This window comes from Diabrotica virgifera, chromosome 4, assembly GCF_917563875.1.
Source record: "Diabrotica virgifera virgifera chromosome 4, PGI_DIABVI_V3a".
NCBI classification, from domain to species: Eukaryota; Metazoa; Arthropoda; class Insecta; order Coleoptera; family Chrysomelidae; genus Diabrotica; species Diabrotica virgifera.
Genome location: NC_065446.1, coordinates 233,616,986 through 233,761,164, shown reverse-complemented (window position 1 = coordinate 233,761,164; position 144,179 = coordinate 233,616,986). Strand labels below are relative to the sequence as shown.

Here is a 144,179-nt window from a genome sequence, read left to right as displayed (position 1 = left end):
ATCTTTCCAACTGCCATCCACTTTGTTTTTGAAATGTTGATTTTAAGGCATCTCCGATAACTTCCTTCACTGACTAGATTTAGTAGTGTCTGAAGATCTTGTAAATTTTCAGCAAGAATGGCTGTATCGTTAGCGTATCTAATATTGATGATTACTTCTCCGCCTAGCCTTACTCCCTCTTGTCTGTCATCCAAAGCCTCCCTAAAGATTTCTTCAGAGTACAGATTAAAAAGGGTGGGTGATAAAACACAACCTTGTCGTACTCCACGTTTTATCGGCAGTTTTTCAGTACGACTGTCTTCAATTTGGATAGAGGCTACTTGATTGTAATATAAGTATTTCAGCAGTCTTATATCGTAGTGGTCAAGTCCTGCTCCCTGCAGGCAATTCCTAACACAGAATACAATACTGGTATTATACCTCAAGAGTGGCTGTTGTCTACTTTCGTTACCCTGCCAAAGAAATCCAACGCAAAAGAATGTTCAGAACATCGAACAATAGCTTTAATGAGCCATCTACTAAAGATATTTCTAAAAATCATCCACAACAGAGTTTATCAAAAGTTGGAGTCAGATATTAGTAATATACAGATAGGGTTCAGAAGTGGACTAGGTATTCGAGAAGCTCTCTTCTGTTTGAATGTTCTTACAGAAAGATGTCTAGATGTTAGTCAAGAAGTACATGCATGTTTTATCTATTTTGAAAAAGCATTTGACAGAGTAGGAAAGAGATGGAAAATCTATTAGCTTTTATCGGCAAATTACGTGTAGTAAAATTCACACTGGTATGGATATGTGAAAATTACTAAAATGACATTCTACTTGAAAATGTCATCATTAACTTAAAGAGATGGCTTTTGAATGTTCTGGAATAACTGTTATTTGTATAATTGCAAATTATTCATTCAGTTAATAAATGTGATAATTTTTTCACTAACTATGTATTCAGTGATTGTAATAATTTATATGTACAAAAAAAACTAATACTCAATCGAGAAAAGGGGAAAAGTGTTAAAGTGATTTTTTAATAATATATTGTTACTATAGAACGCTTACAATTTTGAACATCTTTAACAACAAAATACTTGGATCACAGAATATATTATCCTGATGTATTATCTGCTTGGATCTTTTACAAATAATACACAATAAATAACTTTTTATTAAGTTCACGTCCTAAATCAATTATTTTTATCAAATACACAATACACTATACTGGGTTCGGATAAAGTATGGAACCAAGCAAATATCTTTGAAACGATAAGAACAATATTCATGAAACTTTGCATGCAAATACAGTGATGTAAAATGCATCTGATGCCATATTTTTTGTTACTACTCCACTTCCGGTTTCACCGGAAATACCCTTAACGTATTTACTTTAAATAGGACACCCTGTATATTTTTGCAGATTTTAGAAGAACTTGTTATTTTTAATTCATACATACCAAATTTGGAAGAAAAAATTTGTTACAAAGTGTCTGTAGATAATTTTTTCTAATAATACAACGTAATAGGAAATAAAAGAGTACCATTTATAGTGTAGACTAAAATTGTTGTTTACATGCACTGCATGACTTATTTGAATTTAGTATAGTAGGTAACTGTTAGATACTGAACTAATTGACAGAAATAAGTTGTATTAAAAACGGTTCATTTAAGTGAAAAATATCGTATTGCAATATTAATGATTATTTCATTCATAGGAGATTCTGACCAATAGAAAGCTAGAGAAATGCAAACTAAGGTGATAATTTTTGATAATATCCCGTCGTCAAGTATATTACGTCAGATGCCCTTCGTTGCTACGAAAAAATACATTCAGTGACATTAATGACAATTAATGTTTTAAAAGTTATAAAAGTGATGACTTTCAACCGTAAAATATTTTATATCAACTGTGTGTTTAACAATACTAATTTGTACTTACATAAATAAATTACAATAAAATTTTGGTTTTGAACAATTTTATTCATGAAATAATCCCAACAAGTTGCACTCGAACTCTAAAATTAATATAGAATTTTAGAGCTCTTGTGCAATTACTACTGATAATCGGTTATGGTGAATTTTCATTTTTTGGAGGCGAATTTTTCAAATCGATGGATTGGACGTAGAGTACTCATAGAGTGGCCCGCTAGTTCTCCGGACCTCAACTCGTTAGATTTTTTTCTTTGAGGTTTTCAAGCATGGCGTGTTCACTTTAGGCTACCATTATGCTTGCAGGATTTGTGACAAAGAATATTTTTGATGAATGTGAACTAATACGTGGAGAAATCTTGCAAAGAGTGACTCAGGAATTTATTTATAGGCTTGCACGTTGTCATGAGGTAAACGGCGGGCATTTTCAACATTTGAAATGATTTTTTTTATTTTTATTATTATTGGTCTAACGTAAATAAATTAACCTATTTTTTAACTTTAAAGAGATTTATTTCTTGTTTTAATAGTTTTTTCTTCCAAACTTGGTATGTATGAATTAAAAATAACAAGTTCTTTTAAAATCTGCAAAAATATACAGGGTGTCCCATTCAAAGTAAATAAGTCAAGGGTATTTCCGGTGAAACCGGAAGTGGAGTAGTAACAAAAAATATGGCATCAGATGCCTTTTGCATTACTGTACTTGCATGCAAAGTTTCATAAATATTGTTCTTTTCGTTTCAAAGATATTTGCTTGGTTCCATACTTTATCCTAACTCTGTATAGGTATCAATATTATTTAATCAACAACTTAAAATATTCCCGATGCCATGTCAAATATTTCAAATTGTCACTGATTGTCACTGTCTGACTGACAATATGCTGAGAATATTCTATTCGACTGAGTGCGTTGTAAGACAAAGATAGATTTGGAAAATATTACCACGGACATTGTGTTCATTTTTTTTTCGAATCCTGAAAAAACCAATAAATATTTTTGAAAAATTTAAACGCAGAATGAATAAAAAGTTTATTTTGAATGAGATATTTAAAACTAAAAATCACACTAAATTTTCTCTTAGTTTTTCACCCCTGTAACTTATTAAAATAAACATTATAGAAGTTCTCAGGGACTTTCGGCCCTCTCTAATAACGTAATCTTTCATTATGCGTTTCAATTTTTCCAAAATACTTATTAGTTTTCTCAGGATTCGAAAAAAATAAATCCCCATTTGAATAGCATTGCAGCCGAAAATACGTACCCATCCCCTTAAGTCCGGCTTTAATTTTGTTTATGTTTTGTTAAGCCTTTAGATAGTTTTGAACGAGAAATTCTAATTTTGACGTTTAAGCTTTTAACAATAGATACTCTTGACAATATTTAGCGCACTTAATAAAATATTAGGTACACACACAATAACATGCAGCATCCTCCATTTTACTGCATAAACTGAAATTTGAACTCGTTCCATGGAATGATCATATTGTACTTTGAGCAAATATATACCAGCAATTCCTCTCACGTTGCAAATAGCAGTCATCCAGCAAATATCCAAACATAACCTCGACGTATTTGCATGTCGAATACCAGATTACAGCTTTCATGAAGCACGCTACCCGTGTTCGCGGTCAGAAATGCAGACTTGGTTTTGCACACTCCTAATATCTGCAGAGCCGGCTACAGATTTTAGAGAATTATTTGTAATTCTGAAATAATAGCATATCTATCATTTTTAATCTATGCTATTCGATACATTATCAAAATTCACATATTCGCTTGTACTCTGGGCTAATTAGCAAAATACAAGGAAAAGTTATTTACCAGCAATTTTATTGCTGGAATCGAATCTAATTATTGTATGTATTAATAATATAGGTATGCAAAGTCCGCAGATAGTGTGCTACTTTTTTTATAAACAAAATGGCGCCCGAAAATCGTGTTTTTTTCAATTTTTGCTCTATAACTCCGAAGATTTTATCTTTACAGCAAAAACACCCAAATAAAAATTCACCGCAATTAAATTGTGCGTAGAGCGTGTTTTTCCCGATTCACTTCGACGAAAATTTTCCCCGGAAAAAGCGGGTTTTTCCAACAAAATCTTTAATTTTCAACTAAAATTTTAGATAAGTAATTGTTAATCAATAATTAAATAACTTGGTAAAGTAAAAGCCCTTTTCATATAAATTATAATTCCGGAAGCCGATAGAAATTGAATGAACAGTTTAGCAACAATTGAATTGTTAATTAAAATTTTACGGTCACTATAATAACGACAATAATTACGATACATAAGAATAACTATGATTTTTTCATAAAAAGATACTATATCTATCTAATGTACTTTACAGAATTAAAATTGGAATATTTAAGCTGCCTCAGGAATATTTTAAAATTATAAACAATTTTTTGGCTTATTATCAAATAGAATATCTCGGGAAATATTAAACTAAATTAAATAGTGAAAACGGTATTCTAAAAACAGTGGCAGGGTGCTTCTTTTAAAAGAAAAAAAGTTTAATTATGATGAGTGTTTCCTGAGATACAACCAGTCAAAGTTGACCGGAATTTACGGTAAAGATATAAACAATAGGATCATAATTTTCGAACCATCATCTTTTTATTTTTGTCCTCTTTCTCTACACCAATTTTCATTTTTTTAAAATACTCATAACATATATTATTATAATAAAAACTATCGATAATACGTGTGAAAATTGCCAAAAATAGCCCAATTCCACTCAAAAATTAGGTTGGAGAAAATGTAACCCTCGAAGTTCAAAATCGGTATACGTTAAAAAAATGCATTTTCTCGGCTTCCCATGGAGCAATTTCCTTCATTCTTTTTTTGTTTACTAATAACTCGAGTAGAGCCATCGAACTAATGCATTATTAAATGTCAAGCTTGCTTTTGTTCTGTTATAATAGATTAATTTATTTATAAGAACAGAAAACTACATATTTTTTCCAGTTGTAGGCTTTTTTTAGATAAACTTACTACAAGTGTACCTTTTAAAGTTAAAAACATAAATATTCTCATTTGAAAGCTGTATAATTATTTAAACAATTTTTATTTAAACAAATTAAAATTTTGTGTTATAATAAATAAATTAATTCATTATAACGAAACAAAAGCAAGTTTGACATTTAATAATGCGTTAGTTCGATGGCTCTACTCGAGTTACTTGGGAACAAAAAAAGAATGAAGGAAATTGCTCCATGGGAAGCCGAGAAAATGCATTTTTTTTAACGTATACCGATTTTGAACTTTGAGGGTTACATTTTCTCTAACCTAATTTTTGATTGGAATTTTGCTATTTTTGGCAATTTTCACACGTATTATCGATAGTTTTTATTAAAATCATATATGTTACGAGTATTTTAAGGATATGAAAGTTGGTGTGAAGAAAGAGGACAAAAATAAAAAGGTGACTGTTTGAAAATTATGATCCTGTTGTTTATATCTTTGCCGTAAATTCCGTTCAACTTTGACCGGTTGTATCTCAGAAACTACCCATCATAATTAAACGTTTTTTCTTTTAAAAGAAGAATCCTGCCGCTGTCTTTCGAATACTGTTTTCAGAATTTAATTTAGTTTAATATTTCCCGAGATATTCTATTTGTTTTTAGGCCAAAAAATTGTTTATAATTTTAAAATACTCCTGAGGCCGCTTAAATAGTCCAATTTCAATTATGTAAAGTACATTAGATAGATAATAGTATCTTTTTATGAAAAAATCATAGTTATTATTATGCATCTTAATTAGTGTCGTTATTATGGCGACCGTAAATTTTTAATTAACAATTCAATTGTTGCTAAACTGTTCATTCAATTTCTATCGGCTTCTGGAATTATAATCTATATGAAAAGGGCTTTTACATGTCTAAGTTATTTAATTATTGATTAACAATTACTTATCTAAAAGTTTAGTTGAAAATTAAAGATTTTGTTGGGAAAACCCGCTTTTTCCGGGGAAAGTTTTCGTCAAAGTAAATCGGAAAAAACAGGTCTCTATGTAGAATTTAATTGCGGTGAATTTTTATTTGAGTGTTTTTGTTGTAAAGTTGAAATCTTCGGAGTTATAGAGCAATAATTGAAGAAAACACGATTTTCGGGCGCCATTTTGTTTATAAAAAAAGTAGCACACTATCTGCGGACTTTGCATACCTATATTATTAATATATATAATCATAAGCTTCGATTCCAGCAATAAAATTGCTGGTAAATAACTGTTCCCAAAAATGGCCTATTCTCCGATAATCAGCCCAGACTATTGTAGAAAATCGAAAACGAACAAGTAGACTAGGAGCCGGCATAGGTGAAATTTGCTAATCATTTTAGGCACGATAAGACCCTATAACTTAAATAGTAAGAACCTAAACCTTAGATCCTAAAAGAAAACGTTGTTCTGAAGCTATTTCCTTGTGGCATTTTTATAATCAACTATTTTCAATGGGAAATAAGCCACAATTTTACCAAAAATATGATTCTATTAACGTTTCGACGCCCATGTCGGGTGTCGTTGTCAAAATACAAAATAATACTAAATTAAACAAAAATGTTGTTGCTTAGGAAAAAATTCTTCTAATAATTTATTTAATCTGACTCATTTATATCGGCAATTCAGATATGTATTATACATTTTAAAGTAGAAGACTTTAAAATAATATTGCCAATATTGATAACTTGGGCGTCGAAACGTTAATAAAATCATTTTTTTGGTAAAATTTTGGCTTATTTCTCATTGAAAATAGTTGATTCTAAAAGAAAACGTATGAACACTCTGCGGTCACTTTTTAGTGGCACATGCGTCGACAGTGGCGCATCAAACTTTCCAGTTATGGACGGAATAAATAAATTAAAAGGTAACCTCCCTCACTCCCAAAATTCAATTGTTTTAAGTTCTATATGATTAAAAAATAAGACTCAGCGTAATTTTACCCCACCATCAAAAACTTCATTTTTCGTTTTTATTTTTTTTTTAGGTAGGATGCAATCTTTAAAATTTCAAAAACATCACAGGCTTAGTTGAGGCTTTTACAAAACATGTCTATTTTAAAGAAGCTTATGGGGAGGAAAAAATCAACAAAAATGTAAAATTACTACTCCAATTCTGTCTACATAATAACCTGGTGCTTATGAAAACACACTTCCAACATAAAAGGATACACAAGATCACAAGAGAAGTCAAATCAAGAGGAGAACAATCAATATTATAGACTATACTATAGTGCAAAAGACAGGGAAGAACTGGATAAGAGACTTAAGGGTGAAAAGGAGTTATGAAATTGACAGTGGCTACGTACTACAAACCACATTCAAAAGCAAAAGAAAAGAAATAAAAATAAAGAGAGCATAAACAGAAAACACAAAGAAATAATAAAAATTTATAAACTAAGGGAAGAATCAACGAAAACAAGATACACAGAGGAGCTAGAGAAAGAGTTGGACAATGAACATGAAACAACAGAAACAATAGTAGAAGAATGGGAATGATTTAAAAATGTGATGATAAAAACAGCTAAATCAATATGTGGGACTACAAGAAACAACAATAGAGGGAAACGAACACATTGATGGAATGATGAAGTGAAAAGAGAAATAAAAGAAAAGAAGAAATTATGGAAAGAATAGGTACAGTTGGTTCCCAAAAAACTGATACGACTCTTAAAGCGTATTTTGTAGAAAATTGAGCAGTATATTTTAGAGGATAAATACTTATTATTTACATACTGTCACTGTCACTGCCAAATCTTAAAATTTGTCAGGTAACTTATTTTGTTCAACCTCAAAAATGGCTCCACAAGCTAACAAAGAACTAAAAACAAGAATTGTAACGAAATTAGAAGATGGTTGGTCACTATCTGCCGCAGCGAACAATTTTAACGTAAGAAGAACAATATTAATAAAAGATGGAGAGAAGAAGAAACTCTCGAAAGAAAGCAAGGTTTTGGAAGACCAAAAATATCTACCGCTCATGAAATTCGTACGCTTTTGGAGAGATTAGAAGAAAATGATTTTGAAGATGCGAAAACTGCAAGAATTATGTCACAGTTTCCGGGAAGAAAGACAACAACTTGGCGTAGAATTAAAGCATTGCGTCTAAAGGTACCGAACTGCAGCAAAAAAAGCAAGCTCTTATACCACAACAGAAGCAATCAAGACTTATATTAACTTTAAACCATCATCTACAAAATCAAGATTTGTGGGAGAGCGTAATACTTACAGATGAGAAAATTAATATTTTTTTATTAGCAGAAAAACTGTGCTTCTGCTTATGCTAAAATGGTTTACTGCCTTTGATAGTGCCTCAGTTATCTTTTAATTTGGTTCAATGCTTGCTTTAATATATTGTTGAGTTAAGTCGTTTGTTTTATTTCTTAATAATAATAAAAATAATAATAACAACCCTATTTTATGTAAAAACTATCATATATACTCTTTATAAAATGCAGGAATTCAAAATAATTATTACAATTTATGAATTAACATAATATGTAATCAGTTGTTTGTGTGTGTTTATTTTATTGTCTGTCATAATAAATATAATATAATGTCAGACCAATCAAACTCACTGCTCAAAATGATCAAATCTTACTAAGAGTCGTATCAGTTTTTTTAGGAACCAGCTGTACATGCAAGACAAAACACAACAAAAATATGAAAACTATAAGAAACGAATAACAAAAGTTAAAGAGATAGTTAAGAAAGAGAAAAGAAAAGGTGGGAAAGAGTTTTATTGTAAAGTATATAAATTATTGTAATCATTGAATGCATAGATAATGAAAAAATAATCCTTTTAATTAAGTGAATGAATAATTTACGCGCTTATACAAGTAACTGTTATCCAAAATATTCAAAATCTGAACCAAATAGCCACCTCGTTCGTTGCTGACGACGACATCGTTGTCAACTAATGTTTACTTCTAGTGTATAGCTCATGCGAATAAACTGTACAGTGATATGATTCTTCTTCGTCTTAGCCTTCTATCGTCCACGTTTGGACATAGGCCTCTCCCAACTCCTTCCATCGGTCTCTATCCTGAGCAACATATTTCCAATTCGTTCCGGCTACTCTTTTAATATCATCAACCCATCTCATCTGTGGTCTTCCTCTCGGTCGTTTACTTTGGTAAGGTCTCCAATGTTGTATCGTGGCATTCCAACGTTGGTCAAAAAGTGATATGATTATATTAGTGTAATATAATCATATTACACTAATATGGCTAAGCATATTACACTATACAGGCCTAATATGAGTATATTAGGCCTGTATCCCGCGTACCAAAAAAAAGAATGTGTGTGTACTTTGTACGCACGTAAGAAGTTATACTTCTATTATAATATAATTTCAACGAAATAATTATACCTACTTAACAGTTACAATAAAAAAATTAACAATAATTACCAAAAATGAACCAAAACTTAACAATGCCAGATATTAAAAAAAAAAAGAAAAAAGTATGAATCGTCCGGAATTTGAACCCGCAATCTCGCGATTTTTTTATCTCTGGTCCAATGCTCTACCAACAAGGCCATCAAGCCGCATGCTACTTACCTTTCAGATATACATAATTATACATCACGGTGACAAGTGAAATATAAAAATAGATGTTTCATTATTTTACGCCCAAGGAAGACAAATCCAAAGACACAAAATTATAATAAAAAACCTTTTAAACCACCTTTTTCAAATTGCGCAAGTTGTATTATTAATATTAATGTTAATAAATGAAATATAAATATTTTGACCTTTCACGATTTGACAATTCACTTTTATCTGCAGTGCCTTAAAAATTTTAAAGCATTAGTGCTTTAAAGTAGCATTTTAACGCTCCTATGGAGTCCTAAAAATTGCATTTTTAACACGTTTGTAGAAAAATATATTTAAAAACACTAATATATTCTTTCCACACCTTTTCTGGACTGATACATACATAAATTAAAACATTTTGAAGTATAACTTCTAAAGTATAATATGAAAACTATTTAAAAAGGCAGTAAAACTATTAACTAACATTTGTTGTTTCTCTTCCCACAAATTTTAAAACGCAACAACCATACATAACCAAACCGTCAACCGTCCAAACCACAGCTGCGCTACAGCTGCCATATTGGATAATTTTTGACATGTCATTTGAACATCCAATCAGAACAAAGTTATAATGCGCATGCGCCGGGATCGTAGGTTTTAACATAAAAAATTCACCCTCATATCGTGCGTAAACAAGTATAACTTCAAAAAGTTGATTAATACCAAGCTGAAAATTTGTTCATAGCTTAACGGTGTTTAGTCGGACAAACTTTGATGTACGGGAACACTGGAACAGGGGAAGTCTTAATTGTCGAACAGTTTAAAAATTTGGAACATCAGATTACGAAAACGTCCCATGTATTTTGTCGGACAGAATATCCAATTGATTTGTTACCCTTTCATTAAACTCTCATGCAAAAATCAGACTCCTATTACCAACCAACATGATTCCTGTTATTTGACATGTTCTTCGTGTTCCACTCATTAAAATGCCCAGTTAGTGATAAACACCAGTCTGATTTTTCCATGAAAGTTTAATGAAATTGTAACAAATCAATTGGAAGCTCTGTCTGACAAAATACATGGAACGTTTTCGTAGTCTGACGGTCCAAATTTATAACCTGTTCAACAATGAAAACTTCCCCTGTTCCAGTATTCCCATACATCAAAGTTTGTCCGACAAGACACCGTTAAGCTACTAACAAATTTTCAGCTTGCTATTAATCAACTTTTTTTGGTACGCGGAATCCAGGTCTATATCCACATTTTTTCAATAATAACTTTTTCATGTAATTTGTACCAGCCTCTACCATTTTGTGAACAAATCACAAAAATCCGATCCTCACTTCGTAATATTGGCATTCCAAAACTATTCAGTTCATTTGAAAACCTCAAATATCCGGGATATGTTGATTTGTAAATAACGCTTAGGAAGTGCGCTCATCGAATTGTTGAAGTTACTATTTAAAATCAACAATGATGATGTGAAAATGGATACCGACGTATGTGAATAAAAAAGGCACAAAAAGGTGTAAAAAAGGTCATATTCAAGTATAAAATAGTTAAAAAAAAAAGAATGTGTGTGTACTTTGTACGCACGTAAGAAGTTATACTTCTACTACATATTATGTGATTTTTAAGACAATACCAAAAATTTAAAAAAATAAAATAATGAAACGCACACAAACACATTGAAAAATGCCACAAAGAAAAAATGATTTCTGAACGATAATAATTGTTGGCAAAAATTTTAAATACGCATTTTCTGAAAAAAAAATTATATAACAAATAGGTACTTACAATCATAAAATGCATAAAAAATAAAAACTTGCATCGGGAATCGAACCCGTGAATTTCGGGGTGCTTTGATTCGTAATCGAAGCCTAGACTCACTCGTCCAATTCCACATTATTTGTCATGTGGAAAAATAGGGTAACTGAACGTTTTACTGTTTGACAGTTGTTTTGAATATAATTAAATTATGTAGTTTCAATTTTGTGGAAGAAAATATTAAAATATAACAAAACAGTAAGAAAACAATATATTAGATGAAGATTGGTAGAACTTTTGTTGGTAATCAAATTAAGTATGTAAATCAAAGCATTACATACCTACTAGATAAATAAATCTACGCCAAAAACTCATAATTTAAAAATAAAAATCGGACCTAATTTGGGATTTCTCTCTAAAATCCCCATTCTTGAGAAAATAAATGTACAGTAGAGCGTCGATTATCCGAACATCGATCAACCGAACGACCGCTTATTCGAACTATCGACTCCCGCGTCCCGCACTCGAATACCGAGCAAGCGTTAGTAATTGACGCTTAAAATATCTTCAATTTTCTTCAATATTGTATCCAAAAATAATTATGTTGTTGCAAAGACTGCACTTTTTATTTAGTTGCTAGTTGTCATTATCAAGATATAAATAAATATGTAGGTATATAAATATGGCTTTTATTAAATTGTGGATAAATATGTATGACTATAAATATGTATTAATATATTGTAGTTCGATTATCCGAACAAATCGGTTTTCCGAACACCTATGTCCCCCAATTAGTTCGGATAATCGACGCTCTACTGTATTTCAACCTAATCCAAATGTATAATTACAATATGATTGTAATAAAAACTACTTACCAAATTAGAATGAGTTTTCCTTGTCCAAAATAGTCCAAAACTCCAAAAATATAGGTATATGAAAACTATTTAAAAAGGCAGTATAACTATTAACTAACTTTTGTTTGTTGTTTCTTTTCACATAAATTTTAAAACGCAACAACCATAAATAATCTAACTACAGCTGTGCCATAGCCGCCATATTGAATAATTTTTGACATGTCATTTGAACATCAAATCAGAACAAAGTTATAATGCGCATGCGCCGGGATCATAGGTTTTAACATATAAAAATTCACCCTCATATCGCCGGTAAAGAAGTATAACTTCAAAAACTCGAGTGCAAAGTACATATAAAGTAAATAAATCTATACTAATTCTTCTATGATATATGTAAAAGCGAGATAATAATTATGAAGATGGCTTTTTATCTTGAAGTAAACAAAAGACAAGAGGAATATAATGCCCATTTTTCAGGCCATGTAAACTAAATAATTGAGTGAAAAAAACGAGGACAGTATTCAAAAGTTCCGTCAACATACCAATTAGAAACAGTCGAAATAAAACGAAATTTTGAAAAACATGTTAATATAATAGACAAGGCGAAAACGGCGGGTCCGTCGGGAAAAATATTCCCATGATTTTTTTTGCATAATCACATTCGTGAGACATCCAAGAATAAGGTTCAAGAAGGTCGCCCACGTGAAAAGTGGTTAAATTTTTTTTTTGACAATTTTTTTAATCAAATTGCAAAAAATCAATATTTTTGGCTCGGACAATTTTTTGAAGGTTTTTTGGACCATTCTGGATACAAAGGTTACTTATAATTTTTCTCTAAAGTTGATCGTTTTCGAGTTATAAGCAATTTAAAATTGAAAAAAAAAAACGAAAAATGGCGATTTTCAAGGCTTAATAACTCGGTTAAAAGTTATTATTATGAAAGTCATAAAGTGACTAAATCAAAGTTGAATGCTCCCCTACAAGATCCTGAAGAAATTTTTGTCATTAGTTTATTACTAAGCTGTTATTTTTAAGTAATAATAATGAGCGCCATGCACGTGGTAGGCGGCCGTAAATGTGAGTGCGAGTAAGATGCACAATTGGAGTGCCAGCATTTACGGCCGGCTACCACGTGCATGGTGCTCAATATAATTACTTAAAAATAACAGCTTAGTAATAAAATAATGACAAAAATTTCTTCAGGATCTTGTAGGAGGGGGGGGCATTAAACTTTGATTTAGTCACTTTCTGACTTTCATAATAATAACTTTTAACCGAGTTATTAAGCCTTGAAAATCGCCATTTTTCGTTTTTTCGATTTTAAATTGCTTATACAACTTATGCTTATGTAACTCGAAAACGATCAACTTTAGAGAAAAATTATAAGAGACCTTTTTTATCCAGAATGGTCCAAAAAACCTACAAAAAAATTGTCCGGGCCAAAAATATTGATTTTTGCAATTTGATTAAAAAAAATGTTTTTTAAAAATTTGGCCCACTTTTCACGTGGGCGAGTTCTTGAATCTTATTCTGGGATGCCTCACGAATGTAATTATGCAAAAAAATCTCATGGAAATATGTCTCCCAACGAACCCGCCGTTTTCGCCTTGTCTGTAACAATATGATTATTTTTGTCATTTTTAATTATAAAATTTTCGTTTCTCTCACAATAAAACACTGAAAACTTTTGCCCATCAATCCATCAATTTTCGTTTCTATTTGTAATAATAGAAGATGAATCAAGAGATTTATGAAATTCAGGATATATTTTTGGGAAGTTTAATTAAAGATTTAGTGGTTCTAGCATCATATAAATTTTGTCTAACCCTATTAATATCATTGATAGTAAATGTCTCTGTATTTGTCTTCTTAAGTTCTTTACAGATGAGCTTCATTGGTTTTTCGCTGAGATCTTCCACGGCTGCTCTTTTGATTGAGTTGCTTAAGGCTTTTCTATCGTAAACTTCGGAAGACAACTCCTCGTGGTTATGATCTAATATTGATTCAATTATCGTATTTTCACATCCCTGTGTTTTCACAAATGCTTTGCAGGTTTTTTTAGTACATGTCCACCGTTTTACTCTATCTTTAGCCAACATTTTTGAAAAACCGAATGTATAACCATCAATTGATAGTGAAGGTTTGCCCTTTTGACTGACACTTATCGTTGATTCCATTCGGATGTTATGACTTAAACACAATTTGATCTTGAAATCCACGAACTGCCAAGCTTGAAATAGACAAACTGACTGATGCAAGAACTAATAAACTTTCAAGTATTTATACAGCATTTAGCCAATTAATACAATATACAAAAGAGATTATAACCAAAGAAAATATACCTATTTAGTTTACCTATTCAGTACCCATTTAAATTACGATTTGGCAACATTGTGTCATTATACAGAGATTAGATAGACAAAATATCAGCCTAAATGATTAACCAAACGGAGGCATTACAATTGTACCTGGGAGGCAATTCATGTATAAAAATATTTACCTGAAAAAGTGGGAGGCATTTCGATAATGCCGAATAAATCATAAAGAAAACGAGGTTTCCCAAATTTAACAAGGCCAACATTTTTGTCGCTTTTAGAGCCGCTTTTAAAAGGATGTCCAAGGTGTTATGTAACAGAGACCTAAAATTGGCATTGAGGAGCCGCCTACTTCGCTGCTACGTGTTCTCGGTCTTACTTTATGGTGTCGAGTCCTGGACTGTGAATAAAATCGATCTAAATCGCCTTGAAACTTTCGAAATGTGGTGCTATAGAAGAATTTTAAAAATTTCCTGGGTGGAGAAGATTCGAAAGTCCACAATACTAGAACGTCTCAGCAAGACTACTGAGATCATAAAAAGTATCAAGCAGAGAAAGCTGGAGTATTTCGGACATATAATGAGGGGTCCCAAATATAGGTTGCTACAAAATATCATGCAAGGGAAAATAGGAGGCAAACGCAGTCCAGGACAAAGAAGAACCTCATGGTTGAAGAACTTACGAGATTGGTATGGTGTTGATACAAGCATGCTATTTAGGGTGGCAGTGAATAAAATTAAGATAGCTATTATGGTAACCAACGTTCTGAAAGGACATGGTACATGAAAAAGAAGAACATTTTTGTGGAGTGACAACATACAACAGAGTACGTCGTATTTGTAAGTTACTAGTTATTGGTAAATTGCCAAAATACTTTTGTATTTCATATTTTATATTTTACAGGAATCTCGACACTACATTTTTTTCGCATACATTGAAGTTTAATGTTATTTTGCTTATTGAATAATTTCATCACAGAATGGATACAAATCCCATTTAACTTTAACAAGAACTCAAATTCAACTTCATGTCTCCAGTTACGTCATCATGCGCGAACTCGGACGTATTTGCACTACGGGAAAATACTATCTCGTTATTTGTAGTATCATGCTAGTGGACATTAAGGTACGTATAGATATGCGCGCCGAGCACTGCGCGCCGTGTGTGCGGTACGCGTTCGTGGCGGATTCGTTAGATTAGTACGCGTTAGTACGTGTTTTCAAGTGGCACACAAACGGTGCGAACACGATCCAACTTCTGTCGGCGCCAAGAACGCACGGCGTACACACGGGCGGCGCGCATATCTATACATACCTTTACACTACATAGCTTGACAGTTAAATACAAAATTTACATTCAAGTGTTCAAACAGAAATATAATAAAAAAATATATTTTTAATTCATTTACTCTTTTGTGGAGTACTGAGGAATCTTTCTCGTTGGAACTTTTACCACGCTGAGCAGATGGGACGTGAATGATTTAAAATTCCCTCATCTTAATTTCGTCTCGGCACCCGTATGATTTAAAATTTTTGAAAATCACGGGGGGTAGTAACCAGAGAAAGTCACCCCTGTTGTCAATCTGGTGGTATGGGAACGATATTTATTGTCGTTTTCTGTGCTACTTGATTGATAACTTATTTTGTTTCTCGGTAGATATCCCTAGGACATGCGCGGCATTTCTTTCTTTGCAATTCGGAAGGGCACAAAGCGAAGTACCTGGTTAAATTGGAGAGAAGAGGATATGGGACTAATGATGAGGGGAAAAAATCTCCGAAAACGGTCTAGACTCTTCCTGCCTCTCCAATTTAACTAGAGTATAATGCTGCTGCATTTTCGGATTGCAAAGAAATTGAAAATGTTTATACATTTTTATAAATATAATAATTATTCATTTGGAGGCCACAAGTGGATACATGCTGTAATTGTGAAGATCGTCCTTACTACTTTATTTGTTGGCATTCGGCTTATGTGTTCCGTTCCACTCTTTTGTTTCTTACCCACCTATTAATGTTCTCCACCTTGCATCTCCTTCATATATCTGTACTTCCAGCTCTGTCCCATAGTGTCTTACCATCGAGTTTTCGAAGTGTTTTCATATCTGGTTTTTCTTGCATTCTTTTGGTTCTCTCTATATCGTGTTTCTGCTGTGTATATCATTATTGGTCTCATGACTGTTTTTAAATTCTGACTTTCATTTCTTTCCCGATATTTCTATTTCTCCGTATTGTTTTATTCAGGTAACCTGCGTCTCTGTTTACTCTATTCACTTGATCTTCCATTTGAGTTTCGAGCTTTCCGTAGCTAGATATTCTGATTTATACTTTATCACTTGTTCTATTATCTGACCCTCCACCTCTAATTGGCAATAATGGTAGATTTGCTGTTGTGACCATGCACTTTTTAGTTTTTACTTTTTTACTTTTTTTTCTTTAAAAAAAATCCTAAAATATAAGTCAGAAAAAACGAATGAATCATATGAAGACTATAAAAGAGTAAGAACTGAAACTCACCAATTGGTAAGAAAAACAAAACAGATTACTGGGAAAGATTCACAAAAGGATTATAGATGAATTTCTACGGACAACAGGAACAAGTATGGTGCTTCATAAGACAACAAAAAAGAGAAATTAAAGAACTAGTTGAAATAGAACACATGAGGGGTAAAATCAAAGTCGGCAATCTCCCATTTCCATAATTTTGGGAAAACGCGAAAAACTGTAGAAACTAGCAAAATTAAATTAACGCAGAAGGAGCTTAAGAAATTATTTATTTTGCTTTTTTTAAATATTTTTGATTGGAGATTGCCGCTTTTGTTTGCAACGCTAGAAGATTGACTGATATGAAAATGATCTATAAGGATATTACCAGTTTTGAAACTAATTAAACATCACTGTGCCGGTTACTTAGTGAAGAAAAATATATTTTGATATTCAACAATAATGTAAAAGCAATTTAAATGCATATCACGTAAACCAAAATATCCGGAAGTTCGGGTATATGACGGGGTCGGGGCAATAAGGGACCTAAGCCTCATTTGAAAAGTTTTGACTAAATCACGTTTAAAGTTTTTGACAAAATCCTGAAATCATATTTTTATATTTTATAATGTTTACTTTAATTCCTTACATGCATAATAAATTATTAAATATATTTTTCAAAGAAAGACACAAAATAAAACTGCATTTTTTAAGAACAAATTTATTAAACAAATAAATGTGGCTTATGACCTTTTTGAAAATAACAAAATGAATCATTCTAAAGGCAAGAATATACCTACAATATTATTTAAAAAAAAAATCGGTTTCATCATCCCTGTCTACTTCCTCTGCTTCATCAACTTGGTTATACTCTTGTTCAATGTTACTTGTACTGATTCCAATAATACTGAGATAAAACTGCTGGATTATGAGAGGAATATATTGTAAAAGTTTCTTTATATCCTGAATTTTTTTAATGTTCAGTACTATTGGTCCTTTTACAACTTTACAACCCTCTTACCAACATTTATTTCATCAAACGCTCCATTTAGGGTGTGTTTAATGAATATGGAATTTGGGTGTTCGCTGTCGAACCAAGACACCTACTAAATAAAATACTTTTTTGGTCTTAAAAAGTGTTATTGACAAACGAATTTAAATATAATATTAGTGATAATGGCTTTTTATCAATAAAAAATTCTTTAACAGGTTATTTATGGCTACGTTTTACTAAAAAAGTAAATTTAATGTTATTATAACTTATTAAGACACAAGCCACATATCCTACAGCAAGAAGGTCTCAAGCCACTAAAATGTTTACTTACCTTTTTCGGAGAAGATTCATCACTTTCACTGGAACTCGTGTGCGGAGAATATTCTCGATCCTTTACAGAATCGTCAAAGTCAAAATCCGAACCTGAACTACTGTATTTTTCCTTATAAAATAATTGTTTTTCTTTCAACACTCTTCGATCATGTGTCGCCATGTTGATTTTACTGTGGCTTATGACATTCTTGCTTAAAAATTTTCCATGATTTTGAAAGTCGGCAACAATGTCGTTATAGCCTGGTGGCCACATCTATTGCCCAATAGCCGTAAAATTTCGCTGGTGGCTTGAGACCATTGTTACAGAGCCCGTTTTAGTAAAATCTTCAAATTTCAAAAAATGTGGCTTAGGTCCCTTATTGCCCCGAGCCCTTCATATATTCACAGGTTTCGACAGAGTTCACGACATTCACAGTTGATCACGTGCGAGCGCAACGTGGTTCTTATTGGCCCGCAGCGGAGATTGCCGTGTTTGGTACGCACTCAGCTATGGATATTGCCACTTTTGATCCTAACATGAATTTTTCACTGCGATTTGTATACAGTTAAGACCGCTTTTGGTTTTTACAAATAGTTTTATTTAACAGATAATAAAAAATGCAACAAATGGCGTCCCTAACCCAAAACATGAAAAAGTGGAGATTGCCGCCTTTGATTTTACACCCCTCACATACATGTAAGAATCTTTACCAGATACGCCAAATATAGTAACTGATGAAAAGACCGAAATCTCCCAAATAGATGTGAAACAAGGAATAAACAAATTTAAAAATAGAAAGTCACCAGGGGAACATCAAATACCAAATGAACTCTTAAAATATGGAGGTGATCACCTTGTACAACAACTACAACTTCTTATTCATAAAATAATCACCACGAACAGAATACCAGATGAATGGAGGAGAGCGATCATGCTGATGTTCTTCAAGAAAGGAGATAAGAAAGACACAAATAATTATCGAGCCGTAAATCTTTTAAATACAATACTCAAATTGAGAACAAGAATTAAGTATAGCGACAAAAATAAAAGAAACGCTTAACTCTGCAAGAGAAACAGCAAGGATTTCGGACAGGAAGATCATGCACGGATGCATTTTTTGTAATAAGACAAATAAAAGAAAAGTTCCTGGAATACAACAAACCAGCATATATGTGCCTAATAGATTTGAAGAAAGCGTTTGATAGAGTGAGAATTCGGGACGCGATACATTTATTATATGAAAAGGGAATATCACTGGATTTAATAAAAACCATTGAGAATATAATACAAAGATAACATAGCTATGGTAAGATTTATTTATTTTTTTTATTTAATCAATTAAGCCCATTCGTACCTTTCGGTGTTGGGTTGTTTACAACTAGTTCAATATCTACATTTCAATATATTTTAATAATTATACAATACTTATTTTAACAATACAATTTTAATGAATATAAATTACTTATTTGACCCATCTTTCTGTACATATGTTTTAATCTTGTGGTGCTTCTTTCATACATATTTTCCATGCTGTTCTATTTTGAGCTAATTGTTTTGCCATACTCCATTGCAGTCCTCTCTTCTCTGCTTCTTGTCTAACTTGTTCTTCCCATCTCATTCTTGGGCGACCTACTTTATTTTTCCCTTGTACTCTGACTTCATATACTTTTTTCGTTATTCTTGTGTCGTTTAGTCTATGGATGTGTCCCAATCATCCTAACTGTCGTTCCCCTATAATTGTCTCTATGGGTTTTATCTTTAGAGCTTGAGTTATTGTGTCGTTTCTTATTTTGTCTCTTCGTGTGACCCCTTCTATTTTTCTCAAGAATCTCATCTCTGTAGCTTTGATTTTTCTTTTGTTGTTCTTTGTTAGCGTCCACGACTCACTCCCATAGATGATTGATGGTCGAACCACTTTTTGGTACACTTGTGTTTTGACTTCTTTGGGTACCTCTTTCTTTCCAAAGAACGTATTTCTTAATGTAGTATAAATTTTCCCTGCTTTTCCTATTTTATTGTTTATTTTTTGTCTATTTTACCATCTTCTTCAATAATTGCACCTAAGTAGTTGTAGCTGTTTACTTGTTCCAACACTTGTCCTTCTACCTTAATTTTTATCACTTTTTTTGTAGTTGCCATAACCATTGTTTTACTTTTATCGGTGTTTATTTCCATGTTCATTTTTCTTAGTTCTTTTATATAAGTGTTTATTATTTGTTGCAGTTTCTCTTCCGTGTCAGCTAACAATACCATACCATCTGCAAATAGCAATTCTTGTATTTGTACATTGTTCATTTTCCATTTTCCCAATATCATGTCTTTAGATTTCTCCTTGTATTGCTTTATTGCGTCATCTAGTACCATTGAGAAAAGTAATGGACTTAGTACGCAGCCTTGTTTTAGTCCTATCTTTGCCTGGAATTCATCAGATTCTTGGTTGTGCGTCCTTATTTTTATTTTATTATTTTTATACAAGGCTTTAATTATTTCTATCATATCCTTTTCTATTCCATTTTTCTTTTAACATTTCCATATATCTTCCCTTATTATTCTATAAAAAGCTTTTTTCAGATCAATAAATTTATCATGTATCCCTTTGCCTTTCTTCAATAGTTTTTCTCCTATTTGTCTCAATATGAAAATCAGATCTTGGGTACTCCTTCCTTTTCTGAAGCCATGCTGGGATTATTCTAATTTTATTTCTAGTTTTTCCCTTAGCCTTTTTTCAATTATTCTATTGAATATTGTGGCAGGAACGCTTGTCAATGTAATACCCCTATAATTTTCGCAATTTCTTGCGTCTCCCTTCTTAAACAGTGGTATTATTTTATCTGTTTTCCATTCAGATGGTATTTCCTTTGCTGTGATTATTTCATTTAGTAGTTCTCGGAATTTTTCTTTTGAATTTTCACTCATGTACTTTAACATTTCAGCTGTGATTTCATCTTGGCCTGGAGATTTTCCCAATTTTAATTTGTCAATGGCTTCTGCAATTTCCTCTTTTTTTATTTGTTGCATTTCCTTTGTTTTTTCGATCATGTCTTCCTCTCTTTCTTGTTGATATTGTTTTCATTCTGTTAGTTCTTCAAAATGCTGCTTCCATCTTTGCATTATTTCTCTTTCTGTAGTTAATATATTTCCTTCTTTATCTCTTATATTTCTTAATCTATGTGATTTATTTTGTCTTAGCTGTTTCAATGTACCATAGAACAATTTCTGGTTACTAAAATAGTTTTCATTCATTTTGTGTCCAAAATCTTCCCAAGACTTCTTTTTTGCCATTTTAATTTCTTGTTTAATGTCGTTTCTGGCCATTTTGTATTTTTCGTAATCGTTCTCCGATTTGGTTTTTAGATACTTTTTCCAAGCTTTTTTCTTTTCTTTCACTTTACGTTGTATTTCTGCTGTCCACCATTTACTTTTCTTCGAATATATGTTTGTGATTTTAGTTGTTCCGCATATTTCTTTTGCTGTTTTCAATATGATTTCCTTAAATTGCTTCCATTTATTTTCTATTCCTGTGTTAATTGCCTTTATAGTCTCGAACTGTTTGGTTAACTCCTTCTGGTATTCCTCTTTACTATCTATTTCTCTTAATTTGTAGCTTTTTATTTTTTCTTTGGTTATCTTCTTTCTTTTTTCTGTTGTGTTATGTGTGTGCACCCTTAGTTCCATTATAAGCAAGTAATGGTCACTGCTTATTTCAGCCTCTCTTTTTACCTTTACGTCTTTTATCATCTTTAGGTCTTTTCTTTTTATTAGGAAATAGTCTATTATGGATTTTTCTTTTCTCGATGGGAATTCTCTAGTATATTTGTGTATGTCTTTGTGCATACATTTTGAATTCGTTATAACCATATCATTTGCTATACATAGGTCTATGATTCTGTTTCAGTTATCATTTTTCATTTCTTCTCCATGTTGCCCTAGGTATCGTTCAATCCCTTTATTGTCTCTTCCCACTCTACCATTTAGGTCTCCCATTAATATAATGTTTTCTCCTTCGTTATCCATCTCTGCTTGTAATATTTCAAAGAATTCATCTTTTTCCTCTTTTTTTGCATTATCATTTGGCCCATATGCTACGATTATGGTAAGGGAAAACTATCGCAACCTGTCAAGTATGAAACTGGCATTAGACAAGGAGATTGACTGAGCCCAATAATATTTAATCTGATAATGGATGAACTCATAAAGAGAGTAAAAAAAAAGAAGAGGATATAAAATGGGAGAAAAGGAAGTAAAGATAATTTGCTACGCCGACGACGCCATAACAACAGCCGAAAATGAAGATGACCTACAAAGATTAATTAAAGAATTCGAATACACGGCTCTCATATACAACAGAAAACTAAATCGATAATAATATCAGCGAAACCGAGACGATGTAAGTTGCTCGTAAATAACAAAATAATATAACAAGTGATGGAAACGGAATACTTGGGAGGAAAACTGTCAAGCTACGGAAAAGTGGAAGAAGAAGGAAGAAGTGCAAAAACAAGTGAACATGGCAAACAGAGCAGCAGGATATCTCAACAACACAATCTGGAGAAACAAATACCTCACAATGGAAACGAAAACCAGGATATATAAATCAACAATAAGACCGATAATTGACGTACACAGCAGAAACAGGAGCAGATACGGCGAAAACAAAAAGACTGCTGGAAACAGCAGAAATGAAAGTCTTACGAAAAATAACAAACCAAACTCTAAGAAACAGAGTAAGAAATGAGGAAATACGAGCGAGATGTGGTATAGAGGAAATAAACACCCAAATAGCAATTTTACTACCTGCAACCAATTTTGTCCTAATGGGACGTTAAATTTAAGGACAAAATTGGTTCACAATAAGCCCAAGGACAACGTCTGTTTTTCCTATGGACCAGCGTTGCTGCTAATAAGTAATATAATCTGATGACCAACCGACATCGGGAATAACGACGTCAATTATTAGGATAAGGTTTGACGTTAAGCTGACGTCGGTTTTAACCTATCTGTAGTATAAGTGCAATTAAGTGGCATACATCAACGACTACTCAACGTCGGGAATTACAACGTATTTTTTAGGATAGATGCCAAATAGAATTTAGGACGTTGGTGTTTTATCGAGTATGGTAGACGTATTTTTCGGGAAGACGACAACGACAATCCAACGTTAATTATTACCCCACATACATACACTATTGGGGCAGGTTTTGTGGTTCGAGGACTCTTGGCTCGGCTTTTGGTGTCGTAGGGTGTACAATCATAATCTGAATCATATGATAATTTTTTTTAACCATCTTTGAAGGTGGCATTTCCTCTTCCGATTCTGAGTTGGAAGTAGTGGCTGGTTCTTTACAAAGCTTATTTGCAATATTGTTGGCTTGTTGCCAAGTGGCAATGTCAACTGCCTTGACCTCACAGGTGTATTTGGGCCAGGTTACCTTATTAGGTTTTTTTGATGGGTCACACTAAAATTGTTTGATGTCTTTTTTCTCCAAAGAGAACCAACAAACACCATCTTCTTCCCATTGATATGGGACTGGCTCCAATTCATGAACGAACTTAATGTAAATGATTTTGAACGTTGGTTTCTGCGACATTCTATAGCCAGAGCTTAGCTTCTATTTTTTATTAAATTTACTGTTGTTATTAAAAACTGGAAAATTAGTTTATTTTTGTTTTTAAAAATCACAAAAGAAAATGAAGTCACCCGTCAACTGTCAAATGTCAATCTCAAATCGTCCACCAGATTAAGGCGTGTTCACGATGACGACCGGTCGTCGGGAGTCTGTCGTCAAGACCAGGTTGTTTGCGCTTACTTTAGGACGTATTAGGTATACCAATAGGTAAATTCGAGGTGTCCAAGGTAAAAATAGGTTATACTAAAGGTCGGCAGGGGATGTCCTTGTCCAAATCAGTTAAAATGTATTGCAATTTAGGTCGCGAGTCAAATCCGCCATTAATGAAAGATCGCCATGGTTCAGCCATTTTTTGAAACATAATGTTTGGCAATTTTTTTGCTAGATTTTAATGAATATTTGATTTTAATTAACGAATTTTGTTTATATATAAATCAAGGATAATTTTGTATGGGTGTAGACATAATAATATGTTTTTTAATTACGATGGTTATTTCTATTTTTACCGTTTTGTTCGATTTAACCTGTAAATTTCTGAGGCGCTTTCAGTTTTTAGCAATTTTTATACCTAGTTTAACAGTACACTTCCTTGCGTTTGTAAATTTTCGACAGCATTATGCAATGAGGCAGATGGTTAATAAAATAATTATACAAGTCACTTAGGTTATATTCTGAATAGAGTAAGAACCTACTTAAATAAGTATCAACAGGCCGTCATGCATCTTAGTTTCTGATGATTTAATATCCTCCAAGATTATTAACCTATTTGGTTAAAATGAAGTGTGTCGGCCGTACTTCTGTGGTAGAGAATTTTATACTATTACTTTACAAGACCAAAGTCCTAAAAACTAACGTAATTTGACGATAAAATATCTCGAGCTGAGAAGTCGAGAGGGGGACGTCGCGTCGAGGCAACCCGTATTTCTATTCCCCACTTAGGTGCAAATAGCGGTTTTCTGACCGTCGTCGCAACGTCGCGTATTAACGTTGGAGCATTTAGTCCAACGTTAAGACGTCGTAGTATTACGTCCAATTGCTTCTTGGGCATGTGGACCAAAAGAAGAAAGATAGAATGCAATCAACAAATAGAAAGAATGACAGAAAATAGAATAGTACTGTGGCAGAGTGACAGTTAACCTACGACCACCTATGTGTTGACCGGCTGGGGAAAGAAGAGGAGACGGATTGACGGACGTCTGTCAGGAGATTTTAGAAATTATATATTTCGCCAGCTCAATAGATTGCTAGGTGTACAACATATTAAAACCACTGCCTACCACCCACAGTCAAACGGATGTATTGAACGTTTTCACCGAACGCTTAAGGCTGTTCTGATCGCCGCGGACACAGTATCGTGGGTCCAGGCCCTCCCTCTGGTCATGCTAAGCCTTCGAAACACTTTTAAATAGGACATTGCGTGTACAGCCTCCGAGTTAGTGTATGGTAAACCAATATGTCTCCCTGGACAGCTGCTTGTCCCTAGTGCTGCTACACCCGACGAGCATAGTTTTGTCCAACGACTACGTCAGACCATGGGAGCATTGCGGCCTGTACCGACGAGCAACCACTCAATCCGCACTGCCTTTGTCCATCCGGATCTGCAGACTACGAGTCATGTGTTTGTGCGGACTGATAAAGTAAAGCCTCCGCTTACACCTCACTATTCGCGGTGTGCAAGTACTTGGAAGGAGAAACGAGAAACGACCCTGCGCGAGTCGCGGAGAAATATTGCAACTATCTTAAATAATTCATATTGTCAATTGAAATTGTCAAATTGACGTATATTTCATACCTTCTGTCATTGAAGCAGAAAAATTATATATTGCTCCACAATATTGATATGATATGCAATTATTATATAAAGGTAAATTTAATTAATTTTATTTTGCTTGCAGTACTGCATTTTAATAACTAATTTTATTTACTACATACAATTGTTGACGTTTTCATAACATAACCTGAATCTTATTTTTTCTTCTTATTATTTTTTTGGACTATGGCCTTGACAATTATCCAGTAACCAGGACTAATATAATTGGCAAATATAATTAAAAGTGCGAATTTTATTATAGAGCGTAGAAATAGGGGTCGCTTTGTCGAACTTGCACGGTCCCAATACCGGCCCGTTCAGAGTGTTGGAACGAAGTGACAAGTTTCTAACTGTAGATGTCAAAAATGTTCCTCAGAGAATTTCCATGGACCGACTCAAGCCAGCATATATTCCAGCGGCCCAACAGGTGCAGGAAGAACATGTATATGCCAGCCGTCTGATGAGTAACATGGTCAACATTGCCGTTCGAAACCAGTAGGTTCCTCACTGGAGGGGAACCCTGTTGCAGAGTGACAGTTAACCTACGACCACATATGTGTTGACCGGCTGGGGAAAGAAGAGGAGACGGATTGACGGACGTCTGTCAGGAGATTTTAGAAACTCGGAGAAAAGAACTGTCATAGTTTTCTTACTTATTTTATTATGTAGTTTGTTGTAAATAAACCAATTAAATAGTTTAAAGTGTGCCCCGACTACTTTGCATCCCGCAAACCGGCCACAGTACGAATAGCAAGAGACAAATCGCCAAATGTAAGATCATTGGGACGACCGAGGAATAGATGGTCAGACAATGTCAATTGAGGCTAAAAACTGAAGTAAAACAGGCATTGGGCTTATTTATAAAGTAGGAAGAAGAAGAAGAAGAAGATTCTTTTTTACTATTTCATCCATGATCGGGTTGAACAATAGAGAACACATGGAATTTAACCAAAGTACAACGTACAATATTATCCAGCACTAGATTCCCTTATTTTTGTATAAGCCAGGATCTCTATCGTAAGGACTGCCCTGTCAGCCAGTATGTTTTACCTGTATTCCGCCACTGGTAGACACGTACTATATTACACGTACGTACGCTATCTAGACCTAGAGGCATATATTTGGGTAAAATAACTGTTAGTAAAATGGTAAAACTGGTAGTAAAATAACTAAAATAACTAAAAGATCAACATTAGATTTACATGAAAATGTAACATTTCGATCTCTTTTCATATTAAAAAAAATGTGTGTACTTTGTACGCACGTAAGAAGTTATACTTCTATTATATAATTTTAACGAAATAAATATACTTAACAGTTACAATACCAAAAATTAACAATCATTCCAAAAATTAACCAAAACTTAACAATACCAAAGAAAATGAATATGAATCGTCCGGGGTTTGAACCCGCGATCTCTCGATCTCTGGTCTAATGCTATACCAATCGAGCTATCAAGCCCCGTGCTATTGACGTGTCGGATATAATTACACATCACGGTGACAAATAGATCAAAGTGAAGTATAAAAATAGATATTTTATTATCAATGAGGATGTATAAATACCCGAGGAAGACAAATCCAATGACACAAAAATTATAATAAATAATACATTTACTAAGAACACTAATATATTCTTTTAATGACTTATTTGCGCTGATTCATACATAATTTGAAAAATTAGCAACGAACTACATACTGTCTGTCTGCGCATGCGCCAGGGAATTATAAAATTTCACCCTCGATCGTAAAGAAGTATAACTTCAATTAAAATAAGTTACCTGTATTTGTTTCATTGTTTCTATCCTCCCGAATTCATTAATGCTTTTCGGCAATGCCTGCTGCATCATTCAACAATCATAGTTTACAGAGAGGTTCTAAATTATGAAATAAATTTTTTTTAGAGAATAGGTCACCTTGGAGAAAAATCCCGAGACAGGTCGATTTTTATTTTTAAATTATGATTTAGTAAGGAAACGCATCGAACACCCACCAAAACAAGTGATGAAAAACCCGAGAAAATACTATGTCTGATGCAAGAGATGAAAACAGAAATAAAAGATGAGACGAAGTTAATAAGAGAAGACCAAAAATCATATATGCAATCGAAATGAAAAAGTTAAAAGAAGAGAACGAGAAACTCAGAAAAATGAAAGTAAAAAAACAGAATTATCACAAATAAAACAGAACATGGAATGGATCGATAAAAATAAAAGGAAAAATAATATTGTTCTAGGCGGCCTAAATACATATATTCACAGAAATCAAGCAGACCTCAAAAAAGCCATGGAGAACTTTTTACCAACCAACCTAGAGCTAGAAATAAACGTCAGAAATGTGATAGAAATAGGAGAATCCCACTATCTCATCCAATTAAACAATGGTGAAGACAAACAAACAGTCATGGAAAACAAATATAAACTAAAAAACATAAGAAATCAAAAACTCTTCCTAAACAACGACATAACGAAACAAGAGAGGAAAATATAAAAACAGCTCCGATAACTTGCTAAAGACGAAAAAAGGGAAAAGAACTAAAAAATATGATACAATAAAGCTACTAATAGAGAAATCTGTTCCAAAAAACTAAGGAAACAACAAACGAGGGACAGTAAAGACGATGATGACAAGGCAAAGACTAGGGGATGGTAATTTGGATAAAAAAAACATACGGAAGGAAAGGATAATCAACAAGAAAATGGACAAAAAAAAATGACATTGAAAAAACAGCTAGTATGAGTGACGTGGAAATTAAACATGGACAAGAAGCAAAAATTATAGTAAACGAAAATAACAACCTGAAAATTGGTACATGGGATTTAACATCACTCAGAGGAAATAAATGCGAATTAGTGCAAAAAATGGAAGAATTTAAAATACAAATAATAGGTATTAGTGAAACAAAGACATGTGGAAGAAGAAAGGAAAAAAATATTAGAAAATTACACGATGTATTACTCAGGGGTAGACAAAGGAAAGAGCGAAAGAAGGAGTAGGAATAGTAGTCACAGAGACATTACAAAGAGAATATCAGATTTCAAACCGTCGAATATACCGTCGAGAATAATGTACATAAAAATAGAGATGGAAGAGGGATGGTACATTGTGCAAATATATGCAGAATGAACGGCATGAACCTACAGAAAGAATGGAAGATTTCTACAACGAACTGCAGAATACGTTAGATGAGAAAAGAGAAAAATGTGAAAGAATAGTGTTCAGACTGATAATGGAAGAGATGACATGGCGAAAAGCGGTACAACAAGAACAGATAGAATACAGCAGAATAGAAATAAAAAAGCTAAAAGATGAACAAAAGAAAAGGAGATATCAAGAAGAAAGTGATAAGGAGTTCAAAATGGAGGACAGAAAGAAAATAAAAATGGGGATGGAGGAAAAATGAGAAAATATTAAAGAAGGAAATTGAACAAAAAGACGGAATGGTGAAATGCAGATGTACAGGAAGAAGTGGGGAAAAAGAAAAAAGCATGGAAAAAATACAATAGTACAAGAGAGGAACACGTTAAAAAAATACCAAAATCACAGAAATATAGTGAAAGAACGAGTAAAAAAAGCAAAAAAAGAGAATTAGAAGAAGTTGAATGAATCTCCAAACCAAAATTACAGAGACAACAACAGATATTTCTGGAATAAAATCGACCTGTTTCGGGATTTTTCCTGAGAAGAATTTTATAAAATTCTCCTGTCACAGTGGTAGTTGCCAAATTTTTCAGATATGTCTATATGTGTGAAACTATCAATATAATGTAAATTTGTAGATATCTTTTGATAATTTCCCATCTCTATTAGTTTCATCTCTTTTTAGTTCACAACGTTGCCGGTTATTAGCGCGCTCATCACCCTATAGAGGTCATCGTCGGTGCAGAAAACAACACCTACATATGTATAAAAACCTTCCAAAAAACATTTCTAAATTAAAAATAAACCACCACTCTTATAAGCCTAGGGGTAGAAATAAACCTAACTTTTATGAGCAATTCCTCGAAAAAAACTGAAGTATTGTTTATGTTGGTAGATACGGTATAATGATTTCATACAAACGCCAAATAAAAACAGTTATCTGCGTCAAAAAATAACGTGTCTCTCGAAAAAAGAAAAAGCCAACTAAAGCAGAAACGCACAAACAAAACAGACTTAACAATGCCAATACATTATTTTAATTTAAAAATATACAATCACAGATAATGTTGTATGATAGACGTTCAGGCCTTAGGGCTTCGAAAGCGTTGATGGCTGGGCCCTGAAATCATTTCTGATTTCGGTTTCTGAAGTAAATTCCCTGCTATTTTTAATATCAATAAACATCGTATCTAACCATTGTTACTTCCAGTAAAAGTAAAAAAAAACAAATGTAGGTCCTATGCATGCCAATTTACCACAAATAAAAAACATTCTATACAGTGCACGTGGCAAAACATACCATTCTTATGGGTACCACCGCATGTTGGGATAATGGATAACCAAGCGGATGATCAGAGCTCACCACTTGTTCAAGGATTGAGCAACTTTGGTGTTGATAAACGCCCCCCTCCACATTTCCGGCAATGTAACGCTATGCAGGGAAGTTGACCCATCTTCTCAACAGGATCACTTTGGTTCCAATTCTGCACCGAGAGAACAATTTCTTTTCTCCTAAAACACCGATTTCTTTGAGCAATATTTCTTAAAAGTTAACATATCCTATTAACTTAAACACACCGGTTCACATATAAAGAAACGAGTTTTTTAAACACAACTCAATAATTTCTTACAGATAATTTCTTCAATACTAAGAAATGCATTAATGGTTACATTTAATTTTCTTATCCTAAAGTTTTTATTTCTTAAATTGAAAACTACAAATATTTTGCAGTATAAGAAATAATAAGTTAAGTTAAGTTAATCCATATTTATATTTGTGAACAAGAAATTTTCTCGCAATCAAATAAATATTTTAAACCACAAGAAATAATTCTTCCGAAATACCCTCTGTAGTAACTGTGGTTATAAAATAAAAACTTTGTCATTAATGCCGAAATGTTATTTGCAAAGAGATTTTCTTCCACAAAAGAATTGCGCAGATTAACTATTTATGATTTATTCGTCAGTGTTTGTCAAGATGGCGTGATATGTTCATGTTCATATAGATGGATGTTGGATTTATTGGTATTCTTTAAAAATTAACGGATATTTTGAAGGTACGTACATATATAGGTATTAAATAAAAGTAAATTTAGTAATTTAAGATGCAATAATAATATTGTTGCGTATCCGAATGGTTAAAAAAGAAACATAATAGTATCTTTATATGCTTTTTAGGTATAATGATGGACGACTCTGAAATAAAGGAGCTTATTATTCTAACTGGGAAATATGCCACAATTTAAAGTTGGGACAGAATGATATAATATATAGCTTCAGAACAATATTAACAAAGGAGTTATTAACCAACTGCGGGGCCTTCCAGAAATGGTAGAACTTCATACATGTAAGTACCTTTTTAAAAATGTGTATACTTATGTATCAACTATAATAGGTTTCTTGAATGTATCGTCTTCTATACAAATATACAATACAACGCTATATCAAACATGGCGGTTGCAACGCTGAGGATGTTTTCTGTTAATTTATTTGAGATAAAGAAATCAGTTAGTCTAAAAGAAATATATGTTTATGGTTAAGAAATGTTATTGCCGCAAACCGTGAATTAGTTAATATGTACCTATTAAATGACTTAGATGTAAACTAATAATACTTTCCCGTAATAAAATTTCTTAATGATTAGGTATGCTGTCTCTTTCAGATTATAAGAAAATTACATATTATTATGTCTGCTTCAATGTTTTACATTGGTTGTTTTTTCCCTCTTGTTTTAGCTAAACAATGTTTATTGTGTGACTTAATATTATACAGATAAATAATTAATAGTTCTTATATCGGGCCGTGTATTTGTTTTTTTTTTTTTGATTTCCTAAATTTGTCAAAATAAATATCTATAGATATCTTTATAAAAAAATTTTTATTAAAGTAAGTTTACTCTTTCTACATAACGATTTTGTTTTAGTGAATTGCTGATATACAAAGTGCTATTAACAAAAGAAGGAAAATTTGAGGAAGTTGGATTTGCCTCTCCATCCTTTTATTGTTGTGTGGAAGCCAGTGGTTTTAAGAGTGGAGAAAATATTTGTATGTTATAATAACGTTTTATATCTTGTTTTATTAATAAATAATGATTTTACCTTAACACAATGATTTATTTCGCCGTATGTAATATCACTTTATTTTCAAGAAATATTAACTTAACTCTAAATATACGTTTATCTCTGCGAAATATATTTCTTAATATTAAATACATTAATTATTAATAGTAAAATAATAATATTCCTTATTAAGAAATATTATTGCTCAGAAAGAATAGTTTTGTAATGTGTAGAAAATATATTTTTATGACTAATAAAATTAATTAACATCAAGTGTAATTTCTTTCTGATAAATGGGTTTGAAGTTTGCCAGAAAGTGATAGTTCAATCATGTTTAAGATATATTTATTTGGCTATAGTGGAATTTATTTGAAATATTTTAGAAAATTATATCTTACATACAAAGATATATTTCTTAGGCAATATGCCAAGTCGATCTTTCTTAAATATTAATAAAGTTTCTTTATGTCAAGAATTTTTTTCTCTCGGTGTGCCTAGGCCAGACACGTGTCTTCGCTTCAGGGTATCACTCCGCTATATACGGCTAGCGTCAACTCCACGTAGTAAAGTACAACTTAAAAACATTACTGAACATATTTATTATTTGTAACCAAGTTATATTTTTGTTGTGATATTTCAAGTAAATTTATTACTATAACGTTGTTATACCAAATATATTCGTTTGTCCGGCTTACGGTTAATTTATCCACAACTGTTAAAAGCGATTCCGCTAATAGATTTGTTTTTTATTGTTCAAAGACTTTTGTGCTATACAGTGATGAGCACGCTAATATCCGGCAAAATAGCTCAAAAGATGGAAAACATAATACATTGCGCAACAAAAAGAGATGAAACTAGTGGAGGTGGAAATTACCGTTATAAACGTAGTAATTAACATTACATCACATAGTGTCCCACCTTTAGACGTCTGTGACAGGAGTATTTTATAAAAATTCTACTGTCACAGTGACAGTTGTCATACTCCTCCGATACGTCTGAAGGTGAGAAACTATGTAATTTAATGTTATTTTAGACGTTTATAACGGTAATTTCTACCTCCACTAGTTTTATCTCGTTTTGTATCTCAACGTATTATGTTTTCCATCTTTTGAGCTATTTTGCCGGTTATTAGCGCGCTCATCACTGTATATAATCTGTAATTATTCTCAACCTCTCAACCTGAGATAATAGTTTTTGTATCTTTGTTACGTCCAAACTATGTCTATTAAGCCAGATCATCCATTTCATAAGTCCATATTTGGAATAGTTTCATATTTTTTTGCTAATTTTTTGCTAATTTATTACCACAAAAACAAATTTTTTGCTCCACCCCTAACCGAGAAACAATGGTTGATGTAGCTTAATATTATGTCACATCATCGATAGCCATATCTCGCGAACCTAAAGAGCTAGAAAATCTACGACACGGCATATTTTTTTGATAATTTATTTCTGTCGATCTGCATATGCAACATACCCCAAAACCACCCCTGCTTCCCTTACAGCTAAACAACACCCCCAAAAAACAACGAAAAATCTTGAAAAATGATTTTTGCGATATAGTTGACGGTTGATATTTAATTGCTAATTTTTTGCTGTCATTAGCCGTAAAAAACAAATTTTTTGCTCCACCCCTAACCGAGAAACAATGGTTGATGTAGCTTAATATTATGTCACATCATCGATAGCCATATCTCTCGAACATAAAGAGCTAGAAAATCGTACGACGCGGCATATTTTTTTGCTAATTTATTGCTGTCGATCTGCATATGCAACATACCCCAAAACCACCCCTGCTTCCCTTACAGCTAAACAACACCCCCAAAAAACAACGAAAAATCTTGAAAAATGATTTTTGTGATATAGTTGACGGTTGATATTTAATTGCTAACTTTTTGCTGTCATTAGCCGTAAAAAACAAATTTTTTGCTCCACCCCTAACCGAGAAACAATGGTTGATGTAGCTTAATATTATGTCACATCATCGATAGCCATATCTTACGAACCAAAAGAGCTAGAAAATTGTACGACGCTGCATATCGTTTTGCGAATTTATTGCTGTCGATCTGCATAGGCAACATACCCCAAAACGTCCCCTGCTACCCTTACATCTGAAGAGCACTTTTAATAAATAATTAAAAATCCTAAATTTTTGCCGTCTTAAATCGTTTGCATTTTTCGTTTCTGTAAACTTCGTTTTTCTTGGATCAAAATACGGCTGTGGACTTAATCTTATAAATCGATGAAGTATTAGTTTTTTTTTAATTCTTATTTATGACTATTTATATACTCAATCATACTAATGTACACTCAAAATGTCATTTAACCAAGAAAACTAAAATTTGGTAAACCCCCAATTTGTTGTGCTATGTAAGCTCACTCTTGTTTAGATAATACAGCCCAACAGCATTTTAATAAATTCACTTGGCTGCTGGAGATAAACGATTTTGTAATAATAAATCAAATTGAATGCATATAACTATTCTCTATTCAGGTGTTATATCCAACTTCAGTTGACTTATATTAAGCATTCATTTTTTATTATATATATCTACATCTTTTAAACATTATTTCAACTTATTGTTATAACAGAATAATCTATGCAACTGTAAAAATTTAGGTGGAAGAGCAGAAAAACATTTTCAGTGTACTCTCTTAAGAAATTATAAAATATACAAATGAATATATACGAGTAATAGAATATTAAAACTTGAGATTATTATTTGATTTCATATCACTTATTTTGAAATTATAATTTACGTTCATCATATTGAATGGTGAAATAATAAATTTATCATATCAGTATGTTGATAAATTTATGAACCTGAAGCTATTGTCGGATGTTGAAATACGTACTGAGAAAAAAAGTGGTGGTTTTGAGCTAAGTCGGATTTAGTTAAGACTGCTAAATGAGATTTAGCTGAGTCAACTGAATAAATTTGTCTGAGCTAATCATTTTTTAGGATTTTTCGTTGTTTTTTTGGGGGTGTTGTTTAGCTGTAAGGGAAGTAGGGGTGGTTTTGGGGTATGTTGCATATGCATATCGACAGCAATAAATTAGCAAAAAAATATGCCGCGTCATACGATTTTCTAGCTCTTTAGGTTCGCGAGATATGGCTATCGATGATGTGACATAATATTAAGCTACATCAACCATTGTTTCTCGGTTAGGGGTGGAGCAAAAAATTTGTTTTTTACGGCTAATGAGAGCAAAAAATTAGCAATTAAATATCAACCGTCAACTATATCACAAAAATCATTTTTCAAGATTTTTCGTTGTTTTTTGGGGGTGTTGTTTAGCTGTAAGGGAAGCAGGGGTGGTTTTGGGGTATGTTGCATATGCAGATCGACAGCAATAAATTAGCAAAAAAATATGCCGCGTCGTACGATTTTCTAGCTCTTTAGGTTCGCGAGATATGGCTATTGATGATGTGACATAATATTAAGCTACATCAACCATTGTTTCTCGGTTAGGGGTGGAGCAAAAAATTTGTTTTTGTGGTAATAAATTAGCAAAAAATTAGCAAAAAAATATGAAACTATTCCAAATATGGACTTATGAAATGGATGATCTGGCTTAATAGACATGTCCAAACTTTAATTTTGTAGGTTTTAATGTTTTAGAATTAAATGTATATTATATGATGTTCTGTTTGCTTTTTACGTCTCTTGATATATTTATCTTGTATGTAGTACTACACATACTTAATATTCGAAAGGGATAAACAAGCGTGTTCTAGACTGAACGTACATATCTAGATTCCCTTTCTGATGGCCTTATATGTCAAATAGAGGACATCGTATATGCAAAAAGTAAGGCAATACATTTAGTAGTACTATATTTTTTTTAATGAAAAATAAAGCGCCCCGTCAATAACCCTAGGAGTTGATGTTGTTAAAAAATATATGATAAACCTAACCTTTATGTGCAATTTCTCGAAAATTTTAAGTGTTGTTTATGTTTGTAGATACAGTATAATGATTTCATACAAAAACCAAATAAAAACAGTTATCTGGGTAAAAAATACGTGTCTCTCGATAAAAGAAAAAGCCGACTAAAGCAGAAACTCCCAACCAAAACAGACTTAACAATGCCAATCCATTATTTTAATTTAAAAATACACAATCACAGATAAATATATCAGTTTATCTGGAAGCCGAATCGTTGGCTAATCGAAACCATCAGAATGTGACTTTAGAATAGCCCCGATGGCTAACCATTTCACTTTCTATATCTCGCAAATTTGCGTCAAGGGTTGTATGATAGACGTTCAGGCCTTAGGGATTCGAAAGGGTTGATGGCTGGGCCCTGAAATCATTTCTCGATGTTATTAACTACTGAAATGTTGGAAACATCTGGAATGAAAATACTGAAACGGGACCATTATGCAAAGGAACGATATAAAATTTTAGAATTTGTCAATTTTCCGTGGAAAATCTCGTTGGAAAATATTTTTTGATAAAGCAGAAACCATTGTAGCGACCTTTTGTGTTCATTTTAATTCTACAAATTTTAATTACAGAGCGTGTTTTAAAAATATTAGCGTACACGGGAATATTGCGATATACAGGGTGTCCCGAAAAGATTGGTCATAAATTATACCACACATTCTGGGGTCAAAAATAGTTCAATTGAACCTAACTTACCTTAGTACAAATGTGCTCACAAAAAAAGTTACAGCCCTTTGAATTTACAAAATGAAAATCGATTTTTTTCAATATATCGAAAACTATTAGAGATTTTTTACTGAAAATGGACATGTATCATTCTTATGGTAGGACCATCTTAAAACAAAATTATAGTGAAATTTGTCCACCCCATAAAAAATTTATGGGGATTTTGTTCCCTTAAACCCCCCCAAACTTTTGTGTACGTTCCAATTAATTCATTGTTGTGGTACCATTAGTTAAACACAACGTTTTTAAAACTTTTTTGCCTCTTATTATTTTTTCGATAAGCCAGTTTTTATCGAGATGCGGCTTCTTTTTCAATATATTTACGTAAAAATTTTATGGGGGTTTTGTTCCTTTAAACCCCCCAAATGTTTGTGTACGTTCCAATTTAACTATTATTGTGGTACCATTAGTTAAACACAGTGTTTTTAAAACTTTTGCCTCTTAGTCTTTTGTTCATAAGTCACCTTTTATCGAGATGTAGCTTCTTTTTCAAAATATACCTAAAAATGTAAATTATAAATAAATTTTCAGATTATTAACAGGTCTCTAGAACCGTACTTAACCATATACAAATATGTGGTGGATTCGAAAAATATTCAAAATATCTCGATAAACACTGGCTTATCGAAAAAGTACTAAGAGACAAAAAAGTTTTAAAAACAATGTGTTTAACTCATGGTTCCACAATAATAATTTAATTGGAACGTACACAAAAATTTGGGGGGGTTTAAGGGAACAAAACCCCCATAAAATTTTTATAAGGTGCACAAATTTTACTTAAATTTTTTTTTAAGATGTTGCTGCCGTAAAAATGCCGCATGTCCATTTTCAATAAAAAATCTCTGTGAGTTTTCGATATATGAAAAAAAATCGATTTTCAATTTGTAACTTCAAAGGGCTGTAACTTTTTTTGTGTGCACTATTGTATATAGGTAAGTGAGGTTCAATCAACCTATTTTTGGCCCCAGAATCTGTGGTATAATTTATGACCAATCTTTTCGGGACACCCTGTATATGAGTGGAACTTGGAATAATATGGGTATTGAGAATGGTATTACATGGTATTAAGAGCCAACATCAGCTCGTCATCAATATTACTTCGGGAGATAGTAGCACACCTTTTTTCGAAAGTTCTGCGAAACTTTGGCAACAGTGCGTCGGTAGCATTTAACGTAACTATGACATAACTAAGATGAAGGCTGAATATTGTGACAATATTCAGCGACAATACTCGTAGGCGCGCTAAATGGAAGTAATAGAAAACAAGTATATTATAAGTAAATAAATATCTATAAAAATAAACCAAAATAGGTAAAAATTTTATTAAAAGCGTGTATTTTGATTTTCTTATTTAAATTTAAAATTTAAATTTTAAACGTTGAAATATACGTTGAAAATTATTTAACACATTGACCGCCGCATTAAAATTTTTGTTTCTGTCTTCAGGCTCCAAGTTCAGAATCTCAATGTTAATGTGAATTATATTTAACTCACTGAGCGCCTGGGCCAAAGAAGGTGTGAGTTAAATATACCCCATTCCATAAATATACGTTTGTTTTGGATTATCGCGACAACGAATATTTGACTGTGCAAAATATGAAGAACGAAAGTAAATTGCAAATTATATTGTTGTTTATTGGAGTAATTATTAGAGCAAAATACTTTCGTACAAGTAGATACGATGTGAATTGAACCAGTAATTCTACGGCGAGCATAGAAATAAAGATAAACCATTCATAAATATTTGCAATTGATCATTCCTTGTAGTAGTCCACATGGACACGGGTGTGGCTTATTACTTTCTAACGTATCTTATTGGGCAATACTGAAGTGTAATTGGTCAAATTGTTCGGAAGTGCCTTACACTTAAATCATATCGTTATCTGGCCAAAATTCCTTCTTATGTTTCAAAGGCGGCAAGCAATATAAACAGTGTCGTCGTCATAGCCTTAATATTATTTATTGTACTATTACAGTATTTGTATAATAAAATTGTTGTCTCATTTCTTTTAGTCCTTAAATTAATAAGCACATTAAATTTTATTTGTATTATGTACTTTTAATCATCAATTTTAAATAAATTTTAATAACTGTAATATATGTTTTTACAGGATGTCCCATATATTATACAAGATTTGATGATGCGAAATTGCGCAGATTGGATATCGTAATTAATGGAATTTTGTTATAGCAATCATCACAGTGACCAATAAGAATTTTTTGACTATAATGGTCTTCAGTTAGAATGGGCTGAACAAATTTTATTAGTTTGCTATAATATAAGAGATCATTTGTAATCTGCAAATTATTTTAGATTTGCTTTGTTCATACTATTTCAACCTTTAATTGTTATATTTAACCGCTGTGTCTAGGTACACGCTAACGTGTACGCAAATAAAAAAGTTAGGTACACGCGAATTAAACTTATCAAGCCAGTGACGTCATTATTGAGCGTGTGCAGTGACTGTATATTTGGTACCTACACGCTATTTTTATATATTATTTAGTGTTTGTTTGATAGAAAAATATTTGTTATTAAAGGGAAGGGAAGCAGAACTATTCAGATGTTTCAAACTTGATAATTGTAATAAATCAATGTATGTATATATAAAAGTATATTTTTCTACGAGCGTGCAAAAATGTCTACTTTCGCGCACGCATTTTAGTTTAGAAAGTTTCACTTTTCCGCACGCGTGTTACTTTTCCGCACGCGTGTTAATTTAGATATGTTAATATGGCCTTAAAGTAATTATAATACATGCAATAAACTAATATTTAGATATTATTTACTAATTTATTTCAAATTTATCTTATTGTGTTCCTGTTTTAATGAAAATAACGCGACAATTCGATGAAATAAAATTATTTTGACATAATATTCGAAAGCCAAATCGGTAGACAATAACAGTCGTTTTGAATCATGGTCATGGAAACCAATATCGTCGTCATGCTAACTAATTATATTGAAAGTTTGGTTTTGACAACCATGTCAAAGAATTAATTTGTGTATGTATTTTCATATTAATTAAATTAATTGATTAAGATTTGGTAATTTTTTAAAGTCTCTTAGAAAAAATATTGTTCCTAACTCTTGCAGAAAGTCTCTTTTCCGCACTCGACTGCTTACCGAACTCCCGCTTCGCATCGTTCGACAAACTGCAGTCGCGTGCGGAAAAGAATGACTTTCTGCACTTGTTAGGAAAATGACTATTTCAGGTTAGCAAAATAAATATTTAGTTGACATAACATGTACAAAATATTGTTAAAATAATTTTTATACGCAAGTTAATTATTATAATGAACTATTCTAAATAGGAAATAAGCCACAATTTAACTAAACAAATGATTTTATTACCGTTTTGACGTCCAAATCCGATGTCGTTGTCAAAATACAAATATTAGTCAGATTAAATAAACTATTAAAAGGAATTTTTTACTAAGCAACATTTTTGTTTAATTTATTCTTATTTTGTATTTTGACAAAGGCATCCGATTTGGACGTCAAAAAGTTAACAAAATCATTTTTTAGTTAAATTGTGGCTTATTTCCCATTTAGAATAGTTGATTACAAAAATGACACAAGGAAATAGCTTCAGAACAAGTTAATTATTATTGTGAAAGCTTTAGGTCCTCCTTTTATTTTAATTTTGAACGGTAATACTATTTCACTTATGACTAAAAAAATATGTATTAATTTATAGTCTCTTATCTTTTTTATACTGGTTTAAAATTTTGTTAAACTCATTAAAAGAACTAAATAATTGTTCACACCCCATAATTAATTTAAAAACAAACACTAAACAAATGAGACATAAGAAATCTCTTTACTAATCAATATTAAAGTGTAAACACAACGCGATTAAACACATTCTAACACTCTGACTCTCTGATACTTGCGGTTTATTCTTACCACAGTATACACGCGGCTCAAGTTAGCGTGTACGCAAAAAACCAGTAACAGTGCACGCTAAATAGTGACGTCACTGACTTGATGACGTTTCGCGTGTACCTAACTTTTTTTATTTGCGTACACGTTAGCGTGTACCTAGACACAACGATATTTAACAAAGTGAATCAACATTACCACTCTAACTCTGAAGTTATGTACAAAAATATCTAAAGTTGATCCCAAACCGCTTTTTTCAGTGCGTAATAGATTGTAAAATTCTCCCTAATGTATTACAGTTGGAAGTGACAGAAAAAACAACGTTCCTAGGTGATTATTATGCATTGAACTTAGACAATTATGTATTCCTTGACGGGTACTTGCATATTAAAAAATGACTTATAGATGTAAAATTGGTTGGCGATTACAGTACTCTAAATAGATAGCTAATCAATGATGCGAATAAAGATAATTTGACACAAAAGTAATGGATCGTGACAGTATTTTCACAATATAGGCTCATTTGTCTAGGCTCATTTCTTTAGTTCTCAAATTAATAAGCATTGTAAGTTGCATTTGTATTATGTATTTTTAATCATCTTTGTTGTCAATTTCATAAAGGAATGTAAATAATTAACAATATTATTACTGTTTAACAAATTTTAGACCATAATTTAAAATAAAAGTTTACTCATTAATTTCTATTGTGCCGCCTATGTTTTACAAAAGACGCCGACACCCGGTGTCGAATTTTGTTTTTATACTTGTCCAACTGACATCGTATAAACGTACTTTTTATGTTGCACACTAAAATATTCGTTGTCGCGATAATACAAAACAGACGTATATTCGTGGAATGCACCATACAACTCATGTGGCGTTCAAAGTGTTAAAAAATAAAACTGAACCTTCCAATAAAATTTTTGTAACCCGCGTAGACCAAGTATTGAAGTCGAACCTCAGGCTTCATGCAACTACAATGTAACACATTTCTTTAGGAAATATAAATAACTGCAACAATTTAAATATAAATATAAAATATAAACAATTAAAATAATACTACTGGATTAGGAAATGAGTCTATACTCGCAATCTTATAGTTTGTATGTTTATTAGTTGTTACAATCAAGGGGCGACCGGTTTCGAAGCTTACATTTTATGCTTCATCATCAGGCCCAGTACAAATAGTCTTCACGTGTACAAACTACTCGCTAAAATTAACAAAAAAGGCGAAATGTACATATATATAAAAATATAAAAAACAACTATGTCTAGGTTGTGATCAAAAACACACCATAAAGCAAACCAACTGTGGAGTATTGAACTCAGTGTTCCATAAAGTGTATATTGTGACTTTTTATATTGGGAGTGACCAGTCTGATGTAAATTGCTTGGTATATAAATTTTAATATATACTACCCTCAATCCTCAATTGCTTAAGAGTTGAGGGAGTGTAGACAAAAGAGTATAAATGATAAAAATACACCTAAAGTTTTTTTTTGCAATAGGTATGTACTTACATATCAGTACTTGGAACTGTTCTACAGCCAAGGATAATTTTTTCGGAAGTCACCAGCCCCATCAAAAAGCAGATAAGTTATATCTTTTGGATCTTAAGTTGCAAATGTCTAATTTTTTGTAAGAACAGTTGGTTTTTGTCTTCAAACTTTTTATGCAGTTGTTTTCTTTAATGTTGTATAATAATGTTTGTATTGGTGTATAAACATTTAAATATAAAAATTTGACATCACTCACAAATTAACATTCACAAAATTTTTATTGAAAAGTGGGTTTTTTCTCTCAGGATGCCATGGAGGTATTTTATTTTTTCTATTTCTTATATGTCAGATTTCCCACTACTTTTGAGTGACATATCTTCTTCTTTCTTTGAAAAAATTATCCTTGACTGTAGAACAGTTCCAAGTACTGATATGTAAGTACATACCTATTGCAAAAAAAAACTTTAGGTGTATTTTGATCATTTATACTCTTTTGTCTACACTCCCTCAACCCTTAAGCAATTGAGGATTGAGGGTAGTATATATTAAAATTTATATACCAAGCAATTTACATCAGACTGGTCACTTCCAATATAAAAAGTCACAATATACACTTTATGGAACACTGAGTTCAATACTCCACAGTTGGTTTGCTTTATGGTGTGTTTTTGATCACAACCTAGACATAGTTGTTTTTTATATTTTTATATATATGTACATTTCGCCTTTTTTGTTAATTTTAGCGAGTAGTTTGTACACGTGAAGACTATTTGTACTGGGCCTGATGATGAAGCATAAAATGTAAGCTTCGAAACCGGTCGCCCCTTGATTGTAACAACTAATAAACATACAAACTATAAGATTGCGAGTATAGACTCATTTCCTAATCCAGTAGTATAATGGACTCGCATTGGCAACCTTTTCATCAATTAAAATAATCGTTTTTTACAGAATATCGTTTAATTTTGTTAGTATATCTTGTAAATAAATTGTTAATAAATTACTTATTCCTTGTAGTTTTTTTATTTGTTTATCGTAGATAAAATATAGTATGAAACTGTGCGTGAAGTACAGCACGAGCGGGGCGAGTGCTATACATCGCTTAAGTGCGCAAAAAGTATACTTCACGAACGGTTTCATAAATAACTATAATTTATAACAAATCGAATTAAAACCACATATTTTTTTCTACGTTGTATACTTTTTTTAGAAAAACCTACCACACCTTTTAGTCTAAGAGCTAGTGAACCCTCCGACTAACGGTCTTCCTGTAAGGCTAGAAATTTGTATAGTGATAATTCATAGCACACCAAGGCTAAAAACCATGACCTGGCAGGCATCATCCCTGTACGTGTATTTACCAGGTGAATTCAAAAGTGCATAGTTTAAAGGGGAAAAAACTTTTTCCTGTAAAGTTTAAATTTAAGAATGTGTTTGAACGGTTTGGGTAAGTCATTTAGAAGAAATGTGTACAATGACAGGCGATTCTGAAGTCCTTATTGCCAGGCGAGGGGAAAGATTAGGGTTTTTTCCTAAAATTATTTTGTTTGCATCGAACAAAGTTTTTTAGGATTTTTTGAATCATTCCAAACAGAAAAGGTCTTTAGTGACTTTTCTCTTAGGTTATTAGTTTTTGACATATCATCATCATCATTCTCTTTGCCTTATCCCTATGCGGGGTCCGCTTCCCTAATTGCATTTCTCCACACAATTCTATCTTGGGTCATATCAATATTAATCCCCTTTACCAACATGTCCTGCCTTATCGTCTCCCACCAGGTCTTCTTTGATCTTCCTCTCCTACTCCTTCCAGGAATCTGCACTTCAGCTATTTTTCGTATTGGGTGATTAACATCTCGACGTTGAACATGACCAAACCATCTTAACCTATGCTCTCTCATTTTGGCATCAATTGGTGCCACACCTAGACTTCCCCTAATATACTCATTTCTAATTTTATCCTTCTTTGTCAATCCACTCATCCATCATAAATTCATTATCTCGAGAGTGGACTAATTTAAAGAGAAATCCACAGACGCCTCGATTTTTATTTTTAAATTAGGACTTTTTGGCATATATATAATACTAGTGACGTCAACCATCTGGGCGTGATGACGTAATCGATGATTTTTTAAATAAGAGTAGGGGTCCGTTGATAGCTCATTTTGTAAGGTTATTTAATTCTCTATTCAGTAATATAAACGTTAATATAATTATTTATACAGGGTGTGCAAAAAATGTTTCTTCCTTTTGTGTAAATTAATTTAATAAAAAACATTTTTTGTACACCCTGTATAAATACCTATGTTAATATTTATATGTATTACTGAATAGAGAATTAAATAACCTTTCAAATGAGCTATCACACAACCCGTATTCTCATTTAAAAAAATAATCGATTACGTCATCACGCCCAGATGGATGACGTCAGTAGTATTATATAATACATGCCAAAAAGTCCTAATTTAAAAATAAAAATCGACCTTTCTGAGGATTTTTCTTCAAATTTGTACATTCTCGAGATAATGAATTTATGCAAACTCAAATGTACTCACTTATACTACAGTGTCGCGCCCGCTTGATTAGCAATTAAAAAACAAAGAGGTTTTCGATATTGTATTGCAAAAACTCTTCGGAATTTCATCATTCGATGTTTAAAGAATATCTACAATATCTACTTACCTTGGCAACATTGAAATTTTCAGTTAAATGTCCGATTCAGGGTTAAAAATGGCCGATTTCGCAATTTTTAAATTTTTAATTGCTTATATGTCAAAAACTATTAACCTAAGAGAAAAGTCAACACAGACCTTTTCTGTTTGGAATGATTCAAAAAACCTAAAAAAAACTTTGTTCGGTGCAAAAAAAATAATTTTAGGAAAAAACCCTAATAGGTCTGGATCCCGCTTATGAAAAAAAAGTTGATTAATAGCAAGCTGAAAATTTGTTAATAGCTTAAAGATGTCTAGTCGGATAAACTTTGATATATGGGAACACTGGAACAGGGGCAGTTTTAATTGTGGAACAGGTTAAAAATTTGGAACGGTCAGACCACGAAAACGGCACATTTATTTTGTCCGACAGAATAGACTTAAACTCTCCGAACAGAGATTAAACTCTCATGCAAAAATCAGACTGCTATTTATCACCTGTCATTTGACATATTCTACATGTTCCACTCATTACAACGCCCATTTGGTGATAAATAGCAGTCTGACTTTTGCATGAGAGTTTAATCTCGGTTCGGAGAGTTTAAGTCTATTCTGTCGGACAAAATAAATGTGCCGTTTTAGTGGTCTGACAGTTCCAAATTTTTAACCTGTTCCACAATTAAAATTTCCCCTGTTCCAGTGTTCTCATATATCAAAGTTTGTCCGACTAGGCACCCTTAAGCTATTAACAAATTTTCAATTTGCTATTAATCAACTTCTTTTTTCATACGCGGGATCCAGACCTATAATCTTTCCCCTCGCCTGGCAAGATTAACTATTTATATGGAAAATAAGCCACAATTAAATTTAAAAAATTATTTTATTATAACCTGGCAAGGTCTTATGCTGTTCAGAATCGCCTGTCATTGTACACATTTCTTCTAAATGACTTACTCAAACACATACTTAAATTTAAACTTTACAGGAGAAAGTTTTTTTCCCTTAATTATGCACTTTTCGATTCACCTGGTAGATACACGTGTAGGGCTGATGCCTGCCAGGTCATGATTTTTAGCCTTGGTGTGCTATGAATTATCACTATACAAATTCCTAGCCTGACAGGAAGACCTTTACTCGGAGGATTCACTAGCTCTGAGACTATTTCAACATCAGTGATGAACAAACGAATTGAAAATTAATCGGAAATGCGATGTAATTTTCAGTATTGAGCAATACAACCTGTATTTTAAAAATCGAAACAGCATCCTGAAATGTTTTGAAAATATTGGGTCCAGAAATCCTAAAATATATAACACGGAGAGCACAATTCAAGCTTCCGGTTTCGTAGAGTAGAACGGTTTAATGATCGTGCATTCCAGTACTGGTTGCATTTATTTTTAAAAATAATGCCACATGTTAACACCAGAAACAGCTTACCCTCTGTAACAGCAAATCTCCAAGAATCACAAGAATTACAAAGAGAAAGATTTGTGCAAGGGGTCCGAAGAAACGCGTACAAATTAAGAAGAAATCAAAAAGGAATAACCATTTTCAATTTCGTTGCAACACGAAACTACAGCCGCATTATATTCTAGTTCAATCAGAGAGTGCAGCAAGCACCTCTACCGGTTTCGAAACTTATTAGTCTCTCATCAGGAGGCACATATGCTGTTCTCTCTGACCCAACCAGGACAAACCCCGACGTGCAGTTACGCATTGCTTTGAACGAAATGAGAGGGATGTGCTAGCGGCAACTGCTAGCAAGAGACTAAGTTTTCAATCTAATAGCACATAAAATAATATCAAAAATATTACTCTGCATCCCACCAGATTGAAAACAATGGGAACCTTCTCTGGTTACACCTCCGAGGCTTCTAAAATTTGCAAGCCATAACGGATGCTGAGACTAAAGAAGATGAGGGAATTTTACAATTTATAATTCACGTCCCATCTGCTCAGCGCGGTAAAGTAGGAAGAATTTGAATTTATCTGCGGAAGAAATTTGTGACAATATTATATTTTTTCTAACTTATCTGCTACATTAAAAAATATCTGTATGGTATTCAAAGTTGTTTCAAAGAGAAAATTATCAACATGAACAGGAGAAAACAAATATTTAATTTTTTTATTTAGTTTAACTAATAACGATTTAAAAATTGGAAATATATTCTGCTATCCAAACATAGATGACAGCAGTGTCGGATCTAGATATTTGCCTTGGGAGGACAAATTTGCCTTAGAGAGAATTTCCAATGAAACACCATCCAAAACACATAAAAAAGATAAACCTAAACTACATAAAAGACATAAATAATAACCTATACGCTTTAAACTCCATTAATTTTATTAAGTAGCGTGTTTATTTGGCTGAATTTGTCTGTCTGCGGTTTACCTAAGTTTCATGGCAGCTAATATATTTTTATGTTTCAACAATTTTTTTCGTTAATTTTGATCCTTGTTAGGGGGGAGATTTCCCTTTTTCCCTCCCCGTAAATCCGCCACTGGAGGACAGATTTGTTTTGAAGCACAAGAAAGAAATGCTAAAAATTTAATACATTAGATTGTGATTCCTGCAGAAATGGATATTATTAAAAATATAAAAATGGAAAAATGTGTGGAACGAAAGCACTCAACACAAGCTAGTTGTAGTCAGAATGGCTGCAAAGAAAAAGGAATATATAGTCGATAAAACATACACTAATATAAATATTAATGAAAAAAGAGAAAGATATATATGACTATAAACAGGAAATAGATGAGAAATTGCAAAGAATTGAGCAGGAAAGAGACCAATTGGATATCGAAGAAAAATGGAAAGTACTAAAGACACACTATATAAAACAGCAGAGGAAAGGCGATAAATAAATATCACAAGAGAATAGAATGGTGGAGCCAAGAAATAAAGAAAATAATAAAGGAGAAGAAGCAAGCCTGGAAAAAATATCAACAGTATAGAGATGAGAATAACAAAGCAGAAGATATTGAGAAATGGAATAGAGCAAAGGCAGCAGTAAGAGAAGCGAAAAAGCCGAAAATTTGTGGGAAAATTCGATAAATAAATATTACAAGAGAATAGAATGCTATAGCCAAGATATAAAGAAAATAATAAAGGAGAAGAAGCAAGCCTGGAAAAAATATCAACAGTATAGAGTTGAAAATAACAAAGCAGAATATATTGAGAAATGTAATAGAGCAAAGACAGCACTAAGAGAAGCAAAAAAGCCAAGCTGGGAAGAATTTGGAAGAGAATTGGAAGTAAATTACAAAATAGAAAATTTTTGAATCGCATAAAGAGTTTAAGAGGAACAATATGGAATCATAGATAAAAATAACAAGAAATGATAAAATGGATGGAAGAAAAAGGAGAGGACTGGTTATTACAGATATGCAAATAAGCATAGAGTACAGAGAAAATCCCAGAAAACTGGAAGAAAAACATAGTTCTACCAATATACAAAAAAACAACATAATAAATGTGAGAATTATAGAGCAATATACTTGTCATTGGTCGGTTTCAAGGTATATACGAGAATTATAGAAAAGCGTCAAATATCAGTGATAGATAAAGAAATAAAAGATGAACAGTGCCGTAAAAGGGATGAACTATTTTTCATTTTCGTTGATCTGAAGGCGGTATTTTATACGATAAATATAGAAATAATGTAGAAAATATTGGAAAGGTATAATATACCAAAAAAGATGATAAAAGTCATAGAATCTATAGATTATACGGAAGTAAAAGGCAAGTACAAATAAATGGAGAAAGATCAGGCGCGTTTAAATGGGATAAAGTGATTAAACAAGTAGATGGACTAAGTCCTCTCTTATTTATAATAGTCATGGATACCTTAATAATAAATACAAAGTATTAAACAAGAAACCTTCAATATATACATATAATAGGATATAATATAATACATAGAATAGGATATAATATAATAGGATACATATAATAGTAGGATACAAAAACATAAATGCAATAAAAATCAACTCCTTCTATAAGCTTATGGTAAACAGTTTTAATCACAGACACAGTAGAGAAAATTCCAGAAGAAATATATATTTAGCAAAAAGAGATACACAATTTAAAAATGGAAATGAATCTTAATAAAACAAAACTTATGATAATAAATGAAGATGAGAAAAAAGTAAGGAATACCAGTATAATAGTAAAGGGACAAGTAATAGCGGCCTATGATAGAAAAAGTATCTACTTTTGAATATTTGGGAAATAGAATAACAGATGATGGGAAAACGGACATGGCAATAAGTAATAAACTGAAGAAGACTACTAACGTGTATTACTCATTAAATAATACAATTTTTGGGAAATCAGAAATAGAAAACAAAACTAAACTCAGAGTGTATTAACAGTATAGTTAATTTGATAATGACATATGGGGTGGAAACATGGATTGTGCAAAAGAAACATGATTCACTGATGAACGCGGCCGAGATGAAATGAAATAGATAAGAAGAATATCTGGAGTTGCGAAGTTTGAAAGCATTTTGAAAGATTCAGAAGATATAAGGAGAGATCATCTGGATAAGAGGCGGAACATCCGACGACCTAAGGGCACTAAGGATTATGAGAAAGAAGAAGAAGAAGAATTTTTTCGTTAAATTAAAAATTTATTTTACTTTAGGTAGCTCTATAATTAGAAATATACTTTTACACATCCCTACTCAAATGCGCTTTCATTACACCTATTACTATACATATAATACATAAAATAATAAACTAAAATTTAATTTAATGAATAAATCATAGTTGATTTGTGAAGCTTTGAGAGTGAGCTTATATCAGGATCAATTTCTGAATGGAAATTTAAATAGAGCACGAGAGATTGGCGAGTGCATATAATAATTAATTCGATGATGAGGTGCGCAAAAGAGCTCAGGTTTTATTAAGGAACGAGTGGTAATCTTCAATCCAATATTACTATTAAATGCGGAACAGTCAATTCAACTAGCAATAAATTTATATACAGGGTGTTAGTTGTTGGATTTTAAGAAAATGCCGAAGGAGTTCGATTTTATTTTTAAATTACAATTTTTTTATATATATTTCATACTAGTGACGTTATCCATCTGGGCGTGACGGCGTAATCGATGATTTTTTAAATGGGAATAGGGGTTATTTGGTAGCTCATTTGAAAGGGTGTTCAATTCTCTATTCAGGAATATAAACAATAATATCATTATTTATACAGGGCGGCCAAAAAAATAATTATTTAATTAAATTAATTTACGCAAAAAAAAGAATGTATGTAATTTATTTAACTCAAAATAAATTCAAAATCTTCTTCCCGGCGGGTTCCACTCCAATACTCTTTTCAGCCACCTGTGCTCTGGCATTCTTTGTACATGCCCGTAGTACCATTGTAGCGCTGTGATTTCCAACTTTTTTGGAATTGAGCATTTTACTTCAATTCTGTTCCATATTTCCTGTGTTATTATTCTATCCTCTCTGATGATTTGTAGACATCTTCTCATAAACTCCAATTCAACTGTTCGTATTTTGTTTCGTATTGTTGTTGTCATTGGCCATACTTCCGCTCCACGTATAGGGAATATTCAGCACTGCGCTCTGCACAAATTTTACCATTTTTTCAATTCTTACTTATTTTCCGTGTCCGAAACACCAACAATTTTAAATTCTGTATTTCCAATGATTGGCCACATACACAGCCCTGTCATTTGCTATAATTAAGTCTTCTTCTGTGCAAGTCTCTCTCATCTCTGTGCATGATAGTAGATGCCGGCTGGTCTGAACCGCGCCACAGTCGCAGGTATCGTCCTCCTGGTATTCCCATTTTTTCAGGTTACTAGCACAACGTGAAACGCCGGTTCTTAGTCTGTTTAGCGCTTTCCAAGTCGGATACGGTAAATTGTGTCCAGCAGCCATTTCCTCTGAGGGAGAAAAATATGTCGCGGTAGCTGACGCTTGCCATAGGTGTATTCGGCGCATCTTTGGCGCTTTGGGGATGGATCTTCATGTTTTCAGGAAGCTTTTCCGAGATCTCAGTCTGCTTGGCTGAGTTTGGTGATCATATAAGGGGTTTCTTTGGTCCGTCTCCTTTTTTTCGTTCTACCTCTGACGTGACCTTCCTCCTGATAGGTGGTGGAGCAATCCCAGCTATGGGGTATACCTCTTCGATAGGTGTCGGTTTTAGGCAACCCGATATTATACGAACCGTTTCATTTAGAGCTAAGTCTCCCAGGGCATCTGTCAGTTTTTTTTTTTTTTTTTTTTATAAGGCTTTGGCAGTTTGCCATACAGCCAGTTACATGTTTTTTTTAATCTCATTAGGAGCAGTAAAAAGCATCTGTCAGTTTCACTTCGACTTCTTCAAGGTTCTTCCCTGAGCTGCCACAGCTGTATCATCAGCGTAAATAAATTGCCTTGTTTGTTGGTGTATGGGTTGATCGTTGGTGTATATGTTGTATAGAATCGGCGCGAGGACACTTCTCCGTGGTAGCCCATTTTTTTGGTCCCTCCACAGACTGTTCTTGGACTGGAGCGTTACGTAGAAGCGTCTATTCTGGAGGAGACATTTCACTAACCTTGTTAGTCGGAAATCCTTTGTAGTTTCGTAGAGTTTTTCGAGTAGTCGTTGATGGCTAACTGTGTCATAGGCGGCAGTTAGGTCTATGAACGCTACTCCTTTTATTTCTTTCCGTTCAAAACCATCTTCAATGTGTTTAGTGATATTAAGAATTTGACTGCAGCAGCACTTTCCGGATCTGAATCCTGCTTGTTCTGGAATAATTTTAGTCTCCACATATTCAGCGATCCGGTTCAGTCTCATTCTTTCAAATGCCTTGAAAAGGTGGCACAAAAGAGTGACAGATCTAAAACTCTTTGTATCCGCCGGATCCTTCCCTGGTTTTAAGAGGGCTACCACTCTAGCTTTCCTCCAGATTTTGGGGATTTGTAATGTACGGATGCAGCAATTCATTATTTTTACGAGCCACTCTACGGTTTTAGTCCAAAGTTCTTTATTTGTTCTGTTCTTATGTCATCCAGGTCAGCCGCTTTATTATTTTTCAATTGGTGGATTGTGCTTCTCATCTCCTCTAGACAAAAAGAGGTACCTAGAACATCTCTTTCTTCGTCGATATTCCATTAAGCTCTCACATTGTTCTTTCTTGATGTCGTCTTACCGATTAGAAAACGATGAGCTATCGTCTATTTTTCAATAAAAATTCTCATCTCTCTGCTGGATTCGAACTTATGATCTCATAGATTTACACTCAATAAGTTAAATGATTTTGCCACTGCCTTAAAACGATTGAAACTGTATATAGGCTAGGCCAAAACAAAAAGTCCACCTCGATATTTGGCACTAATTATTAGATTTTAAGGAAATGCCGAAACAGGTGGATTTTCATATTTATATTGCAATATTTTGGCATATATTTCATACTAGTGACGTCATCCATCAGGGTTTGATGATGTAATCGATGATTTTTTTTAAATGGGAATATTAGTCGTGCGGTAGCTCATTTGAAAGGGTGTTCAATTCTCTATTCAGTAATATAAATAATAATATTATTATTTATACAGGGTGACCAAAAAATATTTTTTTAATTAAATTTAATTGATGCAATAAGAAGAATGTATGTAATTTATTTCTCATATAACTCAAAATACATTGTACTGCTGTCAGAAAATAGAAAAAAATGTTTAATTCGCAAATAAACACTTCTTTTCACTTAAATTAAATCATAAACAACCTTCCACTTACCTCTTGACAGTTTGAACATTTAATTTTGGGGAAAAGCATTGTTTATTTGCCAAACAAACATTTTTTTTTTCTATTTTATGACAGCAATAAAATGTATTTTGACTTAAATAAATTACATACATTGTTTTTTGCGTCAATTAATTTAATTCAAAAATTATTTTTTTGGCCACCCTGTATAAATAATGACATTATTGTTTATATTACTGAATAGAGAATTGAACACCGTTTCAAATGAACTACCGTACGACCCCTATTCCCATTTAAAAAAAATCATCGATTACGTCATCACGCTCTGGTGGATGGCGTCACTAGTATGAAATATATGCCAAAATATTGCAATATGAAAATAAAAATCGACCTGTTTCTTCATTTCCTTCAAATGTAATAATTAGTGCCAAATATCGAGGTGGACTCTTTTCTTTGGCCCAGCCTGTTACTGTATACAGTTTCAATCGTTTTAAGGCAGTGGCAAAATTATTCAACGTATTGAGTAGAAAAACTATGAGATCCTAAGTTCGAATCCAGCAGAGAGATGAGAATTTTTATTGAAAAAATGGTAAAATTTGTGCAGAGCATAGTGCTGAATATTCCCTATACATGGAGCGGAAGTATGGCCAATGACAACAACAATACGAAACAAAATACGAACAGTTGAATTGGAGTTTATGAGAAGATGTCTACAAATCACCAGAGAGGATAGAATAATAACACAGGAAATATGGAACTGAATTGAAGTAAAATGCTCAATTCCAAAAAAGTTGGAAAACACAGCGCTACAATGATGGTAGTACGGGCATGTACAAAAAATGCCAGAGCACAGGTGGCTGAAAAGAGTATTGGACTGGGACCCGCCGCACAGTGGTGAATTTCGCCGAAAACCTGGCCAAAATGTAAAAACAAGATTATATTATGTATGCCTCAAGAAATTTGATACTAACCTTGCTCTGTAGGTTTTTGAGAATCATAAACGGCCGTTAATGGTAGAACAATACAAGCAGATCATGCATGGGCGCCCATATAAAAAATTTTAGGGGAAGGGCCAGACGTGAAGATGTTGCACATTACATTTTGTATACTTTGGATGACAATATATAGTTTTTTTTATTATAGGATATTTACTACATGCAATCAATACATAAAAATTATAAGCATGTTTGTTGTTTGTTCAGAGGGGTGTATGTATAAAATTGGATTTGTTATACAGTGATAACAAAGACTCCACTTGTCTCTTAAATTATTGAACTGTGCCCTGTAAGGGTAAGAATATATAGTTTAAAGCAACAGAAAATCTAGGGGGCCGTGGCCGTGCGCATGGGTATGGGCGCCTATGAGATCATTTATTTATATTAGTGTAAAGTTGTGATTGAAGGACAGCGGACCAAATAAAAATAAAACCAATTATACAATAATATTGGGGCATTGTTTGGTTTTCATTTAGAACTATAGACGTGTATTATTTTGTTAGTTTGTAGTGGATGCTATGTCTGGAGGTAAGTAGAGTATTTATACTTTTTAGACTTTTTTTCGTAAAATATACTTTATTTACAACATATTTGCAAAATATTGGCAAGGATTTTCAATCATTTTAAGTTTTCCAAGTTTTAAAAAGGGAAAAGTAAAAAGGTCTACTGTGCTCAGCAAAGATATTTTGCTTAATAAATAGTTCAAAATGTATATAAATAATCCTCAAAAAATAACCTGCAGGCAGGTGCATCCTTAGCGGAATTTTTCATTTTAAAAAATATAACATGCTGGAGAATTTCTACATTAAGAGACTTTAATGCTATATGGTCAGTTAATAAAGTAAGAACAAAATATGAAGCATCTGATCCAGTAAATTTACAGTTTTTTTACACAAGAGCAGCAGTTTTATTTTGTTTTGCTTGCTTCTCCTTTTTTTAATCAAGTCCTTTTATTCTTATTATCTTATGTATAATCCTATGTTTTTGCTTTCTTATTTTTTATTTTTTAATAATTTTGGTCGTGTAAGCCAAAAATTTTTAATTAATCGGATCCATTTACCAAACAATTAAGATGTATTAAGAGTTGAGCTACCGATTTTTGGAAAGTATTGTTTGTGCATTTTATTTTTAAAAAAGGCAAAATTTTTGGACTAATACGACCAAAATTATTAAATAATATAAAAATAAGAAAGTAAAAAGATAGGCCTATACATAAAGGTAAAAGGACTTAAAGATAAAAAGAAGAAGGAAAGCAAAAAAAATAACAAAAAACGGACGTTCTTGTGTAAAAAAACTGTTAATTTACTGGATCAGCTGCTTCATATTTTGTTCCTACTTTATTAACTGACCATAACATTAAAGTCTCTTAATGTAGAAATTCCCCAGCATGTTACAGTTTTTTAAAATGAAGAATTCCGCTAAGTTTGCAACTTGTTGCAGATGATTTCTTGAGCAATATTTATATACATATTGAATTATTTATTAAGTAAAAAATCTTTGCTGACCAAAGCTGACTTTTTTACTTTTCCTATTTTAAAACTTGGTAAACAGAAAACGATTGAACATTCTTGCCATCATTTGTAAATATATTGTAAATAAAGTTTATGTTAGGAAAAAGAATCTAAAAAGTATATTAAAATACTCCACTTACCTCCAGAAATAGCATCCACTATAAAATAACAAAATAATACACGTCTATAATTTTAAACTAAAACCTAACAATGCCTCAATTGTATAACACACTTTAATTTTATTCGGTCCGCTTTAGTTCAATCCCAACTTTACACTAATATAAATATGTGATATGCTTGTATTGTTCTACCCTCCACGGCCGTTTATGATCCTCAGAAACTTACAGACCAAGATTCATATAAAATTTCTCGGAATATATAAACTTAAATTTTTACATTTTGGCCAGGTTTTCGGCAAAATTCACCATTGTGCGCTGGGAAGAAAACCTGCTATTAGATGGAAAACTTACATAGGAAATGAAATGATAGATAGAGATCTCTTAGATGGCGACTGAGAGAATATAGTAATGTGGAGGACGAAAACGGAGAACTCATAGTGGGAAAAAGAAGAAGAAGAAAAAGTAAAATTTGTCGAATTGTGTCGCCATCAATAAATCAATCCTATTCCGGTTCTGGTTCTGTTTCTCCTTTATCCGGGCTTAACATCGGTAACATGACCATATTAGGCTACTCGATCCACCCAATGATTATGTAGAAGGAGTTTTGATGAAGTTGGTTACATTGGGTTGATGATTGCACTCGACTTCCTTCCGGGTTTCCTTGATCTATCCATATGATCGGCACGTGTTGTACGTTCGGAGAATGTTAATATTTTAAAAAAGTGAAACTGGAGAGACGTTGTGGATTTTTAATCTCACAAAAACAAAATACAGGGTGTTTCATTAATAATTGTCCATATAGTAACTGTAGAAACCTTAGCACAAAATACGAAGATTTAACCTAAAACACTTAACCCTCCGTTAGTCGCTATCGGTGTCACACACCGACGACAGAATTATTCATTCGGGATTTACAAAATAACTGGTTTTTTCTATCGCCACTTTCTGTACCTCTTCCTATCAACTTACCTCGTGTTATAGTTCAGAGAAATAAGGAAAAAAAATATCGTGTTGGTGACACATCCCCCTCCAGGCTGAAACCAAATTTTTCGAGTAATATGGTCATCTATAATAATAACCTATATGTTTCCTGCAGCCGATTTTGATGATATACATAGTTATAAACAAATGAAGATCAAAAAACGGTAAATTTTCGCTTTTTTCGTCTCTTACTAAAAAATTAGGCATTTTAAACAAATTTGAGAGTAATAAACTCATAAACCGTATAAAAAACTTCAATATGGCGTTCGCTGAATATGTCTATCCTTATTGGTTACTTAGAAAATTGCCAAATAAATCATAAATTTTGAGTTTTTATAAATATTCATAACTTATGTAAAAATTAACTTAGAACCTTCTTATTACATGGAATGCTGAGGCTTATGGTGCTTAAATTACACCCTAAATTCCAAAGCAATTGGTCAAATAGTTTAAAAGTTATTTAATTTGTTTATCCAAAATTAATTTTTTTTGCAACACTGTAAGTCAGAAAATGATGAAGTTACAGTAATATCTTGGATAGTTTATGAAAGAAGAAAATTTACAGTATTAATTTAATTTAAAAAAAATGACAAAAAATAATTATAGATATTGCAAAATAATTTTGCAAAAACATGTGAATTAAAAAAATGGGGGGGCTAACTTTGTCCCTAAATGTCCTAGAACAGTGGTTTTTCTTTCTAAATGTGTATAAAAATTCAGTCTTTCTAAATATGAAAAAATAATTTTTCTACGGGTAACGGTTAAAAAGTTATTCTAATTGTTTATAAGTAAGCAAAAAATGGACATGTTTTTGCAAAATAATTTTACACTGTTTAAAATTATTTTTTGTCATTTATTTTTAATTAAGGTAATAGTATAAATTTTCTTCTTTCATAAACTGTCCGAAGTATTATTGTAACCTCATAATTTTCTGACTTATAGTGTTGCAAAAAAAATGAATTTGGGAAAAATAAATTAAATAACTTTTAAACTATTTGACCAATTGCTTTGAAATTTAAAACATAATTTAAGTACAAGAAGTCTCGACATTCCGCGTAATAAGAAGATTCTAGGTTAATTTTTACCTAAGTTACGAATATTTATAAAAACTCAATATTTATGATTTATTTTGCAATTTTCTAAGCAACCAATAAGGTTGGACATATTCAGCGAATGCCATATTGAAGTTTTTTACACGATTTATGAGTTTCTTACTCTCAAATTTGTTTAAAGTGCTTAACTCTTTGGTAATAGACGAAAAAAGCGATAATTTACCGTTTTTCGATCTTCATTTGTTTATAACTATGTATATCATCAAAATCGGCTGCAGGAAACATATAGGTTAATAATATAGATGTCCATACTACTCAAAAAATTTGGTTTCGGCCTGGAGGGGGATGTGTCACGAGAAAAACCTTATTTCTCTGGACTATTAGTGTACATTCTTACGTACTTGGGTACAGTTGTGCGAGTTTTATAGCTATTTTCGGTGCAAGACTCCGTAGCGACTAACGGTGTGGTTATTACTTTATTGGCATAACTTGCAGTTCAGGTAAAGATTTAGCATCTTGTTACTGCATTTTATCGGTAAGTTTTGGTCAAATCTTATTTATAGATGTCCTTTGAAGCCAAACAAAAACGTTTGTTGGAATTATGGGAAATGATTCCTAGCGACTATTTTTATATTAAAAATAACAATATGTATATTGTTATACTAGGGGTTTTCATTTTATATCTGTTGTTTTTCAATAAAACATTTTCAAAAATATTTTTCAGTACAGTATAAAATATTTGTATGAATTTTATAGCAATAACTATTTTTTTTAAATTGTCGGTCTCGACACCGTAGCGACTCTTGGTGCTCCTTTTATCCTAGCGACTAACGGAGGGTTAAATAAAATGAGGTTCCTTACTGTGTTACAGGGTGTTTTATCATCAGTGACATCATAGCAATGAACAGTGAAGCTTTGAAATCGGGCAAAAATATAATATTGTGCTGGATAAAAGCACACATTGGTATAAAAAAAACAACGAAATAGTAGATGATCTGGCTAAAAAAACTACAACGAAGGAATCCGATCTGCAAACCTATCAACTTCCTATGGGAGACATAATTTCTATTATTAGATCTATCAAACGGACGAAATGGCAGGAACAATACAATAATTCAGACAAAGGAAATGATTACAAAAAATCCAGCCTACACTTCCCATCAAGACATGGTTTAATCAAGTTTCCAACAGAGGCTTTGTCAAAACTATTTGTCGAATAAGAAGTAATCACTGTCTGACTCCAGTCTACAAAAGAGAAATAGGACTTGTAGATAATGATGAATGTTTATGTGGAGAGCTAGTAGTCCATTCTTTCACGGTTTTTGCTCTAAATTTTAAAGAACCGCTTGGATTGACATGAAATTTGGCATACGTATAGCTTACATGTCAAAGAAAAAAACTGATATTGTGCCGATGTGTGCTTTTGCCCTGGGGGTGACTTTCACCCCCTCTTGGGGGTGAAAAAATATATGTCCAAAATAAGTCCGGAAATGGGTAAACTGACTAATTTTAAGTAACTTTTGTTCTATAGAGCTTTTTCGCCAAGTCAACACTTTTCGAGTTATTTGCGAGTGAATATGTTCATTTTTCAACAAAACAACCACATTTTTAGACGGTTTTTCGCAAATAACTCAAAAAGTAAGTATTTTGTCGAAAAAAAAGTTCTTAGCAAAAATATAGCCTATAAAAAAGTAAAAACAATTGTGTACTAGAATATCCATACCAACTAGAAGCACCGTTGGAGAAATTCACAGCCAAACAAGTTTTCAACAAAATCCAAACAGATATGAATCCGAAAAAGTCCCCAGGGTTCGACTTAATCACTGCAAGAATTTTAAAAGAACTTCCCAAGAAAGGCGTGCAATATTTGACACAGATTTTTAACGCAATCTTAAGAACTGGTTACTATCCCCTTTTGTGGAAAGTGGCACAAATCATCTTAATACCCAAACCAGGCAAGCCTGTAGAAGAAGTTAAGTCCTATAGACCTATCAGTCTACTTTCAGTGATGTCAAAGGTTTTTGAAACACTCTTACTAGACAGATTACAGCCAATCCTCGTGGAAAAGCAGCTAATACCCAACCACCAGTTTGGATTTAGACAACAACATGCTACCACCGAGCAAATTCATCTAGTCTGCAATTCCATAAACAAAGCCTTAGAAGAGAAGCAATACTGCTCTGCAGCCTTTTTGGATGTCTCGCAGGCTTTTGATAAAGTCTGGCACACTGGCTTGCTATACAAAATAAGAAAAGTCCTTCCTCTCAACTACTTTCTAATCCTCAAGTCCTATCTCTCCGACCGCCATTTCCTTGTAAAAGTTAAAGATCAGTGCACTAACTCAGTGATTCTCAACCTGTGGGGCGCGCCCCCCTAGGGGGCGCGCTTTTAGCAATGGGGGGGCGTGAAAATATAAAAAAAAACACCTAAAACATTGACTAATTTACTAAAATCAAAGCAAAACAAAATTCTGACAAACAAAAAAATAAAATACCCATGAACAAGGAGCTATACATAGTTATGAGCACTGAATACTAAATCAACAAGTTTAATGTAAATTAGTGACTTCCTTGGACCTGTTTTGCAGAGCAAAGCTTATCGAAACAGGGTGTAATATTAGAAATAGACGCTCTCAGTTCTTTCTCTATATTTAGCTACGATCTATATTTGGTCTTTAAAGCAGCCATCGCGGAAAATTCTGTTTCGCATAGGTAGGATGGTGAAAACGGTAAGAGTATACGGAACGCTCTGGTTTTTAGTGTAGAAAACTCATCATTTACCCCTGCCCAAAATTCAAAGAGGGATCTAATATTAAACTGTTTCTTGATTTCGGCATTTGCTGTGAAGTCTATAAAGGTTTCTTCTTCTGCAGTAGAGAGCTCTTCGGGTGTAATTTGAAACGGATTTCCGACCCATATAACTATTACGTACATATTAATTGGTCGTCGACAAAAAAGTATCTTTTAAAATTTTTTGTCAGCATTGCTAAATGATTTTCAATGGTTACAAAAACAACTTTCACGTGTTGTTCTTCAACCTGGTAACTTTTAAAACATTCATCCACATTTTCAAATATTTTTAGGTTCTTTGCTTTAAATTTCTGCTCCACAATTTCAATTTTCTACAGAAAGCGTTAACTTTATCATTAGTATCAAATATATGTGTATTGGTCCCTTGAAGTTGTAAGTTCAAAATATTTAGTTTCTCGAATATATCAACCAAGTAACTCAATTTCATCAAAAATAAACCATCGTGAAACATCTTGGCTTGCGGGCTCTTTTCTTCTTCTAGAAAAATGGCGATTTCATGTCATATTTCAAAACACGTTGTAAAAATTTCCCACGTAATAACCATCTTGCCTCACAATAAAATAATAATGCTGAATGTACCGCATCCATGTCTTTGCAAAGTACAAAATAGATTCTAGTTTTCAAAGGTCTCATTTTTATGTAGATAATTAACTATTGTTACAACCGTAGTTAGCACAATATTCAAGCCAGAGCTTTTCTGTTGATCATACAGTGTCTCTATTTTTGCTTCATTTATATAATCATTTAACATAGCACATAATGCAAGCGACTTTGCTATCAATTCTATTGGTTTGCAGAAAAGTAGTTCTAATACTGTTCTGCCATCACAAAATCGAACGTAGGCAATAAAATGAGCATATTTATTGCTACTGTTGCCTCATCAAGCTGAATCGAAAACAGCTTTTCACGCAACTTCCTGATTACCTGATCCTGTACATATTCAGCTATATCACCAATTCGGCGGGCAACAGTATCATTTGATAGAGGTATAAACTCCAATTTTTTAGCAACAGTTGATCCAAACACAGTTTCTACAATTTTGATTGCAGTTGGTAATATAAGATCTTCACCAATAGTGTTAGGCTTTTTAGATCTGGCTATTTAATGTCAGACTTTATAAGAGGCAAGTAAAACTATTTCATTCACAGTCAAAGTTTTTATTAAAACTAATTTTTGCTTTTCACGCCATTTTAATTTTAACTCGAAGAATTCTCGGGGATTGTTAATGTATTCACCTATTCACTATGAATCATGAAGCGTTTCCCAATGTCTTTTTAGTTTATTAGGTTTCATGCTGCTCAAGATATATTATTATTGCATAGATATATTGTTATTGAACGAGGGGGGGCGGCGGTGAAAATAATTATGGAAAATTGGGGCGCAAATGGTAAAACGTTGAGAAACGCTGCACTAACTTATATCCAATCAACGCTGGAGTACCTCAGGGTAGTGTCCTTGGACCAGTTCTCTACCTACTCTACACAGCAGATCTTCCTATAAGCCAAAACATCATCACAGCCACATATGCAGATGACACAGCAATCACTGCAGCTCACTCAAACCCGTACATCGCCTCGCAACTGCTCCAGACAAATCTCGACAGTATAAATATCTGGATACAAACATGGCGAATTAAAGTAAACGAAAGCAAGTCAGTACATATAACGTTCACTAATCGAAAAGATACGTGCCCAACCGTCTCAATAAATAATCAAGTACTACAACAAAAGGATGACGTAAAATACCTAGGTATGCACTTGGACCGCAGATTAACGTGGAAGAAACACATATTCACGAAAAGAAAACAGTTGGGTCTGAAACTCAATAAAATGTACTGGCTGATAGGAAAAAGGTCACAACTGAGTTTGTACAATAAAATTTTAGTATACAAGGCAGTGATTAAGCCAATATGGAGCTATGGTATCCAACTGTGGGGATCTGCGTCGAGATCCAATATCGACATCCTGGAGAGATTCCAATCGAAAACCTTGCGCATTATCACAAATGCACCGTGGTACATGCCCAATGAACACATCAATCGTGATCTCCAAATGAAGACTGTCAAAGAAGAAATTGCCAGTTACGCCCAAAAATACGACATCCGACTACAAAACCACCCCAACAGGCTAGCGAAGAACCTAATGAGACCCCAGGCAAACAGAAGGCTAAAGCGCCACACTCCAAGCGATCTACGAACAAGATTTTAAATTTTAAATTTTCAAAAATAGTTTATTTATTATAGAGTTTTATTTATAGGGTTTTATTTATTAGTCACAAATAATTTTGTTAAGTACTAAAATTATGATTTTATAGGTTATTGTCACTGGACAGTCTCCTGCAAGTCTCTTTTAATTGTTAAACAATTTACTTATTGTAATCATTATTACAGATTGTAAATAAATGGGATGTTAAAAAAAAATTGTGTACGCGTTAGGTCTCTGGATCTCGTAGAACCAGAGTTATAGCCAATGAAAAATAGATTCATATTCACCAAATTTCAAATAGAATGTTTCGACGTGAAATATCCAAAAAATTAAACACTTTTTGGGAAAAACTCATTTTAACTTTTTTAAAGTCTTTAAAAAAAGCTTTATTTCTATTTTTACAAAAAGTTTCTAGCATTAAATTTAAGCAAGTTACGCTCAAAATAAAGCTGGTCCCTTTTGTTTTTGCAAAAAAAATCGGGAAGACCACCCTCTAATTAGCAACTTAAATGAAATTAATCGTTACCGCTCCAGAAATTATTTTACTTATGTTGTGTTTATATGATCTGTAAGTTTCATCGGTTCAAAGTGCTTATTTTTGAAAAAATTTGGTTTCAAAGTAAAATTTTGAAAAATTTTAATTTTGAAAAATATGCTTTTTTTCAAAATAACTTAAAAATTGTTAGAGATACCAAAAATCTCGAAAAACGAAAAAAGTCAGATTTGCTTTTCTGAATATCATGTATTTTCTTGTTTTTCTCTTCGACAAAAATTTATTAAGATTTGGTGTTTCTAAATTTGCATACATTCGTGATCAGTGACTCGTTCAACCCTTTTAACAACAGCCCTTTTAATAATAAGGACTTTGAACCGATGAAACTTACAGATCATATAAACAATATATACACGAGTCAAGAAACTTGTGAAGTCGTAACGATTAAGGTCATTTAAGATACTAATTAGGGGGTGATTTTCTCGATTTTTTTACCAAAAACAAAAGGGACTAACTTTGTTTTGAGCGTAACTTGTTTAATTTTGATGCTAGAAATTTTTTTTATGAAATAAAAATGAAGCATTTTTAAACACTTTAAATAAGTTGTAATGAGTTTTCCCCGAAATGTGCTTCATTTTTGGTTATTTCACGTTAAAGTATTCCATTTGGAATTTGACGAATACGAACCTATTTTTCATTAGCAATAACTCTGCTTCTGCTAGGTGTAGAGACGTGATATATACACCATTTTTTTAAATTTTTTATAGGCTATATTTTTGCTAAGAATGGTTTTTCGACAAAATACTTACTATTTGAGTTATTTGCGAAAAACCGTCTAAAAGCGTGGTTATTTTGTTGAAAAAATGAACATATTCACTGCCAAATAACTCAAAAAGTATTGACTTGGTGAAAAAACTCTATAGAACAAAAGTTACTTAAAATTAGCCAATTTATCCATTTCCTGACTTTCTTTGGACGAATATTTTTTCACCCCCAAGAGGGGGTGAAAACCACCCCCAGGGCAAAAGCACATATCGGCACAATATCACTTTTTTTCTTTGACTTATTAGCTATGCGTATACCAAATTTCATGTCAATCCAAGCGGTTCTTTAAAATTTAGAGGTTTTGCAATATTTCACCGTTAATGAATGGACTATAGCTGATCTACAACATATGCTGTTAGAATGTCCTTTACATTTTATTGAAATATCAAATTTCTATACCAATCTAGTTCAAGTTAATGTACAATTTCCTTTTAATCTTATATACCTATTATAATCAAACAATCTAGATGTTTATAAAATTTTATACAACCATGTTAATTGTTTAAAATTAAAGCTCTGAAAAAAAAAATTATAAAAAAAATAATAATAAAATAAAATAAAAAGTTACCAAGAAGATCTAAACCTCCAAGAGGTTGAATCGGGTTTAGGTCTTAGCGTAGTAAAAAAATATATACAAAAATACATAAAAAACAAAAGAAAAAAAAAATAAATAAAAAAATAAAAAATATAATAAAAAAAATTGTTAAAAAATATATTAAAAAAAAATAAAAAAAATCAGAGTAAAAAAAACTTAGTAGTAGTAATAGTTTTAAATTTAGATACTAAGCATATATTTTGTAAAAGAGAGAATTAAAAACAGTTTGACTGGCCAGTTCGTTGCTTAAACCAGTGCCAATACAACATAAACACACACAGGGTGTTTTATCTAAAAATTTAAAAACTATTTTTGCTCAGCATTTTAAAACTATTCAGCGTATCCTTTTCAAAATTCCACAAAAAATTAAAAAAATAAATTTTTTTTAATTCGACGTATTATTACGATCTTCCTCGAGGCACTTACGAGTGGAAAGCAATGTTGAAACATGTTTCATCAAGTTATCACGGAAAAGGATAAAATGTGAGATTCTTTCTTACGGCGCGACTGCTCCCGGGTTAAGAGTCTTCTCTATTTATGTTCGTAAAAGGACTCCTTGATGGCACGTTTCTTGTATTTTCGTATAGATTAGTGTTGCCCAAATGCAAGACCAAGACGAGACTTAGACAGTCTTGGTCTTAATCTTGCACCAGTACACCTGGTCTTGGTCTTGGTCTTGGTATTGCACTCCCAGTCTTGGTCTTGGTCTTGGTCTTGCAGCAAGAGTCTTGCATGTCTCGCAGTTACCCACTAGCATATTGCTATTTATTAATAAACAACTCACATTAGGTGGGTTTGAACCCACGATCTAAACTATCCCTGCCTATACTCTAACTAACTGGGCTATCTACCATGTCCCACGGGAGTCAGTCTCTTTCTTAATAAACGTTTGCATTTAATAACCTGACATGACTGTGCTAAAACATGGTGAAAACACAAAAAATCAAACAAATGACATAAACTTATCTAGACTGTATTTTAAAGAACATTATCTGTCTAGAAAGGGATTGATGGACTCTCACATTAGATATATGAAATGAAATGGAATAAAAGAGTTCTACAATTTGCCATTTATTCAAATAAAAAATAAAAAAAATACAAATTAAATTACAGCACAGTACGCAATAGCTTTGACACTATTATTAGTTGAAAATTTTTGTTTGCTATTAGTTGAACATTTTAAGATTGACTTTTTTTAACAAGAATTAATACAAAGTAATATACGCAGTTTAATTATACAGAGAGAGTCTGTAAAGTGGAATAAATTCAATATCTCAAATACTAATTGTTTTTTTGGAAAATGCTCAGACGAGTCGATTAGTATTTCAAATTGTCCTTTTTGACATTCAATAATAATGTATACAGGGTGTCCCAATTTAGAGATATGACGTCATCGTCGATTTTCTTAAATGGCAACACTGTCATTTTGATAGCTAATTTGATAGGGTTTGTAAAGTTATACATAACTGCAAAATATCAAATTTTTATTCTCTACCATTTACAAGATAATAGAAAATAACAAAGTTATATCTGTAATTTGGAATATATTCAATAATTAAAATACTAACTGTTTTTTTGAAAAATGCTCAGACCCGTCGATTAGTATATCAAATTGTCCTTTTTGACATATAATAATAATGTATACAGGGTGTCCCAATTTAGAGATATGACGTCATCGTTGATTTTCTTAAATGGCAACACTGTCATTTTGATAGCTATTTTGATAGGGTGTGTAAAGTTATACACAACTGCAAAATTTCAAATTTGTATTCTCTACCATTTAGATGATAATAAAAAATAACAAAGTTATGAAAAAGAAGTAATCAACTAATAATTGAATTTAATTATTTCAATAAATTAAGCAAAAACTCATAATGTTGCCCTCAATTATTGTCAAATTGTCAATGGGCAACGTTATGAGCATTTGCTTAATTGAAATAAATAAATTCAATTATTATTTGATTACTTCTTGTTCTTCATAACTTTGTTATTTTTTATTATCTTGTAAATGGTAGGGAATAAAATTTTGAAATTTTTCAGATGTGTATAACTTTACACACGCTATCAAAATAGCTATCAAAATGATAGTGTTGCCATTTAAGAAAATCAACGATGACGTCATATCTCTAAATTGGGACACCCTGTATACATTATTATTATATGTCAAAAATGACAATTTGATATACTAATCGGCGGGTCTGAGCATTTTTCAAAAAAACAGTTAGTATTTTAATTATTGAATATATTCCAAATTACAGATATAACTTTGTTATTTTCTATTATCTTGTAAATGGTAGAGAATAAAAATTTGATATTTTGCAGTTATGTATAACTTTACAAACCCTATCAAATTAGCTATCAAAATGACAGTGTTGCCATTTAAGAAAATCGACGATGACGTCGTATCTTTAAATTGGGACACCCTGTATACATTTTATTGAATGTCAAAAAGGACAATTTGAAATACTAATCGACGGGTCTGAGCATTTTCCAAAAAAACAATTAGTATTTGAGATATTGAATTTATTCCACTTTACAGACTCTCTCTGTATAACATTTATACAGAGTGAGATTTATGTATGGAACGCCTCAAATATCTCGGAAACGACTTGAACGATTTTTATAGAATTTGGTAAATAAAGGTCTTCTAATGCGGCCGATATTATAGTGGTAATTACAGATTGTTACCAGATCTTGCGTTTTTTTGAAAATATAATGAACTTTAGTATTTCGAATAGAACACCCTGTATATTTTTGCATTTTGAACCATAATAACTACTAATTAATTTTCATGTAATATTTCCTATATACCGAAATGCCGTAATTTATATATTAGTTATTTCTATATTTATTTTAAAAAAAATTAAACAAATTATAAAAATCAATTGTTTCAGCCCTGGCAGACTTATTTTAGGTTCTTTGAATTATATGGAACAAAAAAAGGTCTTTTGTAGTTTTTGTCTAAAGTTATTCGTTTCCGAGTTATAAACAATTTAAAACTGAAAAAAATCGAAAAATGACGATGTTCAAGGCTCAAAATCACAAGTAATAGCTATTTGTATAACAAGGGAGGAAAGTGCTACTTTTCCTCCCGAGAATGAAGTTTACTGCCCGATGCGTAGCGGAGGGCAGTAATCATCCAAGGGTGGAAAAGGCACTTTACTCCCATGTTATACATATGGTTTTTCCACCTTCCTCAAATAACAAGTCATTTTTTCATTTTAACTTAATTTATTTTACGTAACTAACCAACAAAATTTATTAGAACTAAATCGAACAAGTAGGTACAATATAACTGTCAACTGTCAAATATAAGTCAAATTATTAATGTAAACATTGTTAAATCAAAATAACAATTTACTGTTTTTTACCATTCTGCAAAATACAGAGTGTTTTATAAATAAATGTTAAAATGTATAGATACTTACGTAATAGAAAATAGATATTATACAGGGCGTCAATAAATTATATTTCATGAATGACATATGACGTTACTTTTACTTTTCCTCCCTAGGGAGGAAAAGTACAACTTTGCTCCCTACAATCAGGTCCGGAAAGTATACTTTCGGTAGAGGTAGGTGGAAAAGAATATTATTTTCGAAATCTCGAAGTACCTAAACTGAAGTTTAAACTTTATTTATCAGTTGTCGATAAGTAATTTGTTTACTTCATTTTAAAAAACATTGTTTTTTAGTTTTTAATGCAGCCCGATCACCCATCCTCTCATAAGTTCTTCATTAACAATAAAAAAACAATGGCAAAATCACACATCGGCCAATATCTCTTTTTATATAATAATAAATATCTCTTTTTTTTGAAATTTTAAGGTTTTTTATCATTTTACCGTGCGCGAATGGACTATACATGGTAGCCAGGCATTATCTTATCTAGTGCTTTTTCAGCAAAAAATTTTGTTGGGCCGATTGATCTAATATCTAATTGCACACCCTGCAAAAAGTAGGATGTTTAGTCTTTACGATATGGATAAGGAAAAACAATTGAGTGGTTGTCCGTAACAGTGAATATGGTATTCGTATTATATTTTTATCACCTTATAGGCGACATACTTCTTTAAAAGTTTCAATGCGATATTGTTATACACACAACACAAGAAGATTATTTTATGAAAGGTTGCTATTCTCAAAATCTAGACAATTGCTCAATTGTAATTAATTTCGGAACGAAGGCGTCGTCTGATATTAGAAAATAATGAAATATTTTATTTTTACATTGTATAATAATTTATTATGACCTCTGAGTACGTATCCAATAAATAAGTGTTCATATTTTTAATTTGGTATGTATGTTCATCGTATTGTTCATAATGCAGATAAATCCATTTTTCCAAATTTTTGTTACATATTTTTTTGTATCTCATAGTCTCTAAGCATATACCCGAACTAATATACAGGGTGTAACAAAAATACAGGTCATAAATTAAATCACCTATTCTAGGACCAAAAATAGTTCTAATGAACCTAACTTACCTTAGTACAAATATGCATATAAAAAAGTTACAGCCGTTTGAAGTTACAAAATGAAAATCGATTTTTTCCAATATATCGAAAACTATTAGAGATTTTTTATTGAAAATGGACATGTGGCATTTTTATGGCAGGAATATCTTAAAGAAAAATTATAGTGAAATTTGTGCACCCCATAAAAATGTTATGGGGGTTTTATTCCCTTAAACCCACCCAAACTTTTGTGTACGTTCCAATTAAATTATTATTGTGATACTATTAGTTAAATTCAATATTTTTAAAACTTTTTTGGTTCGTAGTATTTTTTCGACAAGGCAGTTTTTATCGAGTTGCGGCTTCTTTTCTAATATGTTTACGTAGAGATTTTATGGGTGTTTTGTTCCTTTAAACCTCCCAAATGGTTGTGTACGTTCCAATTAAACTATTACTGCGATACCATTAGTTAAACACAGTGTTTTTAAAACGTTTTTGCTTCTGTGTATCTTTTCGATAAGGCACATTATATCGAGATGTGACTTCTTTTTAATATGGTTTAAAATATACCTAAATATGTAAATCATAAATAAATTTTCCTATTATTATCAAGTCTCCATAATCGTACGTAGCCATATCACAGATGAACATAACATATATGTGGCCATATACAGTCGGAAAAATGAAAGAATACCCATGAACGAACATATAAAACACCCTGTATTTTCCTGTCACCGTGTCACAAAGAAAATTGTCCAGTGCAAGTACATGTAACAATAATTATTACATGTACTTGTGCTGGCTAATTTTTTGTGTGACACAGTGGCAGGAAAATATAGCGTGTTTTATATGTTCGTTCATGGGTATTCTTTCGTTTTTCCGACTGTACAAATGTGTGGTGGATTTCACAAATAATATGCAAAATATTTCGACAAATACTGACTTTTCGAAAAAGTACCAAGAGGCAAAGAAGTTTTTAAGCATTGTGTTTAACTAATGGTACTACAATAATATAATCAAATTGAAACGTACACAAAAGTTTGGGAAGGGTTTAAAGGAACCAAACCCCCATAAAATTTTTATCGGGTGTCTAAATTTCACTATAGTTTTTTCTTAAGATACTACTGTCTTAAGAATGCCAAATGTTCATTTTCAATAAAAAATCTCCAATAGTTTTCGATATATTGGAAAAAATCGATTTTCATTTTGTAACTTCAAAGGGCTGTAACTTTTTTTATGTGCACATTTGTACTAAGGTAAGTTAGGTTCAACCGAACTATTTTTGATCCCAAAATATGTGATTAAATTTATGACCTGTATTTTTGTTACACCCTGTATTATTCCATAAAGCGACACTCAAACTGCAAGACGCAAGAGTCTCGCAGGCTTGGTCTTGTTCTTGCTCAAGTCTTGCACGGTCAGTCTTGGTCTTGGTCTTGCTAAAATAAGGCGATCTTGGTCTTGGTCTTGGTCTTGCTAAAACGCAAGAACAAGACCAAGACTGCAAGACCAAGACCGATTTTGGGCAACACTAGTATAGATGCATCTTTTGAAGTGTATTTGTATAAATCTAAGCAGTAATGTTGCCAAGTTGTGGCTTCTTTCGGCTTAAGTAGGTCTTGACTTTCTTGGCGGTTTGTATGTTGCTCCAATTTTTGGCACACGTTATTTATATGGTCCTTTTTATCTCTAATGCACATACATTTTTATTTGCTTGCAATGTAAATACCGACCTCCATATTTAAAAATTCAGCAGGTGTTCATGAAGTATTCCTATGACAGTATACGTTAAGTAATGTTAACATAAATTAAAACTCTAGGATAAAGAATAGAAAACAATCGTACCGTATTTATTTTTGCTCTATCATATACGTATTACCCGTTTAAACATATTAATCACATTCTACGTAAATTATGAGGTCTATAATTTAAACTCTTTTTAGTATAAAATATTTATAAAAGCATTTAAATCTAAAAATTTTAATCAATATAATAATATAAATATAACGTTTATGACTAAAGCTTAGGATCATCGTTCCTTAAATTTACGAAAGTTTCTGATAACTCCCATAACTTTTTCGCCTTAGATACATCTCGAGCTTTTGAGCTCAAAGGTTTTTCGGAGCAGTCTCTGAAGTATCGTCCTGATACATTTTTAACTTCTTCGGAACAAGCTAGAAATACTGAAGTTTGGCAGCCTTGTTTTGGAGTTTTAAAGAAACCTGGAATTAAAAATGAATGTATATGATTAAAATATTACACTTTTATAAAAAAGAATTTTTTTATAATAAAACGTTTTTATTATTTATATGAGAGAATATAAAATAATTTGACGATATAAAATGCTTAAAAATCCAAAAATTACACTATAATAAAAAAGTAGATATTTTTATAATAACACGGTTTTGGTATATATAGGACACATGTTTCGAAAGAATAAAATAAATATGAATTTTTAGTAGGTGTATTAACTGTTAAAATTATAATTCCAAAAATGACACTAGTATAAAAAAGTACTTTTTATAATACCACGGTTGTTTAAAATGGTACATAATAATTAGCTTATAAAATATGAATTTTAAGTACATATTATGAACTTTTAATTATTTATTAAAAAAATTAAAAAAAGATACGCAACAGCCGTGTTCGAACTAGGGAACTCTCGATCTGCAGTCTAATGCCACTGACCCACCATCAATTTGTAGATATAGATTTATTAACGTACTTTAAAATATCATTGCATTAGTCACATTTTTAAAATAGTTTGAAATAAAAAAAAATCGATTTATTTATACAGGGTGATTGATTAGTGGGGTAAAGCTCCGTAGATCCGTTATAGTAATAGATAGCAATAAAAGTTAATAACAAAAATTGTAGCCAACTTTGATTACAGATTGATAATCAGTAATCGTAAATTGTCAGTTTTAGACAATTCAGTCATGGCTTGCCTAAAATTTGGATAGATTTAGACCCGTAATTAACAATTTGCTCTGAAAATGAAAATATTTTGAAAACTAATAAATTTATACATAGGGAATGTTATATATAAATTAAAGCACGTTAATGGAACTTTTCGATAGTGATATAAAATACAGGGTGTTTCATTTAAAATTACTGAGAAAATAATGTACTTGCGTTTTGACTCACCCTGTATTCAATATAAAGAAAATTATCAATTTCGATCATTTATAAAAAATTTTACAATAAATAAAAAAATATGGCACCAATAAACTGTTGCCGTTGTGCTTATTTTTATTTATACAGGAAGTTAAACTTGTTACGATTTTCATATAAAATTGGTTATTACTTTGGAAATACCCTGTATAACATACTAAACCTTTATATTTTTGTAATGGAGAAGTTAAGAAGATTTCGAATATAAAATAAAATATAGGGTGTTCCATTTAAAAAAACATAACTTTGATCTCTCACTATGTTATCGAACAGTCCGTAACATTCTAACTAATTTTGTAATGTGAAGTTCAAAGTTGGCTACAATTTCTGTTATTAACTTTTATCGCTATCCATTACTATAATGGATCTACGGAGCTTTACCCCACTAATTAATTACCCTGTATAATAGCAGTTAAATATTGCATTGTTAGCTAGTTCTAAGCTATTCTGAAAAGTTCAGGTACCTAGGTAGCCTAGAACTATTTTTAAAATGGATTACAAAATGTGTCGAGACCGTGACAACAACCAAGCCAAGTATATAAAAACGTTTTAAAATACAGTTGTAGAAGTTTAATTATATCTATTTCAGGATTTTTGAATTTTAAGAAAGAGAGTAGAAACGTAAATATGAAACACAGCGGATGCTGGAATGGGAATGGAGACCAAGTATGCTTATCGAAATAGAAGTCGTCCACCAGCACGATGGACTGACAGTTTAGAGCAGCGGTTCTCAATATGTGGTACATTTACCACTGGTGGTACATATTATTTTTTGAGGTGGTACACAAAACGCAAAAACAGCCAAAATCTACACCACTATTATAGTTAATTAGATCACTTAGCTAGATAGGTATTTCAGTTAGGTGGTACTAAAAATAATAAAAAGTATTTGGTGGTACATGGCTCAAGAAGATTGACAACCGCTGCCTGGTTTAAATCGTTGCCAGCAAACTAAATTCAAGAGGCAAAAAATCGAGACAGATGAAAAAATATGAGGAAGATCGATGCCCAGCAGTGAAGAAAAGAATATTAAATGAAGAGTACAGGGGAAAAACAAGGAATGTCACTTTTTCATTAATTTTGGCTCTTCTCGCCATGTGGTAGCAAAAACTGAGTACTATCGACTAGCCTATCGATTCAGGACAATAACCAGAAATATGGGTCTATATAAATTTTATAAAAATTTGTATCCAGGCGAAGAACCAGGATTGTCAGCACGCCACTGCACAAAAATTAGGAATGTTAGCAGTTTTGTGGTGCATTATTAAATTAATAAGTTAATATAGATTAATATTATATTAAGATTATGGAATAAGAATTGCTAGAATTCTACTAAGAATCTCCTACGTAGTTTTTAGATAGCATAAGAATTAAACCGTTATTGGTGTTTATCTCAATATGTATAAAATGTGACATTCTTTGTTTTTCTCCTGTACTCTTCAAATGATGATAAATACATATTTTGAAAACATAAATATATACAGCTAAAATGACAACAAATAACTTTACCCGTACAAACTTATGGAGCAGAAACATTAAGATTGAGGTAAAAATCCGCAAACAAACGCAGGGTTACCCAACGAGGCATGAAACGGGCATGAATGTTTCAGACCATATAACAAACCAGCAAATCAGGCATAGATCAGGTTTTCAAGAGATCATCGAAAAATCATGACGATTCAGTGGAACTGGCAGGGCACTTGGCTAGATCACAAGATGAACGGTGGACCAGATGCATTATGAAGTGTAGGCCCTTCTTCTTTTTAAGTTTGAGTGCTTCTCGTAACAGTTAACGTGTCTTGATATGTTTATTTCTAGTGCACATTTATTGTGATTTAAGTATAAACTTTTTAACTAGAAATACTTTTACCAAAAATAACAAAGTCAGAGATAAACTACCAACTATACAGGGTGTAACAAAAATACAGGTCATAAATTAAATCACATATTCTGAGAACAAAAATAGTTCGAATGAGCCTAACTTACCTTAGTACTAATATGCACATAAAAAAGTTACAGCCCTTTGAAGTTACAAAATGAAAATCGATTTTTTCAACTATATCGAAAACTATTAGAGATTTTTTAACGAAAATGGACATGTGGCAATCTTATGGCAGGAACATCTTAAAGAAAAATTATAGTGAAATTTGTGCCACCCATAAAAATTTTATGAGGGTTTTGTTCCCTTAAACCCCCCCAAACTTTTGTGTACGTTCCAATTAAATTATTATTGTGGTAGCATTAGTTAAATTCAATATTTTTAAAACTTTTTTGGCTCTTAGTATTTTTTCGATCAGGCAGTTTTTATCGAGTTGCGGCTTCTTTTTTAATATGTTTACATAAAAATTTTATGGGGGTTTTGTTCCTTTAAACCCCTCAAATGTTTGTGTACGTTCGAATTAAACTATTACTGCGATACCATTAGTTAAACACAGTGTTTTTAAAACTTTTTTGCCTCTTTGTATTTTTACGATTAGGCACCTTTTATCGAGATGTGGCTTCTTTTTTAATATTGTTCAAAATATACCTAAAAATGTAAATCATAAATAAATTTTCATAATATTATTACTCCATAATGGTGCTTAACCGTATACAAAAATGTGGTGGATTTGACAAATATTCAAAATATCTCGATAAAAACTCGACTCTTCGAAAAAGTACTAAAAGGCAAAAAAGTTTTTAAAACATTGTGTTTAACTAAAGGTACTACAATAATAATTAAATTGGAACGTACACAAAAGTTTGGGGGGGTTTAAAGGAACAAAACCCCCATAAAACTTTTATGGGGTGTCTAAAATTCAATATAATTTTTTCTTAAGATACTACTGCCATAATAATGCCACATGTCTATTTCTAATAAAATATCTCAAATAGTTTTCGATATATTGGAAAAAATCGATTTTTAGTTTGTAACTTCAAAGGGCTGTTACTTTTTTTATGTGGATATTTGTACTAAGGTAAGTTAGGTTCAATCGAACTATTTTTGGTCCTAGAATATGTGATTAAATGTATGACCTGTATTTCTGTTACACCCTGTATAAAGTTAATAAAAATGAACTCAAACAAATAATCAAAAACTTGTTTGTTCTAATCGTCTAAAAATATTCAAATCTAATTTTTTTAAAGTACATATTACTTACACATTACTATTAATTTCAAACCCCAACTAAGTGGTATGGGTACATTTCTCCATATTCCGCTGTCAATCATACCCGGGTGCAAACAATTGACCGTTACTCCAGTGCCTTCCAGTCTTCTTGCAAGTTCTAAAGTGAAACATATATTGGCGTATTTGGATACGTAGTACCAATATTCAGGACACCAAGTACTGCTAGGATTGAGATTGTCTAGATTTAGTGAAGCGAGTCTGTATAATTCTGACGCTACTACGACTATTCTGGAAGGTGCTGAACGTTTAAGTAGATCTGGAAAACAAAGTAAAATATTAGTAAAAATAATAAATAATCATTTCGTTTTGAATCGAAACAAGAGCAGTTTTACTTTAGTTAGTTCAGAGAGTACCAAAAGTGCTCTAACTAGTTTCAACTCTTGTTAGAGTTTCTTCAGAGAGCACATATTTGATTCTCTCTGAACAAATAAAATCATGGCTGTCAGCCTCGATCCACAAACGAAAGATTATCATGATATGGATGCCGTGGCGGCATCTGCTAAAGACTAACGAAAGTTTTCTTTTAATATTAACAGTACCAAAAATAAAACTTTATCAGAAATAATCTTCTGGTTACACCATTCCTTCTACAATTTGCAAGCTAACGAATCGCCGGAGCAAAGAAGGTCGAGGGAGATCTATCAGGTTGCATCTCACAACTCGCCTGTCCAGCACGGTAAATTAGTAAAATATTAGTATTTTTTAAATTACGACAGACAACTAAGTTTTAATTTCAATGCAGAGGAGCACCATTATTCGCTTATACTCATTTCGTCCTTTTGGAATCATCGGAGAGAACTGCGGTAAACTCTCAGAGAGCTCTCTCAGAGTTGTATCTCATTATTTATGTAATTTACTTTTTTAATGTTACGTTAAACTTAAGGCTTGGTAGTTTCATTTGATATGGAGCATCAAGAAAAGAATGAAATGGTACTCTGGTAAATGGACTAAATGTTATCGAAAGATGTTCTGCGAATATCTCTGATTCCTCTGTGTCTGTTTTTGCCCATTCCAGATGGCTATTTTAAGTGTGTGTTGCATTAGTGCATTTTGGAAATCATATGGTGGTAAGGAGATTAAGCATAGTATCCATTCTTTTAAGGTTGGTAATTGTCGTTAAATGATTAGAGCCGACAATGCTTTGTTTGTAATTTCAGCCTTTTGCCTATTTTCTGAAGTTTTTTGAACCAGGTCTGAACCAGACGAAATACCGACAGAAATATTGCGACTTATTTACGATCATATTATACAGAACGGGTATATTACCTAAAGAACGGCTTCTATCAACTGGTGAAACGCCAGACAATGTTGCGAACACCGTACCATCAGTCTAAAGATATGTATCCGTTATCCATTACCCATATAGCACACAACGTCCCATGGACGTCCATATAACGTACATTTAAAGTCCAAACGTCCATGGACCAAAACTTGACGTACTATGTACGTACATTACGCGACGTCCATTGGACGTTTGATTTCAACGTACATTGGACATCCTTTTGTGGTCCATGGAGATTTTACACAGAAAGCGACTATTATTATGAGTAATATATAGCTTTTTATTTTAATCAAAGTATTATTATTAGTAGAATACAAGAAGCTTCTAATAAATGAAGTCACATATTTTTTCATCATCGAATTAAAACACTGAACCACTAAAATTATTTTTTAATTAAACCTATATAATATTAGATTATATGATGATAAAATTATCGTAAACTTATTCAGAATAACGGAGCTACATCGCGCATCGGTAATTATAGACCTTACAATAATTAGACACTAAATTTAAATCTTAAATTTGCATTTTGTATCTGTTAAATTTCCCGCCTTGCAATATTGTCCGCAATACAAACTAAATGAGAATCTTCTTGACAACGTTGTCGCTCTTCATGCTATCTGCCCGATCGGCCGTAAAAGGTAGTATTAGGCAGGTACTTTTAGAGGGAACTTGCACTAAAAATTTTTTTTTGCATAAAATTGTTAATTTTTGTTTTAAAATGTTATATTCAAAATATTACGTCTTAACAATGAATAGTGTACGTACAACATCTGATCAAATTTCCGCGCCTAAAATTTCCGTTTTAAACAACTTCAAAAGCGAGAGCTGGGGTCTGACGTCATAGGCCACTCGTATCGTTTGCCCGTTCGGTGGGCTATTGCATTTAATGCAGTTTGCCCATAGATAAAAATAATATAGTTGAAATATCTTGTTTTACTCTGTGGCAAAAATAATTTTTTCTGTGACAGGCAAAATATTAACATTTTATCTCTGTTGAAATGTATCAAAAAGTCCTTTTTTATGAAATTACTTTTGTCGTTTCTTGTGTTGAAAAACAAAGAAGAAACAAGTAACTTAAAAATAAACAAAACTTTTAGTAATAAAAGTAAGAGTAACTAAAAAGTATTGGTGCTAATATAGTATGCGGTCTACAGTCGGGTTTCTACTATAGCTTGCGGTCTACCGAGGGATGCGGTGTAAGTATAAGCTGAGATGATAAAGATATTAACTTGTAAAATTACAATAATGATTCTTCTTATTTATGCGTATTATTAACTTTGTAAAGAAGGATTTTGTTGGCTACGTACACGTTCTATCGGTACGTTTGCTAATTACCATAATTTTTTCTCAGAAGGCTTTGAACACAATAATGAAAGGCTCCAGTAGGTACTAATAAACATTACAATAAAATATAATCTTTATTATAATGAAAATGTTTTGCTCAATTAGAAATCCAATGAAATCAATTAATTTGTGGTCATCTGATTGAATACAACCAATAAAACCAACATTATACTGAAAACAGATCCCATGGGCTGTTTTCACTCAATCATGTAGCTATGGATACCTACATTTCGTTTCATTTCAATTTTGACATTTCAAATATTCAATATTTCAAAATGTCACGATTTGGTTGTAATACTGATGAGAATATTAATGAAATTATCGAATCAAATATACCAAAGAATTATGTTTACAGTAAAAAATTTGTATGGAAAGCGTTTATGGACTTTTGCAATGATAGAAAATATGAATTAGATGGAAATCGGACGGTGGAAGAATTGTTAATTGCACATTTAAATAAATTGTTTCTGCCCTGTATTTTTTTTTCATAACCAGCAAAAAATTTTCTATCCGAATAACCCTCGAACATTGATAAATGCTCAAAAATTTTTTAACAACTTTCTCAAGCTTGTTGCTTACAGGCAACAGACCTCCGCCTACGGCGTCGGTCTGTTTCCAAGCAACAAGCTTTCGAAATCTGTTATACAATTTTTTCGAACAATTATCAATGTCCTTGGGTTATTACTACTGAAAATTACACCGTAATCTTTTCCAGGATATACGAAATCCTTCGATTAGAGGTAGGTAGATCAAACCCACGGAGTAAACCGTATACTATAATATAATGGTACCAAACTATTGTTATAAGCGGTTTAAACATGCTTATTAATACATAATTCTTACTCTTACTTATTTACCTTGACACCTCGCATTTCTCCAATAGAATAGCTTTCACTACTTTTTATAAAATTATAAAAGTTGCCACCATGAAGACATCAATGGTAGGTAAGTTGTCAGACTTACCCTCGTCCATCATATTATGCGTTTTAAACTCTTTACAAAGTAACACTCAACTTTATCAATTTCAGTTGAAAACTAAGCTGATTGGGGAACTACTTATTACAATATATAAGATGAACATAAATAATACCTAGGAATTTTCCATTAAAGACGATTAAAATGTAATATACCCGTGATACCTACCCTAATCGCGTTGTGGCCCGTGACGTCGGACCAATAGAAGGACGTTCAAGAGCCTCCTAAGATATTTGAATTTTATAGCATTTTCAAAGCGTCGTAATTAGCGTACGGGTTAAAAATATTTGATTTTTTCGCATGCAAGTGTTTTAAGATCATGTTTCCTTATGTTTTTTAATATCATTTTAATATTTAAAAATTTTTGCAAGTTCCCTGGAGGATTTATTTATGATAATTCACAGAATGGCAAACCCGCTTGCAATATACAACCCAACCGTACTGACTCTAAAAAATAATGTTTGGAACAGAACAGAGAATAAACCTCTTGCGCATGATTCATAGGACGCCATTATCTGAATTTTGTCTTTATTAAATTATTACATACAATATAATACATACTGTGATGTCTTTGTGTTTGCTGTTTATCGTGCAAGTGCTGTCGTGCATTAATGAAGTTCCTATAATAAAGTATATAATAAAGTTATAATAAAGAGAAATAAAAAAGGTATTTTGTATTTTGTGTAATATTTTAAAGTATAAGTTTAGTATTATAGGAACTATTTCCTATAAAGGCTTTTTGCTATGTATTCACAAAATTATGGACACTAGAATGCTTTCTGAAAAGTGCCCTATAAATGTCCATAAGGCGTACATTGAACGTACATCAGATGTACATTGAATGTACATAAGGTGCACACTGAAAGCTTCAACAACGTACACTGTACGTTTGTAGCGGACGTTCTATGGACGTCCAATTTTGTGAACTCTGGACGTTCGTTGGACGTTCGTCCATCGGATGTCCATTGTAACTTAGCCGGACGTCCATTGGACGTTTCAATGTACACAGATGTACGTCCATTGGATGTCCATAAAACGTACTTGTGCTATCTGGGTAGGTTGGTGCTCCATGCTCCTGTAGCTGCTCCACAAAATGGATACGTTGGTGCTCCCGTTCGGCGCTCAGCCTGGGTGATTCAACCGGTTCGCGGTTTATATTACATAGAGGAGCGCATGCCATATCCATTCATCGTAGAATGTATAAAAAGTTAGAACAAGACATTGGACAAACTCAGTTCGGATTTAGAAAAACTCAAGGAACCAGAGAAGCATTATATGCAGTAAATTTGCTAATACAGAGATGTTTAAATGTAAACCAGGATATCTATGTCTGCTTCCTAAATTATAACAAGGCATTCGATATGGTGAAACATAATCATGGACATGGGCCCTTAAAAAATCAACCGTAAATAAGTTGGAGGCCTTGGAAATGTGGATCTACCGGAGAATTCAAATCAAACGAAGAAGTGCTGCATAGAATAGGCAAGGCAAGAGAACTTTTCAACACAGTGAAAGTTAGAAAAACATCATACCTAGGCCACATACTGACAAATAATAAGTACCAATATGCTCAATTTATAGTGAAAGGAAAGATCGAGGGAAGGAGAGGACTAGGAAGAAAAAGACTATCGTGGCTCAGAAACATCCGACAATTGACAGGGCTAAATCTGAACAGCTAATAAGAACAGCTGAAGACAGAGAAGAGTTTGCAATTGTAGTAGCCAACCTCCATTGAGGAGACGGCACTTTAAGAAGAAGAAGAAGAAACATAATCCATTAATAAAACTAGTGAGAACAAAGAACATCGACACACGGAATATAAGAATAATAAATAATCTGTATTATGACCAAGAAGCTGTCATAAGAATAGAAAATTTGAAAACAAATAAAATAAAAATCAAAAGAGGTGTTAGACCTGAGTTAGAGTGTGTCTTGTCGCCATCACTGTTTATTGCATACTCAGAGGAAATATTCAAAGAATCATTAGAAGATGAAGTAGGCATAAAAATAAATGGCCTACTTGTATGTGAAATTCTACAAAGAATTTTAAATCAGGTTGCTGCAACGAGTGAAGAATTTGGACTGTCACTAAACATAAAGAAAACAAAATTCATGGTTATATCAAAGAAAAATATTAGAAACATCAATCCACACGTAAATAAGACGATAGAACGAGATTATGTAGAATTATAACTATTTTATTTAAGGACAAACATTATGGTAGGGAAACCCAAGCGGGGATTTTTGCAGTTACTCGAGCGCGTCAGATCATCATATGGTGAGAAACCTGGTATCCTGCAGATGTACCTCTACCATATATTGGCTCTTAACACAGGGAAGTTCGTTAAGGGGGGCCCGAAAAAAAATCTATCCTTAAAAATACTCGAAATTGTCAGATTAAGGTAAGGTAAGTTAAGTAGAAGAATTTAAAATGATGTTGCCAATATTTATGAGTTGCGTTCCTGGGACGACTTTACTGAAAGATATATAACTAATCGATTACATGAAATCAACCCCAACTCAAGAATATCCGTCACAAAAAAATCATAACATGTGATCTGTCTTTAAAAAGACAACCACATGCAATGGTGACAGTAAAATTCTCGAGCTAGAGATTCCATAGTAAATCACGAGGAAAAACCAGGAAAAAACCTCTTGATACTATCCCGACATCGTAAGTATTAACTCTCACTTTAGTTGTCAAAACTAATACCAAATTCTGACCTTAAGGCTATGGGTACATAATTCGCAAATATTTTACGTGTATCCCTACTTTTTCTGTCTTTGCACGGCAAATTACGTGTAGTAAAATTCACACTGGTGTAGATATGTAAACATTACTAGAATGTCATTCTACTTGAAAATGTCATAATTAATTTAAAGAGATGGCTTTTGAATGTTCTTGGATAACTGTTATTTTTATAATTGCAAATTATTAACTCAGTTAATAAATGTGATAATTTTTTCACTAACTATGTTTTCAGTGATTGTAATAATTTATTTGTACAACAAAAACTAATAATCAATCGAGAAAAGAGGAAAAGTGTTAAAGTGATTTTTTAATAATATGTTGTTATTTTGGAACGCTTACAATTTTGAACATCTCTAACAACAAAATACTTGGATCACAGGATATATCTGATGTATTCTCTGCTTGGATCTTTCACAAATAATACACAATAAATAACTTTTTATTAAGTTCACGTCTTAAATCAATTATTTATCAAATACACTATATATCAATAATATTTAATCAATTTCTCAAAATATTCCCGATGCAATGTCAAATATTTAAAATTGTCACTGATTGTCAGTGTCTGACTGACAATATATGCTGACAATATTATATTCGGTTGAGTGCGTTGTAAGACAAAGACAGATTTGGAAAATATTACCACGGCATTGTGTTCATTTTTTTCAAATCCTGAAAAAACCAATAAATATTTTTGAAAAATTTAAACGCAGAATGAAAGACTAAATTATTACCGAGGGCCGAAAGTCCCTTAGAATAAATAAAAGTTTATTTTGAATGAGATATTTGAATTTAAAAATCACACTAAATTTTCTCTTAGTTTTTTCACCCCTGTAACTTATTAAAATAAACATTGTAGAAGTTCTCAGGGACTTTCGGCCCTCGCTAATAACGTAATCTTTCATTCTGCGTTTAAATTTTTCCAAAATACTTATTAGTTTTCTCAGGATTTGAAAAAAATGAATCCCCATTTGAATAGCATTGCAGCCGAAAATACGTTCCGATCCTCTTAATATTTACAATATGTTTTTTTAAATTAAAAATAATATTAATAGTACATAGATATATAAACAGTACTAAAATATAAAATATGTACTAATTCGATATGTTATTGACTTACTAATCCTGGTATTTTCTTTCTACTGACTTCCTCTTTTAGTATGGGTAACCACATCCTACTGCATTCTACCGAGGAATTTGCGACACAATTGGTTCCATTTAGCATAATTAAAGCCGCTTCTTTGATTTTTCTCTTTTTACTATCTGTTTCTTTCAGGAGTATACTTGAATCTCTCCACTGAACTCTATGTTCATTATCCCATGCGTGTTGACATATATTTGAGATCTATCAAATTCTCTATTTTTAATACAAAACTGATGTTCACTTATTCTGACGTTTAATGGTCTTGATGTTTCACCTAAATAAAATTGTTCGCATTCACAAGGTATTTTATAAATGCAATTCTTTGTTCTTTATTGTTTACTGTTAGGTTTAGTTTTAGATAGAAGAGATCTCAATGTGTTTGTTTTCAAAATATATAATCATTTAATCAAAATTTTTCTTGTTCTCTATCATTACCTCTAATCCATCAAAACTAGTTAATTGCAAAAATGTCACAAGAAAATATCTTCAGAACAACATTATAAAATACACTTTTATTTGGTAATAATTGGAAACGTTACGTGTTGGTTTCAAAATGAATATATTACGCAAAGAACATAAAATAGTAGCAAGAATATTTTCCCGTGCGACTCATAAATACTACAAACAGCTGCTGGCTGGTGTAATTATTTATATCTGCTTTATATTGTTAACGGTTTTCTAGGGGAGATACGGGAATTTATTGCTTTTATTTCAGTGAAATATTGAGTTGTGTATTCTAAAGCGTAAGTTTTAAGATGTTCCTTCCTTTACAACATAATTTTAAGGTTCAGTAATGCTGCAATATAAAGTACCTAGTCCATTTGGGTAATGGTGTTGTTAAGAGTACCATTTAAGCTAAATTAATTGCAAACTGACTACTATACAGGATTTTCACAACTACTCTTTACAAAAGAAAACTACAAATTCTAGAACTCATTTTGAGTCGATTGACTGAGCCAATATCATCGGCTTTCTTCTTTTTATCAAAGAAGAAAGGCGGGCCTGTTCCAATCGATCACGGTATTAGAAGTAGCGGCAAAAAGGATGGAAAAACAAGTTAATATTACTAGCAAAACAAAGTAAATGAATGTGACAAACAATAATCAAGTAGCAAAATCTGAAGATTTAACGGTTGGAACATGTACTTTCGAAGGAGTACGGGAGTTCATATTTCTAGGCTCACAAATCAACCAAAGTAATACAGTAACAGCAGAAATTAACAAACGTATATATCTAGCAATTAGAGCTTACTATGGATTATTGAAACTTTTAAAGTCCAATTTAGTCACAAAAAGAACGAAAATATTGATAAACAGAACGTTTGGTTCTGTTTATCAATTAATGAAGAACGTTTGGGCTGTTGTTAACGTAAATTCCTTTGATATATTTTTAAGGGCGTGCAAAAAAAAGGGATTATGGCGTAGATGCTATAATTCTGAGCTTTACCGCCTTTATAATGAGCCTAGTATTAATAGGTCCCAGTCGAACGCCGCGCACGTCAGTGAAGATCAAAGGAATGGTTTCTGTATGTTAACGGATTGTTAGGTTCTGCTTAAGTTGCGCGCTCTGAAGACCGACAGCAGCGTACGTCGACGGTGTGCGCTGGAATCAACTCAGATTTGTTTTTGACGCAAACGTTCAGCTGAACTCACAGTGTACAACATGGTGGTAAACTAATTTTATTTAAACAAAAATAAGTTTACATGATTTGACATATTTTTAATTGAACAAAGTAAATGAAAAAGTCAGTGGTATTATATTGATATTATTAGTATTTAATTGGTATTTAGATTAATGGGTATTATTACTATTATTAATTAAACTGAATCATGCATTATAATAGAACAACGTTGGTACAAAATAAAGTGTATCGTTATTATTTAACACGTGACACAATTTTGTCTTCCCATTCTACAGATTCGTGATCACTATTAAAGTAAGCTTTGAATATCTAATTTTTTATTACTCTATTTTCATATTTTTAAATATTATGTACATTATTGTTCTCTGTAAATTGACCTATTTTCAGGTCAATACTTTGGGTAAATATTCAAAGAGGAAAGCAGGTTGCCTTTAACAAAAGGTACTACAGTCGAACCCGCTTATTAGAATACCTGTTAATGGAATATCCCGCTTTACGGAATAGAAATTTGAGGCCCCGAAACGTTTCTACTAGCCACCAATGATCCGTTATTAGAATATCCCGGTTCTAGGAATACTTTTGCTTGGCACGAAGGCTATTCCAATAAGCGGTTTCGACTAAACCTTTCAGTAGTGCCTTTCAAAAACACCATATGCTTCACCGGAACCAAACATCTAATTTCTATTACTATTGTATTAGATGATTTATTACTCCTGGCTCCTGGCGCCAGGAGCCAGAAATATACACTTGCTATGTCATTTTTCTTTGAAACCATTTTTTTCAATGTAATGGTAATATAAAATATAAACGGTTAATAACTTCCACATAAGAGAAATTTCCAAGAAATTTCAGTCTGACAAGGAGTCTGCAAACCGAAAAAAAGTCAATGTCTAAAAACAGGAATTTCTCATTAATGAGCGAATTAAAAATGGGACGAGAGGAACTACCGCTTTGATCGAAAAACTTGTTAACGTCGACTGGTATATTATTTGACAAATAATGACATGATTTCGAAGTCAGTTAAATATAATATAATGCCCTAGGGCGTTATTTTGAAAAATAACGCCCTTGGGCATTAAATTTAAATAACTAGTAAAATACTGTCAAGTTGACAAAAAAAACCTAAGTAAAACTATGGTTACGTATGGCCACAATTACATTATGACTATTGCTGGTAAATTTAGTTATTTAAAAACTAATTTAATTCAGAATTCACTCAAATTTTTTGCATATAAAGAAGAATTTAGTCGGACATTAAACGTTGAATGCACCACGGGTATTATAGATAATAACGCTTTCGGTCAACGTATATACCTCGGGCCATAGGCCCTCGGTGTATACACCATTGATCTCAAGCGTTATTATCCTTATAATACCCTTGGTACCTTAATAACAATAACTATAAATAGTCGGAAACATCATCGACATTGGCTCAAAAATCAGGTGATCCTTCTATACACATGTTTTTTGAAAGTGTTGCTTCCACAGTATCGAAATTTCCTACGATTGAAAAGGCAGGAACAAAAGCTGAAGTGATGAATATTGTTTCGCGATATGAAATTAAGCTGGCTGCAAATGAATTAGGTACATGAATTGGTTCCTATTACAACAAATAATTCTTGTGACGAAAATTCTTTGGAAACCAATATAGGATCTTAGAGCGTTCATTCGTTTGTATTTTCGCCCGAATCAATTAACAGCAATGTAGAAATGTAAGATACATTATATTTAGGATATACTTTACATTTTGAAGAAGTTTTATTTTTGTACTTAAACACTGTATTTTTATTTTTTCTGTAAATAACAAAAACTTATTTCAAAGTTATGCTTAATTTTTCTTCTGCAGAAATCGGATGTTGTCTTCTGTTGTAGGGTTTTTTTAGTAACATCATCTTATAAATTGTAATACAGTTTCAAATAAATCCCCGGAAAGTCTAAATTATTCTCGAAACTTTTCCTCTTACCGAAACAATCTTCTTTCGACTGTTAATTTAAATGCACCTTCTGTATTACGACATGAAAAAATTTCGTTTACGTTTTTATTTCTTTTATTTAAATTTAATATTATCAACTCTTCTTCCTCCTTCTCTTCTAGGAGTAATAAAATTATTGCCTTGATTATGTTAGAATTCATTTTTCTCCGTACACCCTCCATGAGAACAAACGTCAAACTGAAACTATCTTGAGAGCGACGGAATATGCTAACAAACCGATTCGCTCAAATCTGCCGTCCGTCGAGTACAACAGATTCTGCTGTACGCATATGCCGTGCGTCGCTCACTGTTCTAACAAACCGTAGCTTTACAGAGAATAGAGAATGAACAAGATGGAGCCGTCAAAACACATTTATAGTCAAAGACCGGATGGAGAGAGGAAAAGAGGCAGGCACAGATCATGATTTAAGGACCATCTGGAGACGAGTTACGAGTGTTAAGAGTACGAAATTGGCAAACCAAAGCAAAGGATAGGAAGAAATGGAAGCTGATTCTAGAACAGGCCAGAACCCACCAGGGGTTGTAGAGTCAATGTTGATGATGATGCTAAAGGTTAAGGTTTAAGATGTTCCCTCCTTTACAACACCTTTACAATATCCTAAAAATTTACTGTCCTAACAAAATAACGAATGCAGATCTATGGAAAAGATCGAACAAAAAACAGTATAATAACAACAAATAAGCAGAAGAAATTGAAATGGATTGGCCATACGCTAAGGAAAGATAAGCACTCGAATATCAACCTGAGAGAACAAGAAAGAGGGGAAGACCAGCTAACACCTGGAAGAAAACCGTAACCAGAGAAAACAACATAATCGGTTTAAAATGTGGGGAGGTGAAAAACAAAGCATGAAACAGCGAAGAATGGAATTAACTGGTACGCATATTAACCAGAGAATAAGAACAAAGAAGATGCACTGAGTTGGCCACCGGCCGTCTTACACCACCGGTCAAGAAAATCAGATGCACCCAATACTCCACTAGAAGTGATGGTCCAAGAGAGAAATATGTATTGTTAACGGTTTTCTAGGGGAGATACGAGAAGTTATTGCTTCTGTTTCAGTGAAATACTGAGTTGTGTATTCCAAAGTTTAAGCTTGAAGATGTTCCCTCATTTACAACATAATTTTAAGATTGAGAAATGCTGCAATATAAAGTAGTCCATTTGGGTAATGATTTTTTTAAGAATACCATTTAATTTAAAGTGTAAACTGTCTACTATACAGGGTGTCCACAAATGCTCTTCACAAAAGTAAACTACATATTCTGAAACTCACAGAGGCTACATCAGCGTGTTATCAATTTTTTTTTCGAAAGTTCTACGAACAAGAATGTTGCCAAGTCAGTCAAGTTCGATTTCTTGCTATAAATAATCGAGTTTAAAAAATTCCAATTAGACACAAAATCTAGGCATGATAAAAAAGTCTATTTGAAGAAAGTGTATTTTTTTGTTCTTCTTAATGGCGGTGCAGGCTCGTTTTTGTAATAATTTTATTTATTTATAGAGTAATTTCCACATACTAACATATTTCTCAAATTGCGATCTGTACCGCCATTCTTTACTATATTACGAATATGTGTTCCAAATATCTCGACAAAATATTCAAAATTGAGGCTGCAATCGTGGGACGAATTTTCCGCGCACTTATGTAGCCTCTTAAGTCGATTGCAATGCGAATCTTTGAGATCGCAATAAGGCCTAGCGTTACTGAACGTGGATTATGTTATCAATTAACAGGAAGAAAAAAAGTAGTGTTTTGGGAACGAAAGGTACATACTCAGAAAAGTTGTCGGAGGAATACAGACGGCAGAGAATATTTGGATAAGACGAACAAATAAAGAAATAATGAGGATCTAAGGGAGACCAATAATTACGGCAGGCATACGAACTCAACGAGCTAAATACATAGAGGGCTTGGTGACATCGTACAAATGCCAGAGAAGCGTATTAAGTGTAAGTATTAAAAGAATACGAAAGGACGAAGAAGTGGGGGAAAGGAAGAGGAGGCCAAAGAAGAAATGGTTGGAAGCAGTAAAGCAATATATCAGAAATAGGACTGACAGCTTATCCTATGCTTGGGAAAAAGAGCAAAAATAAAACGTTTATGATTTTCAACTAATTGGTAAAATTTAACTAAACGAGGAAAAAATGTAGAAACTGTAGACCAGGGCGGATCTGTTTTGAGGTGGATGTGAGAGGTGGCATTCTGATTTTTGGAGAAAAAGTTAAGTGACAACTTCAATAATTATAATTGACTTATGCTGCTTCTCAAATATGCCCGGAACATTAATGAAAAAATTGAAATATTTAAAAATCCCCAAAAACATCGAATTTTTTCTATTTTCTTTGCTTATAACTTTAAAACGATTAATTTTGGAACAAACTCGTAGCAAAATAAAATAAAGATAATTAAATTTTTTATGATACACGACTAGTTAAAAATGTCTTAAATTATTACCGTCTCTGCAAAATAGCAATACATACAAAATAAGGGAGCAAAATAAGAATGATTTTTTCAATGTTTTTCAACCACTTTGGTTGTACTTAAAATCTTAGTAATTCGCTTAAAAAATTGTTATAATATACTTAACCCGTCCACCAAATTTCATTAAAATCGACTTAATAGATTTTGCATAATAATTTTGTAATCTAATTTTTTTAAAAAAGTTCAAATTTTTTAAAAACTTTCTGAACAAAAAGTAGACTATTTAAAAGTTTGCTAATTTTTTTACATACAAACAGACGCTCGACCTATCTAATACACCTTATAGAATTAAAACCGGATTATTTAAGCCGCCTCATTAAATTATAACCTTATAGCCAAAATTATAAACAATTTTTTGGCTTATAAAAAAATTAGTGTTGCTGCCGGGAGGGGGGTGCAACTGCCCCCTTTATTTAGATGGACTTACCCAAGTTTCTTATGTATTTTGACCCGTAAAACACGAATTTTTTGTGTAACAGTTGATCAGAATGTCGATAGGATTGTTATAAACAAAGAACTTGAGGAATTACATAAGAGCGATTTTTCGCAAAAGAAAACATTTTTTGTATTTCTTGGGTAATTCTAAGAAAAAATGTTCTTATATGTTTTTTCGTAGGATGCATAGTTTTCGAGATAAACGCGGTTGAACTTTAAAAAAATCGAAAAATTTGTGAACCCGAATAACTATTGATTAAAAATAAAATAGCAATTCTTCTTACCGCATTTGAAAGTTTAAGTCAAATTATACCGGTTTTGATTTTTTGCATTGCTAAAAATTAATTTTTTTATTGGTAAACAAAGCAATTTTTGTATAAGCCAAAAAATTGTTTATAATTTTAAAACATTGCTGAGGTCGGTTAAATAATGCGATTTTAATTCTGTAAAGTGTAAGGTAGGGCGCCTCTTTATATGTAAAAAAATTAGCCAACTTCTAAATAGTCCAGTTTTTGTTCAGAAAGTTTTTAAAAAATTTTAACTTTAAAAAAAATTAGATTGCAAATATATTATGCAAAATATATTAGTTCGATTTTAATGAAATTTGGTAGACGGTTTAAGTATGTTATAGGAATTTTCTAAGCGAATTACTAAGGTTCTAAGTGCCACCAAAGTGGTTAAAAAACACTGAATGACAGCAGCCTTATTTTGCCCCCTTATTTTTTATTTATTGCTATATTGCAGAAAGGGTAATACTTTAAGACATTTTTAACCAGTCGTATATCATACAAAATTCAAGTATCTTTATTTTATTTCTTTACGACTTTGTTCCAAAACGAATCGGTTTAAAGTTATAAGCAAAGAAAATAGAAAACAATCGATGTTTTTCGAAATTTTTTAATATTTTAATTTTTTTATTAATGTTCCGGGCATATTTGAGAAGGAGCATAAGTCAATTATTATTATTATTATTGAAGTTGTCACATAACTTTATCGGCAAAAATCCGAATGCCACCTCTCACATCCAATAATAGACGTTTTTTTACAATCACCCCTGGTCTACTGGCAAATGAAAGCGTTTTTAAGTACAGTGGAACCCCGATAAGTCGGCCCCAATAACCCGGAAGTCCGGCTAACCCGGACCGATTTTCATCAGACAAACATTTTAACAATAAAAATGTACTATCCGTTGCAAGATAATTCGGATGGAATTCCCCAGATTATTTTGTGCTTGATATCGGCCCAGTCTTTTAATCTGGCGAATTCCATCCGAATTATCTTGCAAGGGATAGTATGTAATATAATATTTGAGAGATAATGTGTATTTGTGTAATTTGAACTATGTATACGATAGTAAACATGACTCATGGCACACGGCGGCGGCAGAGCGACGGTCATTGTCTCGGATTTATCGGAAACAACAGGCACATGTTATTCCTTTATTTATTTCAAACTGTCTTGTCATTGTTTAAAAAATACTAAAAGACTATTTAAAAAATTTTTTTAAACAATGGTCTTAGTTTTTACTGTTCATAACATCTTTCCGATTGTGACTGAATTGTGTGTAGTACAGTCTTGTATTGTTTGCTTCCGTTTGCTTAGTTTGTGTTTGCGTGTTTTTAATAATTTAGATGTGTAGGTACTGTGCATATATACATATACATATTTCATGTTATTTCAATTATAACGGAGTTTATCTGTAAGTATACCGTATTTTATTAATTTTTACCATATTCTCCGGCTAACCCGGATTTTCGATAACCCGGATCGGCCGCGGTCCCGATTAATCCGAGTTATCGACGTTCCACTGTACTTTTCAAACTAGCGTTTGTGAATTAAAATCCTTCTAGTATATTCGAATATGCAGATGTTCGGAAAATCGCACTTTTTGTCATTTGTAAACTGATATTACTTTTGCCTGACAATATGAAATTTCCTAAAAATTTAGGTGAAAAATTGAGCTTGTTGCTTCGTAAGAAAGCCAGTACACATTGTCGTTAATGATTTCTCAAATCTGTTTGAATATTTTGCAATATTTAAGTTCAACGAATTATTAAAATAGATTAAAAAAACCTAAATTCTAAGCGCCTAAACAAAGCTTTAGGTGCTCTAGAACCAAAGTTATGGCAGGTTTAATTTTAAATTTAATTCGATGTATCAAAATCTTCTTCTTTAAGTGCCGTCTCCGCGGCGGAGGTCAGCAATCATCATAGCTATTCGTATTTTAGAGACGGCTGCTCTGAAAAGTTCATTAGATGTACATCCGTACCACTCTCTCAGGTTGCGCAGCCACGATATTCTGCGTCTCCCTATGCTTCTCTTTCCTTGAATCTTTCCCTGCATAATCACTTGGAGCAAGCTGTATCTCCCTCCACGTGTAATATGTCCGAGATATTCCCATTTTCTTGTTTTGATGGTATTTAGGATTTCCAGTTCTTTATTCATCTTTCTCAGAACCTCTTTGTTTGTGACGTGTTCTGTCCACGATATTTTCAGAATTCTTCTGTATACCCACAGCTCGAATGATTCTAGTTTTTTCATTGATGCAGCATTCAAGGTCCAAGCTTCCATTCCATAAAACAAAGTCGAGAAAACGTAGCACCTAGCCAACCTAACTTATAGCTCCAACTTTAAATCTCTTGTGCAGAGCACTTTTCTCATTTTGTTAAAATTTGCTCTAGTCTTTTCTATTCTGATTTTGATTTCATGTAAGTAATCTCCTGTGGATTTGATCAATGTTCCAAGGTATGCATATTGGTCGACTCGTTCGATATTGGATCCGTGTATGAAGAGATTTTCGTTATTTGTTTGAGTTTTCGATATTCTCATAAGCTTTGTCTTCTTGAAATTCATTGTTAGCCCGTATTCTTGTCCAAACTCGTCTGGTCACCAGCATCTGAAGATCCCCAATATTTTCAGCTAAAATGACAGTGTCATCCGCATCAAATACGTGCATGTTAGTACTAATAAAGCGACAAACTATGCGTCACCGCATAAGACAATCCTCAGAGGGTTATAAATAAGGAATCTCACTGTACACACTAAAGTCCGTAATATTTTTGGTTATGTAAAAAAATAGTAAAAATAATATCTTATTATAGTATGTTAGGATTCATATAATTGAAATAGTTTACTCTAGTATGTTAGCTATAAATTTCTGTTACTCACCAATGAGGAGATGTGTTAACAAAAATGGTCCAAAATGGTTGGTCGCCATTGTGAGTTCAATACCATCTTCTGATTTTTTGAGTTTATTTTCCGCTGTACCTGCGTTATGGATCAACACATCCAGTTTGGTTTCTGTACGGTTGATATCTTCGGCGAATTCTCTTATTGATTTCTGAGATGAGAGATCAAGTTTCTTTACGATGATATTTTGGTTTTTGGTATCTTGTGCTAATTCGTCTAAAATACAAGAAAAAAGGTATACATAGATTTTATTAAACAAATAATCTACAGGAAGTTTATTGTCCTCGTGGATTTTATAGATTTTATTGTTATATTTAAATTTATTTAATTACTATTTAATTAAATTAGGGATTCTCACATTTAATTTATACTCATAAATAAATAATAATATTCCATTTTCATTAAATAGCGATGAGGAATAATATTTATGACTATAGTCCAATTAACGAAGCTTAAAATAGGACAAAACCTCGCAATTTTTACAGAATGGATCAATTTGCTTGAAAATTTGAGAATAAGTAATGGATAGTCCAAGGATCAAAATCTATATAATGCCGAAAGGCGCTTTTACCATGGGAGTGGTTGCCACCCCATCTCGGAGGTGGAAATTTTTATTATATTTTGCCCGCAAAAGTTGGTAAGAACATTAATTCTAAGCAAAAAACGTTCTATTTGTTTTTTTGATAAAATTAATAATTTCCGATTTATTCGCTATCGAAAGTGTTAGTTTTATATCGAAAAAACCAATGTTTTTTAAAAGTTTTCTGCTAACAACTCCAAAAGTTTTTGTTTTATCAAAACAACTTTACTTAACAAAAATTTGCCTTTTACAAAATAATCGAAACCGTTTTTTTATTTTCTTTAAGACCAATAGTAATCGAGATATACTTTATTATATGTTAGCTCTTCTTCGTCAAATACTAAATATTGTAGTATCAAAGTCAAAAGACGGGAAAACCATGCATTTTCGCGGATAACTAGTTCAAACTAATTTAAAGTATTTAAAATTATCTATCTTCAGAAATAAAAAAAAGTCTCTAGCTCAAAAATTAAGTTACTTATAATGAAAAGAATGTCAGTCCCTATTTTTTTCAGCGAAAAAGTTATCTTAAGCAACCTCCTAATCACCACCCTAATTAAAATTAGTCAATTACCTTATTTGGTCTTCTTTATTTATGTATTGTTATTAATAGGATCTAGAAGTTTGACCGGTTTAGAATGATTAGTTTTTTTTTTAAATGGAGTTAAAAGCGAATATCGAGTTTTGTAGTTTGGAAAAAATGGCTTTCTCTTCAGAATAGAAAGATTAGCATCAGAGATACGAAAAAATGTTTAAATATGGAATTGTAGCCTATTTAATTCTAAATAACCTGTTTTACAAAAATTTTTTCTACGGTAAAAATTGAGTGAGCTATTGACAATTAAAACTTGTAACACCATGCAAAAACCACGTTTTGCAACCCTTTCAAAGTCACCTTTTGTTGCGACTGAGGACTACAAAAAGATTTAATATTAATAGGCTTATAGACCTTGTAAAAACCTACAAAGTTCTCTTTACCAAACTTTCTAAGATGAAAAATTAAAAAGTTACGGTTAAAAAATCAATATATTTTTTTGAAAAAATAAGAAGAAATCCAATTAGAAGCATAATAATGTAAGTTAGCGGTGTTTTTAGTCATTGGTCTTATTTATTCTTCTTCATTTATGTATTATTAATAGATTCTAGAAGTTTATCTGGCTTAGAATGATTACTTTTTAGAAAATTGGAGCTAAAAGCTAATAACGAATTTTTGTAGTTTGGTAAAAAATGTCATTTTCTTCAGAATAGAAAGATTAGCATCAGAGATACGAAAAAATGTTTAAATATGCAATTGTAGGTTATTTAGTTACCAAGAACTTGGTATGAAAAACATTTTTCTACGGCATAAATTGAGTGAATCGTAAATGAGTATTATCGAAAAACATTGATTTTTTAGATATAAAACTTTCGATAGCGAATAAATCGAAAATTATTAATTTTATTAAAAAAACAAATAGAACGATTTTTGCTTAGAATTAATGTTTTTACCAACTTTTACGGGCAAAATATAATAAAAATTTTCCACCTCCGAGACGGGGTGGCAACCACCCCCATGGTAAAAACGCCTTTCGGCATCATATAGATTTTGATCCTTGGACTATCCACTACTTATTCTTAAATTTTCAAGCTAATCCATCCATTCTGTAAAAATTGCGAGGTGAAAAGCTTCGGTTCCTGGACTACTAGACTAAGGCAAATATCCAAAATGCATATTTTTCATATTGTGCTATTTATTGTAACTATTGATGACTTTATTGATGAAATAAAACAAGAGCTGAAAGATAAAGATATAATTAAAAAAATTAAACAGCACATGGTTAGATGGTTTGAGCATAATATGGAGAGCAGGTAGCGCAACAACTATACACTCAATTTTACAATGGAAACCCGGAGTAAGAAGAAGACGCGGAAGACCTAGAATAAAATGGTTACAGGAAGTAAAGGAAGATTTACATAGGGCAGGAATTATAAACTGGCAGGAAAAGACAGGGGATAGAAAGAAATGGAGAAGTAGAGTCAATAGTATCGAGTAGCAGACTGGGACTTATTCCCCCAAAAAAGACGGATCTAGATAGGTTTTTAGAGGCTCAACCCACCTGGGGTATTTAGCCATTTTATTATTATTATTATTGATGACTTTACTTTTATTGTTACAAAATATTGCATATAATTTCTATTAATATTTAATTGTGTTATATTTTATCTAATGAAATAAAAAATAACGGCAGAGGTAAATAGCTCCCAAACCTAAATAATATTTATATTTTAATTTTATCCAAATACTACTTTTCCTTTTAGGCCTGGATCCCGCGTACCAAAAAAAGGTTATTAATAGCAAGCTGATTTGTTAGTAGCTTAACGGTGTCTAGTCGGAAAAACTTTGATGTGTGGAACACTGGAACAGGGGAAGTTTTAATTATGGAACAGGTTAAAAATTTGGAACGTCAGACTACGAAAACGTTTTATGTATTTTGTCGGACAGAAATTCCAATTGATTTGTTACCATTTTATTAAACTCTTTTGCAAAAATCAGACTGGTATTTATCACCAACTTGGCATTTTATTAAGTCTAATACGAAGAACATATGTCAAATGACAGGAATTATATTGGTGATCAATAGCAGTCTGCTCTTTGCATGAGAGTTTAATGAAACGGTAACAAATTAATTGGAAGTTCTGTCCGACAATATACGCGTTTTCGTAATTTGACGTTCCAAATTTTTAAACTGTTCCACAATTAAAACTTCCCCTGTCCCAGTGTTTCCGCAGATCAAAGTTTGTCCGACTAGACACCGTTAATCTATTAACAAATTTTCAGCTTGCTATTAATCAACTTTTTTTGGTACGCGGGATCCAGGCTTATTTATTTTGGTAACATGAAGTAAAATTACAGAATAAAATACAAGCTTTCCAAGTTTATTGCTTTCTTTTTCCTGAAAAATGGCTTTGGCGGAGCCAATTAGTCATACTTATTTATGATTGATTGCAGATTCATAGTCATAAATTTCTTATTTCATAACATAAGTACTACAATATTATTTTTTCCACCTACCTCTACCGAAAGTATACTTTTCCGGACCTGAATATAGGGAGCAAAGTTGTACTTTTCCTCCCTAGGGAGGAAGTCACGTCATGGTATTTCATTCATGAAATATAACTTATTGACGCCCTGTACAATATCTATTGTCTATTACGTAAGTATCTATACATTTTAACGTTTATTTATAAGACACTCTGTATTTTGCAGAATGGTAAAAAACAGTAAATTGTTATTTTGATTTAACAATGTTTACATTAATAATTTGACTTATATTTGACAGTTGACAGTTATATTGTACCTACTTGTTAGTTTTAGTTCTAATAAATTTTGTTGGTTAGTTACATAAATAAATTAATTAAAAATGAAAAAATGACTTGTTATATGAGGAAGGTGGAAAAATCATATGTATAACATGGGGGTAAAGTGCCTTTTCCTCCCTTGAATGATTACTACTCTCCGCTACGCGTCGGGCAGTAAACTTCATTCTAGGGAGGAAAAGTAGCACTTTCCTCCCTTGTTATACAAATAGCTATTATGATACATAGGTACATTGTGTTGCTTTTTTTTTCATTTTGTTTGTTATTTATTTTACTGTGTTTTTTATTATACAGTGAGGACGTTTGAGTTGGAATAAATTCATTATCTCGAGAATGGGCGAATTTGGAGAGAAATCCTGAGACAGGTCGATTTTTATTTTTAAATTATGACTTTTTGGCACATATATCATACTAGTGACGTCATTCATCTAGGTGTGATGACGTAATCGATGATTTTTTTAATGAGAGTAGGGGTTGTGTGATAGTTCATTTGAAAGGGTATTTAATTATCTATTCAGTAATGTAAACACTAACATAATTATTTATAAAGGGTGTACAAAATTTTTCTCATTAAATTTAATAAATAAAAAAAGTTATTTATTTAATTCAAAATACATTTTACTACTATCAGAAAAACAGGTAATAATGTTTATTTCAGAAGTAAACCTTGCTTTTCTCTTAAATGAAATGTTCAAACTGCTAACAGACAGGTGGGTGGGGGTTTTAACATTAAATTTAAACGAAAAACAATGTTTATTTGCCAAATAAACATTATTTTCAGTTTTCTGACAGCACTCAAATGTATTTTGAAATAAATGAATTACATACATTCTTAAGTCTCAATTAATTTAATTCAAAAAATTTTTTGTTGGATACCCTGTATAATTAATTATTATGTTAACGTATATATTACTTCACAATAAAACACTGAAAACTTTGTTTTCTATACTTCCACAAAATTTATTATTTACAACTATGTGACTACAGCTGTTTCGGCAGAGTGCCTTTCTCAAGTGATTTAATTTACAATGTGTTTGCCTTTTTAAGTCTCTAACTGAAGAGGTTGAGAAGTGGGGAGCTGTTTGTCTCGAGTTGGTCATTCAGAATTATATCTGTATTTTTCAGTTTATTAATTTCCACAGATTCTAAAAAAGATAGCTTAAGGCCTTTATTTTGAATATGTAGAATTTGAAACTCTTCATTGAAAGAATGATTATGATCTAGAAGATCATTCTTTCAATGAAGAGTTTCAAATTCTGCATATCCAAAATAAAGGCCTTAAGCTATCTTTTTTAGAATCTATGGAAATTAATAAACTGAAAAATACAGATATAATTCTGAATGACCAACTCGAGATAAACAGCTCCCCACTTCTCAACCTCTTCAGTTAGAGACTTAAAAAGGCAAACACATTGTAAATTATATCACTTGAGAAAGGCACTCTGCCGAAACAGCTGTAGTCACATAGTTGTAAATAATAAATTTTGTGGAAGTATAGAAAACAAAAGTTTTCAGTGTTTTATTGTGAGATAAAATGAACTTCCATCAAGTAACGGTCGAATCCATCAAGTATATATTACTGAATAGAGAATTAAATAACCTTTTAAATAAGCTATCACACGATCCCTACCCTTATTTAAAAAAAAACGTCGATACGTCATCACGCCTAGATGGATGACATCACTAGTATGATATATATGGCAAAAATTTCATAATTTAAACATAAAAATCGACCTGTCTCAAGATTTCTCTCCAGATTCGCCCTTTCTCGAGATAATGAATTTATTCCAACTCAAACGTCCTCACTGTATATTTTAATTTGTGTTTATTAAGTTTATTATAAGTTTATTGCATTAAATTATAAAGAATTCTATATGGTCAGTTTTGAGTTTTGCCATGTACATTTTTGTTCGGATAATTGAAGAAAATTTTAACACCATCGAGCATGTAGGTATAATTATTGTTAATTGAAATAATTGGAAAACAGATTTGTTAACCCGTTCACTGCCGATGTAAAATTTGAATAGAACCTCGGGTGCCGACCACTTAAAAACATCGTTGTCCACAAACTTGTATACCACGCCACTATGACATGGTCGGCACAGGGCGTACAGAGCCGACCACGCCACAGTGGCGTGAAATACAGAAAGAAAAGAATTACATATTTAAATTGGCTAATGAAATTTGTTTAACGGACTATATTTAAAGAAATCTAAAATGATTAGTAGGGGAGTGCATATACAGGGTGAGGCAGATAAAGGGCCTATTAGAAATATCTCGAGAACTAAAGGCGACACTCATGAAAATTTGCATGAAGGGGTTTTGAAGAGTGATCTATTTAATGAAAATATTTTCATCTATTTGCTAGTTCCGGTTATACCGGAAGCTACTTATAACTTCGTTTTTTTTTAATGGGACACCCTGTATATTTTTACAATTTTGGATTCTACTCGAAGTCTTAATTCTTAAAATATGAGGTTTTGTATTGTTATACAGGGCAGTTTAAAAGATAATTAGGTTTTTTTTATTAATTTCGTAGCAACTTTCACACCCTGTAGAATTGGAGTAGTTTGACATCAAGAACTTTATTTATGTTCAAATGATTTTTAATATAGTCTACTATTGTCACAAATTATTGTTATAGCTAATTGTTGAATTTTAGTATACAGGGTTGGTTGAAACTCGGAATGAGTATTTTCTGAGTTTTTTTTAAATGGAACACCCTGTATTTTAGTATTGTAATGAAATGATATTTATGTTACTTTTTTTATATCTTAAGCATTCCCTATACCTAACTGCTTTAATTTGTGCTTAATTGTTTATCGCACCAACAATCTTAACTACGTACGTATTTTGATAGCTCAACCATTATTGGGAATTTTAACGATCAGTCTAGATTATTATGTATTTATTTCCGAAAAATTATTTGTGACTGAATATTTTCAAGGCCAACGTATTAAAATTTCACGTATTTTTTGTTGCAATTAATGTTTGGCTTGAATCACCAATGACTCACAAATTAAAGCAGTTAGGTATAGGGAATGCTTGTAAAATAAAAAAGTACCATAAAATATAATTTCACTACAATACTAAAATACAGGATGTTCCATTTAAGAAAACTCAGAAAATATTCATTCTGTGTTTTGACCAACCCTGCATACTAAAATTTTATATATAGCTATACTAATAATGTTTAACAATAGTAGACTATATTAGAAATCATCTGAACGTAAATAGAGTTTTTGATGTCAAAGTACTATAATTCTACAGGGTGTGAAAGTTGCTACGAAATTAATAAAAATACGTAATTATCTTTTAAACTACCCTGTATAATAATATAAAACCTCATATATTAAGAAAGGAGACATCGAGTAGAATCCAAAAATGTAAAAATATACAGGGTGTCCCATTTAAAAAAACGAAGTTATAAGCAACTTCCGGTATAACCGGAAGTAGAAAATAGATGAAAATATTTTCATTAAATAGATTACTCTTCAAAACCCCTTCATTCCAATTTTCATGATTCTGTTGCCTTTAGTTCTCGAGATATTTCTAATAGGCCCTTTATCTGCCTCACCCTATTCAATACAGGGTGATTGATTAGTAGGGTAAAGCTCAATATCTCCGCTATAGTAATAGATAGCAATAAAAGTTAATATCAAAAATTTTAGCCACCTTTGAGCTTCACATTAAAAAATTGGTTATAATGTTACAGGGTGTTCGATAACACAGTGGCAGACCAAACTTTTGTTTTTTTTAAAGGAACACCCTATATTTTATTTTATATTCGAAATCCTGTTATCTTCTCCATCACAAAAATATAAAGGTTTGTAATGTTATACAGGGTGTTTACAAAGTTATAACCAACTTTGTATGAAAATCGTAACAAGTTCAACTCCCTGTATAAATAAAAATAAGCACAACAACAACGGTTTATTAATGCCATATTTTTTTATTTATTGTCAAAATTTTTAAGAATTATTGATATTGCTAATTTTCTTTATATCTAATACAGGGTGAGTCAAAACGCAAGTACATTATTTTCTCAGTAATGTTAAATGGAACATCCTGTATTTTATATCAGTATTGAAAAGTAACATTAACGTACTTTAATTTTTATATAACATTCCATATGCCTAAATTTATTGGTTTTCGAGATATTTTCATTTTTCAGAGCAAATTATTTTAGGTGTTTAAATTTATCCAAATTTTAAGTAAGCCATGACTGAATTAACAATTGAAGGTTACCGATTATCAATCCGGTAATCAATGTAACACTGTAGCAAATAAAGAAATAAAAATAATTTATTAGTAATACATTTTACAAACAAAAACACAACCACTACATGCAACATTTTTGAAACAATAAAAACTATCTTTTTATGTAAATGCAACAAATAAACAAAGAAAATTAGTAATAAATTTTACACAAAAACACACAAACACAAAATACAATATTTTGTGAAGACAATTAAACACTACTTTTGTATGTAAATGTAACAATGTAACAAATAAAGAACGAAACATAATTTATTAGTAATACATTTTGCAGAAAAACATGTTTGAAAAAATTAGAAGCTACTTTTAATAAAATATTTTTAATATTTAATTGCATAAGGTGTTCAAAATTATCTCCTAACACATTTATGTACGCCTAAAAACGATCATTGAATGAGCTACTTACTCTACGGAGCATTTGTAAATTAACACATCGAAATGCACTTTGTATTCTATTTTTCATCTCATCCCTTGTTGTTGGAGGTATTTTATAAACTTCATTATTAACGTAACCCCAAAAAAATCAATCAGTCCAGTTTATTAAATTCTGGTGATTTGGGTGGCCACGCTACTGGTCCATTGAAAAATGAAAATATCTCGAAAACTAATAAATTTAGACATAGGGAATGTTATCTAAAAATTAAAGTACGGTAATGGTACTTTTCAATAGTGATAAAAAAAACAGGGTGTTCCATTTAAAATTACTGAGAAAATAATGTACTTGCGTTTTAACTCACCCTGTATTTGATATAAAAAAAATTAGCAATACCGACCATTGTTGAAAATTTTGACAATACGTTAAAAAATATGGCATTAATAAACCATTGTTGTTTTGCTTATTTTCATTTATACAGGGAGTTGAACTTGTTACGATTTTCATATAAAATTGGTTAAAACGTTGTAAATACCCTGTATAACATAACAAACCTTTATATTTTTGTGATTGAGAAGTTAACAGGATTTCGAATTTAAAATAAAATATAGGGTGTTCCTTCTAAAAAAAGATAAGTTTGGTCTGCCACTGTGTTATCGAACACCCTGTAACATTCTAACTAATTTTTTAATGTGAAGCTCAAAGGTGGCTAAAATTTTTGTTATTAACTTTTATTGCTATCTATTACTATAGCGGAGCTATTGAGCTTTACCCTACTAATCAATCACCCTGTAGATTGTCACTTTGGAGAAAATCAAACAAGATAAAACATTTTGTAATTTCATTAAGAAATGTTTAATAAACAACATATCAAAAAGTTCTACTCGAGAAGTGGGTGCTTCATTTTTTATTAAACAAATGAACTGCGAAATTAGATATTTTTTAAATAAATCAAAAAATATAAATTTTAGAAAAAACTGACTTGACCATTGAAAAATTCAGGAAATTTTACAAATAAAAACAAAAATCTTTTACAAAGATTTTTCTAAAACTAAATCTATAGCTTATATATTTTTTATTTATAACGCTAAAATCACCCTTCTCACAAACATTGGCGCACTTTAAACTAGCGTTCGGCGAAGTGCGCGGTTGAGTTATTTTAATGTAATTCTTTAACTAATAGATCAAATGAAATTTTACAAATTGAGCATGAAAGAAGAATAAGTAGGCTATCTTATCGTTATAATAAAAAGATATCAAATATATGGGCATAAGTACGGTGTGGGCGGAAATTGAGACTTACATGAATTTTGTTTAAAGATGATTTAAAAATGTGTACTTAATACAATTTTACTTATAAAACTCTCAAATTTACACAACTCGCCTTTCAAACATTTTACTAAACGAGGATTCATTCAAAAAAAATCTCAAAAATGTAATTCAAATGACACGGTGTCTCAAAAAATGTAATTTTTGAAAAGTTCGTATTTTTACAGAATTACTACCAATTTAAGACGACATTACTCAAGTTTGAACAAATTTATTACAATTTTATAGGTGTTTTTTTCAAAGCTTAGGATGTAGTCTTTAAAATGCACTAAATTATGTTACTTTAGAAATGAAATAAATAATTTCGTTTTGAGAAAATTATGAAAGATAAAAAAATGTAATACAAAAACCGATAACTACCTGCACATTTAATAATAAGCTTCAACAATAATAAATGTTCAAAAAAAAATTTGTTGTGCTCTTATACAGTATGTCGGTGTAAATTGGAACCTATTTATAACTATTTTATTATCAGTTTTACGAAAAAAATTTATTCTTTATAAAATACTCTGCATCATATAGAATCTAAGATGCAACCATGAGATATCAAATTTTGTTAATTTTATACGAAATACCTATATCAAAAAATACGAATTTCACTCAAGAGTAAAGTACCTTTAAATTTCACAAGACCGAAAATTGTTATTAAAAAAAGTTGTTTTTAATTAAAAACTAAGTTTCAATGTTCAATTACATCCTTCTAATTGAAATATTGTGCACTATAGGGCACTGTTAAGCGAAATTCATATTTATTTACATACCGCGTATAAAATTGAAAAAGTTTGATATAATATGATGGTTGTATCTTAGATTTTAGACCAGGAAGAGCATTTTATGACGAATAACTTTTTTGTGTAAAATTGATAATAAAATAGTTATCATAATTATAATATAATTATGATGGGTATCGCGTAATTTGAGAAAAAATTGAAAAAAAAATGTTCAATCAGAAGGATGTAATTGTATAATAAAACATAGTTTTTAATTCCAAATAACTTTTCATAATAACAATTTTTAATATTCTGGAATATAAAGGTGCTTTACTCTTTAACCAAATTCATATTTTTGACATACCTCGTAAAAAATTGATAAAATTTGATATCTGATGGTTGCATATTAGATTTTAAACTATGCAGAGCATTTTATGGAGAATAACTCTTTTTGGTAAAATTGATAATAAAAAAGTAACCCATGTGGCTCCTAGCTACGCAGATATACTGTATAAGAGCTTCTGTATAAGAATTTTCAAATTGTAATGACATATTCGGATTCAGCATAATGAAAAACAAAATAGAGATATATTTGATCAAAGTAAAATGATGAATTCAACGATATTTTTAAAATGATTTATACAAAACAATTGTTATTGTTTAAATAATTAATAAACAATTAGCGGAAAATCTGTGAGTAGAACTTTTTACTTTAACATGTATACAGGGTGTTTCATTAATAATTGTCCATATTGTAATTGCAGAAACCTTAGCACCAAATACGAAGATTTAACCTAAAACACTTAAATAAAATGTGGTTCCTTACTGAGTTACAGGGTGTTTTATCTAAAAATTTAAAGAATATTTTTGCTCAGCATTTTAAAACTATTCGACGTATCCTTTTCATACTTGTCAGAAAGTGCGACTACTAGACACCCTACTAAATTATGATAAACAAACGTTTCTAGCTACTACCAGAGGCGTACGACAGGGGATGGTGAATGGTTGGCCCTTCTACGCCACTGGAGGAATTACTATTTTAGTGCCAGTTTTAGATTCTCCAATACTTTCTACATAAATAATATACTCTTCATTGGTAACGATAAAGTCATTAGTTTTCGAGATATTTGAAGTTAAATATGAAACGGCACAATTATTTTGATTAATTTATGATACGATTCATATGATTAAAATTTAAACATTATTTGTACCCAGTACTTTAAAACTGTTTGGCGTATTCTTATCATACTTGGCAGAAAGTGTAGGTACTGTACACCCTACTAAATTAAGATAAATTAACGTTTCTAGCTATTACCAGAGGCGTACGATAGGGGATAGTGGCTGGTTGACCCTTCCCAAATTTTACGCCACTGACGAAATTGCTATTTTAGTGTATTTTTTTGATTTTGCAATACTTTTTATGTAAATATAATACTCTTCATTCGTAACGATAAAATGATTAGTTTTCGAGATATGTATTTGAAATTAAAAATGAAGCGACACAATACATTAATCAAAATAACCGTGTCGTTTCATTTTTAACTTCAAAGATCTCGAAAACTAATGACTTTATCGTTACGAATGAAGAGTATATTATTTTCATAGAAAGTATTGGAGAATCCAAAAATTGAACTAAAATAGCAATTTCGCCAGTGGCGTAGAATTTGGAAAGGGTCAACCATTCACTTTCCCCCATCGTAAGCCTCTGGTAATAGCCAGAAACCTTTGTTTAACATAATTTAGTAGTTTGTACAGTACCTATACTACCTGCCGTAGGCAGTATGAAAAGGATACGTCGAATAGTTTTAAAATGCTGAACTGAAATTATTTTTAAATTTTTAGATAAAACACCCTGTAACTCAGTAAGGAACCATATTTTAGTGTTTTAGGTGAAATCTTCATATTTTGTGCTAAGGTTTCTCCAGTTATTATATGGACAATTATTAATGAAACACCCTGTATAAACTAACAAAAAAAGTTTTAGAAAAATATAAGCTTGTTTGAATTATTCCGAAACAGTGAATATTTTCGTTCTATCTTGACTCCCTATAGTCTGAAAATATCAATGTTAATATCATTTGTCGAGTAACTGGCAACTAACACTAATAAAACAAGGCGAAATCTTGGAAAATTTTTCCAAGTTTTGAAAATCTTTTTGGAAAAAGATTTCCAGCAAAAAAATGTTTTTGGGAAAGAACACACGCCCAAGAGTATTTTACAGTTTTCACGAGTTTCATACAGAAGATGTCCCATAATATTAGAAAGCCACATGTACCTACATAACTGGGTTGCAATATACCTGAATTAATGTTTGGCGGATTTGTAAGTATTTCACTTATTTGTGATCGTAAATATCAAATTAACCAATACAAGTAATGAAGCAGCTTATTAAGCGCTCTGTACGATCCCAAGGGGCAAAAAGTGTACTCCATGAGATCGAGAATGCAGTAGGTACACAAGAAATAAGCATACCAAAAGTGGCTGTAACGAATTGACCCATATGATAGAGGTACATATCCAAGATTAAACAGAGAAGTAAAAAACCTAGTAACGAGAGCAAAACTACCTCCTGAGAAAGGGTATGTGAAGAGCTCAACAAATATATGGGATCAATAATATCAAGACAACCATGGAAAATGGACAAACAACAAAAAACAAAGAACAAATAACAAACCGAAAAGAAATGGGTAGAATAGATTTAATAGAAGAAACTCCTTCGATGAAACATGACTCACAACTTTTGACTGAAAAAGGACTACAATTCACAAACACCAAGACAACAACACATGAAGTAAAATACGATGAAGAAGACGAAATAATAGCAGTACAAGAAGTCGAAAATGCAATAAAAACTCTAAAAATTTAAAAATCATGTGCAATACAAGGTATACCGAACGAATTACTAAAACACACTCCAAGAGTATTACGAAAGTTAATAGAGAGTTTTTAAGCCCCTTATTTCTTATTTCAGTAACGTTAAACGTTATACAGTAAAACCTGTGTTAACGGCCACCTGTCAAAACCGGCCACCTGAACTAGCCGGCCAGTTTCAAAGTTCCCCAAACCAAAATTTGTGGACTACAAAACCTGGTATTAGCGGCCACCTTTTTATATCGGCCAATAATTCTGTCATTTTTAGTGACCGTTATTGACAGGTTTTACTGTACGTTATTCTGCTCATGCGCATTAACAGAAAAATAACGTATTACTTGATTAGCGAATAAGATATCCCCTTATTTAGGTAGAAATAAGGTTCACGTTATTAAGGGATTACGTATTAGTAAGATTGCCAAATGTCATATTTATATCTAAATCATAAAAAACGAAAAAAAGTTATATGAGCTGAACCAAAGACAACTAGAATAAAAAATATGGTAAACATTTATATAATAGTAATCAAAATTTGTGTTTCTTAAAAACTATCAGGTAATAAACATATTAATATTAATCTGCTTGGCAACCCTGTTAAAACAATTTAAGTACACCTAGGCCAGGGTAATAAGACAAAAATATACCCTGTTCCTGACACTTCAGCAGCCAGGGTACTGAAGCTGTTTTTCGACAGGTAATACCAAATTATAACTATTTCCTGCGTAGGATCTGGCAGCCATTTTTATTTATAAACAATTAACTGTCAAAAAATGGCATTTTCCAGTTTTTTTTTTAATCAACGGAAGACAGTGAAACTTATGATTTTTTTAGTACATATATCTTCGAGATTATGGAAAAAGCTTTAAAATGACGCATTACAAAGTTTGATATACTCATTTATTGTTAATATAATTGCAAAAAAATTTCGGAATTGCAAAAAAATATATTTTTTCAATATCTGTTGTAAAAATTAGTGTACAGCTTTGAACCTTTTGTCAAATGAGGGTTCTTTGATGCTTAAGAGGATCGGTACGTATTTTCGGCTGTAATGCTATTCAAATGGAGATTCATTTTTTTCGAATCCTGAGAAAACTAATATGTATTTTTGAAAAATTTAAACGCAGAATGAAATATTACGTTATTAGCGAGGGCCGAAAGTCCCTGAGAACTTCTATAATGTTTATTTTAATAAGTTACAAGGTTGAAAAACTAAGAGAAAATTTAGTGTGATTTTTAATTTTAAATGTCTCATTCAAAATAAACTTTTTATTTATTCTAAGGGACTTTCGGCCCTCGGTAATAATTTAGTCTTTCATTCTGCGTTTAAATTTTTCAAAAATATTTATTGGTTTTTTCAGGATTCGAAAAAAATGAACACAATGCCGTGGTAATTTTTTCCAAATCTATCTTTGTCTTACAACGCACTCAGCCGAATATACATAATATTGTCAGCATAAATATATTGTCAGTCAGACACTGACAATCAGTGACAATTTTAAATATTTGACATTGCATCGGGAATATTTTGAGTTATTGATTAAATATTATTGATATATAGTGTATTTGATAAATAATTGATTTAAGACGTGAACTTAATAAAAAGTTATTTATTGTGTATTATTTGTGGAAGATCCAAGCAGAGAATACATCAGGATAATATATTCTGTGATCCAAGTATTTTGTTGTTAAAGATGTTCAAAATTGTAAGCGTTCCATAAGAACAATATATTATTAAAAAATCACTTTAACACTTTTCCTCGTTTCTCGATTGAGTATTAGTCTTTGTTCTACAAATAAATTATTACAATCACTGAATACATAGTTAGTAAAAAAATTATCACATTTATTAACTGAATTAATAATTTGCAATTATAAAAATAACAGTTATCCAAGAACATTCAAAAGCCATCTCTTTATATTAATGATGATATTTTCAAGTAGAATGACATTCTAGTAATGTTTACATATCCATACCATCAGTGTGAATTTTACTACACGTAATTTGCCGTGTAAAGACAGAAAAAGTAGGGATACACGTAAAATATTTGCGAATTATGTACCCATAGCCTTAATATGTGACAAAAATTTCAAAGCGATTCATTCAATTGTTTAAATTTTATTCAAATTGTTTATCCCAGAGAGCATTTTTTTGCAATAACGTAAGTCAGAAAAAAATGAACTTAGAATCATTCCACAGGTGTCAAATGAAAGAGCATGAGCTACATTTTCAACGTGGTATAAATAGTGAATAAAAAATGCATTTATTAGTAATAAATAATTATGCAAAAGTATCGTCAATTTTTCTTTATAAACTTTTTGAATAACTTTTTCCAAAAAAATTAACTTCCTTACCCTGTTTTAAGTGCACAACTACCAAGTAATGTTATATATATCATAATTGATAAAAAATTGTAATAAATGTGTATAATTTATTATATAACAAAATAAAAAGTTTATAAGGAAAGATTTACCATACTTTTGCATAATTATTTATTACTAATAAATGCATTTTTTATTCACTTTTTTTAAACCAAGTTGAAAATATGGCTCATGCTCTTTCATTTAATACCTGTGGAATTGTTCTAACGTCATTTTGTTCTGACTTATGTTATTGCAAAAAAAATGCTCTCTGGGATAAACAATTTGAATAAAATTTAAACAATTGAATGAATCACTTTGAAATTTTTATCACATATTAAGCACCAAAGAACCCTTATTTGACAAAAATTTCAAAGGTGTACACTAACTTTTAGAACAGTTATTGCGAAAATATTTTTTTTGCAATTTCGACCTTTTTTCGCAATTATATTAACAATAAATGAGTATATCAAACTTTGTAATACGTCGTCTTAAAGCTTTTTCCATAATCTCGAAGATATTTGTACTAAAAAAACCATGTTTCCCTGTTTTTATTGATTTGAAAAAAAAATGAAAAATGCCATTGTTTGACACTTAATTGTTTATAAATAAAAATGGCCGCCAGATCCTACGCAGGAAATGGTTACAATTTCCTATTATGGGTATTACCTGCCGAAAAAACGCATCAGTACCCTGGCTGTTCAAGTGTCATGGAAAAAACCTTATTACCCTGAACTAACCATTTCTTGAGAAATCTCACACTTGACTGAATTTTTTTGTTAAACTTGGTATGGATGTTTTGTGTTCTTAAAGTAGTAAATTGTCTTTGGTTAACGTCTTAATACATTTTTAATATTTTCTTCCATTATGGCAAATAATTCAATAAAATAGATTATAGCACACAACTGCCGTTTTATAGGTTACGTTTGCCAAATGTCAATTAACGTTATTCTGTGTGCGTAGTTTCTGAAAGGATTCAAAAACTATTTTAAGTAAACACGTTATCCCTTATTTATTACTCAATGCGCATGACAAGTATAACGTTTTATGTTTAACGTACGTCAAAAAGTAGAGGGTCTAAAAACTCTCTAATACATAGCATATTATGTTTTCACCGTATTCTATAAAGGACATGATTTACCACTGCACTTACCTCCACAAAAAAAGGAAATATTAAAAATTACTCAACTACAGCGGACTAAGTGCATAAATTCATTCTCAAAACTAGTTTTCCTAACTAGGGGGTTTATTGGGTTGAATTTTTGTCTGTTTACGGTTTAAGTTTCATGGCAGCTAATATCCCCCCTACCCTCCCCCCTCGTATATGTACCACTGATTTCATTTAGATCCATTTATATGTATTCGTATCAACCAAATAAAACTAACAAAATATACTCAAGACTACTAACATTTTTACACAGTTCGTTCTTATCTTTCAACTTACCTCTTACTTTTTTGGCAGACTCAACATTTCTGCAAGCAATAATGACTTTAGCTCCTCTTTTCGCCAGTTCTCGTGCTGTTTCTTTTCCGATTCCTCCCGTCGCTCCAGTAACAATTACAGTTTTTCCCTCCATTCTAACTTTTTCGTGGAAGAATCCGCAGGTCACATAAGCGTAGAACTTCAGCAGCGAAACAGCGGTCAGAAAACCAAGAAGTAACACCGCTAAAATGGCTAGTACAGTGGAAGTGTCCAGTTCAACGCCGAGAAAATTCATACTGGAACAATCATTACATACGTTAAAGGCAGAACTATTAATTATTAAAGTTAGTCAAGGTTTTAATCTATCATAATGGAAATTTAATGTCTTAGTTCTTGTTAAATATAAATAAAATTTTAATTAAGGTTGCTAGATACGCATTATTGAATATTAAGTTATACTGTGCGATAAAAAAAATGCCAATTTGCATTAAAAACATCTGAAAATATTTTATGCACTAATTTTTTTGTATTTATTTAGCATCCCAATATATTAACAATCTGTAATAATATAATCGTCATGTTTGTAGGGGGTTTGTTAGCCATAATCTTCCACGCTGGTTAGTTGGGTTGAAAGATTTCGCAGTATAAGAACCGTTAAAAACTGTTCCAGTTACGACTCTTATTGTCCAAGTGTAGATCAGTCCAGGATCATTTCCTCTGTGTCCTATCTTTGTACTGAATATGCTGCTGATCATATTTAGGAAAGCTTGATTCTATATTAACCCTAAAATCGAGGGTTGCCACTTCCGTCACGTGCACCATACCGAAGCTCCGCTTCTCCGCCGTAACTGCCGTTGTAACTTCATCCGTAACCCTGGACAAGGGACCCTAAACAGTTACTAGTTTCCAGGGCCAGGAAACCCCCGGAATCTGCAGAGAGCATTTGATTCATTTTACCTAATAGGACTATCTTCAAGAATTTAAAGAGTTCCTACCCGCTACCCATAGTGTAGCGGAACCAGTGTAGTAGATAAAGTGGCAAAAGCGCAAAGATCGATGAAAAGACAGATGCTGCATATAAAACTTAAAGGTTGCAAAAGAAACGTTTGGATCAGAGGAGTAACCAAAGTGAAAGACGTTACCGAACAGGTAGCAAAACTCAAATGGAAATTTGCAGGTCACACCATCCGACAAGCATATGAAAGAGGGAACAAGCAAATAATCTACTGGCGACTATGGGAACATAGTTGAAGAATATATACAGGGTGTCCCGAAAAGATTGGTCATAAACTATACCACACATTCTGGAGTTAAAAATAGTTCGATTGAACCTAACTTACCTTAGTACAAATTTGCTCATAAAAAAAGTTACAGCCCTTTGAAGTTACAAAATGAAAATCGATTTTTTTCAATATATCGAAAACTATTAATGATTTTTTAGTAAAAATGGACATGTATCATTCTTATGGCAGGATCATCTTAAAACAAAATTATAGTGAGATTTGTCCACCCCATAAAAATTTTATTGGTGTTTTGATCCCTTAAACCCCCCCAAACTTTTGTGTACGTTCCAATTAATTCAATATTGTGGTACCATTAGTTAAACACAACGTTTTTAAAACTTTTTTGCCTCCTAGTATTTTTTCGATGAGCTAGTTTTTATCGAGATCCGGCTTTTTTTTAATACACTGCGCGTCATAGAAAACGGGCACCCTAAAAAATGGGTAATATTTTGCTCCTAAACCTGTTGTCCGATTTAAGTGATTTTTTGGATATGTTATAGCTTTGTTCTTTGTCAATATCTCTGTAATAATATTTTTGCTAAACAGGTAAATTTTCATTGTATACCGGGTGTACGAATCAAACTGTGTTTTTTTCTCAAAGTTCGCAACACCCTGTGGAATATCCTAGCATTTATAAAATACTGAAATTAAAACTAAACTATAGCCTCAGGTTTTCTCAACATTCTGCTTTTGATTCTTTCGCTTATGTTGGATAATACAAAAGTTAGGTACTTTAACAATTAGCCATGCTCTTTTTCAGTACAGGGTGTTTCTAAACAAGTGCGACAAACTTTAAGGGGTAATTCTGCATTAAAAAATAATGACAGTTTGCTTTATAATCGTATGTCCGCAAATGCTTCGTTTGTGAGATACGGGATGTAGAATTTTTTCTTACAAACTGACGATTTATTTATTGCTTTAAAACCGGTTGAGATATGCAAATTAAATTTGGTGAGTTTTAAGACGTAGTTATTGCACATGTTGTAACATACAATTAAGAATTTCATATTTACCATTGGCGTGCATACGGGTAATAGGATTGGTCATATTAACCATATGCACGCCAATAGTGAATATAAAATTCTTGATTGCAAGTCAAACAATTCGCAATAACTATCTCTTAAAACTTACCAAATTTCATTTGCATATCTCAACCGGTTTTAGGGCAATAAAATAAATGGTCAGAATTACCCCTTAACGTTTGTCGCACTTATTTACAAACAACCTATACTGATGAAGAACATGACTAGTTGTTAAAGTACGTAACTTTTGTATTATCCAACATAAGAGAATAAATCAAAAAACAGAATATTCAGAAAACCTGAAGCTATAGTCGGGATTTTATTTCAGTATTTTATAAAGGCTATAATATTCCACAGGGTGTTGCGAACTTTGAGAAAAAAACACAGTTTGATTCGTACACCCGGTATACAATGAAAATTTACCTGTTTGGCAAAAATATTATTACAAAGATATTCACAAAGAATAAGGCTATAACATATTCAAAAAATCACTTAAATCGGACAACAGGTTAAGGAGATACGCGAGATCAAAAATGACCCACTTTTTAGGGTGCCCGTTTTCTATGACGCGCAGTTTATACATATTTACATAAAAATTTTATGGGAGTTTTGTTCCTTTAAACCCCCCAAATGTTTGTGTACGTTCCAATTAAACTATTATTGTTGTACCATTAGTTAAATACAGTGTTTTTAAAACTTTTTTGCCTCTTAGTCTTTTTTTGATAAGTCACCTTTTATCGAGATGTGGCTTCTTTTTTAAAATATTCCTAAAAATGTAAATTATAAATACATTTTCAGATTATTGACAGGTCTCTATAATCGTACTTAACCATATACAAATATGTGGTGGATTCGATAAATATTCAAAATATCTCGATAAACACTGGCTTATCGAAAAAGTCCTAAGAGGCAAAAATGTTTTAAAAACAGTGTTTTTAGCTAATGGTGTCACACTAATAATTAAATTGAAACTATTAAAAAATGTTTAGGGGTTTAAGGGAACAAAACCCCATAAATTTTTTATGGGGTACACAAATTTCACTGTAATTTTTATTTAAGATGCTGCTGCCATAAGAATACCACATGCCCATTTTCAATGAAAAATCTCTAAGAGTTTTCGATATATGAAAAAAAATTGATTTTCATTATGTAACTTCAAAGGGCTGTAACTTTTTTTGTGTGCACTATTGTATATAGGTAAGTGAGGTTCAATCAACCTATTTTTGACCCCAGAATCTGTGGTATAATTTATGACCAATCTTTTCGGGACACCCTGTATACTTTGGACAAAAAATAATACTAAATGGGGAAATTCAAACGGAAGAAATAAAAAGAAGAAGAAGGTTAGCATGGGCAGCATTCGGCAAACTGAACTATATACTCAGAAATCAACAAATTCAACTACATCTTAGATCTAAAGTTTTTAATGCACGCATTATTCCGATATTAACATATAGGGCACAAACATGGACAATCACAAAAAAGAATATGAACATAGAGTCACTCAACACGCGATGGAAAGAGCAATGCTTGGCATATTACTTAAAGAAAGGAAAACAAACACATGAATAAGACAGAACCAAAGTCACCAATGTGGTACAAAAATCATTAAAATTGAAATGAATATACGCTGGACATGTAGCTAGGAGCAATCTAAACAAATGGCACAGAACAATTCTAACCTGGAGACCATACCAACACAAAAGACCCAGAGGCAGACCTCCTATAAGATGGACAGATGATCTGAAACGAACTGCCGGGAAAAATTGGCTACAGGTAGCGTACAACAAAAAACAATGGAAAGGAAGACTTGAAGAGGCTTATGTTCAGATGTGGACGTGAATGGCTAGACGAAGAAGAAGAAGAAGATGGGAACATAAGAGAGGAAGAGAAAAGCCTCAGATGAGATGGCAACGATCCCAAAAATCATGCCGGATCCAGATGGATGACCACAGCGCTGGATAGAAACTAGTGGGAAAGAGAAGGGGAGGTCTATGTCCAAACATGGATAAACTAAGGCTCAAAGATAGATAGAAGAATAACTTTGTTAACTTTGAAAGAACTCCGCCTTTGGTAGTTTCTGGGTGAATTGAGTGGCTCAGTAAGTATCAGCGCCTGTTCCAAGCCCAGATAAAGGAGAAGGGGTTTGCTTCAGGAAGGGCATTCAGTAGTAAAAATCTAGTTAAAACCGTGATAGGAAGAAATGTGGAGAACAGTTTAGAGGCTAAGGCGTTTCCCGTAAGTGACGTTTAGTTGCAGTCAAACCTTACGCCGGCAAGGAGTGAGCTAGGTCTACTCCTTAGAACACGGAAGGGGCCAAAGAAGTCCTGAGGATTACAAGGATTACGTCAGAAGTATGACAGGTAAAGGAAAGGAGCTCGCCGATTTCATAGAGGAGAATAATGCATGTACTTTGTATTCAATAAACGCATTTAAAAGTTAATAAGTCGACAAATCTTGGAGATGGATGCAAGTTAATATAAAATATATAATCAAAAATTAATAACCATTTTCAATTTCGTTGCAAAACGAAAATACAGCCGAACCATATTCTAGTCCAATCAGAGAGTGCAGCAAGTACCTCTACCGGTTTCGAAACTTATTAGTCTCTCATCAGGAGGCACATATGCTGCTCTCTCCGATCCAATCAAAACAAACCCCAGCGTGCAGTCCCGGATTGCAACGAACGAAATGGCATAGATGCCCTAGCGGCAACTGCTAGCAAAATGACTAAGTTTTCACTCTAATGGCATATAAAACAACATAATGCTATTCTACATCCCACCAGAATGAAAACAATGGGAACCTTCTCTGGTTACACCTCCGAGGCTTCTACAATTTGCAAGTCATACGGATGCTGAGACTAAGGAAGATGAGGGAATTCTACAATTTACAATTCACGTCCCATCTGCTCAGCGCGGTAAAGTTCCAACGAGAATGGTATCCTTCGTACTCCAATCAGAGTAAATGTAAATCAAAAATGAATAACCATTTTCAATTTCGTTACAAAACGAAAATACAACCGATCCAACCAAAACAAACCCCAGCGTGCAGTCCCGGATTGCAACGAACGAAATGGCATAGATGCCCTGCTAGCAAAAAGACTAAGTTTTCACTCTAATGGCATATAAAACAACATAATGCTATTCTACATCCCACCAGAATGAAAACAATGGGAACCTTCTCTGGTTACACCTCCGAGGCTTCTACAATTTGCAAGCCATACGGATGCTGAGACTAAGGAAGATGAGGTAATTCTACAATTTACAATTCACGTCCCATCTGCTCAGCGCGGTAAAGTTCCAAAGAGAATGGTTATATAAATATATAATGTTTCGAACAGTCATGGTAGAAATGGAGTAGGTAATGGAGTACCCCAATCGGGGTAAAAATGTAATTTTTGGCGGTAAAAATGAAACTTTCGTGAGTAAAAAGGATATATTTTTAATTTGCTATTTTATAAACCTCTTAGTATTTTTTCAAGCGAAGAAACTGAATTCAGTGCCCTTGTCTGCGAGAATTATTATCCTAATTTATCCTAAATTACTAAATGAACAAACATTGCTCATCTAATTGTTACATTTGATTTTAACCATATTAAAACCTGTACATTAAATATAGATAAACATACCTAATGATATTAGAGTTATTAAATTTTATCGAAAGCCAACCTCGATGGCCATTTTGTAATAATATTAATTTAATAATCAACATTGAAAGAATTGGTTCACTTCATAATTAATACATAGTTATTAATGTTTGCAATATACTGCGGTCTTGATAATTTAATTAATAAAATAACTGGCATTAGGAACAGTTATATTATATACACATATTTAAAAAAACGGGCTCATGATAATTATTATTCCATTGAACGCACACGCAAAACATAATATTGGTAAAACAGTATGAAATATTATAGGGCAGTCAATGAGGGTATTTGGCTCCGAATTCCATCCTACTACATCCTTTTACTTGATATTTTCACAGTAAGTAGGGAATAGATCGAGAAACAAAGTCTATCCTATGCAGATGTGTGCTTTTATTGTGGGGGTGGCTCCCACCCCTTCTCGGGGTGGAAAATTTTTTGGTTAAAATAGCCACGGAAATGGCTAGAGAACTTAATTCTAAGCAAAAACTGTTCTATAATTTTTTTTGAAAACTCAATAATCTTTGAGTTATGCGTGGTTGAAAATTGACCCTTTTTATTGAAAAATGACACCTTAGAGGGCGGTTTTTTGTGAAATTTTATATAAAATATTTTTGTAGCTTATAAAAAAGCAAAGAGATTCGTTCCTTCATAAATCTTCTAGTTATAATACAAAAAGAGGTATGGTAGGTGAGAAGAGTTTGTTTTTTTGGTGCATGCTCAAATCGGTGTATTTAACCTGAAATAACAGAGAAACGGTAGATTTTACGTGTATAATGGTACTAATACCTTTTGTGTTGCTTAAAGAGACCTTTAAAATGAGCAACATTAAATGTCAATTGCATTCAAACTGAGCGAGATATGCTGCAAAAATTGATGACTAACGTTTTATAGAAAAAATTAGAAGTATATTTAACCCCTCATCCGTCAGAATTTAAATACATCCTTGTCCTTATACAATACTTTTTATTGTAGTGTTATTTCTATGTTCAAAAAGTTGGACGGGTTTAAAATGAATGGTTTAAAAAAAATAAAATCAAATTATAGAGCTCATTTTTAAATTTTCTTTAAAATCTTATATTTTCTCCATGTAACTCGAAAATGATAAGAGATACGAAAAAAAGATACAGCACAAAAATGGAGGGCCTTTTTAGATAATTTTTCTTTTACTTTTCATTACTGTATCTCTTATCATTTTCAAGTAACATGGAGAAAAAGGAAGATTTTTAAGAAAATTTAAAAATTCGCTCTATAATTTGATCTTATTTTTTTCAAAAACCATTCATTTTAAATCCCTCCAACTTTTTAAACATAGAATCAACACTATAATAAAAAGTATTGTAGAGGGAAAACGATGTATTTAAATTCTGACGGATAAGGGGTTAGATATACTTCTCATTTTTTCTTAAAATACATTAGCCATAAAATTTTTTGCAGCATATCTCGCTTAGTTTGAATGTGATGGACATTTAGTATTGCTCGCTTTAAAGGTATTTTCAAACACTACAAAAGGTATTAGTATCATTATACACGTAAAATCGACCGTTTCTCTGTTATTTCAAGTTATTTTTTTAAATACACCGATTTGAGCATGCACAAAAAAATAAACTCTTCTCACCTACCATATCTCTTTTTGTATTATAAGTAGAAGATTTATGAAGGAATGAATCTCTTTGCTTTTTTGTAAGCTACAAAAATATTTTATATAGTTTTTTCGTTAGATGCAAAGTTTTAAGGGTATTCGCAAAGAACCTTCCGCAAAGGTGTTATTTTTCAATGAAAATGGCCAATTTCAACTGCGAATAACTCAAAAAGTATTGAGTTTATTTTAACCAAAAAATTTTCCACCCCCGAGAAGGGGTGGGAACCACCCCCAAGATAAAAGCACACATCAGCATAGGGTAGATTTTGAATAAAGAGATAAGTAGAGGCTATTCCCAAAATTTCATTAAAATCCATGCAGTAGGATAGAATTCGGAGGTAATATCCTATTCTTACTACCATTGACTGGCGTATTAGTAATTGTAGTGTTTATTACTACCCTTGAATAGAACGACTTGACGACTATACACACATTCTGGAAAAAACATACAGAGGAACTGAAAAAATCTTGCTAAGTATGTAGTATTAAATTTTATGAAAACTATTGCCAGTAAAAACTGTGGAGTAGTTCAAAGTAGAGGTATATAAATATTTGGTTGGGTCCAAACGCTACTATGGAATGATAGTTTATTTCTCCAGCAAAATATCAGCCTTGACAATCTTGTAAAATGTTCATAACACCGCTGTACGATTAGATACAGGCATGTTCCAAAAGATATCAATTAAAAAGTTACAATACCTGGCAGGAGAACCACCATCAAGTCTACGATGCCAATATCTTGTCTTTTAAATGCTTTCAAAATTGCTAGTAATAAAGAACATCCCACTTATACCAATAAGTTTGCAGATCGATTTGAGCCACTTTCCCTCAATAAAATTGGATCTATCATTTTGTGAAAGAATTTATAGAAACCTTTATGACTTACATCTTCAATTTCCTGATGTTTTCCCAATAAATTTCCTAACTTTCTTTACTTTGACTAGTTCCAATTCCTAAAATTGTGAGACCCTAATAGACCTGATCAACCAGTCATTCTTAAAAGAAATGGAAACATCAAAATCTCTATAAGCTATATACTCACGCGTCCACTTCATTAAATGATGCAGCTATCTTCACACTAAATACGTCCTAAACCAAGGGTGACCAACCAGTGGCCCGCGAGCCGCATGCGGCCCGTCAACTCTCAGCTTGTGGCCCGCGAAGCTAAGTCAATGTTAAGACTAAGTCAATTTAAGCTAAGATTAAAAAAATAATTACGATATTGAGATCACAATATTTACCAAAAATATTTTTAATTTCCTTTCTTATGATTAATCTCAACAAATACCAAACATACATAAAGAGTTATGCAGTAGCTGTAATCCTAGCAAAAAAATCAAAGTCTTTTTCAGACAGTGAAATTAAGGAGTGTTTGGACAGTGTCGCTGAAATTTTATGTCCAGAAAAGAAAACGAAATTCTTACAAATAAGCCTATCTAGTCAAACTATTACAAGGCGTGTGGATGATATTGGAAAACATGTCGAAGACAAGTTAAAAAATCGCGCATCTGAGTTCATATATTATTCTCTTCTCTGGCATTGGATGAAAGCACCGATATGACGGATAAATCACAAGTGGTGATTTTGTATCAGAGGTGTTGATGCCTATTTTAATAAAACTAAAGAACTAGCAGCATTATTTCCACTTAAGGATACCACTAAGTCACGAGATTTATTAGAGGCCGGTCAAACAACACTCAATCGCTTTTCATTACAACTAAACAACTTGTCGGGCTTAACAACCGATGGTGCTCCAGCAATGGTTGGGACACACGAAGGTTTGGTAAAACTGATTGAAAACGAGACCTGTAAAATAGGCAATACGTCGATGCTGAATTTTCATTGCATTATTCATCAAGAGAATTTGTCTGCAAAATCTCTCAAAATGGATCATGTTATGAAGGTAGTTATCAAAATAGTGAACTTTATTAAGTCACAAACAAGGTTTGAATCACCGTCAATTTCAAGAATTTCTCAAGTCCTTCGAATCAGAATATGGTGATGTTATATTTTATGCAGAAGTAAGATGGCTGACCCGTGAAAAAATGTTGAAAAGAGTTTTTGATTTGAGGCAAGAAATACAATCATTTTTTGAAAGCAACTCAAAGAGCATTTCAGAGTTTCAAGACGAGTGGGTTTCTGGTAGATATAACTAGCCACTTAAATTAACTCAATACTCGTATACAAGGCAAAGATATTAATGGCATGTATGATCTTATTTATACGTTTCAAATTAAACAAGGGCTTTGGGAACAGTATAGCTTCAAACTAAAAACTTCACTTATTTTACTACACTTTTAGAACGACCAGAGCCCTGATTCTAAATCAAATTTCGACACTAAATAAGTCGCTTTCAATATGGCTACGTCGAAATGCGACTGTGCGAGCCTTGTGGATTTTAGTTGAACTAACGAAATGACGTCACGAAATAGCGACTATCGAAATTAATAGCGACTCCAAAAAAGTGGTTGATATTATAATTTGGATGTCGAAATTATTTGACACGGAGATGAATGAATGGCCAAAAGCGAGGTTAGGTTTAGTTTAGATGTGTTTGGTTTATTTCTTGCAAGGAAAACTAAAGCAAAAGGTATTAGTATGGCTGGGTTTAATTGAAATTTGCTTGTTTTGAGGAATTAGATAGAATATTATTAAATTAGAAATATAATAATTGAGAATGTCCACAACATGAATCATCAACTCAATGAAAGATGTAAGGTAATAATCTGGGAAAATTAGTAAAAAACAAGGAAAATTAATTACCAGCTATTTTATTGCTGGACATGCTGAAATCAAATCTTAAGATTTCCTATATTAGTAATATAGCTGTGCAAAGTCCACAGAAAGTGTGCTATTTTGTTTATAAACAAATTAGCGCTCCGAAATCTTTTTTTTTTTTATTATTGCTCTATAACTCCGAAAATTTTAACTTTAAACCAAAACACTCGCATAAAAATAGACAGTAATTTAATTCTGCACATTGATAATTTATTCCAATTTCCTTCGACGGAAATTTTCCTCGGAAAATTCGGGTTTTCCAAACAAAATCTTTAATTTTCAACTAAAATTTGATAGAAGTAATTATTTATCAATAATTAAATAATTTGGTGACAGTGACATAAATCTTTTTTGTTATGAGTGTCTTGAAGATATGAAAATTTGTATGTACAAAGAGGACCGGAATTAAAAGGTATCTAATGGTTCAAAGATTAAAATCCTGTTGTTTATAACTCTGTCGCAAATGCCGGTCAAATTTGACCGGTTATACTTGGAATCACTCCTCGCAATTCAATTTTTTTTCTTCGAAAAGGGCACAGAAGCCGTGCCCTTTTCAATAGCGTTAACTTAATTTAATTTAATCTAATATTGTCTGAGAGGTTCCATTTGTTTATAAGCCAAAAAAATGTTTCTTTATAACATTCCTGAGACCGCTCAAATGGTCCAATTTCAATCCTGTAAGGTACGTTGAATAGGTATAGTGCTTTTTTATACGAAAATCATAGTTATTCTGGTGTATCATAATCTTTCTGGTTATTATTTCGACCGAATTTTTTTAATTAACATTTTAATTATTGCTAAACTATTGGTTAGATTGTCGCCGGTCTCCTGATATACAGAGAGGGGCTAAATTATGGAATAAATTCATTTTCTCTAAAATGGACGATTTTAGAGAAAAATCCCGAAACAGGTCGATTTTTATTTTTAAATTAAATTTTTTTGGCATATAATTCGAACTAGTGACGTCACCCATCCGAGCGTGATGACGTAATCGATTATTTTTTAAATAGGAATAGGGGTTAGTGTTGTAGCTCATTTACAAAGGCGTTCAATTCTCTATTCAGTATAGGGCTTTTCATTCACAGTCATTTATTTCGAGCTTCTGTCATATTTCGTATAATCCGTAAATATTAATATTATACACAGATTATTCAACATATGACAGGAGCTCGAAACAAATGACACTCGATGAAAAGCCATATTATAAACATTAATATCATTATTTATATAGGGAGGCCAAAAAATTTTTGAATTAAATTAATTGACGCAAGAAGAACAATGCATGTAATTTATTTAACTCAAAATACATTATATTGCTGTCAGAAAATAGAAAAAAATGTTTATTTTGCAAATAAACATTGCTTTTAGCTTAAATTAAATGTTCAAACTGCCAATATGTAGGAGGGAGGCTGTTTGTGATTTAATTTAAGCGAAAAGAAATGTGAGATTTGTGAAATAAACCTTTTTTCTATTTTCTGACAGCAGTACAATGTATTTTGAGTTAAATAAATTACATACATTCTTCTTTTTGCGCCAATTAATTTAATTTAAAAATTATTTTTTGGCAACCCTGTATAAATACCTAATGATATTAATGTTTATATTACTGAATAGAGAATTGAACGCCCTTTCAAATGACCTACCACACGACCCCTATTCCCATTAACAAAATTATCGATTACGTCATCACGCTCAGATGGATGACGTCACTAGTATGAAATATATGCCAAAAAATTGTAATTTAAAAATAAAAATCGACCTCTTTCGGGATTTTGCTCCAAAATCATCCGTTTTAAAGAAATGAATTTATTCCATAATTTAGCCCCTCTGTATAATCTACTATAATAAATCTTTCATGACATCAATTATTTAATTATTGATAAATAATTAGGTACTTCCCTAAAATTTTAATTGAAAATTGCAGATTTTTTGGGAAAACTCGGATTTTCTGAGTAAAATTTTTGTTGAAGGAAATCGGAAAAAAAATAACTTTATAATTACATATTTTTATGGGAAATAAGCCACAATTTTACTAAAAAATGAATTTATTAACGTTTCGAAGCCCAAATAGGGTTTCGTTGTCAAAATACAAAATACTATTGTAATAATAGTATTTTGTATTTTGACAACAAAACCCGATTTGGGCTTCGAAACGTTAATAAATTCATTTTTTAGTAAAATTGTGGCTTATTTCCCATAAAAAATACGTAATTATAAAAATGCCACAAGGAAATAGCTTCAGAACAAAAATAACTTTGTGCAGAACTAAATTACGGTGAATTCTTATTTGAGTGTTTTTGGCTCAAAGGAAAAATTTTAGGAGTTACAGACCACTAATTGAAAAAAAAGAAGATTTAGGAGTGCTAATTTGTTTATAAATAAAATAACACACTTTCTGCGGACTTGTCATACCCCATATTACTAATATATGCAATCTTAAGATTCGATTTTAGCAATAAAATAGCTGGTAAATAATTTTTCCCAAAAATGGCATTTTTTCGATAATTTTCCCAGACTATCAACAAATTCCAATAAACCGGAGCGCCAACCCAAATTCTGAGCAGTCTCAACATGATAAGGTTAATATCCTCAGTTGTAACTAATATCGAAATGAATAAGAATCGCTATACTCTGCGGCTGTCATGGCGGTGTCGAAATGGAATTGCGACTGTCGAAATGAATTAGAATCAGGCCCCAGATGTCACATCATAGACAGCGACTAAATATGCATCTTTGATATCTGATTTAAAAATCGAATTCTAAAACAGATTCCAAGATTTCAAAAAAGCATCGTCTGCTTTTTTCTGCATTTGCAACACCATTTTCGACAGACATAAATTCCTTACCGGGACATTTACAAATGGAATGATGCGAAATGCAATGTGATGCACAGCTGAAAGAAAAATTTAATCAGGTTGGCGTGAAAGAATTCTATAAAAACTAATTTGACAAGGAGAAATATCCTACATTTTACAAACATGCTCTGTTCATGATTTCATTATTTGGAAACACTTACACGTGTCCACGCGTGCTTCGCGCCAGCACGCTTGAGCGTAGTGAGAAACGTTAAACAACTGTTCGCCTTCTCTTTTGTAGATTACTCCGCAATTCAAAAAACATATTCTAATATGCATCACTTTACGATTTGGCAGACAAATAAGAAGATGAAGATGCAGTTGTCAAAACTTTAAACGCATTTTTCCCAATACTGCTTTTTCAAATGCGGTGGACATTGTAACTGAAAAACTACTTGATCGATCTACCTGAAATTTTGCATAAATTTTCTTTAGAAGTTTCTTGAGGTAACAACGTCGAGATATTTTTCGTTTTGTGCTTATTTTTTGTTCAACAATATTAAATCTTTTGGTTTTCACAAAAATTTTATCAAAAATTTCGTATTTTTGATTTCTGAGTGATACCAAAAGTTCAAAAATCATTAAAAATAAAAAAACTCGACGTTGTTACCTCATGAAACTCATAAGCTAATTAAATCTTTTTGAATTTTTTGTTTTGTATCATCCAGTGATGAGTTCTGATGTCCACCGCAAAATCCATTTTTATTTTCAGCTGCCTGCCAAAATTTGTCGCCAATGGCTTATTTTTCAATATTTTGGATTGAATTTTTTTTTAAATATTCTTTGAATTATACTTAATACGTTTATTTAATTTAAAAATAAAATAATTCTACCATAGCTTCGAAAAAAAATCACAAAAATGTGCTTGATATGTTGATTTCAAACCATACCCCCCCACCCCCCTTAAAACTCGACTTATGTCCTTTATCGTTGATAACAACATTTTATCACAAAATCAGTTCGGCTTTTTAACAAATAATTGTACCACTGATGCCATGTTTTCTGTACTACATGAGGTTTACCAAGCACTAAACAATAATCTTTATACTGCCACTGTTTTCTGCGACTATGCCAAAGCTTTTGATTGTGTAAATCACGACATCTTGATTACGAAACTAAATTTCTATGGAATTCGAGGTATTTCTTTAAATTGGTTCCAATCTTACTTGAATAATAGGAAACAACTAGTTAGAGCAAATGATACTGACGCTAGTCTCAAAAACATTGTATGTGGAGTACCACAAGGTTCAGTATTGGGTCCTCTTCTGTTCCTTATCTTTATAAATGACATCACTAATTTAAAAATCGATGGGAAAATTTTTCTTTTTGCTGATGATACCAGTATCACTTGGAGAAACTCAACTATTGCATCTCTTCATGAAACTATAACTTCGGATCTACTGACGATAAAGACCTGGTCTGACTATAATTTACTCTCTTTTAACGTAAATAAAACAGTAGCATTATCCTATAAAGGAGCTTTTCAACCTTTGCCTCTTAATAACAGCCAGATCAGTACCGTTGATTCTGTAAAATTTCTTGGTATTTTTTTAGACAGCAACCTCAAATGGTCCCTTCATATCGATGCGTTAAGTAAGAAACTCGCCTCAGCTTGCTATGCAATAAGATCTGTCTCAAGGGAACTCAATTTAGCATCTTCTAAAATAACATATTTTTTGTTGTTCGAGTCTCATCTTCGATATGGTCTTCCTTTTTGGGGTTCTAGTACAGCTGCTCAATTTGATGTTATTTTTAAATTGCAAAAAAGAGCAATAATATATATATGTTTGGCCTCAGAAGATCTACACATTGTAGAAGTTACTTCAGAGATCACGGAATTTTAACACTTCCATCTTTATATATTCTAGAAACGGTTTGTTTAATTCGTAAACACCTTCATGTCTTTCCAGCAAGGCCCAATCATCTTTACTCCACCAGAAATTCAATATTTGACATTTATTTACCGATTCCATCCACTGAGTTAGTAAAGAAATCTGTATTATATTCCGCAAAGAAACTGTACAACCATCTCCCGTTACAACTTAAATCTGTAACATCTTTCCCAAAGTTCCGTAAAATGACAAAAGCCTATCTATCTAAAAGACCATACTATTCAATAGAAGAATTTCTTAATGAATAATTAAGAAAATTGGGTTTCATACGCAGTAGCATAAACTTGTTAGTTCCTTATGTATTTTATTATATTTGTTGTAAGTATGTTCAATTTGCAATTTATATAAATTTTGCAATAAATTGTTTTTGTCTTGGCTTTTATATCTTATATTATACTGTACATATATTGACGATTTATCTTTTTAGTAAATTGTACTTGTTGTTATTTGTTATTGATATTATGTTTTCTTTTGACTGTATGTAAGCTTTGTCCATAAAATTGTAAAAATTTTCAGTGACAATAAAGCATATTTCTAAGTCCGGAAGTGGATAAACTGATTAATTCTAAGCAACGTTTGTTCTATACAGTTTTTTCACTGAGTCAATACTTTTCGAGTTATTTACGAGTGAATATGTTCACTTTTCAACAAAACAACCAAATAACTCAAAAAGTATTGACTTAGTGGAAAAACTGTGTAGAACAAAAGTTACATAGAATTAATCAGTTTATGCAGCTCCGGACTTATTGTAAAGGTCACCCCCAAAAAGGGGTGAAACTCACCCCCAGGCTAAAATCAGACATCGGCACAATATCACTTGTTTTGTTTGACATGTTAGCTACGTGTATGCCAAATTTCATGTCAATCAAAGAGGTTTTTTAAAATTTAGAGCAAAAACCGTGAGTGAACGTACTATAAACCGTTATTTTTGCAATAATTTATTAATGACAAAGTCGGAACGTGGTTTAAGCTATCACGATTAACATCAGTCGATTTAGCGTATCAAAATACTATGAAAAAGACTACAAACTTGCTGTAGATGGCGCATTTCGAGCTTTTCGGCGAATAAACAATTTTGTTATCAACAAAATAAGAACATATTTTGAGTAATCGCGACTAGTCGCATTCGATTCAGCGACCAAAAATACACCAGACAAGGCCTTAACACATTTTATTTATTTAAGGGCTTCTAATAATTCCTGAAAAACACCTAATTTTGCCATAATTTGTTAATAACAATTAAACGCACCACATTTGGGCTTCCAGACCACTTCCATTGGATTCAGCGACCCAAAAAACCTATAATACCACCATCAAATCGCGGCGACCTAAAAGTGTCCACGGGACCCCCTATGTTGCGACTACACTATAAAACAATACAGAGAAGGATACATACATACACTACGAAAATCTTTAAGCAGGTTACTTACGTGTTCATAATAGATATTACTGTATGTCTTCACTTATAAACACATAAAATATAAACAATTATTTTAAAATTATTATGGCGAGAAAGTTATCGTCAAAAATGAAAGTTTAGTAAATGGTTGGTTCATCAGTAGATATAAGAAAAGAAATTTATGTAAATATTAAGTACCAGGATGATCACTTTTAAATGATTACAAATAATTTTGGATAATGTGGTGTTATTCTAATTATTATTGAATTTAAATATTTTGGTTTGGGTGTAGCTAATACCAAGTCGACCGTGATTATGTATTATTATTTATTACTTAAATGGAAATTTAAATAGCAATGTATACATAGGTTCCATCAACTGTAATCTTAGCCGAAAATATTGAAGATCTTCAGAGACTGGTGAACAGAATAACGGAGTATGGGAAAATACTGTCTAACAACGAACATCAAGAAGACAAAATTTTTGAGAATATCTAAAACTCAAGAAATAACGAGAATCTTCTCATAAACGGAACTAATGTCGAACGAGTAGACTAAAATCCACATCTTGGAACGATGATCAACTCCACAGGTGATTACGTCTAGGAAATTAATATTACAATAGAAAAATGTTGAGCAAATTTTATTAAAATGAGCAGAGTGCCTGTACAAGAGATCTGTTTGAATAGTGGGGTTAGATTTGCAATGTTTTCTTCGGAACAAAATTCGAAAAAAAAGCTTTTTTGTGTTTTCCGCTATGCTTTTAGCATATTATAAACTGAAATGCATGTCAATAAATAATAATCTTTTGATGTTATTTTTTTTTTTTCTAGTAGCGGGACCAGGTTTGCCATTTTCAGACCGAACCATACTCTAGATCAGTGTTCTGCTGACCCCTGGTGTCATAGAAAGCCAAAGAAATAATTTAATTAAAAACTACATACGTTAGGTAATATTTTTTTCCTATTTTGGTACATTTATCTTTTATTCACGCGGGCCAAAAATTAATAAACAGCCAACATTTTGCTTTGCAGTTTGACGAATCTACCGGTGCACAGTTTGTAATAGTATTTGTGCGCTTTGAAGCAGATGACAATATCATGAAAGAAATCTTATTTTGCAAAGCACTTCCTGCAAACACTACTGGCCAGTGTTTGTACGGTATGTTTTTAGAAAGCACTTGCAAATACAATATTGATTGGGAAAAATATATCGCTATTTGTAGCGATGGAGTTAAAGCTATGAATGGCAAAAATAGCGGACTCATTGCAAAATAAAATCGATAATGCCAAACATATCCTGGACACACTATTTTCTTCATCGACAAGCTCTAAGATAGTACCTTTGAATCTGATAAATACCGTGCTCAAAGAGGAAATAAAAATTATAAATTCTATCAAAGGTAAAGCTTTCAAACCGGGCTATTCAGAATCGTTTGTTAAGATATGGATTCGATTCATCAAAATCTCCTTTATCACACAGAGGTATCAAAGGTATTGACAAGAGTTCTGGAACTGAGAGCCGGATTGTTAATGTTTTACAAGATACAAAATCTAAATATGCTTACGGTTTTTTGACCCTATTGGCACTTGAAATTAGTATTTTGGCAGATCTTTTAAGCCACCTTAAAAATTTAAACAATAACCTTCAAGAAAGAGAAAAGAATATTTTAAAAGCTAAAGCATTTCACGCAAAACTTCGTTTGCGGTCATTCCCTCTGCAAAACAAAATATTTGAGTCTTTTCCATGTGTTCAGAAGATTAATGAGGATAATGCAACAGACCAAAGTTTTGCAGTATCGGCTCACAGTCCTTGCATTATACAGAGCTTGCATAATTTACAAGAGCAACTTTTGACATACTTTCCAGAGTTGCACTCTGAAGCTGACAATAGGCGTAGATGGATTCTAAACCCTTTGTTGGACACATCAATAGATCTGACTGATGCCAACAAAAAAATGAAAGAATGTCTTCTAGATTTAGCTGCTGATGGTATGCTTAAAATGGAATTTTATTCGCAAACTGTCGACGTATTTTGGATGAAAAAAATACACCAATATCCAGAACTGGCAAGGAAAGCTCTTAAATTATTAGTGTAATTCGTCACTTCATACTTGTGTGAACTGACATTTTCTTCAATGATAGACATTAAAACTAAAAACAGAAATAAACTGCAATTGGAATATGATTTGATTAGGAACCTTTCAAAAATAGTACCACAATTTGATAAACTTTTGAAAAACAAACAAGCACATCCTTCTCACTAAAATTGTGTTTTAAGAACCTCAACTTTTTCTTTTAGTCGACGACCCCCCGAATAAGGCTTCGGGTCCCCCCTGGGGACCCTTCCCGACCCACAGATTGAAAAACACTGCTCTAAATAATTCAAAAAGGTACAGTACACGGTACTGTAGACTAATGCAAAGCTTCATAGTATGTGTTTTGTATTTTTATAAAATTCAAATAGTATTTTTGAAATTGAATAAAGCAATTTTATTATTTTATTTATTATTTTTTTTAATTATTTCTGCGGCTGGGATCAAAGTGTAACTGTGTACGTTTGGTGGCCTAAGAAATAATCGGTATTTCTCTTAATTACTACAAGGTTTCTTAAATTAACTATAAAAGTTGCTGAAGCAAGTGAGCGATGATAAAAAAGACTATTATAATATACATACATATTATAATACTAATTATCAGTTTGCACAACTTTTTTATGATAGAACATAATATTGTATTATATCACCATATCTTTGTTCGGTTGAAAATAACATTATAGCTCATCAATTACAAATAATTATAGGCATAACGTCAAATGATAATAGTTTTATGTCTCTATGTATTTGTGTGTGTTTATTTATTAGTAATCTGTATTATTTGAAATTTAAAGTTTAATGTGATTCCGCAAGCATTATTTTGTGAGGTAAACCCTTGATTCAAAACGTAGGCTTCTAGATCACAAAACCTCTTGAAAATCAAATCTTCTGACCTGCAGATGTTTGTATCATTAGAAAGATTTATAAAAAGATATACTAATAATTCTACCCGAACAATACAATAACAGTAAAAGTAGAAGAAGAACTAACTAACCCAATTGAAGCTGGCAATGAGATAAGACAGGGGGATTCCCTGAGTCCCCTTATTGTTTAACCTGATCATGGATTAAATAATAAAAAAGTAAGAACTAAAAAAGGACACCAAATGGGAGAAAAACAACTTAAAATAATCTGCTATGCAGACGATGCAATACTAATCTCTCAAAGTGAAGATGATTTACAACGTATGCTGCACCAATTTAATACACTCAGGTGCAAAAAATCGATCCACTTAAAAATTTGGTCAATTTGATGTCACGAATTTCCTAAACCCGTGTTCCGATTTAAGTAATTTTTCTACCATGTTATAGCCTTATTCATTAACAATATCGCTGTAATAATATTGTTGCTAGACAGGTAAACTGTAGTTGTATACTGGGTGTACGAATCAAACTGTGTTTTTTTCTCAAAGTTCGCATCACCCTGTGGACTATTCTAGCGTTTATAAAATACTGAAATTAAAACCCAATTATAGCCTCAGGTCTTCTTAACATTCTGTTTTTAGATTCATTCGCTTATGTTGGATAATAAAAAAGTTAGGTACTTTAACAACTGGCCATGTTCGTCATCAGTACAGGGTGTTTCTAATAAGTGCGACAGTCTTTAAGGTGTAATTTTACATGAGAAAATAAGGACAGTTTGCTTTATAATCTTATTCCGCAAACGCTTCGTTTCCGAGATACGGGGTGTTCAATTTTCTTTTACAAACTGACGATTTATTTATTGCTTTAAAACCAGTTGAGACGTGCAAATTAAATTTGGTGGGTTTTAAGACGTAGTCATTGCACATGTTTTGACATACAATTAAGAATTTAATATTTACCATTGGCGCACAAACGGGTATTATGACCGATCATATTACCCGTATGCACGCCAATGGTAAATATTAAATTCTCAATTGTATGTCAAAAAATGTGCAATAACTACGTCTTAAAATCCACCAAATTTGATTTGCATATCTCAACTGGTTTTAAAGCAATAAATAAATCGTCAGTTTGTAAAAAAAATGAACACCCCGTATCTCGGAAAAGAAGCGTTTGCGGATATATGATTATAAAGCAAACTGTCCTTATTTTCTCATGTAAAATGACCCCTTAAAGTTTGTCGCACTTATTTAAAAACACCCTGTACTGATAACGAACATGGCCAATAGTTAAAGTAGCTAACTTTTTTATTATCCAACATAAGCGAATGAATCTAAAGACAGAATGTTAAGAAGACCTGAGGTTATAATTGTCTTATTTAATACTCTTATTAGATACTTTAAAACTAGTGACTAGTGACAAGTGCTTAACAATTTTAAAGTTCTGGCAGTATATCTACAAGGTAACTTTAAAACCATTATATTCTTATTTACTACAAAAATAGCTTTATAAACCTTAAATAAAACTAAAATGTTTTTGTTGTGCTACTTGGGTGGTGAAGACACATTGAAAAAACAGAGTGATGTCAACACAAAAAGAAGAAGAAGAATATAAGAAGACCACAGCATACCACTTGCTTACTTTTGATGCTAGAAACTTAAAAAAAAAAACAAAAATGAACCTTTTTTAAACATTTTGAAAAAATTTGTAATGACATTCCCCAAAAAGTGCTTCATTTTTTGGTTAGTTCACTTTAAAATATTCGATTTGGAATTTAACAAATATGAACCTATTTTTTACTAATTAAAACTCTGCTTCTACTGGGTCTAAAGACCTCATACGTGCACCATTTTTTTTTCACTTTTTTATAATATATGTTTTTGCTAAGTTTGTTTTTTTTTCGATAAAATACGTATAAAGTTATTTGCAAAAGACCGTCTAATAACGTGTTTTCCTTTTGTTGAAAAATTAATATACACTGTGTCCGTAAAGTATGGAACAAATTCTTTTTTAGCTAAACAGAGCATTTTAAGAAATAATCCTGAAACACGTCGATTTGGATTTTAATTTACCGTATTTTAAAATAATATTCTAATATACAGGGTGAATTACTTTCGAGTAATGACGTCACCGTCATTTTTTTAAATGGAACACCCCCATTGTGTCTCAATTTTCGGATTACTCTAGATGAGCTGATTCCAAAAATGTATCACATGTTGATTCAAATTGGTAAAGGGTGGACAAAAATATAATAGCTTTGTGTGTGTTCATAAAGTAACGCGTTAGTTAAATTCACAATATTACAAAATACAATAAGTATTTTTGATATTTTAATTAATTTTTGATTTGAATTAATTTTTGATATTGTTTAATTTAATATTTTAATTTAATATCAAAAATTAATTAAAATTTAATATTATGAGCACACACAAAACTATTGTATTTTTGTCCACCCTGTACCAATTTGAATCAACAAGTGATACATTTTTGGAATCAGCTCAGCTAGATTAATACGAAAATTGAGACAAAATGGGGGTATTCCATTTTAAAAAAATGACGGTGACGTCATTACTCGAAAGTAATTCACCCTGTATATTATAATATTATTTCAAAATACGGTAAATTAAAATTAAAAATCGACGTATTTCAGGATTATTTCTTAAAATGCTCTGTTTAGCTAAAAAAGAATTTGTTCCATACTTTACGGACACAGTGTATATTCTCTCCACTCGCAAATAACTCGAAAAGTATTAACCTGATGAAAAAATGCTATGGAACAAGAGTTGCTTAGACTTAGTCAGTTTATCCATTTCCGGAATTATTTTTCATTCCCGAGAAGGGGCATACACCATCAGTGTGCATGCTGAAATAATATGGAGTAGGTTCTTCGTTCTTCTGACATACACCAAACAATTTAGATAATGATGACACTTACCGCAAAATCCCGAGGTTAGACAGACTTCGGTATTTCACAATAACACGCGCTTAAAATTAAAATTGTGCTGATAATCTCCGATATCTTTTTATATTCTCTAACCAAAAACCTGACCCGAATGCACGAAGGATGTATCTACCACTAACACAATAAAAAACATCAATAACAACAATTATTAAGGAAACCCGTTTCTTTGTATTCGGATCTTTTGTCGAGGTAGCAAAAAAAGAAACTTGAATCAAATTGCAATGTAAATATTTAAAAAAACTTCACATAAACGTGGTTAGAAATATGTGTTATTTTTAAGCATGTTGTCTTGAATATATAATTGGAATTACAAATCTCTCTTCGTCTCTTTCTCTCTCAATAAGTAGGTGCTATAGGAGGCTAAATACTATGGAAAGTATTGTAAGTGTGGAATCTATTGTTATAATCTGCATTTACACTCTTATAATCGAAAAGAAAATTTTTTGAAAGTTTTCATCAAATCACGGACACCCAACATCATTGTCAAGTAACATTGTCAAAAAAGTTATGCATAGTCTAACAACAACTAAGAGTCTACTAGTACAGTGGAACCCCGATAAGTCGGCCTCCGATAACCCGGAAGTCCGGCTAACCCGGATCGATTTTCATCAGACAAACCGAACATTTTTTTACTTTGACTGAGTTTTTTACCAAGAAATAAACAATACTGTATACAACTGTACGTAATTTAGATGTACTGTGCATATGTATTTCATGTTTTTGCAGTTATGAGTATTTGTTTATTATTTACATGTATTTTATTAATTTTTACCATATTCTCCAGCTAACCGGGATTTTCGATAACCCGGATCGGCCGCGGTCCCGGTTAATCCGACTTATCGAGGTTCCACTGTATATAAGATCAACTAGTATATAAATAATAAATTTTGTCAATTTTATACGAGGTATATCAAAAAATATGAATTTCGCTGAAGAGTAAAGTACCTTTATTTTTCACAATATTGAAATTTGTTATTATAAAAAGTTATTCAGAATTAAAAACTATGTTTCAATATGCAATTGCATCCTTCTAGTTGAATTATTGTGAACTATAAAGGTATTTTACTCTTGAGAGAAATTCATATTTTTTGACATACCTCGTATAAAATTGAAAAAAATTGATATCTTATGATAGCATCTTAGTTTTTTGACTATTCAGATATTTTCATAAAGAATAACTTTTTTTCGCAAAATTAATGATATAGTCCTGTCGCCAGTAGGGGTACAACGGCCTCCTTAATTCAGATGGACTTACCCAAGTTTTCTTTATGTATTTTGACCCGTAGAACACGAATTTTTTGGGTAACAGTCGATCCGGATGTCGATAAGATTGTTATAAACAAAGAACTTGAGGAATCACATAACAGCGATTTTTCGCAAAACAAAACATGTTTTTGTATTCTTTGGGTCATTCTAAGCAAAAAATTATTTTACAAGTTTTTTCGTAGGATGCATAGTTTTCGACATAAACGCGGTTGAACTTTCAAAAAATCGAAAAATTGCAATTTTTGAACCCGAATAACTTTTGATTGAAAAATAAAATAGCAATTCTGCTTACCGCATTTGAAAGTTCAAGTAAAATTCTATCGGTTTTGATTATTTTTATTGCTAAAAATTAATTTTTTTATTGTTAAACAAAGCTGTAAACACATAGTGATTGAATGATGTTTTCAATGCATTTCTAATTTGAAATCGAACGAGTAGGAGCGCATACAGAATTTCTACGTATATTACGTCCATTAAGACGCATGCATTGGGCCCGAAAAACACTATGTGTTTATAGCTTTGTTTAACAAATAAAAACTTAATTTTTAGCAATGCAAATAATCAAAACCGATACAATTTGACTTGAACTTTCAAATGCAGTAAGCAGAATTGTTATTTTATTTTTTAATCAAAAGTTATTCCGGTTCAAAAATTGCACTTTTTCGATTTTTTGAAAGTTTAACCGTGTTTATCTCGAAAACTATGCGTCCTACGAAAAAACTTGTAAGACCATTTTTTGCTGAGAATCACCCAAAAAATACAAAAAAATGTTTGGTTTTGCGAAAAATGGCTGCTATGTAATTCCTCAAGTTCTTTGTTTATAACAATCTTATCGACATCCGGATCAACTGTTACCCAAAAAATTCGTGTTCTACGGGTCAAAATACATAAAAAATACTTGGTTAAGTCCATCTGAATTAAGGAGGCCGTTGTACCCCCCTGGCGACAGGACTAATAACGGAGTAACCTTAAATAAAAATGATGTTGGGTATCCGTAATTTGAGTAAAATTTAAAAAAAAATTCAATTAGAAGAGTGTAAATGCATATTATAACATAATTTTTGATTACAAACAGCTTTCCTTAACCTGTAACTAAGGAATTAGCCAGATATAAGAATTATACTGCAAATATATTTAAAAATTTAATTTTTGACCTTGTTTATCTCTCTAACCTATCACTGGAATGTGCTTTACAATTTGGTTTTAGTTTCGTTATAATCGGCGTTTTGGTAAGATTGTAATTTTAGTTTATTATTTGTTGTTTCCGGTGGTGGACAATATACGCCACGATTATATTAATATAAGTACATATTTCGATTGTTTTTTAGTCATTATGGCACAAAATATATTTTTCTTTATAAACAATACTTTTTCTCCTGTAAAAAATCAAATTTTAAAAAATTTGTTATCAGTAATTTTATTTATCACGGAATCCAGTTATTCCATGATTCCAGATATAAATCCCAATTGGCTTACTGAGAAGGAACTGTAAGTATTCACTGATGTCGAATAAGGTTTATAACAAACAACTAAGTGTATTTTTTCAAAAAGAATATAAACAAAACCGTTGTTTTTAAGTGTATTTTCTTGTGGCGTCTAAAGTACGCCACGCGTGTAGTTATGTTATAACTTAATGCGCGGGTAGTTAAAGGTTAATAACAATTTCTGATTTTGTGAAATATAAGACACTTTACTCTCGAACGAAATTCATATTTTTGAACATACCTCATATTGATATAATTTGATATCTGATGATTGCATCTTAGGTTTTAGACTATGCAGAGCACTTTTTTGTACATACTAGACTATGCATACTAAAGTATGAGAAATTTTTTATGACGCCCTGTATACATAGCACAAATATTTAAGATTGTTTATTAAAAGAGAAATCCGAAAAGTGGTTTAAGACTATGGAATATAATATACTATTCATATTCATGTAACGATAAAATAATAATTATTGTATAAATTAGGCAAATTCTGCAGAATAAACTGAATAATATGCCAATGGCTATTAGTTGTCGAGGCATTAAGCTAAATAAACAAATATATCGATCTACTTGTCCATACCCAACAACAAATATTCCAATTAGGACAAGCATGACACTTACTTTACACAAAAAATTTATACACTAACAATCACAGAAAGATTAATGAACACCTAAAAAACGGAAAACCCGATCCACCGTCTACGTGTTATGATCTTGACCGCTGTTGGCACTATTGTAACCGTAACGAACAAAATAAAAAGTATGAGAGGACTTTCACCTGAAGTCTAAATGCTTACCTTTGCGTATTCCAAAAATTAGGACAAACATGACACTTACTTTACACAAAAAATTTATACACTAAAAATCACAGAAAGATTAAAGAACAGCTAAAACGGAAATCCGAGCACTTTGTTCAGAATTAAGAAAAATTTACTTTAAAACCAAATTTCTTCAAAAATAGGCAATTTGAACAGATGAAACTTATAGGTCTGGATCCCGCGTACCAAAAAAAGTTGATTAATAGCAAGATGAAAATTTGTGAATAGCTTAACGGTGTCTAGTCGGACAAACTTTTATGTATGGGAACACTGGAACAGGGGAAGATTTAATTGTGGAACAGGTTAAAAATTTGGAACGTCAGACTACGAAAACGTCCCATGTATTTTGTCGGACAGAACTTCCAATTGATTTGTTGCCCTTTCATTAAACTCTCATGCAAAAAATCAGATCGCTATTTATCACCAACGTAATTCCTGTTATTTGACATATTCTACGTATCGGACTTATTAAAATGCCCAGTGGGTGAAAAATAGCAGTCTGATTTTTGGATGAGAGTTGAATGAAAGGGTAACAAATTAATTGGAAGTTCTGTCCGACAAAATACATGGGACGTTTCCGTAGTCTGACGTTCTAAATTTTTAACCAGCTCCACAATTAAAACTTTCCCTGTACCAGTGTTCCCGTGCATCAAAGTTTGTCCGATTAGACACCCTTAAGCTATTAACAAATTTTCAGCTTGCTATTAATCAACTTACTTAGTTTTTAGGCTAGAAATTTGATAAGAAAAATAAAAATAAAGCTTGTTTAGACAATTTAAAAAAGTTTTGATGAGTTTTCCCCCTTAAAATATTCGATTTGAAATTTGGCAAATAAGAACCCACTTTTCATGAGCTACGACTCTGCTTCTACTTGTATCTACCGACTTCATATTATACACGCTATTTTTTTTATTTCATAAGCTACATTTTTCCTAAGAATATTTTTTTCGATAAAATATAGGTACTTGTTGACTTATTTGCAAGAAACCGTTTAAACGCGTGGTTTATTTTGTTGAAAAATAAACATTTTCACTCGCAAATAACTCGAAAAGTATTGACTTGGCTGGCCTATATTCATTTAATGATAAAATAATTGTTTAAATTAGACAAATACTGCATAATAAACAAATATATTGATCTACTTATCCATACCCAACAACAAATATTCCAATTAGAACAAACATGACACTTACTTTACACAAAAAATTTATACACTAACAATCACAGAAAGATTAATGAACACCTAAAAAACGGAAAACCCGATCCACCGTCTACGTGTTATGTATGATCTTGACCGCTGTTGGCACTATTGTAACCGTAAGGAATAAAATAAAAAGTATGAGAGGACTTTCACCTGAAGTCTAAATGCTTACCTTTGCGTTACCACTCTGCAGCAGACGAAGTGAAAGACACATGAGCGGACGACATGTACCGGTAGCACTGCATGGGTCTTCTAGTGTGAGCAACGAGTAATGGTAATTATTGTCATTAGGAAGAATAAGTTGACGTAATAACGTGGTATAAAGGCATTGAAATTACTGAATGTGGAAATAGGTGTCAATAATGCAAAGCACGTGTTGATGAATACTGTTTAAAATTTTTAGTCTAGAGGCAAAAGGTGGTTTACTTGCCGATTGAGGTCGATGAGATTTTACAACTGATTTTTATGTATTTTGATCCGCTGAATCCTAATCTACCCGTGTTGAGCTGGCGCCCCCACTTGCAAAAATTAAAAAACAAATAGCCCTGATTTATGATTTTCCGCATTTTCCTATTTCCGCAAATTAAAAATTTTGAGCTCGTTCCACTGAGCAGGAATTTAATATTTTAGTGGGGGGGATGAGTCAGCCCCCCCCCACTACTGAAAAATAGGGATATTGAATCGATTTTTGCGACAAAATTACGAGCTATTTATGAGCTCTTGAAATTATATAGTTTCGATTTTTGAGCTCATCCCCTTCACCCCTAAACAACCCTTTAATTAATTTTACTTAAGAGGAACATGCTGAAAAAAATTAAAATATATCGTATCACGGATATTATTCCAATAGCTTATATATTATAAGAATAAACTCTTAAATCATGCGCATTTCGATTATTGAGCTACAACCCCTTCGTAAGAAAACCACCCCATTTTCCAGGCTTAAGAGAAAGTTGTACTTAAAATGCATTAAATTAATTATTTCGCGACTAAATATCGTTTAATAATTTATGAGCTCCCAAAATACGCGCCATTAGGTCATTAAATTGCCATTTCTTTTGTATAGTGCAGTCACTGAAGGTAAAAATCAACTATTACCTTCAATTTCGGTGAACCTTCATTGATTTTCACGCAAATTGGTGAGTGGCTAGAGGATACCTCAACAAACAAAGGTGACATGGTGCCACCTTGCGCCTTTATCCTGGGGATGGACACCATTCCTTCTCGGGGGTGAAAATTATTTTATTAAAGATAACTCCACAAATCGATAGAAGGACAAATTATAAGCAGAATTTGTTATACAGGGTGTTTCATTGGGAAACGGAAATACTTTAATAGTGAATAGACGTCACCGAGCCGGTTCTACATATAGCACATTTTTTGTCCTACCGACTTTTATAACCGAGTTACAGGGTGTTTTATCGATTTTGCCCATTTCTTTCCTAAGCCATAACTTTAGAACCACCCTGTATATTTTTTTGATATTTGATACACATATGTCTCATTCAAAACCCAAACGACCGACATACTAACCATAAGAAAAATCCAGGTCTGGATTAACAAAAAATTATAAAGTAATTGTGACCTTAAAACAACACCCTGTATATTGAAATTTTTAAAATCTGTTTGCATATTTGAAAAGAGCACAAAAAAGTAAGTTTAATGGTTCGCTTCAATTTTTCGGCCAGACAATTTTATGACTTTAATTTTGAAATTATATTGAATTTTTTAAGAACTTTGACATTAAAAAGCAGATATTATTGGCTTTAAGTTATAAATTATTAAAGTTAATGAATAAATACTCATTTTAAAAATAATCAATACTTATTTACCACATTGGAACGACCCAATTACTAATGACAAAAAAAATCCAGGTCCGGATTAAGAAAAAAATACAAAGCAATTGTGACCTTGAATTAACACCCTGTATATTGAAATATTAAAAATTTGTCTGCACATTTTAAAAGCGCATGAAAAACTGTGATTAAAGGCTTATTTTGATTTTTTCGCCGTTAATTTAATTACATCAATTTGAAATTATATTCAAATTTTAAAGAACTCTGAGACTAAAAACCAGGTATTGTTAACTTTTAATAATAATTTAATGTTAATGAATCAATACTTATTTTAAAAATACTTATAGTGGAGTCAATGAAGGTGGATATGAGTTATTACCTCAGATTTCGTTGAACCTCCATCGATTTTCATAAAAATTGGTGAGTGGTTAAAGGATACCTCAAGGAACAAAGGTGACATAGTGCCAACTTGCGCTTTTTGCATTTTAGGGGTGAAATACACCCCTTTTTTTAAAATTATTTTTTAGATTTCTGAAAGTGCAGTCACTGTAAGTTTTCACTTCCTATTTTGTTGAACCTTCATCGATTTACATGAAAATCGGTAAGTAGTTAGAGGATACCTCAAGCAATAAAAGATATATAGCATCAACTTGCGCTTTTGCATTTTAGGGGTGTAATACACCCCTACTTTTTAAATTGTAAAAAATGCAGATTTCCGCATTATGGCGCAAGTAATCTCGTTTAATTAAGAAAAATAAATATTTTTTTTTATATTTATGTGCATGAATTACACTTTTTTTTTTATTTTTCAAACCTTATAGCAACCAAAAATCCGAAAATTAACAAGTCGAAAATCACGAAAACCTTATTCTTCTATATTTCTGAAAGTGTAGTCACTGAATGTTTTCACCCACGATTTCTTTGAACCTTCATCGATTTTCATGAAAATTGTTGATTAGTTAGAGGATACTTTAAAAAACAAAAGTGATATGGCACCAAGTTGCGCTTTCTGCATTTTAGGGGTGAAATCCACCTTTTTTAATGATAAAAATGCAGATTTCAGCATTCTGGCTCAAGCAATCTCGTTTAATTAAGTAAAATAAATATTTTTTTACATTTATGTGCATGATTTATAATTTTTATTAATTTTTTAAACCTTATAGCAACCAAAAATCAGAAAATTAGCAAATCGACAATCACGAAAAAAATTAATCTTTTATATTTCCAAAAAGGGTCACTGAAGGTTTTCACCCCTGATTTCGTTGAACCTCCATCAATTTTCATGAAAATTGGTAAGTAGTTAGAGGATACCTCAAGAAACAAAAATGATGTGGTACCAACTTGCGCTTTTATCCTGGGGGTGGATGTTACTCCTTCTCATGGGTGAACACTATTTTATTAAAAATAACCCCATAATTAGATAGAGTAAATTCTAAGCAAACTTTCTTTTATCAAGTTTATAAATTTTTTATTTAAATAATATTTCATAATTTAATAAAATATTATTGGTACAGTAAAACCTGACAATAACGGCCACTAAAAATAGAAAACAATTGGCCGTTATAGAAATGTGGCCGCTAATGCTAGGTTTCTTTTTCCACAAATACATAAAATATAATTGAAAATTTATTTATTTTAGTAATTAAAGCAAATCTAATTATATAATTCTACAAACAAACGGAACATACTAAAACTAAATTCAATTTACTACAATATAAAACAATATCTACACCTACGAAAAAACAACTACAAGAAAAACAGAATTTTTGTTTGTTTTACATTTTTTTAGATAAACGAAACATACTAAAACTAATTTAATATAGGTAATACATAATATAAAACAACATACTATAGCTACTACGAAAAATACGCTTATCAATAAAGTATCGTCGTGCTTCCATGCTATATTCAACAAAACCAACTTGGTAGGGCCTTTAATTAGATATCGCAAATCACTTTGGCTGATTTTGTCTGCATATATATTATGTTTGAGGAATCCCTTTTTTTGTGAGACTGGATATAGGACATTTCTCAAGTATGAATTCACATTCATGGTATATCGTTGCTATACAGGGATAATAATCTGTGCAATGTTATGGTACAGGCTACGTTAAATATGAAGTAAATGTGGAAGATATACACTGGTTATTCATTTCAATTTAATTTGATTGTTTTTTAATCGTTTACAATATTTAAAATAATTAAAGACATAAAGTTAGGGATTTCAAAAATAAAATCAGTTCTCACTGGCAGGGTGGGAAATAATAAAGTGCCATACAATAGCATTTCATTACAATGCTCATTACAGGCATTACAGGCTGCTCCGTTTGAGAAAACTCATACTCTCAAACTTTGAGAAAACACTCATTCAGTTTCGACCAACCCTGTATTAGCTAAAATTAAACGTTTTGCTAGATTAATAATTTTTAACAATAATAGATTATATTAAAAATCACTTGAACATAAATTGATTTTCTGATGTCAAATCACTACAATTATACAAGGGTGAATATTGCTATGAAATTTGAAAATAAAAACGTAATTATCTTTTAAACTACTTCGTATAACATCACAAAACCTGATATTTTAAGAAATAAAACATGGAGGAGAATCCAAAAATGTAAAAATATACAGGGTGTTCCATTAAACAAAAGATAATTTTGTTTCACCCTGTCAATATGGGTGGCCCTGTATATTTGGAAATGTATTTAAATTCTGATAAAATCTATGCCCCAATCTCACCTAAATAAACTTTTTTCATATCTCCTACAACAAACGACTAATTGGACTTCCCACAACCTGTATACATACAAAATCTTCGCTATAAAATTTTTTCAAAGAAAATGTTATTGGTTTTTTTAAAGTAACTCCGTCAAATTTTGAAATATGAGATTTATCCAAAAACCTTTACAAAGCTAAGTAAAAGTTCTATAACACTGTATTAAACATAATTTTCTAAATCCTTTATTTTTTTTTAAATACAAGGTGAAAGGGCCCCGGTTACATGGTTCTCGCAGTAAAATTTAGGTTTTAAATGTTTCTATCTCGGTTATTTTTTGTCGTAAAAAAATATTAAAAAAAGACAAAGTTTAAATAAAGTTAAAACTAAAATTTTGTTTTCTACCATTTTTTAAGTATATCGAGTATTTTTGGAGTTATTATCAAAAGAAAATGAAATTCACGAAAATTTGAAAAATTCTAATTTTTTTTAATCGTATTTTTTTTCAAAATATGCATTCTAAACCGGTCAAAATTGTTGAAGTTATTACTCATGTTAAAATAAATAAAGTTTTAAATGGGTTACTATAAATTTTAATTTTTGTGGAAATGACGAATGTTTCATTTTTCATTCTTCCCTAAAAAATCTGAAAGGGTCCTCTTATTTCCATCATAACTTGCTTAATTTTGATGCTATCGACTTCTTATATAGCTTTTTGATAGTTACCTTTAAGTACTTTATTAAAATGTTTAATATCTATATTTAACAAAGTGCATCGTTTTCCTGTTATTTAAGCTTGAATACTAAGATTTGAGTACTCGCGGAAAAAAATATACATTCAATTGCATATAACTCACTTTGTATATGTAATAAAGGATTTTTCGAATAAGGAGCTTATTTATTTTTATATTATCTTCGATTTTGGTAATAACAACTTTTTTGAAGAAACTTATGGTTTTTGAGTTATTTATGAAAAACTGCTTTAAAACATGGATTTTTTCAGGAAAAATCAAAACTTTTGATCTTTAATAACTCAAAAACTATTGATTTATTGAAATAACTTTATATAACAAATTTTACTTATAATTTGTCCCTCTATCGATTAGTGGTATTATTTTTAATAAAATAATTTCCACCCCCGAGAAGGGGTGGCATCCCCCCCCCCAGGGTAAAAGCGCAAGTTGGCACCATGTCACCTTTGTTTCTTGAGGTATCCCCTACATACTTACCAATTTTCATGAAAATGGATGGAGGTTCAACGAAATCGGAGGTGAAAACCTTCATTGACTCCACTATTAATATTTATTTACTACGCTGGTTTCATATATTCTCTGGATTTGTTGCTATATGCACATCATTAAAAATTAGAATTGCGAGAATTGGGATATTTTAATGATTTAGTAAAGAATTAAAAAAAACTGCTATATCTAATAAAACAAAAATTCGTTACAATTCAACAATTTAACATAAATTAAAAATATTTGAACTATAACAGTTGCTCAAAATACCCGCCATTTTATTCGATGCATTTCCTTGCTCGTTTTAAAATATTTTTAATCGATTTTCTAAGTACATTAGGATTATTCATCATTTTTCTGGTAGCTTCTTTTGACCTTGACAGAATTAATCAATATGATTTCAAAATTGCCCTAATTAAATTATCTGCGCAAAAATTTGACATGCACCTTATAACGCAGTTTTTATGCTCTTTTAAAATACACAAACAAATTTTCAAAATTTCAATATACAGGGTGTTGTTTAAAGGTCACAATTACTTTATATTTTTTCTTAATCCGGACGTGGATTTTCCTTGTCATTAGTAATTGGGTTGTTTCAATGTGGTAAATAAGTATTGATTATTTTTAAAATGAGTATTTATTCATTAACTTTAATAATTTATAACTAAAAGTTAATAATATCTGCTTTTTAGTGTCAAAGTTCTTAAAAAATTCAATATAATTTCAAAATTAAAGTCATAAAATTGTCTGGCCTAAAAACTGAAGCGAACCATTAAACTTACTTTTTGTGATCTTTTCAAATATGCAAACAGATTTTCAAAATTTCAATATACAGGGTGTTGTTTTAAGGTCACAATTACTTTATAATTTTTTGTTAATCCGGACCTGGATCTTTCTTATGGTTAGTATGTTGGTCGTTTGGGTTTTGAATGAGACATATGTGTACCAAATATCAAAAAAATATACAGGGTGGTTCTAAGGTTATGGCTTAGGAAAGAAATGGGCAAAATCAATAAAACACCCTGTAACTCGGTTATACAAGTCGGTAGGGCAAAAAATGTACTATATCTATACCCGGCTCGGTGACCTCTATTTACCATTAAAGTATTTCCGTTTCCCAATGAAACACCCTGTATAAAGTTTTTAAAATAAATCAATATCTTTTGAGTTATTAAAGATCAAAGATTTTAATTATTCGTGAAAAAAATGCTTATTTTAAAGCAGTTTTTCGTATATCACTGAAAAACTGTAAGTTTTTATAAAAAAGTTATCATTACCAAAATTAAAGCTATGAAAAACCATCTATTATTAATTCATAGTGACTTATAGGTGTCTAATTAAATGTATTTTTTGTTTCGGCGAGTACTCCAATCTAATTATTCAAGCCTAATTAACAGGAAAACTATGCATTTTATAAAATTCTACTGAATATATTATTGTGTATCAATTTATCAATCAAAGATAGAATAAAAACTTTATTAATTTTAATATAACGCGGGCACATAAATTTGATACACCCTGTATATTGATTTGTAACTATTTATTATAAGTAGTTTTTAAGAAGTGGGTTATCGTTAATGAGTTTTTTCCCTGAAAAATAAAAGACATTAGGAAAGAAAGGGATATGAATGGACAATAATTGTTCAGGGTATTTGGAGATTATAACGGTGTTTTATTATGCACGAGGCCAAAAGCCACAGGTAATGATATCTTTAGATAATAATGTAAAAGAAAGTTTGGAATTTTAATCTCTTTTTGTTTAACCCCGAGTAAATTTTGTAGAATTTCCCGAAAGTAATTATTATGATGGTAGGAATATTTTTGAAAGAATGAGTGGGTTTTTCGAATGAAAAAAAGAATGGGGAAGAAGAAATGTCTCTGATTGGTTTGGCAATTTGGAATGGGAAGGAGAGAAGGTTGAATTTTCAGATAGTTTTGGAAATATTATTATTATGTGACCGGCATCCCGGAAGAGTAGTCAAAGTTTTCGTGGATAGTTAAAAAGCAAGTACCAGTGGTTGTTTGATAGTGGAGAGTGGAGCTGAAAAGTGGAACGA

The 144,179-nt window shown here is 31.9% G+C and overlaps 1 protein-coding gene across 5 annotated transcripts; it reads right to left on the bottom strand.

Annotated features, from left to right (window-relative positions):
* Positions 1-70,109: 70,109 nt before the first annotated feature.
* LOC114338903 (retinol dehydrogenase 14) lies at positions 70,110-136,744 on the bottom strand. 5 transcript variants are annotated; one of them, XM_028289551.2, is made up of 5 exons: positions 136,542-136,744; positions 109,177-109,451; positions 91,856-92,092; positions 74,602-74,886; positions 70,110-70,509 (listed from the first exon to the last, which is right to left on the bottom strand). In XM_028289551.2, exons 2-5 carry the CDS (start codon positions 109,448-109,450, stop codon positions 70,304-70,306), a joined length of 1,002 nt encoding a protein of 333 aa, XP_028145352.2. In that variant the 5' UTR covers position 109,451; positions 136,542-136,744; the 3' UTR covers positions 70,110-70,303. The 5 variants fall into 5 exon arrangements, with proteins under 5 accessions (XP_028145352.2, XP_028145345.2, XP_028145340.2 ...); XM_028289544.2 differs by lacking the exon at positions 136,542-136,744 and adding an exon at positions 136,362-136,527; XM_028289539.2 differs by lacking the exon at positions 136,542-136,744 and adding an exon at positions 136,321-136,490.
* Positions 136,745-144,179: the final 7,435 nt, after the last annotated feature.

Coding starts and splice junctions, on each gene's coding strand:
- LOC114338903 (XM_028289539.2), bottom strand. CDS start 136,352: ATGTTTGTTCTAATTGGAATATTTGTTGTTGG. Junction 109,452..136,320: donor ATTGGAATATTTGTTGTTGG/GTATGGATAAGT, acceptor TGATTGTTCCAG/TATGAATTTTCTCGGCGTTG. Junction 70,510..74,601: donor TTTGAAATTAATAGTAATGT/GTAAGTAATATG, acceptor TTTTAATTCCAG/GTTTCTTTAAAACTCCAAAA.